This window comes from Anser brachyrhynchus (assembly GCF_964034855.1).
Source record: "Anser brachyrhynchus genome assembly, chromosome: Z".
Classification (NCBI taxonomy): domain Eukaryota; kingdom Metazoa; phylum Chordata; class Aves; order Anseriformes; family Anatidae; genus Anser; species Anser brachyrhynchus.
This window is the reverse complement of record NC_137697.1, coordinates 49,752,387-49,896,565: the sequence shown is the minus strand read 5'-3', so window position 1 is coordinate 49,896,565 and position 144,179 is coordinate 49,752,387. Positions and strand designations below refer to the sequence as shown.

Below are 144,179 nucleotides of genomic sequence, written 5' to 3'. Positions count from 1 at the left end.
TTCCTTCATATTACCAGCTGAAAAGAAACCACAGTGTCCAGGAGCCCCACCCTCTGTTGGATGTCCTGAATCCACCTGTACTCTACTTTCCAGAGAAACCAGATGGCCATGATCTCCCACCCTATACTCCTACACTCTTGTCTGCACGCTGAGTTTGTTATATTCCCACTACTGCAAAGAACCCGGATGTTTCAGATCACCCATTCCATGGCGACATCTCCGCACCTGGCCCATGACTCCTCTTAAACTGTCTGTAAAGGAGAGTGCAAAGCCCTTCTTGAAAAGGCCCTGACGGTGTGTGCAAGAAGAAAGTTTTTGTAGCACAGGACAACTGTTCTGAACCCGTGTATTGGGGTTAGGTGGCAAAGTTTTGGTGTCAGGGGGCTGAAGGGGTGGCCTCTATTAGAAGAGTCTAGAAGCTGCCCCATGTGAGATCCCCGTTCCCCTCAACTGCTTGGGGGGAGGAGGTAGAGCAGGATGGATGGGGGGAAGGTGTTTTTAGTGTGATTTGAGTTTCTCAGTGTTCTATTCTGCTAGTGATAGATAATAAATGACATTAATCTCTCTATGCTGAGTCTGTTTTTCCTGTGATGATAATTATTGAGTGATCTCCCTGTCCTTATCTCAACCTTTGAGCAACTTCCATTGCATTTTCTTCCCCTTTCCCTTTGAGGAGTGGGAGTGAGAGAGCAGTTGTGGTGGAGGTCATCTACCCAGCATGGTAAAACCACCACAACTCACTACTCCAGTCTCCTGTCCTGAATCACAATTGTTCCATAGTACTGCCAGTTGTAAAGAGTGGCAGCCTGACTGTAATGGATTAAACACAGGAGTACAACACAGAGTTACGTCTATAATTTAGGATCTCTAGAAAGTACATATTTGAATGCAAATAACCCTAACATTGCTTAGTTATCTTGCAAGTGTTTCTCAGTGCATTTCGAAATACCAGCTGTAAGGTTCTGTTAAATACGCCTGAGACTTCTTCCCACCTTCAAGATCAAATGTAGCTTAGATCTTACAGACACAAAAATATACAGGTGTTAAAGAACCTGTAAAATAGGCTGAGCACATGCAGAGTGTTTTTTTTCTTGACAGAGTTTCTTGGTTTCCAGCAAGTAGAGATTATGGGTTTCTTTGGGGTACCGAGAGATAATTCTGTCATTTTCAGCTCGGTAGCCTGGAAAATTGATTGCAAGTACATATTGAATTATAATCCATTTCCTCTTTCCGTAAACATTTTTTCCTTTTTCTAGGGTTTTGTTGTCTGTAATAGGCATTAGTGTATACTCCTGGAGGTCAAAAAAATATAAAATTAAAAAAAAAAAGAGAAGCTGTCTAATAAAACTTGGGGAAGAGATGGAGATAATAAGGACATGAATAATATCATTTTCTTTGGTCAGTATAAGAAAATGTTTGCCTTATACTGAAGTAGTCGTAGTAGAAATCCATCAATTTAATCACCCTTAAAATTTACCTGTGTTAGCTCTGAAGACAGTGAGGTCTTAGGTGGATTTAGTTTGTGTTGGATTTATCCAAAGTTTTTTTGCAATTTTGAAAGTTTTCCCAAAATTTTCCTCTGCCTTTGATCCAGAACCAAAGGAGAACAGGCTCCTGCATTCCTCTTCCTTCTTCTCACTGACTACACTGGAGATTTTTTTCTTGACACTACAGACAGTTCCAAGAAACACCAAGGCTGTAGCAGCAGACAACTTTTATGTAAGCTCAAAAGACCACATAAAGTAGTGCTTTTGTAGTACTACCAGAGATAGGAAATTATTGCATGCTCAACCAGCAGGTGGAAGCAAGCAATGGCATGTACTGTGTCTCTTTTGTTTAACTGCAGCATTAGTGAAATATAATTATTCAGGTCTGTAATCAAGAGAGGAAATGCTCATGACACTCCTGTGTAGGGCTTTTTGTTCCTTAGTTGGCTCTTGCTGCCTATTTTCATTATGTAGTTTCTGTGTGAGACTATTCGTTGCTCTCTGTATGGTCTGCTCTGCTTTCATCTTTTCTTTCCAAGCCCCCAGCTCCAAACAGCAACAAGGCTGAGCATATATTCCCAGTACAGCATTCCCATACTACACATACATACAAGGCTGGCCACACAGGACACCACAAAGCACAGAATGCCACAAAACACAGAACACACACAAACAGCATCAACACACATGCACACTCAGGAGCACACACAAAGCTCACCAGGACTCCCATGGTCCTTCCAGAAAAGTAAAAGCATGGAATTACTGCATGGACTGGTTCTCTGGTACTCTGGTTTCTCTTCAGATCGTATAAATCTTTCGCCTTTTACTAAAGATTTCCGTGGAGAGGAACAAGCACGAGTGTCGTGGAATTTTTTGAGGCTCTGCTTCGGCAGATAATTAAATTTTTTTTGAGAGCCACTTTCCGAGGCGACCGGCTCCGGGGCAGACGCGAGCTGCAGCGGAGCGCGGGATCGGGACAGGCAGGGCTATTTTTCAGGCATCGAGCCTACGTGAGGGAGCCGCCAGGCACCGGCAGCCCTCGTGAGGGAGGCTGACGAGGCGTAGGCGGAGCCAGCAGCGTCAGCGACAGCTCCTCCCTCCGGCCGTTCAAAGGCAGCCCTTAGGGAGCGCGGCGAACAGGGCCGGCAAACAGGGAGTGACACGGGGGGAGTGACGCGGCAGTTAACAGGGACGGCAAACAGGGAGTGACACGGGGGGAGTGACGCGGCAGTTAGCGCGGCAGTTAGCGCGGGCAGGAAGGGCGGAGCGCTCACACCCGCCCATAGGGACAACTCCTCCAACGGCACTCTCCCGTCAGCTGGGCTGCGATGGTCTCCACCAGGCACGGTGCTTTCTCTATGAAGTCAGTACACACCCAGACCGACTGCCCGCCCAAACACGCGGCAGTTCAGGTCTCCGGATGCGGGGAGTGTCTGAGCCTCTTGCTGCCATCGGCGGGAGGCAGAGAGACTGCTTGCGTGAGGTGCGAGCAGGTGGACGACCTGGTCCGCATGGTGGCGGAACTCAAGGAGGAGGTGCAGAGGTTGAGGGATATCAGGGAGTGCGAGCGGGAGATAGACTGGTGGAGTGACTCCCTGCAGGACCGGAGGGAGGGGGACCAGGGTGAGACGCTCCAAAGGGGGGTGGACCCCCTGCCCTGTCGCCATCGGGCAGAGGGAGGGGACCTGCGAGTTGAGGAGGAATGGAGACAGGTCCCTGCTTGACCTCGCAGGAGATGCCCTCCCCTTCCGGTGCCGCCTTCCCAGGTGCCCTTGAACAATAGGTTTGAGGCCCTGGAGCTGGAGAGACCGGTGGGTGAGGATGAGGTAGGAAGCCTACCCAGGAGGATGCCTGAGGTGAGGAAGTTGACTCCACGGCTCAGGACTGCCTCCACCAAGAAAGAAAGAAGGGTGATTGTTGTGGGCGACTCCCTCCTCAGGGGAACGGAGGGCCCTATTTGTCGGCCTGACCCCACACATAGGGAAGTCTGCTGCCTCCCTGGGGCCAGGGTCAGAGACGTTACCAGGAAGCTTCCAAACCTGGTTCGCCCCTCTGACTATTACCCGCTTTTGATAGTCCAGGCTGGCAGTGACGATGTTGAAAAGAGAAGCCTCAAGGCTATCAAACAGGACTATAGGGGGCTGGGACGATTGGTGGAGGGAGCGGGAGTGCAGGTGGTGTTTTCGTCCATCCCTACGGGGGAAGGGAGAGGCACGGAGAGGACATGGAAAGCTCGCGTGGTTAATAGGTGGCTCAGAGGCTGGTGCCAGCACAGAAATTTTGGGTTTTTTCACCACGGGGAGCTTTACTTGGCACCCGGCCTGATGGCCCCAGACGGGTCCCTATCTCCAAGGGGAAAACGGATCCTAGGCCAGGAGCTGGCGGGACTCATAGAGAGCGCTTTAAACTAGGTAAGAAGGGGGACGGGGCTCAAACAAGGCTTGTTGGAGCTGTGCCGGGGGAAACAATGGCTAGGCCGGGGAAGAAGGCGATGGCCCAGCTGAAGTGCATCTACACTAATGCACGCAGCATGGGTAACAAACAGGAGGAGCTGGAAGCCATCGTGCAGCAGGCAGGCTACGACTTGGTTGCCATCACGGAGACGTGGTGGGACCGCTCCCACGACTGGAGTGCTGCAATGCCTGGCTGTCGGCTCTTCAGGAGGGACAGGCAGCACAGAGGGGGTGGTGGCGTGGCTCTCTACATTAGAGAATCTTTTGATGTTGATGTTGTGGAACTCCAGGCTGGGAATGATAAGGTTGAATCCCTGTGGGTTAGGATCCGCGGGAAGGCCGGCAAGGCTAGCTTCCTGGTCGGGGTCTGTTATAGACCGCCAAACCAGGATGAGGAGACGGATGAGGAGTTTTATAGGCAACTGACAGAAGTTGCAAAATCGTCGGCGCTTGTCCTTGTGGGGGACTTCAACTTCCCGGACATATCCTGGAAACACAACACGGCACAGAGAAAGCAGTCTAGGAGGTTTCTGGAGAGCGTGGGAGATAGCTTCCTGATACAGCTGGTCAGCGAACCTACCAGGGGTGGTGCCCCGCTAGACCTTCTCTTCACAAACAGAGAAGGACTGGTGGGAGATGTGGTGGTCGGAAACTGTCTTGGGCAGAGTGACCACGAAATGGTAGAGTTCTCTATTCTTGGCGAGGCCAGGAAGGGGACCAGTAAAACTGCTGTATTGGACTTCCGGAGGGCTGACTTTGAGCTGCTCAGGACGCTGGTTGGCCGAGTCCCTTGGGAGGCGGTTCTGAAGGGCAGAGGAGTCCAGGAAGGCTGGGCGCTCCTCAAGAAGGAAATCGTGATGGCACAGGAGCGGTCCGTCCCCATGTGTCCAAAGATGAGCCGGCGTGGAAGAAGACCGGCCTGGCTCAACAGAGAGTTGCGGCTTGTGCTTAGCAGAAAAAAGAGGGTTTATAATCTTTGGAAAAAAGGGCGGGCCACTGAGGAGGACTACAAGGATGTAGCGAGGCTGTGCAGGGAGAAAATTAGAAAGGCCAAAGCTCATCTGGAGCTCAACCTGGATACTGCCGTTAAAGACAACAAAAAATCCTTTTACAAATATATCAACGCGAAACGGAGGACTAAGGAGAATCTCCATCCTTTACTGGATGCGAGGGGAAACCTAGTTACTAAGGATGAGGAAAAGGCTGAGGTGCTTAATGCCGCCTTTGCCTCAGTCTTTAGCGGCAATACCGGTTGTTCTCTGGATACCCAGTGCCTTGAGCTGGTGGAAGGGGATGGGGAGCAGGATGTGGCCTTCGCTATCCATGAGGAAATGGTTGGCGACCTGCTACGGAGCTTGGATGTGCGCAAGTCGATGGGGACGGATGGGATGCACCCGAGGGTACTGAAAGAACTGGCGGAGGAGCTGGCCGAGCCGCTTTCCATCATTTATCGGCAGTCCTGGCTATCGGGGGAGGTCCCAGTTGACTGGCGGCTAGCCAATGTGATGCCCATCTATAAGAAGGGCCGCAGGGCAGACCCGGGGAACTATAGGCCTGTCAGTTTGACCTCAGTGCCAGGAAAGCTCATGGAGCAGATTATCTTGAGTGTCATCACGCGGCACTTGCAGGGCAAGCAGGCGATCAGGCCCAGTCAGCAGGGGTTTATGAAAGGCAGGTCCTGCTTGACGAACCTGATCTCCTTCTATGACAAAGTGACGCGCTTGGTGGATGAGGGAAAGGCTGTGGATGTGGTTTACCTTGACCTCAGTAAGGCTTTTGACACAGTTCCCCACAACATTCTCCTCAAGAAACTGGCTGCTCGTGGCTTGGACTGGCGTACGCTTCGCTGGGTTAGAAACTGGCTGGATAGCCGGGCCCAGAGAGTTGTGGTGAATGGAGTCAAATCTGGTTGGAGGCCGGTCACTAGTGGTGTCCCCCAGGGCTCGGTACTGGGGCCGGCCCTCTTTAATATCTTTATCGATGATCTGGATGAGGGCGTCCAGTGCACCCTCAGTAAGTTTGCAGATGACACCAAGCTAAGTGCGTGTGTCGATCTGCTCGAGGGCAGGAAGGCTCTGCAGGAGGATCTGCATAGGCTGGACCGATGGGCTGAGGTCAACTGCATGAAGTTCAACAAGGCCAAGTGCCGGGTCCTGCACCTGGGGCGCAACAACCCCAAGCAGCGCTACAGGCTGGGAGATGAGTGGCTGGAAAGCTGCCTGGCCGAGAGGGACCTGGGAGTATTGGTTGATAGTTGGCTGAATATGAGCCAGCAGTGTGCCCAGGTGGCCAAGAAGGCCAACAGCATCCTGGCCTGCATAAGAAGCAGTGTGGCCAGCAGGTCTAGGGAAGTGATTGTCCCCCTGTACTCGGCTCTGGTGAGGCCGCACCTCGAGTACTGTGTTCAGTTTTGGGCCCCTCGCTACAGGAAGGACATGGACGTGCTCGAGCGAGTCCAGAGAAGGGCGACCAAGCTGGTGAGGGGTCTGGAGAACAAGTCTTACGAGGAGCGGCTGAGGGAGCTGGGCTTGTTCAGCCTGGAGAAGAGGAGGCTCAGGGTCGACCTTATCGCTCTCTACAGTTACCTTAAAGGAGGCTGTAAAGAGGTGGGGGTTGGTCTGTTCTCCTATGTGCCTGGTGACAGGACGAGGGGGAATGGGCGAAAGTTGCGACAGGGGAGTTTTAGTTTGGATGTTAGGAAGTACTTCTTTACCGAAAGGGTTATTAAGCATTGGAATGGGCTGCCCAGGGAGGTGGTGGAGTCACCATCCCTGGAGGTCTTTAAAAGACGTTTAGATGTAGAGCTTAGCGATATGGTTTAGTGGAGTACTTAGTGTTAGGTCGGAGGTTGGACTCGATGATCTTGAGGTCTCTTCCAACCTAGAAATCTGTGATACTGTGATACTGTGACTCATGGACCTCTGTAAATTAAAAGATTATAGCAAAAGGAAAAGAAGTTTTTAGAATGGGCAACAGACATGATTTTTTTTTTAAAATAATAATAATAATGAATAATTAAAAGGAGAATTTGCCCATAGAATTAGAGTATTTGCACTGGTATTCAGTCAAGCTTATTTCCTTCTTAGTTACTTGTATTTATATATATACATGCTTACAATCATATATTTTATATTAGTGAGGATATCTTGATTTCTTTAATAACAATAGAGAAAAATGCACATCGATGGTCGGACTTGATGATCTTGAGAGAGTTGGACTTGATCTTGAAGGTCTTTTCTAACCTAAATGATTCCATGCTTCTATGATTTTATGGCATTCATGACAGCATTTTTCATTCAAAATCTACAACTTACTTTTTACTTGCCTTCTAGTTTATGAGTTTAGGTGAGTCATAAACATCATCCAGAAAAAAGGCAAGACTATGTTAAAAACATGACTTTCAAAATACCCAATTTAAAAATCTTGCTAAACTTAGTCTTGACAGTATTTTATATAATTTATACCGTTGGAACTGTGAAATATTGTAATGTTGCTATAATAACCAACAAGATTATGGAACTATTCTAATATATGCTTGAATTTAGACTGTGTTGATTTAAATGTTTCCATTTTATGTAAATAAAATGTAGGCAGTTATGAAAATTTATGCATGTAATTTGAACCTGAAAATATCTTAAAGTGTATTTTTGATATTGTTTCTCCATCCTGATCCACAGATCCTCATGTTCCTTGGTCTCTTCATATTGAATTTTTTTTTTTCTGAACTGAACTAGAAGAACTTTAGGTGTGGTAGAATGACCCTAGCTAGAAACCAAGTGCTTCCCTAGTCATTCACACAATCTTTTCCCCCGCAATGCATTGGGAGAGAGAGTCAGAAGGGCAAAAGCAAGGAAAAAAACCCCGTGGTTCAAGATAAGGACAGTGTAAGGGTGGGGGGGGGAGCGAGGGAGGGTTGGAGGGAAGAAGGAAAAATGAATCAAGCAAATGAAACAAAAGCAATCATTCATCACCACCCACCAGTACACTGATGCCTAGCCATGGTGTGGTGGGTTGACCTTTGCCGGTCACCAAGTGCCCAGCAATCCATTCTCTTACTCCCCCTCCTCAGCAGGAGAGAGGGAGAAAATGGGCTGGGATGGTAGACTAGAGGTCTCAGTTGCTGGCAACTGGAGAGCCCACAGTGAGAGAAAAGAAATGCAAACCACTGGAGTAGGACTAGGGGCCAGAGGACTCATGTCCATTTTGTCAATGACTGGAGGGAGTGAGGATGTGTGATGGTGTGACTGTTAGTGGATGTCAGGTCAGTCAATCTGTTACTGGATGAAGTGGCCTTGGAGCCAGGTGTGTGTGGTTTTTTTTTCAGTTTTTGGCCCCTCACTACAAGAAGGACATAGATTGCTCAAGAGTGTGCAGAGAACAGCAATGAAGTTGGTGATGTGACTAGAAAACAAGACATACGAGGAGCAAATGAGGGAATTGGGGTTGTTTAGTCTGGAGAACTGGAGGCTGGGGGGAGACCTCATTGCTCTCTACAACTACCTGAAAGGAGGTTGCAGAGAGGAGGGCATTAGTCTCTTTTCTCAGGCATTTTGGAAGCAACAGGAAATGACTAGTTAAAGTTTTATCAGACAATAAAGGGCAAACCAGACCTCAAAGCCTAGCATTTACAGCACTTAAACATAGTTTCCAATAGGATTTCAAATGTCAGGGCATGCAATCGGCAACAGTGAAGGGTGAAATTCATAACCTAGGGAGGAAAAGAACAAGGTAGCCAGTACTTCTGTTTATCAAAGAAATACTCAGGAAAACATTGCACAGTGGATAAGCATACAAAAGACCTCATCATAAGTGCATTAATGTTGATAAAACAGTGTTTACAGTAGCATAAAAATAGCAGCAAAGACCACCCTGAGTTTGGCAGTACTTCCTTTCAATATGTTCATCAATATTCTCATTTAGAAAAAGCTGGGAACTGCCAAACTTCATTCATCTTGAATCTCTTTCAAGATATTCAGGAACAAAAAGTGATCTCAAAGAAAAACTCAAATTTCAAAATGCAGATAAAAAACAAACAACAACAACAACAACAAAACACCTCTTAATCCTCATTTACAAGGTCTTCCATGAGACATCAGGCTTCAATATAGATGATAGCTTCAGTGAAACACACTGGAGCCTAACAAGTATAGCAATACAAGAAAGAGTCATGACAAGTTTAATCTAAACTGCCACACTCATCTATAGATAGTTCAATGGCAGGGCTTAAGTATGGTTTGAGTCATAACTCAAGCTATTTCCTAACTTGTAGAAAGTGTGATGAAGTTTTGTCCACTCATGGCCCAAGGTAATCATGCAGACTTAGCAACAGGCAATTTGTCAGATCACTAAAACACTTCTGAAAAAGCCTCCACAGTTCCCATGAGGTATTTCCAAGATCACACATACACACACATACACACACACACAAAAAAAAAAAAGAGGAGTTTGGATGTGGCATAGTGAAGTAGTGATTTTCCATGTTATAAGACTTTCTAAAGTAGCTTGGAAGTAATTGATATCATGGATTAGTGTCTTCAGATAATATTTTAATATTATGAGATTTTGTGTTAACCACATCTATCAATTTCAACTAGGTGATGACAAGCTGAAGGCTATGCTATTTCCTAGTTGTTAATTAACTGAACCTTTCTCTACCTTTTTTTCTCCTGAAAAGACTAGTAACAACAGCAAAGAAGTACTTTTTCCTCTTTGTGTTGCTCTGACTCTTGGATTACTCTTCAGGAGGAGCAGCCTGAAATTAACACAACATTTTCGAAGTCTGTTGTAGCCCATGTAATTTTCAATGGTAGGGAAATGAAATATAGTGTTAGTATATGGTATTCCTCAGTAAACCCAGAAATGGGTGTGTGATATTTTTAGAGATATGTGTGAAAGAGTATAGATTCATATGCATACATACACATAAATGCAGAAAGAGAGAGAAAAGAAATGGAGAAATCATTGTTTTTAATAAAAATACAGCAACGCTGTTGTTAATACCAAGCTGCAGGTAATCAATAGATTGGAAAAATATTATCTAATTAATTTTACTAAGAGAACCATACATCAGTATTTTATTCGTGTGTGTGTGTGTGTTTGTTTGTTTGTTTGTTTGTTCTTTTAAGTAATTTACCTTGACATAGTTACCCATTGTTTCCTCTGATGGAATTTTTCTTAATAAATTAGAGAAAATGAGTGCTATATATATTTTTGGATCTTTAATATAAAGCAAGTACTTTGTGTGTCATTGTATGCTGGCTTGTCCCATGGCCAAAATCACCTGCTCATCCTCACTGCCTCCATTCTGGTTTTGCAACTCTCTTCTAAGACAGGAAGGTTTGAGTCTGTTGAACAAGGCAAACATAATTCATAAAACATAATAAAAGGAGACAGATACGTGTCCTTTCACTGCAAGAGTCTTGCAGTACCGTCCATAGCATTTGAAATAAAGCCTCTTTGTTTTTCTTGCTCTCCACTTCTTGCCTGAAAAGATAATTGCAGGTTGTTAAATAATATTGCCTAGCTCTTGAGTAGTTACAAAGGGACAGATTTGGGACAACAACTTAGTGTCACAAATTGCACCATTAACAGATTATTACAAATTGTGGTCAGCCTGCTCCAGACAAATTCTCAGAGGAATGAGTAGCACATACAGGCCTCCTAGAAAACACAGCAGTGACAGGCATAACTCCTTGACCACAGTTATGTGACAACTTCACCTTGCAGAGTCCACTGCCCCACTGAAATTGCTGTAAAGCAATTTTCTGTTGAAAAAGAAAATGTCATCTGAACCAAGGTGGTGGATTGACCCATAGACATGCAGTGACTGTTCCAGGCATGCTGTAGGTGTAGGTTCCTTGGGTGTGGAACCTACAAAGTCCCCAAAGTCCTTTCCTGGCACTGAAGAGTGGGTCTTCTGGGAAAACCAAACCAAACCAAACCAAACCCTGTTAACTTTAACCTCCAAATACAGAAAAATTTCATATTGATACTGTTTGTCCCAAGTCAGTAGATAGAATAAACTTTTAGATGCTCCACTTCAAACCATACCCAAATTCTAGATGATATAAATATAAAACAAATCGCTTCGTTTTACCTTTAGAAAAAAATAGAATTCGAGTCAAAGAGGTCTCTGATTCACATTTGCAGGGGAAAAGAGGTAGTTAGTACACGCAGTTTGACTCTTTTAATTCCAGATGGTGAAAAAAGTCTGGATAGTTGAACATAGTAGAAGTGTAGGATAAAGGGTTATGATTGTGGTAAGTTTCTCTTGCACAAGTGACACCATATTTGTAGTTAAAAAGTGCCACACTTCCCTTACATTTACTACAGAAATAGAGGTGGTAAAAATATCAGAGATAATACTGATTGCATTTTATATGCATTTATACATACATATATATGCATATGGATGTACCTGCATACATAAATATGAGAAGTTTTACACTGAAGGTTTATTGTGACTATGGCAAAATTTTCTTTGCCTTAGGTGACAGTGACACTTTTAGAGCTTTCTGGCCTCTCCCCCCTGCAATTGCTTTTCATGACACCACCCCCATCCCAGCATCAGTGCTTCAGGACCAGTGTAAATATGTGTCCATGTGCATATTTATACACATATCTACGTGCACACAGAGATATATATATAGTGAGAGGCATATACCTAGCTGAATATATATAACTGGAGGAGAATTTTAAGTATCCTGCAAAAACAAATCTCTTTTTATTTTTCTCTAGGAACTGTTACAGTCAACTTCAACTAGTTGATGTGATGGTAGATTCTTTTTTCACATAATAGTTTCGGTAAATGACAAAAGTTAATTGTATGAAAAGCTTGCACACTTTTTCTTTGTTCTTTTAAGTTATTGCCTGTTGTCTGACTTGAAGTGCATGAAAGCTCAGACTTCACATACCACACAAAAAAGGAAAGGAAGAGGGGAAAATCTCTCCTCAGTTATATTGCTCTTCAGCCAATTTTTGACATTTCACTCAAAGAAATGATTGTTCTTGCCTACAGCTTGCTCTGTCAAGTATCATCCAGGAGCACAGCAGCGGGTGGTAGAAATGGAGGTGTTTATAATGAACTTTTTTCATCCTTCATATGCATTAACAATCATGCTTCCCAGATTCATCCTGGGACTCAGAAATGTTATTTCTTACCTCAAAATGCCACCCAGTCTTGTGGTTTTCTATTGGGACTATCAATCTTCACAACCACACTTATTTTTTATACTGTGTGTGTAAGCGATTAGTCAACAAGTTTGAGTTATTTCTTATGTGCAGAGTTATGATAGGTGATGGAACTAAAAGAAGTCATGCTGTATGTTATAATGACAAAAGTAACAGCAGTTGCATGCATGCAGTGAAGACATGTTGGAACGTTCCTTCTCCCCAGCAAGTTAAGCAGATAATCTGTTAAAGAGGAATTTCCTAAGTAAATGTGTACATGCATATAATCAGCCTATCTCTCCTAGTCCTCTCAAATGTGTGGCACAATCGAAAAGCAGACTTTATTCTGAAGTTAATGTACACCTAATGCAGCATACAAGACCTATCTATTATTTGCCCTCATCCTCCCTTTGTCCCTGCTCAGGCACTCCTTGCTCCTGCCCACCTTGGGGCAGCCCATTAGGCTCCAGCCCTGCACAGAGTGGCTGAACTGGGTGATGGGTTTTACCTCAGCGTTTCTCCTGTTATACTGTCTCTCCTGTCCTGGCATCCTTCTGGTTCCTCTCCTGCCCCTCCTCAGAGCACAAATGTTGAATGCCAGAGACTGAATCTGAAAAGGAGTAGTTGTTTAATGGCATAGGTGCTACTCACAGACCTTCTGGGTAGTCCAAGTATTTGTGAGCTTAGGAAACTTATCTGGAGTGAGAACTGACATCTTCTGTGATGCTCAGGACAGAGATAGGCTTCCAGGCTCTGTGCTGAGCCTCTTGGCCACACAATCAGCACCCAGACCAACACGGTAGGTTCCCATGTCTAGCAGTAAGACCTGCAGGCTGCCACAACCACTCACAGGTCTTCCCCAGTCACAGCAGCGAGAGGCACAGGTGGTGAATGAGGTTGCAGCAGAGCTCCTTAACGCTTTGCTTCTGGCACAGTACAGCACACTATGCCTCATTCTGTCCTGAAGGACCCACACGACAGGACGTCTTCCTCCTGACCAGTCTTTTTGTTCTGAAATATGGTGAAGTGCTGCAACCCAAGTAAGTTCTACAAAGCACTTACTCACTGCTAGTACTGTGGAACAGTAAGAATTTTAGCACACCTAAACTAATCCAGTGGCCATTAGCAAAACGTAGGTTACAAGATTAAAAGGTGGGTAGGTTCCAAATTGCGAGCAGCTAGTCTGAGAAGCCCCGTATAACACACAGAGCTTCTCCCTGAACTCATTCCCATTTGAAACAATTTGTGAAAACACAGCAAACAAAAACCAACCAAAAAACTGTCACGGTGAGCTTTCAAATAGGAACATGTTAACAGTGTCATAGCAAGGTGCTGCTAATGGGTTATGTGCTCCTACAGTTAAAATGGCTTGCCCTCAACTCCACTCAGATTTCTTCTGCTTCAACTTCCACGTGCATATCTCCTTCAGGTTTAGTCTTTAGGATAACAACAGAGCCCAGCTGTCTTTGTGGTAGGGAAAATGATTTTTGGCTCTCCAGTACATGCCCATTTTTCACATTAATAAAAATGAATAAGAATAAATTGAGTGTTGCTCTGTCTCATATCTATTTCCAAGTTCTGCTCAGGTCATGCTAAGAGAAAGAAAGACAAGCTCGGTCCTATAGCTGAGATTAAGTTCTCTGGACATATTAAATACTGATTTCTTTTGCTTGTATTTGACAGATTTTCATGTGTTAAGATACAAAAAAGTAAAAAATAAAAAAACTCCAAGACAGGTTCATTTAGAAAAAAATAAAAATAAAAAATCCATCTATTGTTGAAATTATAATCACAGTGTAGCAGAGCCTAGAATAAGTATTGCCTTACTTATTATGTAATACTATTTTAATCAAGATGGCCTCAGTCATTAAGAAAGTACTACGTATTTTACTGGAATGCAATTACTATTGCTGCTGCTGTCTTTGATTTGCCTTAATTTTTATATGTAATTAAGATTCTCAAGTATCAAGATGAGATATTTTCTGTTAGTATTCTTTCTATCTCAGTGGTTTTCCCTTTTAGTAGAAAGATTATTGACATTCTGGAACAGCAAATCTACCACTTCTAAAATAAATAAACTGAAAGTATTCATCGGAGATGCATGGCAAAATTTTAGTAGCAGGGGGCTGCAGGGGTGGCCTCTGTGAGCAGAGCCCAGCAGCTGCCCCATGTCAGAGCAGAGCCAGTTCCAGACGGCTCCAAAGGGACCTGCTGCTGGCCAGAGCTGAGCCAGGGAGCGATGCTGGGTGGGCCTCTGGGAGAACAGGTTGATGGAAGAGGGGGTAGGGTGGGTGGGGGGTAAATCTGCTGTGCAACGGCAGCTGGGAGAGAGGGGTGAGAACCAGCCCTGCAGCCCCCATTTCCCGTTCCCCTGCACCACTCGGGGGGAGGAGGGTAGGGTAGTGTGGATGGGTAGGAAAGTGTTTTCAGTTTGCTTTGAGTTTCTCAGCGCTCTAGTCTGCTTGTAATAGACAATAAATTGTATTAATCTCTTTCTTCTGAGTCTGTTTTTCCTGTGATGATAATTGTTGAGTGATCTCCCTGCCCTTATCTCACCCCCTGAGCTCTTTCCATTGGATTTTCTCCCCGTTTTCGTTTGAGTAGGGGGAGTGAAAGAGCAGTTTTGGTGGAGCTCAGCTGCAGCAGAGTAAAACCACTACAAAGTAAAATCAAAATTTTCCTGCTCTAAATCATTCTCTTCCCTGGCAAAACTGATAGGAAAGTAGCAGCTAAGACATATTTTCTGGTAGTTCTTTATCTAGTATAATGATTGTTTTCTTGCTGCTTTTTACCAACCCAAGATTAGTGAAAAACCCTCACAATTTTGTTGGGCCACTTTTTGTCAGTCATGTATCCTGTGCTGCTCATTGTCTGGATGAGATCAGCTGCCAAACCGTCAGTACTGAAATTTTCCATGGAGACCTTTGTAACTGAGGTAAGGGGAATGTAAATTTTGGACTTTAACTTTTGGTTGTGCCTACAAAAACAGGCTTTATGAAGTACATTTATGTCCTTGAATACTGTTATCCTTTGGGGACAGGTCATCTGGACCACTGATAGGAATCAATATGCAAGAAACATTAATGTGAATGTGAAAAATAAAAATCACTGCGAATAAATCAATGTGTGTCTCTTTGCAGCAGAGGAAAACACATTTCAAGGACACTTTAAAAACATTAGTTTATTCCTAACAATAGCTATTCAGGTTCTTTTATAATTTTGCTCTTAAACTCATTCACTCTACAAGCTTTGCTGTGCTAGAGGTATAGGAGAACAACAACATTATGTATTACTTTCTTCTGGTGCAATGTTTTGATTGCAATATAGCAAGTATTGAAGTCTTTCATATTCCTCCTTTACCACAAAAGCAGAAAGGAAGTGCCAGAACAAACACAAACTTTCTTATAACATGATGCATAGAAACAGTTGCAGTGACATTTGTTAATTCTGTCTTGCCAGTAATCATAATTACTTCCCACAAATAGTACTGTGCACTCTTTAAACATTACCGGTACACATTTTGTAATGTATTTATTTTCACTGATCTAATAAAGTAAATAAATGAGGTTCCTGAACAGTCTCTGAAACATTTATGCCAGCAGCACATCTTCCTCCTAAGCATGCGCAGTTCAGGCCATTGCAGCAAGCATTTATCTTCCAGACATTATCAAATGTGTCTCTGCATCATTCTAGGAAATGTAGACTAATAATCCTATTTTACAGAGTAGAAACGGGAAAAGAGGAGCAAAGTGCTCTGAGATGGACAGGGAGCTTTTAGGCAGAGGTGGGAACAGATGGCATATATTCCACAGGCATTGAATCCCCCCATATTGTAATAGCTCAGGTTCCTACTCATACTTGAGACATACAGTCCTTTCCACTATCACCAGGATGGTTTCTGCTCTGCCTGGGACCCGGAGAATAATAAACCAACTTTTAGGAGAGGAACTGGGCTTAGACCAGAACCTGATTTGACTTTCCACCCTCTCTAGGCACTGTAGCTAAGTTGAGCTACAGCAAAACTACTTTCCAGGGAAGGTGCTGAACCTTCCCCAGAAATCTTACAAACAGACTGTAAAATGGAGCTCATGTGACTAACCTCATGGTTCCACTGTGCTTAGGACACTCTGTATTGCTCTGAAATTAGCTGTGACTAGATCCTAGATTGCATTTACTCACAGCTCTGGTACCAATATTTTGCTTGGATTTTGTAACAATTAAAGTGATAACAGAAGTGATTTTCATTTTTGGAAGCTATGTTGAAGTATCTTTGCCAAAACAAATGTAAATCCATCTACTTTCCTCCAGTCATTAGTACCTGGGAGTGAGGCTTTGGGTCTTTTTTTGTGCTTTGAAAGAGTAAACACTTCTCTGTATGTGAGACAACATTTGCCTCGGTACAGCAGAAGTAAGGCCACATTTCCACCCTAAAATAGCACTAGAATTTTATTTATTTATGTTTATCATTGTGAAGGCTTTAAATTCCTCAGCAAAAGTAGTTTTTCCACCAGCAGACCTTGTTTTGACTCTTTCTGAACCCAGATAATTGGCTTATGTGGGCTTTTTCTGGTGATTCCAAGTTGACCTAATCAATCAGATCGTCTCTAATAAATAAGGTTGAGTCCAGTCCCATTCAAATTTAAAACGTGCTTTTGCTGTACATTCAGGGACCCTCTGCCTATGTATTTAACATATGAGGCACTGGACCTTGACACATGTATTTTGGCAAGAGAGTGTAGCACATCTCTGAGTTGCATTCCCTGAGGAAGACACTTGAGAGGTTTGTCAGGCATGTTATTTATTCTCTGATAACTGGCAGGGAAAAGATGCCTTACTTCTTCATTGCTTCCTGTCAAGTACAGTGCTGAAGAAGTCTGAAGGAGCTGTGCAGGTCTCAGACTAAGTTTTCAGTAGAGTTGTCATTTTTAAACATGATAATGAAAATGCTTGAGAAAAAAAGTGGCCAATCCAGAACACACTTGAGAGAAACCCAACAACAAACTGTTGTGAATTACAAGACGGTTCTCTCGCATTGTGCATCTCATGCACAGTTAAAACCATTTCACATCCTGAGCAGCCACTTGGCTCTGTGTTGAGTGTCTTATGCCAGGACAAGCACTGTCTTCTCCCTCTCAACCTCCTACTCTGCTCAGGCAGAGTGGGAAAGTTTCAGCACTCAAAAAAAAGGACCTTGCTAATTCAGCAGTGGCTCGGTTTCTGAACTCCAGAGACTCCTGCTTCAATCCAGCAGTAATCTTCTCACTGGCTTATGTATTTAGTAAAACTGGAACACAACATAGCTCTTTGTCATGACTAAGTTAAAAGCAAAAATTCCTATTCCCATTGCACTGTATAGCAGAATCCTGTTGGAGAAGGTGTCTTGGTTCCAGTTAGGACAGAGTTAATTTTTCCTCATAGTAGCTGGTAGGGTGCTATGTTTTGGATTAGGATGAGAAGAGCGCTGATAACATGCTGATGTTTTAATTGTTGCAGAGCAGTGTTTACACCAGGCCAAGGACTTTTCGGCTTCTTGCTCTGTCCTGCCAGCGAGCAGGCTGGGGGTGCAGCAGGAGCTGGGAGGGGACAGACCCAGGACAGCTGACCCAAACTGGCCAAAGGGGTATTCCATACCATCTGACGTCATGCTAAACAATATATAGGGGTGGCTGGCCGGGGTGGGGGGGGCCGGCTGCTCGGGGATAGGCTGGGCATCGGTCAGCGGGTGGTGAGCAATTGCATTGTGCATCACTTGTTTTCTTACACATTATTATTATTAATACTATTATCATTATCACTATTACTATTATTATTGTTATTATTATATTCCTGTCTTAATAAACTGTCTTTATCTCAACTCACTGGCTTCACTTTCCTGTTTCTCTCCCCCATCCCAGAGAGGGAGGGGGGAGGGTGAGCAAACGGCTGTGTGGTGTTTAGCTGCCAGCCGGGTTAAACCACAACAGAAGGGAAGAAGTACTTTTCACCAATGATAGCCTTTGCTGGAAAATGTTAATCTGAGGGCAGAAGGAAGTGTGGGAGAAAGGAAAGAAATTCTACTAGCTGAGGTCATCAGACAATATACTCATGAAATTCCTGATTAATTTCCAGTCCTGTACAGAGACATTGGCAATAGCAGAATATTTGCTTTCTCTATCTACCTGGATCTAGTTTCATTTACTAACATGTTTAGTACTACATGACTCACAGGACGAACAAAGATTGAGGAATGAGAACATCCAAACCTGGCAGCTCCGCTCACCCATCCCCATGCAATCAAAAAATGCTATTGCTTAATCTATGTAAAGAGATTTCCTGTGGGGGAGGAACTGTCTGCTCTTTCCCATGCTTCCAGCCTTGGCATGCAGAAGAATGATTTCAGAATTCCTACAATCCCCAGTGAGGGTGGCAGATGGACTTCCTCCAGGGTAGTAATTTCCTACTCCACATTGATGGTACGAGTCCTTGGTGGAGCTGTTGCTAAATGACGCTCCAGGTGCAGACCAGAGCAATCTGTGATAATGACAGTGAAAGCTAATGATTAGCTCTGATGGGACAGGGAAAAAAATACGTTCTTAATAATGAATACTGCAGTGTGCACCCAAGTTAAATGAAGGCACAAGTGCAGAGAATTGATCCACAGTCCATTTGGCTGGAGTAGCCTAGATTTTTCTGATTAGCACCTGTCATCAAAGATAAACCTCAAAGAGGGGACTCAGTATGTCTAAAATGTCTGGGGAATTTCATTCCATGTTCTTTTTCATTGATTTACATTTTTTCTAGAAAGGTTTGTGTGAACGAGAGAATGGCCAGGACCATACTTGTGGAGCAGATAAACAGCTGGGGGCATCTGGACCCCCTGTCCGAAGAGTTATCCCTGATTAATGAAAGACAAGGCAATTTTCTTTCTTAGGGGGAATGAATGTCTTGGATACATGTCTGTAGATTTCTGTCAATTCTCATGAAGAGGAACAACATTATCACCACAGTTCAAAATAATAAGCACCATGATCACTTGAAGGAACCTGGTCATTCAGTTAGGTTCTCACACATTCAACTTAGGGTAATTCATTAAGATTTAAATAAATATTTTCAATTCCCATGTAATATTTGGGATGAGATCTGAAAGACAACATGAATTCTGCTGTTTCAGCTGGGATTGTGACTTTGGTCCATGTAGAATTTATTCCTCGGAGACAGCCAAAAGGGGCAATTTCATGCCAGGAAAGCTCTTCCTAAGGGCCTGAAACTGATCCAAAAATATTCTGCAGCTACTGCATGAGCAAATACATTTTAGTTTGTACTCTGTAGGATGGTTTCCTGGTTCCAGTATCAGAATAAATAGATATATATATAAATAAATAAATAAATGCCGTGATTAAACAGAGTAGCTAAAAGCTAATTTCAAAACAGGGAGACGTGGGAGGGACCAGCAATCAAGTGAGGAAGTGGTGAACCAGATAGCCAAGCAAAGTGTGTGGAGCAATGTGAGCAGCTAGGCCCTTATAATCAATAAAACAAGGTTTGAGGGGACCCACTCCAAGTATATGTGCATAAATAAGGAAGTGGCTATAAAGCAGTATTTTGGGAAAAACTCTCATATCTTTTGTGAGAAATCAGCATCAGTGTGTGCCTCTCTGAAGTTTCTGTATGAAGTTTCTTTCATCCATGCAGTATGAGAAATAAGTATTAGGAAGAGTTAGAAGAAATAAACAGAGGAATGAGAAGTTTATGTGCAGTTGAAGGATTATAATGTCATTGAACTCAAAGATTCACATGGGTATCTCATGTTAATTGGAGTGGTGCGGTGAGTGGATATAGGATCTTTATATCCCTTTCTTTCTGACTATGTCATTTCTCATTTACAGAGATTACACAGTTGCTTGGGTTTGGGATTGCTCATAAAATAGAAATCAGGGTCATGATTGCAGCTAGAGCAACAAATTGGAAGGTGATCAACATGGAATAGTTATCTGCTGCCTGTGCAGTTCTGAACAAAAGTAATTGGTGTAGCTCTAATGAAGGTGAGACGTGAAAGAGGGAAGCCACCAGCTGAGACACTAACGTCACTAGCCACAGGAAATACCTGCTCAAGAATGAATCAATGCTTCAATCAAAAAAAACTTCGGTTTGCCATGCAGAAACTTCCCTGGATTAAGGAAAAGGAGATTCAAAAGGGCTCTGCCAGATTCTTCTGAATCCTGGGACACTCCCAAACTTTTCTGCCCAAATTACCACGGTGGATATCAAGGAAAAGAACAAAGACCAATAAAAAATAATTGGTTGACTCCCAAATGTGTAACAAGGTGACTCATGACAACAGAGATATCCAGGCACAGACAGTGGGAATTCACTGTTCTACCAAGCAGCCATTGGACCCAAACGACCTCCAAACAGAAAGCAAAAAAGAACGTCTGTTCTGCCTTAGTGGTACTTGGATTTTGATAATTTATCTGCTAAACTTGGACCCTGAGATATTTGTAATAATAAAACAACTTAATGATTTAAAGAGAAGGACAAATCTTGCTCACAGAATCCCTTTCCTGTGTATAGAACAAAAAGCATAATTCATATCAAACGTTGCTATGAAACTTCTGCAAGATCCATAATGTCTGTTTTCTTCATTGTTTGTAGCCAAATAGAACAGTACAATCATAAAATGGTTTGGGTTGGAAGTTACCTTTTAAGATCAACCAATCCAACCCTCCTGCCTATAGGCAGTGACATCTTTCACTCAATTAAGTTGCTCAAAGTCCCATCCAAACTGAGGCTTGAACACTTCTAGAAAAGGGCATCCACAGCTTCTCTGTGCAACCTGTTCCAGTGTCTCACTATCATCAGTGTAAAAAATTTATTCCTTATCTCCAATGTAAACCTACCCTCTTCCAGTTTAAAGCCATCACCCATTGTTCTGTCACTACAGGCCCTAGTAAAAATTGTCTCACTATCTTTCTTATAAGATTTCTTTAAAATGTTGGGAGGCCACGATAAGGTCTCCCCAGAGCCTTCTCTTCTTCAGGCTGAACATCTCCAACTCTCAGCATGTCTTCATAGGAGAAGTGCTCCAGACATCTAATCATTTGAGTGGCCCTCCTCTGGACCCACTCCAACAGGTCCATGTCTCTCTTGTACTAGGGACCTAGAACTGGACACAGTTCTCCAGGTGGGGTCTGATGAGAGCAGAATAAAGGGAGTGAGCAGTGTGCTGGCCATGCTTCTTTTGATGCAGGCCATAATACGCTTGACTTTCTAGGCTGCAAGTGCATATTGCCAGCTCATATCTAATTTTTCATTCACCACTATTCCTAAGTCCTTCTCTGCAGAGTTGTTCTCAATAAATTCATCACACAGTCTGTACTGATAGTGGGGACTGCCTCTACCCAGGTGCAAATGCCCACTGTGTTGCAATGCTAAGAACCCTCAGGGACCCAAAATTGCAAGAAACCAAGCCATCTACCCAACAGCCTCTAACTCAATAATGGTACCTAGTGCTGAAGTACAATGCTGTCCTCCAGCAGAGGCACATTTCTGTAGCAAGTATGATCCCAGAGTTGTAGAAGTCCATGTAAGAAGTAACATAAGCCCATGTAAGGAGTAACAAGTAAGATACCACCAGTCCCTGCTTGGCTTCTCTTCTTGGTGCTGCGGTGAGTCAATTCACCTGCACGGACAAACCTGTTGGCCTCAGGACATTCAGTGAGCACAATCTTTCATCAGGGATAATAAAGCACATTCAACATTGGTCAAGATATTTAATTTTATTGTTGTTATTATTAATAACTTTGAAACTTCTTGATTTCTAACAGCAAAGAGGATAGAAAACAAACCTACCTACATGTCATGTATCGTTTGCCTACAAGATTATTAAAATACTTTTTGAAAACCAAATTCAGGAAAGCCTTAGATAGGTGTACCTCCGCTTTCTGAGTCTCTTTCACACGCCCATCTGTGTACCAAAGAGAATCTACCCCTGCGGTACCTAAGTCCACATATATGCAGTCAGCTTGCAGTTGCGTATACTTGAACATCAGCTTTGCTGACTGACAAATCAAAAGATTAAGAATAAGTAAAAAAGATTGAATTTTGGATTAGAGAGGGGGAAAATCAAGCGTGGTATTGCTCCAATACAAATAATCAAACAGATAAGGAGAAAAGGGCTGAGAAGTGCAGAGACTTTCATTTGACGCAGTTTGCCTCTTTTAGTCTGAAAATGAAATTTCCCCGTTCATGAATAACAGTGTGCCAGGGAAAATCTCAACAGATGTGAGTCATATTCATTGCTTTCTCTGACCTTTCAATACTATACAGAATGTTAAAGTGCTCTATTTGAACAGTATTAACTATTTTTACAGATGCCGAAGTCAGATGATTATGGCTTTTTATCCTCACTACTGTATTTTGTTCCTCTTACTCTGGTGTTTCCAGCACACACAACCCCTCCAGAACTTCGTTCTTTAGCAGCTTTATAAATTTCTAGCTAGTATAACTAAAATAAATAAATAAACAACTAAAATTAAGAAATAGATAAAAAACACCAAGCAAATATATGCTACACTCAGATACTAGTTTAGATGCATAGGATAACCAAGATCCTGGACCACAGGGATCAGTTGTGACAGCCCCTGAGGGAAGGTAAAAGTCATAGCAGTGCATGTAAAAGGGTTCACACAGTGAGCTCTGGACCATAGGGAGATTAAGGTGTGGCATTTGGCTTTGATGTCTACCAAACAATAAGTGACAAAACAATCTTCAGACACATCTCAGAGAGATGGAGTAAATCGCAAACCTACATAACCTCTGCCCTCTGTGTAGATACCTTCCAGCTAGCAAGTTCTCTGCCTATTGCTTTGACATCCGAGCTCCTGCTAAGGCTTCCCTCCCATGCAGAAATTACAATGAAAATACTGGGTGTTAAGGCAACTTCACATGTGCCAGAACACAGAACACAGAACACATTCAGCTTCCTTTGAGGAAAATGATTCATCCCTACTTTACGCATAATGACAATTATCTATAGTCAGCCTGGATATTATGACAGCTCTTACTTAAGGAAGTATGTTTTTTTCTTGATCCATCATAGCATTACCTGTATTAATCACGTATCTGGGAACTCTCCACTGAGCCTACTGTGATTACAGACCAGAAGGGACAGCTGTGGAAAAAGAAGGCTGAAAAGTCTCTACAGTCAAGCTGGAGATCCAGGGAAGGGAACCATGGTCCTTTTCCCACATTGTTGTGGCCAGGAAGGCCGACAGTATCCTGGGCTACATTTGGAACAGTGTTGCCAGCAGGTCTAGGGAGGTGATTCTCCCCCTCTGCTAAGCTCTGGTGAGGCCACACCTGGAGTACTGTGTCCAGTTCTGGGCTCCGCAGTACAAGAGAGACATGGAGCTAACGAAGCAAGACCAGAGGGTGTTATATCTGAAAGGAGGGTGCTGAGAGGATGGAGCTGGTCTCTTTTCAGTTGTGGCCAGTGACAGGGCAAGAGGAAAATGCACAAACGGAAGTACAGGAGGTTCCATCTGAATATGAGGGGGCAGTTCTTTACTGTGAGGGTGACAGAGCACTGGAGCAGGTTGCCCAGAGAGGTTGTAGAGTCTCCTTCTCTGGAGATATTCAAAAATCCACCTGGATGCCATCCTGCACAATGTGCTCTAGGTGATCCTGCTTGGCAGGGACTTGGACTGGATGGTCTTCAGAGGTCCCTTCCGACCTCGGCCATTCTGTGATTCAGTGCTTCTGTGATCCTTACAGTTGCTTCAGGACTGTGTTTGGGTGGCTGTGTGACCCATGCCGTAACCCAGTACAGCAGCTCACCATCACGAAAGCTTTTCTAGAGAAGGGGCAGAGACTCCATTTCCAAAATCCAGTAATCTTCAGTTCTGTGGGTATGCCTGTGAGAGATGGGAATGCAACCTGCAAGACCCTGTCTCCAGTCAGAAATCTTGTGTTCTGCCTACTACAGATGACTTGACTTTTTCCTGCACAGCCAAATCAAGTTCTTGTCACTAAGTGTTCAGTAATTCCTGCACACTGGTGGTATCAGCTAGTCTGCAACTGGAGGGAAGGCCCAATATGACACCACCACACAGAGGTGAGAAATTCTCATTTCAAATTCTTGTTTGCATGTAGTTTTATCCCCTACCATGTCTCCCAGCTGGGCATCACATCAGCAGTAAGCAAATTCCTTGTTATTTTAGGTTGTTTTTATGATATAAAGAGGAGGGAGAAATTAAGGGGAAACTGAATTATAAGTCTTTTGTTTAACTGAATGACAGCAGGCTAAGTTTGAGACTTCTGAAAGCTCAAATCAAGCTCCAGAGACATTTTCAAGAGTGACAATGAGCTGTCTCATTTATGAGCCCAGGTTTTGAGGTGATAAAGTCAAAGCTCTGTCTTCTCAGAGACATCCAAACCTCTCCTATACTTCTTACAAGTACAAGCCTCAGCTTTGTGTTTCTTCAGCTTTGCAAGGGCCCAGAAGCCCAAGGTAACAGGTTTTGAGAGCTTTTGACTTCAAGGGGATAAAGTTAAATCTCCATCTTCCTGAGGATGCTCAAACTTCTCTTTCTATCTTTTTGCTGTGAACTCAGAACTTTTTGCTCAGTACTCCCTCACTGAGAAATGGTACTCCCTTGCCTTACCTTTGTACTCCCTCACTGAGAAAAATCAGAGACAAATTAGGAAAACAAACAAAAGTTCCTCTTGTCTGGATCCTAAAAGTCATTACATTCCATGTGCCATGATTATGGCACATGACTGGGAAAAAATGGGATCAAGTGATAAGTTCAATTTGCCCAGCAGTGTAATTGTTATACTTATTCTAAAGAACTGTAATTTCCAGACATAGGAACCTTTGACATGGATAAATAAACTTAGCTTCACCATTATTTCAAAGAAAATAAATAGAGACAAAGGGATTCTTAGTTTTTGTGGTACGAAGAAGCAAAAAAAGTCACCAGCAGAAACCTATCACAGCTAGCTTTCAGGACAAAATGCACAAAATGAAAGAACCAGTTAAAAAGGTGAAAATAAGTTAAAAAGGAAAATAAAGATCACTTTAAAACTTCAGCTGTGGCACTTACATCTGCATACCAAAGCTTAGTACTTCATGTCCTTCTCATCTTAGACATATTCTCAGGATGGGTAGATGTTTTTTCCTCTAAACATGCAGACGTAAAAACTGTTGGGAAAAAAAAAAATATGGGAGAACATATTCCTGGATGTGGTATTCCACTTACACCAGATATCATTCCCTTGGCACGTTTTACCTAATGCAGAAAATTCACACAGCCCTTCAAATAGACCCAAAGTGTCGTTGTGCCTATCACCGCCAATCCACTGGGGTTGTAGAGTGGAAAAAATTTGGTTTGAAAACTAAATTGTCAAGGATTTTTGGAGACACACCTGAAATGTCCAGATATGTTATCTCTCCCATTAATTAAATATATAAGAAGCAACGTGAATAGAAATTATGGGTTGTCACCTCAACGACATTTTAATGGGCAGACCCGTGTGACTGTCTCAAACAGCACCCTTAACTCCTATACAGTCAAACCTAAAACTAACAGAAAACAGACTTCTATTGTAACAGACTTCTATTCTGATATTGTTGGGTGTTACTGAAATGTGTTAAGACTCTCCACAGACCTGAAAGAACCTTTTCCAGAACCCGTCACTGAAGTGTCACTCCTCGAAAACAGGAGACTGGATCTACATAAAGATGTGCCAGTGAAAACACACACTTCATCAGTGCCGAAATGGACCTTATCAAGTACTTGCAATTGCTAACACTGTGTTAAAGTGCAGGGGCCTGTTCAGCTGGATCTGCACTTCCCAGTGTAAAGGGATCACGCCACCTTCAGACACAACGCGGGGTGTATCACCTGTCACAGCAGAGCTGAGTGATCTGTAGGAACTTCTTTTGATCAAACCGTGACAACAGTATAATTTACAACTCTGAAAACAGACTTTGATGACCCTATTGATATCAAAAACCTCTTGATTGTTTTTAGAAATTGTAGCTTCGTTTGCTCTGGGATTTTGCATTGTGTTTTTATTATTACTGGTCATGCACCAACTTGTCAGAATTGTTATATGAACAGACCTCAGGGAATGAAGAATTATGAGGGTATATGGCTCAAAGGCCATAACATACAGCCTGTTAATTTGACTGGCACTTCATACATTAGGATGTTTTTTTTCCTGGCATCTCAGCACATTCAGACCTCTTCTGGAATGACAGGCAAAACTTACCCAATTCAGTAAAAGAAGTACAAAATGCTCTGTGCAAAATCTACTTGTTATTTGATGAACAGGCTTCCACCAGATTTCTCAAGCATTCATCTCCTGACTAGTAGCATCAGAATTAAAAGAGATGGGTAATGTTATGCTTAACACAATTTCAGCCTTGAATTAGTAGTAAAACAAGCATCTCAAGAAACCCTGCAAAAGAGAATGACATTAGATTATGTGTTTTTCACTCAAGGAGGTATCTGTGTATTAGTTAACACCATTTGCTGTATATATGCAGACCAAGATCAGAGAATTGAAATGGACGTATATAATATTCAAGGTGAACTTCAGACAGTGTATGAAATAACTGGGAAAAAACTATTTGGCTGTTGGGGAAGGCTCCCAGACATAGAAAGATGGTTAGGACAAACTATGTAAGACAGAATTAAAGTATATTTTGTTATTAACTTTGGTGTTCATATATATATTGGTTCAGTTGATCTTACGTTGCAGCAAACTGGTATGGAAGATTATTGAATGAGACATGGTGCAAGCAGAGACCAGAACAACGATACTGAATATATTAAAGGATAAGGAAGAAGAAAAGGAAGAAGTGCTTGGACTCATGACTATAAATGATTATAAATCTAGAGTCAAGAACAGGGGGTGGGACAGCACAGCCCATGTGGTGATTGATCCTGGATTCCCAGGAGTAATGAGCAGGATGTCTATAGTCTTTCTGCCATACTCTAGATCTTTTGCAGAAAGGTGGTTTGAAACTCTACATCTTAAAAATCTCATAGGCCTATGCAGGCTTCAACTGTTAAGAAACATTTGTAACTTGTGGTCTTGTCAATCAGCACAGTTTACTTAAAGGAGTGGCTTATTTGCAAATTTTCAACAGGGAAGTATGGATTAAGACTGGTCTTTTTATCTCTGTTTTTCTTGCAGTGATTATTATCACTTTTTTTTTTTTTAACTCATTTTTATAACATCAGGAGATGGAATTTATTTACTTACTTCATTTACTATTTATTTACTTACATGTACTGCACTGTATGTGTATTGTACTGCACATGTATTTACATATACTCAATGATCCTTATGGGTCCCTTCCAACTCAGACTATTCTATGATTCTATTGCAAAATAAATGATTTACTCTTTACCTCCGGTATTTCGGGTATGCTTTGACTTTTCACTATGATTCATGCCACAATGCAACGGGGAAATTGCACGGTTTCCTTTGAAAGGAAAATGCATTTTTTTTCCCCACCGGCTCTTCTATTGCTAGAAAAACATCAATTATTGTATTCTGATTACAGGAACGGTTATGCTATTGTCATTTTGTAACTATGTAAGAATCATTCCTCTCTTCTTGACATCATAGGACAATTTGGAAAAGTAGCAGATGAATACACAAGATTACAATGAGACAGAAATTTCTTGCATTCAATGAAAACATAAAGAGGTGGGCTACATTATCATTAGCAGAAAATTAATGGCAATTAAGGACCATAATGGCTATTCCATGCTTTGTCTTAAGGAGGTTCATGGAACACAGATCCCTGTACCTCTTACATAATAACCATCTGGACTAACAATCAGGAGTTCAAAGAATATTAAGCTCTGGCACTCCCACTAATGATCCTTTATCGAGTTAGTGTGAAAGACCAAGTGGCATTTCATAAGGAAAGGAGTTTTAAAGGGTGATAAACAAACTGGTTACCATGTTAAAGGTTCTCCCAAGTTACTATCCTGAAAGATAAACATACTTGTATTTTTTCCTGTTCATTTTGGTGGCAAGACTTGTCCTTCATAGCAGGATTCAGTCACTGGAGACTCGCACATATTTCTGTGTGTCATTGTAAAAAGGTCTGTGCCAGGAAGATCTGGGGTGGACCAGAATCCAGCCCCACTTTATAATCTTCTCAAAATCTCCTCTGTTACTGACAGCAAGCAAAGTCACAAGCCCAGCCACTACTGCTGTGCTGTTAAAACTTTTGAGCATGTAGTCAGTCAGCTTTTTGGTGGTCTGTGAGAAGAAGCCTTTAGCTGGGAAGAAAAGAGGTGCAGTGTGTTTGCAGACCATGCCAAGCTTCAGCTAAGCTTTTCCATCCTGGTGCTAGAGTGCAGTGGTTCTGCCTCCCTGCCCCTGGTTCCTGTTTTCCCCCACCTGCTACAACATGGCCTACCACAGCTACTCTGATCCACGTTCAGCTCTGGTTTGAGTGAGTGAATGGAAAGCAACCAGGATGCCCTCTTTGGTTAGGGGGAAAAGAGGAAGCTGAGAGGAAATTTGTTGTTGGATAGGCATAGTGCTTTAAGGATATACTGCAGTTGTATTGTATTTAAAAAAAAAAATAATAATAACTTTGGATGGCAAACCTGGATTAAGCACTTAATTGTCTGCCACTAAGAAATCTTCTGGTCAAGTATGCTGGGTTATTGAGGTTTAATGTTAAGGCATATATAAGGTAAATGACCTGCCTGCAAGTTGACTGAATTCAAAACTCCCCAGGTAGCCAAAGCATAAGTTAGAGTGCTGTGAGACAGATCATCAGCTAATGTAAATTACCATGGTCCATTCATGTTACCTCCTTAACTGCTTCACTAGAAATAAGCCTGAGTCCTAGCTCACAGTCTTTTCTCAGGAACTGTCTGTATCACTGATATAAAAGGAAAAGGCTTTGCTTATGTTATAACACAAATGCAAATTCTGCCAATCAGCAATGAAGAATGACTGACAACACAATTTGTTTTCTGGGATTTGTGTGGCATTTGACTCCTGGAAGAGATCAGAATGGATGAGAAAGAAGCATTCCCCTTTCCCACTGTCTCAGACTGAGTCTTTCTCATTGCGTCTAAGAAATCTTTAACTTCCTTCACGAACAAGAACAGGCCTTTTTTTGGACTTATTACTGATGTATGTATGTATGTGATATTAATGCCAAGTGGATAGGTCTCCAAGCTGTTACTGATCCAAAATTGTCTCCTTTCTTCATTTTTTTAAGCTTCTGCTGTCTTCTTTGCAGTGGTGGATAATTGCCACACACACAGAAAACTAATGCCTCAATAACTGAAAACATTCTTGTCCCCAGTCAGAGCACTATATCAATCAGAATCATGTCAGGAGAGGTCAAAGTATAAAGAGAGGAGAAGAGAAGAAGAATAGGCATATGCATGTGGGAGCACTTTCACTGTGGGAGTTCCTGGGTCTTGAGCAATCTATTTTTGGAGTTCTTAAATGCACAACCTTTTTCACAGCATCAGCCTTGGCTCTGAACATGTTACTTTCTGTCTTTCCCCCTCTCCCTGGGAAACTATGAATCTTTGAATGTCTTTGGCAACATGGTGACAAAAAAAAGGTTGAGGCTGCATGTACTCAGATTTCAGAAGTGCAGAATGGCATTACTATCCAGCAAAGAGTGTCAGCTGATAAAATCTATTAGCTATACCAGTTTTGATGGGAAATGCATATACAGCTTTTCCTGCATTAAAAATAAAAGGTCAGACAGCAGGGAGTTCAGAAGTCACGAAGCATCTATATACTGAACATCCACTTTTTCAGGCTCTTATATTATGCCTAGAGTTGTCACATTTTCTCCTTTGGGGAACAAATGGCACATTTTTTGTACTTGTTCATGTGGGGAATAGCAGCAAAATATATTTTCCTTTATTGCTGCTTGCCATTCTTACAGCTAACATTTAGCAATGTGAGAATAAATGTGTCAAGTAGTGTGGAGCACAGATTATCCTCCCTGAGACTCACAGCCTGCAGAGAATGTTTCTCCTCCAGTTGACTTTGGGAATTTCTGTTCCACACTGCTCCCCGCTCTGAGAATACAAATGGTTGATCATTGGAGAAAGCAAATGTAGGCAAATTATTTCCTGCTTAGAATCTACTGTGTGCATGTAGGCTCATCTCCTGCTCGTTTCTCTCCATATAACCTTAAGTCTCATGAGTAATGACAGGTAGGAATAACTCTGCTTCTGGTAGGTCTGTGCCTTAAAAGCAAATGGCTGTTAATACTGACAGCTGGAGTTTTGCCAACATTGTGACATAATAACCAGCATAATACCGACTGTCTATTGTTTCATTACATAATCCTTTCTAAGTGATTAGGCTATTTAATGAGGCATGATCCTCAGGAAATCTTTTGCAATCACTAGTTCTCTTGCTTCAGTTAATTTCAGAAGCTGTCCTTTCTGTTGAGTTGTTGAACAAGAAAGTCTGATCTGAATTCCTGCAGAGTATTATTTGCCCTTGTTAAAGGAAAAAGTACACAACTTCCTTAAATGTCTTTTTTTTTTTTTTAATTATTTTTACACAGCCACTGTTTTTCACTGATCCCTGTTAAAAGAGACCACAGACACCAGCTGACATGCCTAGACATCTTCCGTTTGAACTTGTATCGAGTATTTTAAAGAGAGATACTGAGAGTCATCAACACTTTTTCTCCAAATAACTCTTTTCCAAAGATGGATGCACATGCACTGAATGCTGCAGACTGTTATGAGGTCTTCAGTAGACAGTCAGTAGCCACTGTTCTCTCCAAGGACAGGCCATAAATTTTCTTAAAACCCTGGTGAACTTTGAAGGCTTCAAGGATCTCTGCTAAGCCTGCAATAAGAGTGTGCAGAAGGATAACCTAAATTCAGTGAGTTACAGTTTTTGGGTGAGAAACATTGTTTTAACTGAGAGCCATTTAACTGAATTTGAACAATTTGATTGTGTTAAAGCTCTTTTTATGGTTTCCAAGCATGAAAAATGCAAATCTGTGTCTGGATTAATAGTCAGGCCATTGCAAAGTCTCACATCAGGTAACATGGCCAGGATTGGGCATCCATAAACCATCAGACACTAGATAAAAGTAAGCAATTAGCCTTGTACAGAGTCCGAAGGAATAAAACCTCTGATAGGTGGACATTGATTCAAGGCATAGGAGTCATATTAAAGGCATATTAAAGGACGAGAAGGCATATTAAAGGCATATTAGGAGGCATATTAAAGGAAGAGAACTGCTTTAGTTGTTCTGCAGCATATGCCTATGTACAAGTCACCAAACCATTTTCTGCTTTTCTGGAATCAGAATTTCAGGCCTCTGCAGTTGCTGTGTACATGTTTTCCTGGTAGGAGCTTGATTATTGCAAAGCACCTTGGTGCTGTTTGGTTACGGATTACTCTCCTCTCATGTACAAGCTAAAGCAGAAAGGTCCTCTGCTAAATATAACTGTAGGAAAATGTTGGTATTGAGAAGCAACACCAACGTGGTGCAAACAGGAGCCACAGAGATGTTTTCTGTTCCTGCTGGGTTTGGGGACATGACTGAAAAGCTGTGAATCAGTGAACACACTAACTGGAGAAGGGTTTGTATGGACTTTGACATCAGTGTATCTTTCTATATGTGGCTAAAACCACAGGGCAATATGCTGTCATATGTCATGCCACTGCCAGCCAGAACTTGCTCAATCCATTGAAGTCCACCAGGCCAGACAGATTAATGGTAAATGGCTTCTGCTGCCTCTTGTAGCAGCACCTGATCAGGATTGGCAGGAGAAGTATTCTTCTTTCTTAGATCCACAATGAGCAGGAAATGAACAGCAAAATCTGCAGGCCCATCTCCCAACAGAGGTATAAAGGCAGATGTGTAGCCAATCTAAATAATCAAGCTGGAGAAACTGTAGTTCCTCTTTCCATGGTAACTGAAAATAAGGTGGCACAAGACCTCAAGAATCATTAATCCACTCTTCTACTTGAAGGAATTCAATGTTAAAATGGGAGCAATAACAGAATATGCCACTTGTATTGTAGGATTGGGTAGTGGTAGAATTAAAGTTGCATGCAGAAACTTAATTTAACAACTTACTTGAAGGTGTTATAATCCAGCCTTTAGTTACAGAACCATGCTCTGTGTTTTCATAGAACTCAGACTTTGCAATGCCTGCTAAGTGTGTTTTCTGCTACTAATTCTCATCATTCCTGAGGTACTGAGCAGTGTATCTGACCAACACTTTCTCTAGTCTTGGTAAGGATTTTCCTGATGCTGTTAACTATAGAATGCCTGGGCCATTGTATCTTTCCCTATGCTTTATTAAGAATTTCCCTATCTATTGGAAGAAATCTTCAATTTCTTCCACGATGACAGCACTTGCAAGTTTACAAAATTAGATTAACTCTTATGTAAGTCTGTCAAGAACACCAAAGAAACTTGGGCTGTTAAATCAGTGAGCGTTAAATCTACAGTCTGCTGAAGAGATGCACAGTGAAGGAGAGAAGGGGAGGGTAGAATTTCATGTCCAGTGTTTTGAAATGCTCAGTAATATCAGTCAAAAGCAGTGTGTACCTTCAAGCAAGATAATGTTAGCAATCTTGGCTGAACAGGCCTTTTTAGGATGGACTCAACAGATCTATAGTCTGTAACTCTTATATCATACCTGACAAATGAATGTGAAGAGAAATAGAGGCAACAGCTCTTCTCCTGTGCATTATGGTGCAGTTAAAAAAAAGATCTGAAATTACTCTCCAGCTACTTGTAAGTGGTGACGCACTGTTACCACCTGATCCTTCTGTAAGCCTAAGTTCCACATTTCAACAGCAAAGATCCTCCAGTGAAACTGCCTCAAGCCTGGCTGGAAGCAAACGGACTTTCACTTTTTGTAACCATTCATTAGCAAAACTTGCACACCAGTGATTTGGGACAGCTAGTCTGTCTCCCTCCAAAGATAGGTGACACATTGCTCTGTTACCGAGGGAGTAGTCGCATCCATGCACTTCTGCTTTCTCTGGTTGTTTCATATCCCTCCCTTGCCATCTGACTAGAGTAGGTATTGCTAAGCATAGACAAAAGACTCCAGGCTTTACTCAAGGCTCTTCCTGAAGAACCAGAACTTCCTGGGAATGAATGCCAGAGTCCCATTTCTTCTTGCATTCCGCAACTGGTCTTTTAAGGTAAATGTTGTGGTTAATAACTGGTTGGTGCTGTTTCAGACCACAAGAAAACCCTGCTGAGTTGATTGCATCCCAAATTTGTGTTCATTAACATTGTTTTTTTCTATAAGTTGAATGGCCTGACGCTGGTTTACTACTCTCTTTCCAAAAGCATGGCTACCTTTTACATGCCAATATCATGTGAATGATGTTCCTTGCATGCAAGATACTGGACTTTCTCCCCCTTCACAAATCCTCCTCCAGCTTAATTCAGTATGGGCTGCACATGAGCGAGCTTCTGATCTGCATGGTCAGGCCCTGCTTCTGAATGCGGTCATTGGAAGGCCTCTGCTCTATCAGCTGGCCTGTCTGGCCTTGTACAGTGGACTTTTGTTAAAAGAACAACATTGAAGAACCTGGCGAACACACTGCTGCAACATATTTTGTCCTACTTACTCAGGTTTCATGTCATGCTTTCCCTCCTCCTATGGAGCTATTGCAGTGTGTTGACCACTTAATAATCTAAAATTCTATCCTCTCCTTTAATCTTAAGAGCACATTTTGATTTTTGAATTCCATCTCTCAGCCTTTCTTTCTCCCCATGGCTACTCATTTGTGTCGTTGCACTAGAATAACGTGGCTCCACTGCTCCTTTTGAATGGTGAGGGAATAGTTCCTATCCTCTATATTCACCTTCACCAACACTAGAGGCTAATGTCTACAACGCATTCACTAAACCATGCATATGGCCAAGAAAATTAAACAATTTCATAGTATTGCATACATTTTCTGATGAAATGGAGATTTAGCTAGAATAATAATGAACACAAAATGCAGAGAAACAGGATAATCTATTTTTACCAATAACATATTTCAGTGCAAACAATTCCTATACTACTACAATGACAAATTGTATTATGGTGTTACTGCTTACTCTGCATAATCTCCCTGCCTGAGCAATAGTGCACTACATGAGGTATTGTTGTCAGAATTTCATGTCCAACACATCTCTAGTGCTTTAGGGATGCAGCTGATGTCAGCTAGTCATTTCTAGTGTTCGATCTTTGCAGCAGCCACATAGATATGGATATAAAGGGGGGAGATGCCAACAAATCTGGCTTCCTTTGCCTCCTTTTTTTTTTTTTTGTCTTTCCCCTCCCCCCGGCAGTTGTAAGTGGGTGGGCGAAGCTTAGGGAAGAACAGTGAGGAAGAATGGAGACAATGCTTTTCTTGCCTTAGGCTAGACCAATATATGTTACAAATGGTGTGTAGTCATAGCTGTGGTAACTGTGTTATCCTAGAACTAAAACCAGGATGAAAAAGGTAGCTGACTATTTTGAGATACTGTTACCTAGTTCTTGTTTCTCTGTCTGTCATTGAGAAGGCACACTCTCAGATATAGCAAAGGGTGGCCCTCACTGTCACCCCCAGTGTGGTGTAAGCAGTAGATTTTTTTTACATGGACTGAATACTGCACAGAAAACCCAGTACTCTGCTAGGCAATACATGGTCTCATTTGCATTGTAACCACAAAGGTGCTCCAGTAGAGGTGACGTGTTTTTTGGCTTTTGTAACTCACCAGACTGCAAAGAACTCTGGTCAGTTCCTTTGAAACAGTATGGTCAGGAACAGCTAAGTATCTTCAAACCCTGAAGTGCATCACTTAATAGGAACATGCGCAGAGCCCCTGGATCAGTGTAAAAATAAGGTTTGGGAGGTGAAGTCATGCCTCACTACTGTTAGAATTCAATGAAAATGTTGGAGTAACTGATAAAGCACAACCTGAGGATAGGGTTTAGTTAGACTTTTGAAAGGCTTCTGATGCTGTTTCTCACAGGAGCGTATCAAGGAAAAGAAATAACAAAATAATAGTAGTTAAAGTTCTGTGAGGGATTAACCACTGGTTAAGAGGCTGGAAATGAAGAGAAGAAATAAATGGCCAATTCTCACCTCTGAAGGAGGTTAATAACAGCATGCCTGTGGAGTCTATGTTAGGGCTGCTGATGCTCATTAATAGTTACCTGGAAAAGAGTCTGAATACTGAGCTGACAAAATACATTGATGACTTAAATTTATGTAAGATACTCACAGCTAGTGGCTAATTTGAAGGCCTCTCAAAAGGATGCAAGAAGACTAGGTAAGTGAGAAGCATGGAGAAAAAACCTACAGTCATCTGTAAGGCACAAATAATGGGAAGACTCAAAGTAGCACAACAGCTTTGAGTTCAGTAAGAATAATGACAACTCAGCAGGGCAGCCATCAGGTATATCCACCTGGAAAATCCTCCTGTTGTGCCAACAGATTTTCCAGGTCAGAACACGTCCTGTCTTATGCAGCAAAGCAGCACAGGAGCTGGGGAGTACATGGAAAGGAGAGCAGCTTCACGGGAGCACAGAATAATTTAGGTCACGTGGAACCTTTTGGCCCCTCTGGTCCACCCTCCTGCTCAAAGCTGGGCCAGTGTAAATCTGCATGTTTAGGGCCTTCTCCAGCTGAGGTCTGAATTTTTGACAATGAAGATCATCATGCCTCTTTGGGCCCCTGTAGCAGTGCCCAACTTTTCTTCACTGGGCAGTGGTCCCATAACTTCCATGAAGTTGTGTGCGGCACTGGAGTTCAGAGCAGAAGCCAGAAATTTTGAGATCATTGCACATTACAACATAAAGCAGGGAAACATCCTTGCACCATAGTGACAGAGCTCCTGTTTATCCAGCTGAGTAGAGTTCGCACTTGAGCCATTTAACACTCAGCCTCACAGGCTGAACCAAGGTCCCAGCCAAATTTTACAACCTATAAAGAATCCTCTGCTGCTGCAGTTACATCTCTGTTAGACCTGATCATTTTCTGAAGGGTTGCTGAGACTGGAAAGCTCAGTTCCTATGATTCCAGAGTGCCCATGCCCAAAGTACTTCTATGATGCAGCCCATATTGGTCACCTGGGCCAGAGATTTTCAGAACGCTTGCAAACACACTGTCATCTATAGATGACAAAAAAAAAAAAAAAGAGACTTCAAGATCCGACCTTGCCCATAAGATACAAGAAAAATAAAGATAATTGCATACGAACCACACTGGCTCTTGGAGGGAAGAGATCATCATCAAAAAAAAAGAAAAATACAAAAGGAATAACAACTGCCTTTCTTCTCCTGAAGCATGACAATGTGGGAAGAATTGGTTGGACTTAAATAACTAAAACATGATCACAGCATGAGCACTCCCACCTACTCAGGAGTAAATCAGTTTTCACAGGAGGTCTTTCTGAAAGGCAGAAATATCAGATCTTCCAAGTAATTCCACATTTAGCCGTACACATACACAAAAAGGGAAATGTTCAGAATTTTGATAGGCCATGGGTCCAAACTGATCTGGAATCATTACCTGAATGTGGTGCAGTATGCACAACTAGGAGAAATCCAAGTGCATTATGGATGCTACACACCCTTTCTGAAATAGCCAACATTAGTCACCAAGAAAGAAGCATATCAAGAATGAGAACATTTCTGTGTTTTGTGATGGCAGTTCTTAACATGTTGAATGCTTGTAACTCTTTGCCTAGCCCAAAGCCACAAAAGCCAGAATCATTCCTACTTTCCAACCCTCTTGTGGGTATTCCAGTGTGAAGACCTGATCAACATAGAAAGATAATGGACTTGCTTTCTTGTATAAAAACAGAGGAATTATATATAGCAACACTGCTTGTATGTTTATTAATCCAGAAAGTTACTTGCTCCGCATGTCCCTTGCTCCTTTTTCCTCTTTATGTTAATTTGAAATGCAATTAAAATGTACAGCATATTTATTACACATGGAAACCAGAAGCATGTGAGGAAACAAATGTCTTGTAAATTCCCAAGAACTTGCTCCTTAACTTCATTATTTAACTAAATTAATATAATTAGCAGTGTGCACACTTAGCACAAATGTAAAATAATATACGCTAGCATGTAATAATATATGTGTATCAAATGCCAGCTCTTCTCTTGGTCTCAGTGGCAGTAAGAATCTCACTATTACTCATTCTCAAAGTTGGAACAAACTGCAAACCCTCTCCTAGTGTTTCTGCTTCAAGAGACGAAGAGCCAAGCAGAAGCAGAAAGTTGTCTTTTTCACTACTCACTTTCCATTCTCATAGATGTAAAAATAAGTAATAAATAAATAAATAAATAAATACAGAAGCTAACTAACCAGAACTCATAACCCCATTCAAAGAGCTCTGAAAAGATGAAGCCTGATTCCTCTGAAGAACCATGAGACACAAAGCTGAGACCAGGAGTGCTGCAGGTGCACATGTACATCCTGCATAAGCAGACTGGTGCTGGAAAGCACCCAGGGGGGCTGTGGTCCTTGCCAGCTCAGCTTGGTGCAATTTCTGAGATTGGTGTGCTCGGCAGGCAACAGAAATATTAATCTCATTTTTCTGCTATGCTGTCTGGCAGATTCTTCTGTTTTCATTCACGCAAATTGTCATCCAGGTTTGGCTTTTCCTGAGGTTGTCCAGCCTCCCTATCTTTCCTATTCTCACACACTGATGAGATCTGATGGTAGATAGATTAAAAGAACCTCTGGAGTATTAGATAAACTGCCTGGCATTAGCAGCATTTGTCTCAATTCACTCCAAGCTGCCTGTAAAGGCAGCGTAGAAAATGTAATTCCTCATTTAGCCATAAGGGACAGCTATGGGACTGAGTTCAGGGTACTCCTGGGGCCTTCATGTCTTCCCCATGCCTCCACTCTGGAGCCAAATTCTTGGTGGAAAGACTGGCAGAACAGGAATTAGGGAGTATTTAGAGAGCTAGGCTTCTGAGTAATGAGGTCCTCGGCGTTTTAAATAAATTGAAACCCATCTTGCTTCAGGACAGAAACTCACACTTGCATAAGGTCCATTCCTAGAAACAGCAACTGCTGGGAGTCTTTCAACCCTCAGAAAGACCCTGCTATTAGCCAGGTGAGAAACTGGACACTTCTCGGGGTGGATCTCAGGCTGAAAGGCTGCTCTGAGAAAAACAACAGTCAGACAAGGTGCATATGCTGACAGCGCAGAGATGGGCAAACAGCAGTAGGAATGTTAAAAGGGAAATGTTTCCAGTTGCCCAGACTAGTAAGGGAGCATGCTACGCAACTTTCCACACAAGCTGCAGGAAGTCCTGCCAGGAAGAAGTTATATTTGAGCCCTGTGTTCATAATGGGGGAGCTCTGTTTGCAGGAGGACACTATAACCCACAGGCAGGCTTATCTTGAGCAAGCTGCTCAATGTGATGACCAAAAGCAAGAAATTTCTTTGCATTCAAAAGAGAATGAGGCTTTCTGTAGTGTGTGAATGTTCCAAGAGCAGGGCTAAAATGGCCCACAAGACCAGGGAAAAACTTAATGGGAAAATCCAATCCGTCTTTAATTAACTCGTGAAGACAACAGACTTTGTTCTGCCTTCAGAAACCATGACTGGAGGTGGGCGTGTCAGGTGTATTACAGGCATGGCTCTGATGTTGGACTTTAACAATGCAAAAATGCAAGCAGGGCACTGCACAGTCAACTTGTAATGACGTGTTGATAAGGGCTTCCTCTCCTCTCCCTCATTCGGAATATAAAATACAAGATAAGAAGAGGGCCCAAATGATTACAAGCAATAGTGCAAAACATGACTTGCTCCTTACATCTTTGCTGCAGTCTCTGAACGCTGTATAACATTGCCTTTCCCATCTGTAAAAGAGGCATACGTTTCAACTCCAGTTTCAGGCCACCCTTCTGTGCAGAAAGCAAGTTAGGACCGCTACCTGAGGTAAGCACTTGTCCATGGCTCCTAATCAGGCTGGATGTTTTTTTGCAGAGTTTCGTCCTGTATCAAAAGAACAGAGATCCTGAGCTGCAGATCCCCAGCTTGTTCATCTCTCTGCATTCATGGACTCGAGAAAGCAACAGGGAGATGGTCTTTTATGTGAGAGTATGGGTCTGAAAAACCCTGTCATAGTTTTGAATGGTTTGAACCGAAGGGATGAAAAGGGTGATCCTAAAGGGAGGAAAAGATTAACCAGCTTCTTAGTGCTTGTGTCAATGGGTCTCAATTCTGGCTGACGGAAGCCTCCCAAACATGCAACTGGTGAGGACTTGACTATTTTTGAAGCTGAATCCCACCCGTGCAGTGTACACAGAATAGAAGAACAACGAGACCCTCCTGTCCCAGATTAGTACCCACAACTGAAGAACCACCAGCAAAGTTCTCACCTCGGTAGTTCTTTGGTCTGATTAATTTCTTTCTTGTTGCAGAGGCCACAGATGGGCCTAGTGAGATCAGCCTAAGGAAGAGTCCTATCCCCATTTACATATCCATTCAGTGCCTTCAGCTTTTGCCAAGGCCAGACCAAACCATTACAGAGATGGGTACTAAAGATGCAGGTGAGAGTAACACAGCTAGGCAGAAAAAATCTTGGGAGAAGCTGCTACAGTTTGGGCAAATGGAGCAAGTTAAAAACAGCAATATTAACTGGTCACAACCATGGTGGACCAGAAGATGACAAGCCCTCCTGGCAATAAACCTGCTCAGCAGGGTGATTCACACAGGTATCATCTCCGACTTACTGTAGCCCTTTTCTATGAACACACTTGGGAAAGGCATCTACTGACAAGACTACATCCTGTTTGCTTAGCAGCACCAGCCCTAGCCACCAGCAGGGCTTGGTGCCCTTTGCTGGGGGCGCGGCCCGAGACCCCATCCCGCTGAAGGGAAGGAGCACACCCGGGCAGTGGGACTGGAGAGGCCAGAGATGGTGAAGAGAGGATGGGAGTGCATGACCCTGCCTGCAGCCCTCCTGGCTCAGAGCAGCTGGGAGAAGAAGGGGGCTCATGCCTGCTGCCTCCTTGTGGCACCTGGGGCAAAGACGCCCAGGGAGACACAGCTGGTGGTGGTGATGGCCACCAGGGCCCAGCGTAACCTGCGGCACATTAAGCATGATGTGGCTGGCTGGCTGGTTGAGGGAAGGGATTTTCCTGCTCTGCCCTGTGCTGGTGTGGCCTCACTGCAAATACTGTGTGTGGTTTTGGGTGCCACAGTATTAGAAGGGCACAAAGCCATTAGAGAGTGTCCAAAGGAGGGCTGCAAAGATGGTGAAGGGTTTACAGGGCAAGATGTGAGGAGTGGCTGAGGTGACTGGGTTTGTTCAGCCCAGAGCAGAGCAGGCTGAGGGGAGGCCTCATGGCGGCCTGCAGCCCCCTCACAAGGGGAGCGGAGGGGCAGGCGCTGAGCTCTGCTCTCTGGGGACAGCGACAGGACCTGAGGCACGGCATGGAGCTGGGACAGGGGAGGGTCAGGCTGGGGGTTAGGGAAAGGTTCTGCACCCAGAGGGTGGTCGGGCACTGGGACAGGCTGCCCAGGGCAGTGGTCACGGCAGTGAACTTGGGGAAGCTCAAGCAGCGTTTGTACACCGCTCTCAGACACGTGGGCTGATTTTGGGGTGGTTCTGTGCGGAACCAGGAGCTGCACTCCACGGCGTACTCCATGCGCTCCCCCCAGCCACTGTGCACCTCCCTACGGACTCCCCCCCCGTCCCCGCCCCCAGTTGCCAGCGGTCCCGCGCCCCGCCCCGCCCGTCCCCGCCCCTCCCGTCCCGTCCCGTCCCGGTGGGCGGCCCCGCGCAGCCGCGTCCCCGCCCGGCGGCGCGCTGAGGTCAGCCCGGGCCGCGGTGCAGGCGCAGCGGCGGCGGCGCTCGCGACAGCCGGGCTGCGGCCGGGGGAAAGCCGGGGGCCCGCAGCCCGCCGGGGGGGGACCCGTGTGCGCGGAGTGGAGCGGGGCGGGGCGGGGCGGGGCGGCCGGTTCCGTGCCGCCCCGCCACCCGGCTCCTCCATGCGGGCGGCGAGCGGAGCTGTCGCGCAGGGCGGCGGGGGCAGCGGCCGCCGCTGAGGGCCCTCGCCCGGAGGAGACGATGGCCAAATGGCTGAACAAGTACTTCAGCCTGGGCAACAACAAGACCAAGAGCCCCCCGCAGCCCCCGCGGCCCGACTACCGGGAGAAGCGCAACGGTGCGGGCGGCGCGCCCCGCCCCGACGGGCCGCCGCACCTCCACCACCACCGCCAGCACCACCACCAGCACCACCACCACCAGCAGCACCCGCAGCAGCACCCGCACGCCTCGCCCGGCTTCCCGCACCGCCACCTGCGCGACGACACCAGCGACCTGCTCCGCGCCTACCGCGCGCAGAAGGAGCGCGACTTCGAGGACCCGTACAGCGGGCCCGGCTCGTCCCTGCGCAAGCTGCGCGCCCTTTGCCGGCCCGAGGAGCCCGGCGAGCCGGCCCCGCGCCTGTTCTCCTCCTCGTCCTGCGGCGCCGCCAGCCCCGCCGCGCCCGGCTCCCCGCACCTCTTCCGCAGCCAGAGCGAGCGGCGACCCGGCACGCCGCCCGACGTCAGGTACATCTCCCCCCGGCACCGCCTCATCAGGGTGGACATCGGCGAGGTAAAGAAGACGGGCCCCGAGCCGCCCGCGGCCGCTGCGGGGAAGGAGAAGGTGGGTGCCGCGCTCCGCAGGGCTCCGCGCCCCTCTCCCTCTCAGGAGGGTGTTCTTGACGTGGTAACATCCCTCTGCAGGGCTCGGTGCTTTGGTTCTGACAGGCTTTGGGTATAACCCCTAGAGTAGGCTTGCTCTGGGCACTCACCAACCGCACTTCTCCTGTCCGGGGCTAGCCATGAGCTTACAGCAACAATTCACGTTGAGATATTACCGATTTGCTTCTCCTGGAGGTGGCTGTTTCTCACACGTTGGCTTCGTTACCTCCCGGTTCAGAGCTGAAGGTGAGGCAGCGCCAATTCCCGTGTCACAGGAGCCTAATGCCTGCCTCGCGCTGCGTGTTCGCAGCTGGCAGGCACCCGCAGCAAGCTGCCCAGCCGCTGGCTCCTGTAGCCAGATGTTCCCCTATCTTCTAGTGGTGGTTCGCCACAAATACCGTAGGAACGGCACTTTCAAGTGCTGGGATCTTGAACTCTGGTTACCGGGGAGAAACTTTGCAGAGGGAAGTTGCATTAATTATTTTGTAAACACAGCACACGTTCCGTTCCCCCACCTCTGCTCCTCCTGTAAGCACAGTTTAATTTTATATATATATGTATAGGAAATTAAATTTTATCCCTGTTGTAAACTAGCTTGTGAAACTTTAGAGTAATAACCGTGTCACAGGAATTCTAAGTATGTGCTGAATGTTATCAATTCAGATGATCTGCGTGTACATGTTTGAGTTTGTAAGGTGACTGGATTGAGTGGTAGCACATCTCCATGACAACCCGATAAATTATATCTTGTCCAGGTGGAATTCCAAATAAATCAGCTTGTCATGGTGATGATACAAGATTAAAACTCCTATTACCTAGTCTGTCTTTTTACACCTAGCTCCTGACTGGAAGCGACTTGTTTCGCGGAAGTGAATCATCATTAAGGTTACGGTTTCAGTATATTCAGTCTTCTGTCAGTCACCTGTGCTGAGGGTTATGTATCCACTCTTAGGCAAATACTTTCAACAACTTCGTACTTTAGGGAAAATAACTGCTTGGGGCAAAACACTTCCAAGTGCAGCTGCTGTTCTTTTTATATAAAAAAGGGCAGTTATTTTTTTATTTTTTTATTTTTAATCTTTCTGTTTTAGAACCTAGTGAAGCAATTTTCAAAACAGAAGTGACATCTTTACCCAACCTGCTACCTTGTGTGGTTATAAGTGTGTGCTGCTCCACGCCTTTCTGTGTGTTCTAAAACTGGTTTTGAGTGAGCAGCCTGCACCTTTGCAAGATAGGATGATTCCCCAAAAGGTACAGAATGCTCATGCCATAGCCTCATGCTTCCTGGCTTTGAGAGAGATGAGCAGGAAATCTTTACTGGTCTGAAAAGGCAGGTGTGCCTGTCCCTGCCCTCCCCCCTCAGAGGCTGGTTATGAGGAGCTACGCACCTTGCCTTCTGTACTGTTTGTTTCCTCCCAGCAATGGAAATGAGATCGCTATCATTTCGCAGCCCTGATATGCAAGGACTGACAAGTGAACCTGGAAAGCAGTGCCCTAACGGGCAGGCAGACAAATGCTTTTGTTTCGGCAAAGTGAACCCTGACAGAACAACTCTGTCACTTGCTGAGAGAAGAAAAAATGAGGAATTCAGTGAAGAGTGTGGCGCGTTCAGTGGCAAATAAAGCAGGTGGAAATAACCTTCCTACAGAAGGGGGACGGTAAAGAAGGTGACAAATGGGGGGAAAAAAAGACAAAAAACATCTAGAGGTCAGACATTCAGAAAAGTTGATAGAAATGTTGAAAACATTGAGAGGGGAAAAAAGTCCATGACTAGCATAGCTTAAACTGGAAAGTATATTACAAATGAAAGAAAATATAATTGCAGAATAGGTCCATCATCTCAGAAAGGTGTTAATGTTTAACAATCCAGGAGTGTTTGGTAAAGTCTTGTGGTCTGTTCTAACTTCTCTGGTCTCTTTTTCTTTTTTGAACATGCAAGGATAAAGTGCTGTTTTCCTTTACAGAGAAGTATGTTTTTCAACAAATTCAGTGAGAATTTTTTGAAGCTTTGTGCCTGGTCATTATGTGTTAAACTTGCAAGAGGTACTGGAATGGATAGGAGACTTTTTAAGGTGCTTGTTTGGTGTGGTTACATATAAAGGACAAATGGCACAGTATAAAAAACTGCAGACTGGTTAGTCTAAATTCCCAGGGAAAAAAATGATAGACCAACTGATTCAGGTAGTAGAGGAGATACAAATTAAATTAATGGCACATGACTGTATTTTGCAAGATTCTGTGCAGAGGCTGTGAAAGTAACTGCAGAGATGCAATGCATCTGGAGTTCAGGAGGCTTGATGGTAGAGGTGAGAATACTGACTGACCAAGGCTGAAGCAGAGAAACCCAAATTGGTAGGAGGCCATGCACCTGTCATGGTGAAGTGAATGGCCTTCAAAGGAGGTGCCCAAGGGTGTCACCACTGCAAGGTGTATTTGAATTCAACTTGGTTAGTGGATTTTTATTTTTATTTTTTTATTTAGGTAGTATTATCAGGCAGGTTTGGGGTCTTTAGCAGTGGTGCTTATCTGAAAGCAAGGGAGATCAGGCTAGGTAACAACTTGTGGCTGAAGGAGTTCAGTTCCCCTAGTATGGATGATAAATAAATTAGTGGCTTCCACCGTTAATGCTAACCTGGAAGAAATTAACTGCCCACCTCTCCTGCAGCAGGCAAATGAGTGTTGGTGAGCCAGAATGACATGTGGCCGTATGTGTAAACTCGGCGGCTGCTCTCTTTGTGTAAGAACAAATGCAGGATGCGGCTTACTATCAACTCAGTGGACAAACCTCTTGGTGAACCGGGATCCTCCTGAGTGACTCTTCATTTTCCTTTTTTTTTTTTTGGTGTTGTGTGTAAATCTGTGAAGGTAGTAATACTTGAGGAGAAAGTGTCTGTGTAAAAGTGTACTTTGTGTAATTTCTCACTCGAATGCTTCTCCACTTGGCTTTGGAGCTGAAGAACCTCAGAAGTTCATGGTACTGAGATCTGGATGCTAGCTAAGTGTGAGGGCTAAGGCCATGTGCCTTGGAAACTGTCCCTCTATTATGCATGAAACAACTACCTTTGTTGTGTTGCACTTGGCTATGAACATGCAGTTTGAGCTTTTCAGCTCTAGGATAAAAGTGCTTATGCTCCATAGAACAATCTTAATATCTGTATATTATCAAAATTTTTAGTAAACATTGAGAAGATGTTTATCTTATTTTCTTATCTGGAAGGTCTGCATTTGATCTTGCAGGTGGGAGCAAGTCACACGTATTTAGCAGAATCTTGTAGCTGGTATTTTGAGATGCACTGAGAAACACAAGATACCTTAGCACTGTTAGAATTATCTATACCCAAGTATATATTTTCTAGAGATCCTAAATTACAGATGGAAGTCTGTGTCATATTCCCATGTATAATCCGTTGCAGCAGGGTGTCAGGCTGCTGCTCTTTACAACAGGCTGTACTCTGAAACAATCTTGCTTTCTGCATGTGGTTCCTATTGACATATGGTTCTGTCTTTGAGCCAGAGGTCTGGAAAATAATACTGGTGGCCCCTGGTCTTGTGATCCTGCGTGAAAGGTATGGATATGACCATGAATAAAGGCAGCAAGCTGTATTTTTTTTCCATGCATCTCGGACAGATAGAAATGTATTCTACATACATCAGTCTGATGATCAAGGGACTATCCATCTTAGGAAAGGTAAGGTACTCAGTTGTTACCCAAACCTGTGGAGTCCTTGTGACTTCAGGGCTCTTCCAAGTGATGTGGTGGGTTGTTTGGTTACAAGCATGCCTGGCTTCTGCAGCGTACTGCAACAGCTGCAAACCATCTCAGCCCTGGAAACCATCCAGACTTTCAGACTTTTGGACAAAGAAAACTGGAGCAGAAAAAGGCTACCAGAAGGGATTTTGAAGCAGTTGGACACGTGCAGATGGAAGGAGTGAGTGGTTGTCTTCTGAGAGAGTGTGTTGTGTATACCTTTGCAGTAAATGGATCCAGAGCACTGACAGTGCCTCAGTTACTGGCTTCAAGTAAAAGACTGACTTGCCCCTTCTGAACGCAGATGTAGGTATTGAATCATTTACTGGGAGACTGCAGCTGAACACGTTCCGCATGGCCTCGCTCTGAAAAAGGCTGTTACTGCGGTACGAATGCCTGTAAGGGAGCTGGGCAGGATAGTGGACCTTTGTTCAGTTTCCATCCCCTTCTCTGCAACCTCTGTGTAATGTGTACAAACCATGGCCCCTCCTGACCCCCAGCAAGCAGGAATACGTGCCTGCAGCAATCTTTTATGTGTGCCCTGTTTTCCTTCACAGGAGAGCATGCAAGACTGGTATCTGTCTGTGCTGGGATGTCATCCCCCATCCAACACATCGGCACTGCTGCTAGTGACAGAGACTCTGAGCTGTTTTGTGCTCAGTTTCTGTGCTCATGGTGTGGTACAAAATTCTCATTCACTTTGGACTGAGTGGGATACAGAATATTAAATGTGAGGTTGGCAGTTCTAGGCAAAAGCTGAGAATAGACACAGTTGTTTTCTAATAATGCTTGTGTTTGTCTTTCCTTGCATTGTCCAGCTGTGAGCTCTTTAATTACATCTCTTGTCATTGACACTTTAATCTTGATGTTGTGTCCCTGTCCTACTCTTGGACATCAGGAATTAGCATGTGTGATCTTCTCTATCTTAGGCCTGTATTCTGAGTAGTTTATGGCCTGAGAGGTAGTTACTGCAGAACTAGTCTGTGCATTAATTTTTCTCTCTCCATCTATGTTCAAAGTCACATTTTGAAACAGATACCAAAAGACGTGAAGTTCGAACCAGGGAGCTTAGCCTTTGACACAGGAGACAGGATCACAGGATGGATTAGTTTGGAAGGGACCTCTGGAGTATACCTGGTCCAGCAACACTGCCTCTGCCCCTGCCCTGGGCTCTGTCCTCTTCGCACCCTCCCTTCAGGTATTTATATATACACTGATGAGAAACTACCTGATCCTTCTCTTCTCCGGGCTGAACAGTCCCAGCTCTCTCAGCCTTTCCGCATTGGAGAGGTGCTCCTGTCCCTTCATCTTGGTGGCCCTTCACTGCACTCTCTCCAGTGTACCCTTGTCCCTCTTGTACTGGGGTGCCCAGAACTGGACACAGAGCTCCAGGTGCAGCCTCACCAGTGCTGAGTGGAGGGCAAGGATCACGTCCCTCGACCTGCTGGCAACACTTTACCTCCTGCATCCCAGGATACTGATAGCATTCTTTGTGGCAAGGGCACCTTGCTGGTTGGTGTTCAGGCAGGCGTTCCTCCCAGTTTTGTTTCCTCTGCAAACTTGCTGAGGGTACTCTGCCCCATCATCCACATCATTAATGAAGACATTAAACAGGACTGGACCCAGTATTGACTCGTCAGGTACTTTGCTAGTGAGTGAACTCCAACCAGCCTTTGTGCTACTGATCACTATCCTCTGGGCCTGACATTTATCCAGTTTTCAATCCACCTCACTGCCCATCAAGTCCATACTTCATCAGCTTCTTCTTGAGAATCTTATGGGAGACAGTGTCAAAGGCCTTACTGAAGTCCAGGCAGGCAACATCCACTGTTCTTCCCTTGTCTACCAGGCCAGTCATTTTGACTTCTTCACCACAGTTTTCAGTTCTAGCTGGAGAGAGGAAAAAAAAAAAAAAAAAAGAAAAACAAAACCACAAAAACTAGACAAACAAAAAACCTCCACTACTCATAGCTGCTGTGGCCTGCAAGTACTTGGGATGTTTTCCACTGGAGGGATTACCAGTGACTGCAATGCCCAAAGTGTTAAAGTATTTCATAGGCTTCATATGTGGGAGTGGTAGTGACCACTGATGGACTTCAGCCACCTACAGCAGTTATTTAGGACTGCAGACTAAAGGCTGCTGAGGAACTGCAGGAGGAGCATGTGTGAAAGATTACCACCCTCCTGGAATTCAGATCCCTGCTCTTCTGAAATGTTTCAAGATCTATTTTAATTTTGCGTGGTTTAAAAAACAGTGTAGTCTAATCTTCAGAGAAGAGTCACAGCAGTGTGCCAAATGTAGTTTTAAAGATCGGCATGTGCTGAGTGAGATAGGAACGGCCCGGAGCTGTGCTACATACGCAGTGGGTAGTTCCCTATCTGAACCTTGCAGAGATAGTGAGATTGTAGCTCAGTAACTGGGACTTGGAGGAAGTTTGTCAGGGAGGTGTTGCATTGCAATGGATTCTCTTCAGGTGGTCTGAGAGTGGTGTCTCTCTTTTTTCTTTTTGAGTGGTCTCTGTCTTTAAAGAAAGTTTTACCCTCTCAGATACCTTTCTTTTTTAGTTTCAACCAGTATTGTTCCAGCAAACAGATTTTTGTCCCGTCTTCTGTGTAACTCTGCCTGTGGTGTGTATATGTTGTGGTTGAGCCTGGCCAGCAGCTCAGTACCATGCAGCTGTTCTCTCACCCTCCCCTCCACAACGGGACAAGGGAGAGAATTGGGGAGGAAAAAGGCGAAAGATTGTGGGTTGAGATAAAGACAGTTTAATAGGACAGAGAAGAAATAAAAATAGTAATAATGGTAATTGTAATAATAATAATGTATACAAAGCAAGTGATGCACAATGCAATTGCTCACCACCTGCTGATTGATGCCCAGCTCATCCCTGAGCAGGGACCCCCCTGCCCCAGCCAACCACCCCGTATTAATTGTTCGGCATGACACCACGTGGCATGGGACATCCCTCTGGCCAGCCTGGGCCAGCTGTCCTGGGTCTGTCCCCTTCCAGCTCCTGGTGCACCCCCAGCCTCATCACTGGCAGGACAGCAACAGGAGCTGAAAAGTCCTGGGCTCTGTGCGAGCACTGCTCTGCAACAACTGAAACATCAGCGTGTTATCAGTGTTATTCTCATCCAAAATGTTGCACCACAGCAGCTACCAGGAAGAAATTTAACTCTGTCCTAGCCAAAACCAGGACAGTGTAGAAAGGAGTAAATGCTTGGTTAGCGTTAAACTGACTGGGATGATGTGTCCCGCAATTCAAGGAGCAAGCATTGGTCCAACTTGCTGTGGCCACTGTGATCTGTGACTAACTTATCACTATTTCAGATTAGAGAGATGTTCCTTTGCCTCAGTCTCCAGTGTTCCTCTCTCATCTCCCATCCCCTGACATGTCTGCATTAAAGAAATAAGCTGGTCAGCCACAGTGCTTGGCATGATTGCCCAGCCATTGATCTGTAGTAGATACTGGAGAATGAAGACCCTCTGCAGTCGATATAAACCTTGAAATTCATTTGAGAAGCTCTGATGTGGCTGACAGACATGCATCTCTGGCAAAAGCAACGCATGGTTACTGAGACTGCAGCAGCAGTGAAGAAGGTGAGCTGAGTGATTCACTAAATCCTGGAATAAATTTTCCTAATGGGAGGAAGAGATAAATGACTTCAAGATGGTTGAGAGTCAGAAGCTACAACATGAGAGAAACTGTGAGCTGCCAAACGCTCCTAGGTCGTGGTAGAAAGGTGGAAAGTGACCAAGGCGCTCATTGTGTTCAGTGCGGGGAAAAACAAGTTGTCCCCGAGAAATTAGACAAATGCTTTTTGTTTTTCCCTCCCACACTCTTGTCATGAAGCTCAGACAGGGGAAGCTGGGGGGGCTCGGAGAGGTCTCTGGCTGTGCGCTGCAGCTCCCGAGTGCTGTGTGTAACACCATGCTCTGCAGACCCATGGGTGACTGAACTGGCCTGTTTGTCACCGTGGTATATTGAAAGGTGAATGGATGAGTCTTAAAGTTTGGACTCACTGAAGTGCATGGGTGTTGCTAAAAGGGCTTTTTAGGGTGACAGAAAATATTGGAGTGGACGTGGGTGCTGTTGAGTTGGATTTGCTGTCACCATGCTGCTATATAACAAGGGTTTTGTGGATACCAAACAAAGAAATATGTGGGGCAACACCAGCTTTGCAACAACTTATTGTAGAAATAAAAGATTAGTTTTGCCAGCAATAAGGAAAGAGCGCGATCAGATAACAAATATGAAAAACGTGAATTGCTAAATTGCTAAATTGTAAATTGCTAAATCTCAGGTTGGTTAGATCTCTTACCCCAGAGAGACTAGTAGCCAAAGCCACACTGCACACTGGTCTCACATGTCGTGACACAGAAATCAGGACATCTCCTGCGCTGGGCAGCCCCTCTGGTCCAGCTCTCAAAGAGCTACAGTTAGTGGTTTCTCAAACCAAATGTTTATCACGTATTGAGGTTGTGAGACCTCTTTGCTCATGAGTAAATTCTGCCACCTAATTATTCTGACCCAGAGAACTAGCCATGTTGCCTTTTGGAGCATGTCCTGTTTCAGGTTGATGCACCCCATTTGAATGGAACAGGGTGATCCCATTCCATAAAGAGGATCTGGACGGCACATGTTACGCTGTGAGCGGGCACAGCTGGAAACTTGTACTTACTGCTTTTGTCTGGAGTTGGGTAAGTCACTTACCCTTACCAGTTTAGGTCAGCAGAGGGTCTCACCACGTGTACCTTTGAGCGCTCTTGGGGGTATACACACCTGCTAAATGCTGAAGTCATTCTAACCGCTGCTAAGGCGTGGGGAACAAGACCGTGATCTACAGTGTAGAGGAGGGAGACGTCAAATCTGGGTGGAATTTGAGTTTGAGTCCTGAGCTGTGATGTAGGGACCCTGGCTCATCAGTCTGTGAGGTTCATCTTAAGATTGCTTTTCCTTGGTTTTCTGTGGACTGAGTTCTGAGCTCTGAGGTATGTCTGCTCCATGAAACACGCTTGAGTAAAGCCAACCAGACTGGAGAGTGATTTTCCACCCAGTGTAATGCAACTCATTGAGCCCTGAGCTGTGAGGGAGCAAGCTAATTATACAGAGTTTGCCACCATCATTGCGATATTGGGAAAGTTGCGGAAGGAATGATTGTTCGCTCTTTGGCACAAAGTATGGAGAAGCTTTGTGGTGAAAGGCAGCTGCTGCTGGCTTGATGTACTCAGGTTGTGCTGATCATCTAGATGTAGTATAGCACTGCAGGGTGGCTCTTTTGCGGCTGGAAAGCCTGTTCAGGGTCTCCTGCCACTCTGAAGCTAGAGCATCTAGTGTGTTGGAGGAGTCCACATGCTCCTGATGCTGAAGGGAGGGAAGAAAGGGACAAGAGCTGTTTGTGATGGCAGCTGGAGGCGAGACTGGAACAGCCTGTGTTCAGAAGGGGCTAGCTGTGCGCAGAACAGCGGGCAGAACAGCGCAGCAGGATGCTGGCTGTGATTCTCTTGGCAAGGTGATACCCTGGAGCTACACACCTGGGCTTCTGTGAGCAAGCAGGAGGGCACACCTCTTCCTCCCTGGTGCAGACAGAGGAGCTGCATCGTGCTGCTGTGACTCAGCGGGTCGGAGCCCTGTCCCTGGGAGGTGAGGTGGGCTGCAAGGGTGTCCCTGGAAGGGCATTACCGTGTGCAGCAGCCTTCCAGGTCCTAGCACAGGCCTGCCCTTTACCAGCTTGCAGTATGTGTTTCACAGTTGGTTTTCTTCGTACTGGTTCTGCATAAATTCACCTCTTAATTTTCCTATCTGGGGATTGCTGTGAGGATGTACGCTGAAAAGCCAGCTGGGGGAAAGAGGGAAGAAATTCATTGCTTTTATATGCCTCTGCTGGTGTGATGACTTTGACCTGGTTCCAGCAGCTGACAGTGCATGGGGACAGAAGAAAAAAGCTGCGTGCTGCAGATGCAGTTTGTGTTCTCCCGGTCTCTGTATGTTTTTGTGTCAGACAGGGGAGGCCCTGAAGCATTCCCTGTAAAAGTTCAACTTGCCTCTGTGACCAAGCATTAGCTTACCACGCGTATCAGAGGAATGGATAATATTAACAGTAGTTTTGAGACCTGTCCCTATGGTTACACTTTTGTCATTGCATTTTCATGTTGAGCCAGCAATTCTAATTAGTCTTCAGACTGATAAAGCTAATAAATGTAGGAGACAAAGAAGAGGTATGCAGTTTAACCTCAAACGGTAGTAACAATCTGCATAAGGCTAAACGTAGCTATCAGATGGTGAAGGAAAAAAAATCTGCTTAAAAATAATGCAGTATTGGAGTTTGCATGGAGAACAAAAGGAGGCAGTGAAAACAGCATGCCAAAAGCGAAATTTGTTGCTTTACAAGTTCCAGCTTCAAATAGAACTGAAAAATACGTGGTGGATACTATGTATTGCTTAGTGAGGCTTTCTTCTAAATTGAATGAGTGCAGAGCAGGGATCAGGGCAAACGTCCAGAGCAGTCCATCAATATAGCACTTTCATGTCTTCCGTCTTAATGGGGACTGTAATAACTGAACGGAATCCAAATGCATGCTTAGTAACATCCTCCGGTGTACACAGCTCCTGTCTGATCTCAAACTGCTGCTGGAGTCTACCAATTACACTCATCTTCTTCGTTTGTTTTGCCTCAAATGTAGGCTTTCCTGTTACATATATTGAATGTAATGTTATGATATTTGCATAATATGTATGTACATAGGTATACATAAATAAATAGTGTATGTATTATATAGCTATAATTATTACTTATTTTATATGCATACATATTGCTTAGAAGGAGGCTGCAGAACTTCCAGCTATGGAGCACTTCAGAACCTGTGTGGGCAAGACCGTGAACAACATGGTCTAGCTTTCACATGACCCCTGCTTTGAGCAAAGCAGGACAGTGAGCTTTGACTCTGATTTTAATTGTCTTCAGAGATCTCACAGAACCTAAGCCTTTATTTTTGTTTTAAGTCTGATGTTCAAAAACTGCCCTGGAGCCTGAGTGCTGCCAACAGACTTTTGTAATGTTAATATAGTGCATTCCTGTAAGGACAGCAGTGCGGGATCTAAGGTACAGCTCTGTCAAGCTGGAGTGTCTTTCCCATTCTGCAGCTGAACCTTTGCAGTCGGTGAATGTGGAGTTAGTCTGACGTGGTCTCTGAAGTGTACAAGCATACCTTCTTCTGCAAAAGCATAAAGGAGTGAATAGGGCTTTGTTCAGATCAAGTGCATGTGTATACAGTTGGGCACGGCTGGGTGAGTCAGTGGGAGAGAATGATGTTGTGAGGACACTAAAGCAGGGTTGAACACTCTTGCTGATCAGCAAGAAGGAAAGAATTGTGCTTTCTTCTGTAGGTTGTCCCCTGAGTTTTCACGTGGGTGTGTGCAGGAGCTGAGCTAGTTAAGTCTGCCTGTTAACACTGAAGTACTGAGACAGCATCATTGCACAACTCTGTTTCTACATTTGGGCCACCATAAATGCAGCTTCCTTACTGTTGTGTGACAGGACAGATATTATCTGCGTTCTTCCCTTAAACTGCTCAGATAAGGAAAGAGGTCTGCATTACGGTTATTTACACATCCAGCTTAAGGCACACTTGCAAGCGGTGTTAGCATTGGGACTGTTCTAATGTAATGCATATGTGGAAGGGGAAACCTATAGGCAAAATAAGGTTAGGCAATTTTGTGTGATTTAAGGGACCTTTAAATGAGAAGGCAGACACAAGAACGTGCGGGAACTTAGGTAAATGTCTTTTAGCCTGATTAATGAGTAGGAAGGTCTAGAAAGAAGAAAAGTGAATCTGTTTCTTTTTAACTGTCAAGTTGTCTAGTAAACTTCTGGTTTACGATCTGATCTGCTTGTGGTGGCGAGCTTGCCGTTGTATTTACTTGTACCACTGAAGAAATGCCTATTCTACGTCTTTACAAGCTCCTTTGCTCCCCATGTTCCCTGACACTGATCGGTACTGGGAGGAGAGACTTTGTGTCTAAACATCTTTGTATGTGCCCTTGCCTAGCAAGGTCTTGGTGTCTGGTTCCCAGACATTCATGGAGAGCTGTGGTCAGCACTACCCCCTGACAAGGGATATGGTTTCTTTTCTTCCCTTTGCTGCCCTGTGTCAGTGTGACTGTATCCCATCACTGAGCATATGCCAGTCATTGCTGTCCAAGTAGCGTAAGTAATATGAAACCTGGCAACTGAAACAGTGTATGATGGGTTTTGGTGATAGATAGCAAAGGGACTGCCATCCAGGCCTTCCTGGCTGTCTCACTGTTTCCTTAAGTGTTACAGTAAAGCAGTCCATTAACATGGAAACAGATATAAGATGTGATTTTTGGAGCAGTTGTGCATCATGCTTGAAGTGTAGAAAACTTTTGTACAAAGCTTTCTGCTAACAGCAGTGCATGAGGTAAATCCTACGTTTATTTACTTTTTTAACCTGGTATTCCAGAAGGAACAATGCCTATTAACTGCTGTGTCTGTCCATCCTTCTGTAACTTGGATCTGTTGGCAGGTGCTGGAAGGTGTATTTTCAAATTTAAAGTAGCTGAGTGGATGGCTCAAGGAAGGACTCTTTCCCTACTGAAGGGAAAGCAGGTATAACTCTTTTTTAACCTTTCAGCAGCAGCAGCTTTTGGGTCTGTGTTGCCCTATATGAAGGAGGGACACACATGAGCTAGACACATGTGGGATATGGGCAGACTGATCCAGCGGGTGGCATCTCTGCCCATGGCAGAGGGGTTGGAACAAGGCGATCTTTAAGGTCGCTTCCAACCCAAGTCATTCCTTGATTCTGTGTCAGGGAACTGCAGTCACTGCCTGGGCAGCCAAGGGCATACAGGGAGGGAGATGGGGAGGCAAGAAGATGAGAATTGTTTGTCTCAGGCTGTCAGCAGTTGGGTTCTGTCAGTGTGAGGTGTAGGTTAATGCATTTGCCTGAGCTTTGTAAACTGCAAACAGCAGTCTTTTGTGAGAACAAAGCCTTACGCATGAGTGAGTAGCCCTTGAAATGTTATTAAATCCTTTTTTTTTGTATTTTTTTTTCTGCCTCACCACCAGTCCACCCTCTCTCAGAAAATTTGGAGCTACTTTTCCAGATTTGAGCTTCAGTTACATTTTAGAGAAGAATACATTCTCCTCTGGAAATCAAAGCTATGAATGACACCTGGGACATCCTTCCAACACGCAAGTTTAGGAGTAGAAGGAAAGGCTCCGTACACAGTACGATCTGTGGAGTAGTCCGCTAGTATCATGACCTAAATTTCCAATTCCTTAGTGAGATATGCAAAATCCTGCTTTTACTATTCTTGATCTAATGCCACCAGGATGGTGGAGATCCCTCTGCTGGCTCTTGTGGGAATTCAGCCATGTAAAGTTCACAAACCTGGGAAACATGCACATGCATTGAACTTTATTTTGAAAGAAGGCACTACTGAAACTACAGGGAGAATTACCTGAACATGTTCTGGAATTTGGGGCTTCATGGAAGAAGGCAGGAGTGCAAGTTTTCGTTGGTTTGGAAAACAAATCTGGATGAAACTTGGCAGTTCTTCTGTATGCAGGCTGAACTTCATCTAGGTTTCGTCATCAGAGACCTTTCTGATGTGTAGCGCCTAAGCATTACATGAAAGTACTGTGTTTACAGAAATATCTGCCTCGGGCGTGTTTGTGATGTGAGAGACCTGGAGATCCCTTGGGGACAGGGAGAGAAATTTGGCTTTGTCAAAAATTTCTCAGGGTTGTAAGAAGAAACAAACAAAAACCAAAACGGCATGTAATACAAAGTGACTGGTCTTTTGTGACTAGATTTTCAGAGAGGATGAAGAATTTTCATTACGTTGTGTTAAGCATAGTAACTGTGGTGTTGTCTGACACAACTTCAGAGTGCTCATCTTTAAGTGAGAGCTCCTGCCCTATCTTTGCTGACAGCTGCATGTTCTTGTCTGTGATATTGGTGGATTTAATTGCCAGTCACAAAAGCTGGGAAAGGAAGGCTACGCAACCTGTCATTTTTCTGGGGGGAGATTTAATTACAAAATAATAATGAATCTCTACCCAAAAGGGTCTTTCATAATAATTCTCCCAAAGATTCAGCTAGCAGAAGAGGTCTTTTGTTTTCTGATTATTGCTATTTGTCATAGTTCCTTTTGGATTTTTCCAGAATAATGTGTGCTTAACTGGGATAGCCAATATTAGTGGCAAGTCAATTAACAGACAGTTCTGTGCTGAAGTTGCTGTTTCCAGGATAGTTTTTTTGTATCTTCTTTCAGTTCAAAGAAGGGTTGTGCTTCAGTATGGCAAGTTCTCATTTTTGTTGTCGTTTCTGGTGTTTTTTCTTGTTCCTTTTAGAAATGTGATTTTAGTGAGATAGATACCTGCAAAATTATGCATTTGTGCTTGTTCTTTGTTTTCTTCCTGTGGCTTTATATGCAGTTCATGTTTTTGCATATGCAAAAACTCCTTTTGTGTGTAGCATAACAACATATGTAGGTCTTACATGGTGTTTTTAAGACTCTAGAGGAACAAAGATAGCAATGCTTGCATCTTAGTTAATACATACTAGAGGGGTAAAACTGAATTTCATCTTATACTTAACTTTGAGTTTTTCTTCTTAAAACAATTTTGTATTTGCTAATTGGCATCTTAGCTGGTGCTATTGTTACAAATTTGTCAACTTACCCGGTAACTGAGCCATGCTCATTTTCTTTTGCCTTTGAGTTTTACCGGAGTGCCTGTGTGGGAGAACTCCTGAGAGTGTTCCCTGTTGTTGTCTCTGATCTAGGAAGGCCAAATACAAGTTTCATTTAATTTTATATCAGTGCACTTCTATTTATGTTTCAGAGTTTCTTTTGCTTGAAGGTACTCATACATTAGGTATTCCTAGATCTACATGATAGAAAACAATATTGCGTGTTTATGTTTTTTCATCTCTTTCTGTTAGGGACCTCTTAAATGGCTCTGGAAGGTGATTCATATGACTGACATTTGCCTATTCTAATTTATAATTTCTTTCTAAGATGTTACTGGCTATGTTTCTGCATTTTGACTTTAAATTTTCTGTGGTTTTCTTTCCCTATATGCCATTCTTCCAAAGGCAAGACTGATTCATTTTCCTTGGAAAGAAAGCTGAATGACATCAGATTAACTGCATGTAGATGGATTACTATGCAAGAGCATTTATTGGAATAGTGGAAAAGTAGTTTACTCCATTTGAATGATTGAAAGCAGAACTTTTTTTTGTGTGTGTGTATGGTGGTGTTGTTTGCGTCTGTTTGGAAAAAACCTGTAGGAGAGTGAAGTATGTGAGTGTCAGTTATACACCTCACAGTCTGTCCACCATTCAGTAATTGAGAGGGTTATGCCAAGCCAAATCCTGGTACGGTTTCTGAAACAGCAGGCCAGGTGGCTTCAATGTTGAAGCCTGTCTTCTGCTTGGTATCTGGAACACAGGCTTCACAGACCCTGTAATGACAGGGTTCATGTGTTCATGTGACTCAGCCCAATTTTACTCTATTGTGCTCGCACTGTTAAGATACATGGTCTTTCTTTTCAGTGACAGAGGGGCCAGTCCCTAGTGTCTCTGAGTCCAAGCTGTTGTACTCCAAACAGTATTTCCATTTTAAAAGCAAAGATGGCTTTGCTAGATTAAATCTGAATTTCAGCAGAGAATGTGTGGTAGTAAAGTGTGCCTCCTGATACAAGGAGCTGCCTCTGTCTCCAGAAAGATGGGGACATACAATTGCTCAGAGCAAGTGCAGCTTCTTTGCACCAGAAAAACTCAGACTTCCCAGCCACTGAGATAGTAACTGTTCTGCTCAAATTGATGCTTTTTGAAAACAAGCATCTGTTGAAATAGAGGAATACCTGCAAAATGAATCACATGTTTCAGTATCGGTTGCTGTGAGCTGTGCGCAGAAATGCTTCTACCTGTTTTGCAGGGTGGAAGGGGGGCTGTTTTTATTGAGGGTTTTAGGTTTATAAATTTTTTTTTCAGTGTGCATTGGTTTAAAGGTGGAACAGAAAGTTCTTGCTCTAACTCTAGCAACCCTGGCACAGGCCAGGCGGTAGCCTCGCATGTAGGGCCAGGCTGGTGACAGTAACAGATTCCACTGTCTGCTGACCAGCAGACTCAGGGAAGTGTTGTATCAGGTCCTGGGTATGTCCAGGATGTCCAGCTGGGAAGAGCTGGAGGTGGCAGGACCTACAACACCACTCAGGATGAGAACAAGGCCTCAGCCTGAGCTGAAATGGAGCTGTGAGCACAGTGTATGGATGGAGGACCCAGGTGAGGCTGGTCAGGTATGAAGGGTATGGGTATGAAGGCTGGCCACCCAAACTGGTGGGCTCAAAGTCCCAACACTTAGTGATTTTGCTCACCTCTCCAGTAGCACTTCATAACCCCTCTGTTTGGTCATCCCATGTCTTGTTTCCACAGGTAAAACCCTTGGGAGAAGTGGTGCCCTTCCCTCCACTGAAGTAGGGTCAGTGTGAGCATGTTGCAGGGCAGAATGTGGTGGAGCAGCAAAACAGACGTGTACTGGGTCTGGCTGGAATTGAGTTAACTTTCCCTGCAGCAGCCCATACAGTGCTTTGCTCTGCACCTGTAGCTAGAACAGCACGGGTATCACACCAGTGTGCTGTCTATCACTGAGCAGTGCTGGCACAGCACCAAGACTCCCTCCAACCCCCCAGAGCCAGCAGGCTGGGGGTGGGCAAGAGTTGGGGAGGGGATGTCACCAGGGCAGCTGACCTAAACCGACCAAAGGGATATTCCATACAGTGTGGTGTCACACTCAGCAATAAGAGGTGGGGAAGGGGAAGGAGAGGTGGGGCTCTCATTGTGAAACATGTCTGTCCCCCTGAACAACCACTGTGTGTATTGAGGCCCTGCTTCCCGGGACGTGGCCGAACATCACTTGCTGATGGGGAATAGAGAATAATTGTTCTTTCTCACGTTGCTTCCTCACGGCCTTGCTTGTCTTTTTTTCTTTTCCTTTAATTAAATTATCCTTATCTCAACCCATAAGCCTTTTTTTTTCCCCCAGCATGTTTTCTCCGCTCTCCCTCCCACCTTACTTTCAGGAGGCGGGGGTGAGAGAGCAGTGTGGTGGTTTATTTGGCCATCAGTGTGAAACCATGACCACCAGACGTTGTTCAGAAGAGTCTCATCATGTTCATGACCCAAACCAAGTTCTTATAACTCTGGCTTAAAGTGTCTTATCTTTATTGGTGGGAAGTAGTGACTAATGACAGAATAGCTTGGGCACTTGAGGTGAAGTGTAACGGATGTTAGCAGCAGCGTTGTGTGGCACAGTGTAACAGGTGTGCTTTGATCTCCACAATAGATCTTATTGTGTTAGGAAACAAACTCTGAAGAGAAGTTAGAATAACCTGAATCGCAGCTCTGAGCTAGGCCCTGTCCTGGACTGTAGGTGGTTCTTGTACTTGCAGATCTCTCAGGTGAAGTCTGGAAAGCTTACTTGTATATGTTTCTGTGATGGCCTGATATGAATGTATGGTAGGAATGGTAATGCTACTGAATCCTCTAAAGCTATTTAAAAAAAAAAAAAGCTATTTGTAAATTTGGGTAACTATTTGCACTATATTTGCTGTATCAAAATTATTTGTAATAAAATTGTTTGACATTAAGCAGCACAGTACCACTTTTGAAAACAATTTAAACCTATGCTTAAAGTGTCCTTTTGGTTTGATGGGATGTTTTTTTGTTTGGTTGTGGTGGTTGTTTTTTTTTTTAGTTGCTTGGAAATTTTATCCCACATGTCAGAAGCTACACAGGATCGAAGACTTGCTGTGTTTGAGGAAAGCTGGAAATTTGACAGTTACATGGCCAGATATATACTGACAATAGGGTGACTCACTTTAAGCTTATATCACCTGTTTTTCAGACAAAGAGAGGTAGATAACACAAACAACAGGAGCTGCAGCTTGGCATATTTTTTTTTGTTGACTGCCATTGCATGTTTGCTTTCAGGAGGTGGAATGTCCATCTTCTGTTGCATGGTGGTAGACTAAGCTGTAATGGTGAGACTGAAATGCACTAGATTTCTAGTCAAAATAAGGGGAGCTTTTCACTTCCCAATCTTTTTCTGCTTGTTAATTGTGTATCTAGAGCAGAACCATCAAAACTTTTTTGTAGTTCATAGTTCTGCCACTGAACAACATGCAATTTAGGTACTGGCAAATGAAGCAAATTGAGACATTTGTAATCCGAATGGCTGCCTGAAGCCATCTGGAGGTTTCCTAATAGCTGTGATTCGTTTTGACAGCTGGGACCCATGTGAAATGTGTCTGGATTTAGCAAAGGGGAGAGGCAAATTAGCTATGTCCCAGTCAGGTCAGACCCTGTGTGTGAATGCCCTGTCTAGCCTGCTGCTTTCAGAACCTCAGTGTGTTTCCATTTTGCTGCGTCTAGGTACAGTATTAGCTCCTGAGTGTCCTGGCTAGTTGAGACTTCTGAGAGAGATGTTATTGGTAGATGATGGATGTCTTCCATTCTCTTCTCTCTCCTGTCCTCCATTTGTCAGTCGCTAACATGAAGGACCATTCTAGAAGCTAGTCAGACAAGTTAATCCATTTGTCTTGGAAGCGCACTTAGCTCAAGATGTGGATGTGTGCATGCAGGCCACAGGCCAGGGTCTCCTGTGCTGGCCTTGGCCTCTGAATTACAGAAAACAAATGGCTGACTAGTTTGCTGGGCAGTGGGTGATAGTTTTGTATTGAGCTTAAGCGTTCTGGTGTCAGGGAGCTGCAGGGGTGGCCTCTGTGAGCAGAGCCCAGCAGCTGCCCCATGTCAGAGCAGAGCCAGCTCCAGACGGCTCCAAAAGGGATCTGCTGCTGGCCTGAGCTGAGCCAGGGAGTGATGTTGGGTGGGCCTCTGGGAGAGCAGATTGAAGGAAGGGGAAAAAAAAACTGCTGTGCAACAGCAGCTGGGAGAGGATTGCAAAAGTGTGAGAGAAGCAGCCCTGCAGCCCCCCAGGTGAGTGCAGCAGGAGGGCAGGAGGTGCTCCAGGCAGGCAGCAGCAGTTCCCCTGCGGCCTGTGCAGGGAGAGGCCCCTGGTGGAGCAGGCTGTCCCCCTGCAGCCCATGGGTCCCACACGGAGCAGATCTCCATGCTGCAGCCCCCCCGTGGAGGAGCCCCCGGTGGAGCAGGTGGCTGTGGCCTGGAGGAGGCGCCTGTGGCCCATGGAGAGCCCCCGCAGGAGCAGGCCCCGGGCCGGAGCTGCAGCCCGTGGACAGGAGCCCACGCAGGAGCAGGGGGTCTGGGGGGAGCTGCCGCCCACCCGTGGGGGACCCGTGCTGGAGCAATACAGGGGAAGGTGGGTTTAGTTTGCTTTTAGTTTCTCACTTGTCTAATCTAATTTATTGCTTATTACTAATAGAATAATCTACCTATGCTGAGTCTGTTTTACCTGTGATGGTAATTGGTGACTGATCTCCCCGTCCTAATCTCAACCCTCAAGCACTTTCCATCATGTATTCTCACCTTCTTCCATTGACGAAGGGGAGTAAGAGAGCAACGTGGTTGAGTTCAGCTGCCCAGCAGGTTGAAGCTCCTATAAGGTTGTTGGTAGAAAAACTCATGACACAATTATCCTCATCTGAAATGCTAATGAACACTGGTGAACATGGAGGCACTTTGTTTACCATATGGAAAGGCCTACTCCTACACGTGTATGGTGGGAGAGGTGACGGACAGCATGGTGCTCCCAGGTTGGATCTTCTCATGGCATGGAGGTGATTCAGATCACGGTCTGCAGATCCCCACTGAACAGCAAGGCGTATACTTGCTGAATATCAGCTAGTGAACAGAACTTGCTTGTAAAACTGGTAAGCCTGTGCTTGGTAAGATTGGCAGAAATGGTCGTGAGGACAGAGTATTTATATATATTCACTGGTATGAAGCAATGTCTGGTTTGCTCTGTGTATCATAGAAAACTCTTGTAGTCAGAACCTTGCCTTTCATCAAAAGACATTGTTCATTGCATTGATAAGGATCACGCTGGTTACCTGACCTCTGCTTGGACAGCTGATCTATGTGTCTCGTAGTGAAGAGAAGACTGCTGGAAGCTTGCCTGAATGTGTACTGTGTCAGTGGTCTGTGTGCCGCGTAGAGGAAGGTTGCATGGAGATGCTTTTTCACATGGGTAGTGAGCTAGCAGCGTGGATTGTCTCTCTGAAGCTGCCTTTGGTAGAGCATGATCTAGTAGTTAAGTGCCAACTGGTCAAGTGGCAGTAGGTCTGGAGAGATGTTTTCTGGCAAGTCTGTCTCAAGAGTCAGATGGTTAGTCAACCTGATAAGCTTCTACTATGAAATGACAAACCTGATGGATGAGGGAAGAACAGTGGGTGTTGCCTGCCTGGACTTCAGTAAGGCCTTTGACACTGTCTCCTATAAGATTCTTAAGAAGTTGATGAATTATGGACTAGATGTTCTAGTTCTCTACTTGGAGAACTTAAATGCCATCCGGATATGGTGCTGAACAACCTGCTCTAGGTGTCCCTGCTAGAGCAGGGGTTGGAACAGGTGACCTCCAGAAGTCCCTTCAAACCTCAGCCATTGAGATTCACAGTTGGTGAGTTTCACAGAGTGGAAGTTCTCTCTGCTGGGGCTTGTTGTCAGCCTAGCACACCAGGCTGCTGCTTAACTATGGGCTTGCACAGGCATAATGCATAGAGGCTTGGAATATGCACTTAGTAAGGTAAAAGTCATTTCTGTAGAGATAGTACAAAGACTTGCATAGTAGAGGTGATCTTCCATAATGGGATTGTGGAAAGGAGTTTAGAAATTTACATGGGGTGTGTCATAATAGAACTGACAAGCATATTAATTTGAGGTTTTCATGGCATTTTGAATGAAGGCTTCTTTTGGAAAGAAGTGGAGAATTGGTAGCTGTCAACGAGTATAGAAGAAATCAAATGTTTGTATTAGCCGACTGCTATACGTAGGTAGAGAATTTGTAAATTTTAGTATAAAAGGAAACTGTAACAGTCACCTGAGAAGTTTTCTTACAGCTGATAGCTGTAGAGCTACTCCTACTAAGGACATGCAGATACACAACTCGAGGAGAGAGAAGCAGACTGCTATTTCTGCCTGCCTGACTTCTGAAAAGTGGGTTGGAGATATGTTCGTGGGTTTTGAGGGGAGTTTTTTGGGGCCATTTTGGGAGCAGGTTTTCTCAATCTGACAAAGCTGATCGGTGACCAAATTGAAAACATAATTATGGTGACCTGTACACAGTTCCTTAGTGCTTCTGATGCTCTTATTCCTCAGAATGAGAGGAGCTTGCGCTCCCTGTCCAAACTAGGGAGGTTTTCACACCAGAGGATATGGTAGCAGGGTTTATTTCCAGCTGCAGTCAGATCTGGTACAAATCCATGGATAATTTAATAATAATATATATAATAATGAATTAATGTGGATATATGAACCTTCTTACAAATTTTTGAAGTGTTAGCGGGTTTTGTTTTGTTAAACCTCTTCTGAATACCAGGTTAGTTTCTGTAGTCTTTGTGTTCACGTTAGATATTCTGAGCTCTTGACTACATTGCCATTATGCTTAAAGCAAATCAGTCTTGATTTTTATCTTGTTTGACAGCATTTTGTCTGTGTAATTTTCCTCCCATTAGATTTTTGGCAAACGGGGAAGAAGAAATATCAAATAGTTGTCTATGTAAGACTGTTCTGTGTTTCGTGTTTTAGTGTAGTTATACTAAGGACCGTCAAGAATTACATGTTGACATTTGTAATAGGAGAGCAACAGGGAGCCCGTGCTACCATCCGTCAGCTTTTGACAGGGTTGCATCAGAAGCCTAAATGGATGGGCATTTCAGCTGCAGGGCTTTTAGAGATAAACCTCTCCTTTTGACGAGGAGAAATTAGTGCTGCGTGATGCACATTGTTGTCTTTGTCTTAAGTGTGTGCAGCCGCTGACATGTCTCTGACATTGCAGTTGATTTGCTGCTTGGGCATATGTCGCCGGAGCTGGGGGAGGGGGCTTCTCTCTTTTGGGCTAGCTGTTTTTCACAACAATGAGACAAGCATTTTGGTCCCTATGAGAGAGAAAGAACTATTCTTTCCTCCCTCTGTTATCCTTGTCAGTCTGGTGGTTTCGTCAAATGAAATTTCCAAGCACTTTCAACTTTGAGTGGAGGAAAACACCCTTGATTTTTAATTAAAATATCGATCCAAGACAGTTTGGTATCCCAGCTGTTAACCTGTAACTGTAGGATAGCTAAGCCTTGCTTTGACATTCATGCCTTTGTGGTCAGTGATAATGAATGCATCTAAAATGTCCCTTTGGGATGTGCTTGCGAGTGGTGTTTTTTGTCTCTGTCTGGTGGGGCTATTCTGGCAGGGAGAGACAGAGCAGATGCAGCTTCAGTCTTACAGCGGCAATGTGCTCCTACTTCTTTGTTAACAAAATTGGAGCTGTTGAAATAGCAGTCTGTTGTCAGTCCCACTGGTGCTGGTCTTAAAGGCGTAAAGTGAATGATGGGACAGAAAGAGACATGATTTAAAAATCCCTCAGAAGCAGAGTTGACATTCAGGGCAGGATCCTTCAGGCTTTCCCTGTGTTGAGTGAAGGACCAGATAGGGTCCATCCCACCAGAATTGTTTTATGGTTCTGCGGTGGTTCTGATACTGAGGGACAGAAGCCTGTCTCTGCTTTCTCTGTTTCAGACTCCTTCGCCTGTCCTGTATCACATCTCTATGCTCTCCAGTAACTCTCACATGAGGATTCTTTTCTTTGCCCTGGCCCCCTTCTTAGCTTTTAGAAACCAAGATTATCTCCTACCCATCAGTAGTAGGAAGGGTTGATTCCTATCAGCAGATAAAATTGTTAGCAGTACTTCGGGTTGAGTCTCATAAAGCTAAAAACAGGGGATGGGGTTTGTGCAAGTGGAAGTGTGCTTTTTTTGCCAAGTATTAACAAATTTCTTTGGTAAGAGTTGCACTGGATCGAATGTGCTAAGTGATTAGACCTTTCTAATTTGTCCTTACCCATTATTCCATGTCTTCAGCAAATGGTAAAACTTCTGACATAGCGCCTGCCCTTGTGAGATCCTTGAGATGAGGAGGGACAAGCACGTTTCTATTTCAGCACCATATAGTCAATGAAGTTCAGCAATTTTATACTCTGAACTCAGGTTGTACTTCAAAGATGGCATAGGGTGTAGCTATGTGAAATGTTTTTTATCTGCTAGGGTGTTACTGTCTTCTGGTTTAGATGTCTGACTTGAGATTCTAGTAACAGTTACTTTCCTGTCTTTCAGGTCTTGATAGCAGACGACTATTCAGATCCGTTTGATGCCAAAAGCGAGTTGAACAAAATGGTAAAAGGGGAGAACACTGGCTATATGGAACCGTATGAAGCCCAGAGAATAATGACAGGTAAGAAAATAAAATTGCACATCATATTTAATTGCATTGCGGTTCACGTGGATATTAACTGCTATGAAACAGAAATAGTACATATGTTTGTGCAGATCTGTTTTGCATTTCTCAGATTTCTTCAGCAGTTCCTTTTATCCTCATCATGAGGTAAAAATCACTCTAGTGCCTTGTTGATTGTGTGCTTTCCTTTTCAATTGGCAGCTCTGGCTTTGGGCCTTTATGAAAGATTAATCAGAAGGGAGAGATGAGGCTGTTGGATGCAAAGATCCTTTTTCCAGGAGAGAATAGTTAATATGTGGAGGAACAATCTGTGAATACTATTAAAATCTTGTTTGCTTACCAGCATTGGTGTTTTCATCTTTTTTTTTGAATTGTTTGGCTCTGAGCAATTAATTCTCAACTGATTGTAATTTTTAAAAAATGAAAAAGCCTGGAAGTGAACGATTTTAATAAATGGTCCATCTGATTCTGTGCACTCCATGGTAGAATTTGGTTTAATCAAGCTTGAAGTGTCTTTTGTGTAGTGCCACCTAAAATACTGCCTTCCCAGATTTGCAGTTATATTGATTGGAAGAAAGCAATCTTTATGTAAAGGTGAGGAAAGGCTTGACTTGAGGCGAAGGCAGAAGCATGCTGAGAACGAATGCATGTTTATAACAAGTTGTTATCTCCTGGCAGCCGTCCACATCTGCTGGCCTGGGCTGATACTTTTAAGCCTCTGCCCTGTCTATGCCAGAGGTTCAGAGAAAATCCTTCTGAATCCAGTTTCTGGTGTGCAGTGTGGTTGCATATTTGCCATGTCCCTGTTCTGTTTGGGGATTGGATGTCCCAGTATAAAAACAATGTATGAAGGAGGTCCTGTGATCTGTCCGACATGCTGTATCCTGGATGGAGTGAGATCCTGGCCTGGCTGCTATCATGCGTGTCTGAAAACAAGTACAGATAGCTGAGAAGATGCTGATTTCTAAGGATACTGAAAAGAAGATGGAGTAGAGAGAAAGAAGTTACCTGTTAAGAAGATACTGGCATTGCTAATAATACCTGTATACCACATCCTAGCAAGAAATAGGCGAAGAAAGATTGGAGTCAAAGAGGTGAAGGAAGAAGCAACCCCATCACTGTGACTGGGATTCCTTATAAAGCTGCTGCCCCAGGTTCTGACTTGCATCCGGGCTAACAGCTGAAAAGACTCAGTTCTCTCTGGAACAGCAGTATAAAACCTTTTTTTTCCCCTTGCAATGACTGGGCTGTCTGTCCAAGCGTGTTGTATGATGTTTCCATTGCTTTCTTATGCATGCTTTCAATTCTTATTTTTCCCTTAGTGTCAGTCTAGAGCCTTCTTTTGCTGTGATTATGAGACACATCACAAGAACAGGCGAAGCTAACTGCGTTGACATGTCAAGTGTCTTTGCCTGGATCAGGCCTGGGAGATGCTTCGTGCTTAAGAGAGTTCCCCAGAGGAACAACGGTTTGCTCTGCTACATTCCAGCAGTGGAAGGTTGAGACCCTGCCAGGCCAGAGTGGTGGTGCCTGTGACATCCAGGCTGCTCTGGATGTTATCCATTGTTCCCAGGCAGTGCTAGTGGAGGTAAAAAAATAGGCCTCTTCTGAATGTGTACTCCCATCAGCCTGCACTGGGTGTCAAATGATGCAGAAGGCTCTGCTTATTTTCTGTGGTAATCCTGTACCTGAGAGGAGGAAATGTTCCCCAAATTCATGGGTATGGGTATACCGGGGAAAATCTGGGTGATTTTCTTCCCCCCATTAAAGTCCTTTAAGACTGTTATCACAGCCGTGTGAGCTGGAAGGGATGGTGCCTTTCCACTGTCTCCCAACAACTGCATGTGTCAAGTCAGCTCTTCGAAGTATCTCTGCTTCTCAGAAGGAGTTAATCAGTTCTTCAGACCACATGCAACATTTGCAGTCAAATGCCAAATCAAGGCAACACACAGCTATGTGTTGGACCACAGACCTCATAAAGCTTACCTTTGAAGGAGGATCCAATTTTAGATCATCACTCAGATGGAGATGTCAGCCTTTCAAGGTCTGATAAGGAATGATAGCTACAGGGATGAGATAAGACTGCATCTGTTGCCCTTTTTAATTTGTCATTTGGCTTTAAAGGCAGCCTCTTACCTTCAACTCGTGATTTTTGAGTACCAGGTGCCTGACATGGCACATGCCTTCATATAAAAATCAGCTTATTTAAATTGTAAGGTCGGTTCAAGTCTCAAACTAATTTGGAGCCACCTTACCCAAAGCATGTGTACTTTTTATTTATTTCTTTTTCCAAGAGAAGAAGCATCCTCACTGAGGAGAAGGCTGTGTAAAAGTACACCTTAAAGAGGGTGTTGGCAGGAAAAAAAACACTGCTGTTTTTTGCAGATTAGAAGCTGTGTTTTCTGTGTGTCAGAATGGGGAGTGAAGGAGGATTGAGGCAAGCAAGGCCCTTGAGCTTGGATATTGGTTTGGAAGCTGACATAAGCAGACAGTACATCAGTGCTTTGATTTCTTAGAGGCCTAGAAATACCTCAGCTCTGTGTCCTGCCAGAAATTTGAAGGTACACATTGTTTTTCTTTTGCTTTCTCAGGCATCACTTAGTGCTGGGCCAGGAGCCTCAGCCCCTGCTTAGGGCTCTGGTCCCCATTTCATGCATGTGCTTCAGGTAGGAAGAGAGAAATCCATCCTCTTATTTCAGACTGCTACAGATTTTGGTGGGTGGCATTTCTGAAAATAGTCACCTTCCCTGAGAAGTAACATGTCGTTTGGTATCCCTTACGTAGCAAGCACTGTGCTGGGAGCAGACTTCAGAAGACAGTCATAACACAATTGATAAAGTGCATGCTGTGCCTCTCTTCTCTTTGGGATAACTTCAGAAGCTACTTAAGGCTCTTTCAGGACAATCAAAGGCAGATGTTTGAGTCTGTGGAGGCAGGAGTGCCATTCTGTTCTTGATGCATTTCTTACATGAAGTTATTTGCATGGTTGTCCTGGAACAGGTTGCGTTAGATCTTGTAGGCAGGATATATCAACCTTCGAGACTAGTGAAGGTATCAATGTGTGTTCCTTCGAGTCAGTCCTGAATCAGCACAGCAGCATGCTGCCAGTACCCCTTGAAGACCAGAAGATTTAAGTACGTCCCACAAGGGCTTCTAGATGTAAATGAAAAGCTGAAGTCTCCGGGATGTTGTCAAATCTGAAAGGAACGTGTCCTTCCCCATGCAAGCCTGGTCTGTGTAAAACAAATTGATCAGACCAGCTTGTGTACATGCTCCAGGAGTGGGTGACTGCAACAGGAGAAAGGTGTGTCCATGATTTGAAGAGCTGAAAGAGATTTCCAGAGATGCTTTAGAGCATTTGGTTCACAGCACAGATGGCTGTTGTCTTATGGTCTTTCCTGTGTTGTTCAACATGTTCACCAGCCTGGCTGTTGATACGTCTTCACCATCAGCAAAATTGTGCAGGTGAACATAAACTAAGCAAGTGCCTCCATCCAGAGGGACCTTAATAAATATGAGGATTGCACCAACAGGAGCTTTTTTGAGGTTAAACAAGAACAAAGGATATTGGAGAGGATTCCAAACGAAAATTTGTTGCCTCTTCTTTCTTTTTTTTTTTTCTGTGTATTTATTATCCTGTCTCTATACATATCATCCTGGCTATGCAGTAGAAGAGCAGTGAGCAATTTTAACTGGCTGACACCTAGGGATTTTGTGCTTTGGATGCAGAAAGGGTGCAGCCAGTGCTAGAAGCGCAAATGCTTTTGTGCATATCACTGCTTTTTTTTTTTTTTTCCCCCCTAGGTACTGCAGTAAGTCTGTGCCTGAATTGTGGTGGAATTGCAAGTGCATGACAGGCAGCCTAGCTAGAGCAAGTGCATCTGTCTTAACTGGGAGCTCCCCATGGGCATGCTGGGAGCAGTAGGTCTGTCTTGCTGCAGGCTATCGCAGAAATGCTGGGAGTGTGAGGAAAACAGTATTCCCATGAACCTGCACCTACTTTAGAAGACCTTGGGTGTCAGTTTCCCTTGTAACTGGAGAGGCTGTTTTTTTGTACAGACATGTAACTTCATCTGAATAGTCACTACAGCACATTGGTGGTGAGTCAGTTCTTGTAAAATCATTCTTCCTTTACCAGGTTGCCTCTGGCATGTTGTTTGCTGGCGCCAAGTATACAGTTGCAAATAATGCAAAAAGAGCAATGATAATTATGCTGATAAATATTAGGCCAGGTATATTAGCATGTACAGCAAGAGATGTTCATAATAAAAATTTCTGGCCTATTGAAGGTCACTGAGCCTAGCAAACCAGCGCGTGGTCTCTAGGCACCGTAGTGGCTCAGCAGTTTAAGATTTGCTATCTGCTTGTATTGGAATACAAGGAACAGCTGTAGCCATCACCTAAGAGTCATTGTGTTTGGCCACCAAGCTTGACAGTTGTGGCATAGTTTTGAAAAGACTTTAAGCTTGTTCTCTTGTGCTTAAATTTTTGTGTGCTCCATTTATAGATTCTGTTTGAAGATCTAACATTTGGCTAGTCATGGCTAGAAGTTGGCCCGAAATGAGAACTTATCCATCATCAACCCATTTCATATGATATTTTTGATTCCTCACTAAAACTCATAAATTTATTGTCTGTTGGCAAATGGGTGTGACCACGTTGGTCATTCTAGCACAGCAAGATTTTTCTTCACATGTGAGGTGGGAAGAAGTGTAAGGTAACTTCATTCTTGAAATTTGATGTGTCTCTTCTCTCAGCCAGTAGTTTGCAGTCTCACCATGTAAGCTTTGAAGAAGTTCAACAGCACATCGAGGTGAGCTTGTGGCTAGTAACAAGATAGCTTTATTTACTTGTCAGTTCTGTAAAAGACTGCACTGGAAATCTTGGAGAGGTCCTCGCCGAGCTGACAAAGAAGTGGATATCTGACGTGTCTTGAGCATACCAAGGGTTTGGAGCATGATGCTAGTGTTACCATGTGTGTTTATAGAGCTTGGCCCTCATGTACTGCTGGCTTGGAGGTGGTGCAGAACTCCCTACAGCCCAGCAGCAGAAATCAGGCCGTATATTCTCAACAGCTCTGCTCCTTCTTTAAAACATACTAGAGCTAGTTATTTAGAAACCTCCTGGGCTTCAGAATCTATTTGAAGTTGTTTCTTGCTTTATTGGAAATTTGGACAGAGATTTCATTCAGCAGTTACTTAAAGGAAAGCAGATGACAGGGGGGAGGCATGTTCTAGGTATCCCACATCTATTGTGTAATGGGAAGCAATACAGAAGAGGACTTCTTCCTTTCCGCTAGTTCTGATGTGCATAAATTGAGGTATGACTGAAAGAACGCTGAAGCTGCTTCAACACTAGTCCTCACCTTCTCTCAGAGCAAAGTGACAGATCTGGCATATGCTGTGAAACTTCATCACTTCAGATTCATTTCCAGTGGCCACCAGGGATACTTCGTACCCTGTCGGTGACTGTGAGGAGATAAGGCCAGAATGTGTGGGGTCTAATTTCTTGTGCTGGGAGGGACTGTGATGTGTTGTGGTTGCTAAAACTAGATGCATAACTGGGGGTGGAAACCAGCTGTACATAAAATGAATAGCATTTCTCTATATTTAACTCTGTCTCCTCCCCTGAAATAATTTAAAGCATTCTCCCTAATGTTTAAAATTATAGTGGTGCTTGCTGCTTTGGTTAGTGCATACAAGCTTACAAATGTATGGAGGGAAAAAAACAACAACAACCTTCTCTACTCTGTGCAGCTGAGTAAATGTAAATATGAGGCCTGGCCTTATCCTAAAAGAGCATCCTCTTGCCTCCCCATCCTTCCCCTCCAGTCTTGGTCTGGAACTGGAATTAGGAAGAGATCGTGTGTTTTGCTATTCCATGCAGCAGATATATGGGCCAGAAATCAACACTGGAGTCAGAATTGCAAAGGTACCAAGCCTGTGGTAATTGGTTGCTCCTAATATAGAGTAGAGAATGAATATTAAGCTGATACACAGGATTTTGTTGCCTTAGTTTCAGTTCAAAAATATACTGCCCAAAATAGGTTTAAACCAAGATTGAATTAACTTTTTTTCTTCTGTTTCAACGCTTTAATCGTCCCCTTATGACTAGATGCAGTCTGGAAATGGACTAAAAGTAAGACTTGAATCACAGGCCTTACTTCAGAAATGTAAATTGACTTCTTTGGGGTTTCTGTCACTTCCCATTAATACACAACCATTTGCACAAAGTAAGGGGAACAAAGTGTCAAGAACTTTGGAAAGGTATGTCAGCATCATAACAGATTGAGAGTACATGTGGAAGAAACTTAATTCTTGAAACTTACTTGCTTAGTCTGTGATGAATCTTCTTTTTGCAGAAGAACACAAGCCAAAGTGAGGGAATGAGTGCTTGGGTGGTTGGGAAAGACAAGCCATCGAGCTCAAAATGCTGTTAAACCCATGCCCACGGTTTGAAAGACTCCCTACAACATGTTGTGTTTATACGAAACACTAGTTTTAAGCCACTTCGATCAAAAGGGCTACTTAGACACAACCTATTTGCTTTCCTAATGTGAGCAATATCTGTAACATAGGATGGTGCTTATTGCTTGGTGCCTGTGTGACTTGAACATGGGTCTCCCCACTCCATCTTCCCCTTCCACCTCGCCCTCTGACAAGTTGCAAGTTTTCAATCAGCTTTACTTCAGGACAGTGGTTCTTTTACATTAGATGTGAGCAGCAGGGATGCTCCTGGCAGCAGTGTGAGAAGCACTGAGATTCCACACAGTCCAAGAGGACTGGTCATTTTACAACTCTAGTAGCTGGTATTTGAGAAGTACACAAGAGAGCTGTGACCCTACAGTGAGAAGAATTCATGAGGCCTGAATTTACTGGAAATCTTGGAAATCTTTTGTCTACAAAGGTGAGAGAGCTTTCATGACTGGATGGCAGGAACAGAGCCTGTGTAACCTCTCCTGGCCACATCGCTGACCCTGCTTTGAGTAGCAGACTAAAGAAGGTGACTTCTTGAGGTTTCTTGAGGTTCTAACTTGTCCCACACCCTGCGACTGGTCTGTCAGCTATTCTGTGAAACTGAGAAACAGTTTTGGGAACCAGGATATTCCAGCTTATGGGATATACATCTTTGCTTGGATTCAGTACGTTTTCAGATTTGCCACTGCACTGGTGTGCTCCTAGTACTGATCTTTTTGAACTTAATCACTGGAAAGACAAGACTGGTGTTCGCAAGGCGTAAAGAAGCAACCTGCTGAAATACAGCTTGAGGAGAGGCTGGACCGGGCCAGCACATGCATGCCTGGACAATACTGGTGGGAACTCTGGCAGCTCTCCAGCTGGAAGTGTGATGGAAATGTAGTTGACTGGTACCGTTCTGGTCGGCAGAGAAAAGAAGTGAGCTTTTTAAGCATTCCCTGTTGGCCCTGGCTGGGAAGAATGTTACTCTGTACTGGGTGGAGGACATCAGTGGTATATCTTGCTGACTTCTAAGGTCAGCCCATGATCTTCCTAGCGAGATCCTATTGTTCTTCTGGAACAGTTCTCAAGAGAAAAACAGAGGACTTGTTACGTGAAGAGTCAGCAGCTTGAGAGAGGAGCGAGCTGTTGTGGTTGAGCATTACAAGGATTTGATAACTGGAGCTGGAACAGTGATGCTCAAGCAAAATACAAGACTGGCAGCACTTTTAAAACTTCTTCCAACAGTCCCTTGACTCACTGAAATGATCCTTCAATTCTTCATCGTTAAGTTTAGTTTTACTATTATCTTTCTACTTGTTCTTTTGAGAAGTGGCTTTTAGCAAAAGGAAGTGTGGTTACTAGACTCCAGAGCCCATGTGAAAATGTTTGAGAGCAGCATTTTCATTAGTACATTAGTACTAGGATTACAACCCTGGAAACGAATATCTCTTCTCTAACTTTGACTTTCTTTAAAAACAAACAAAAAAGTGGTGGATGTTACCTGTGCTATGAAGTGAAAAGGAATTTTTACCTCTATCTCAGCTCGCTGTGCTGAAGACAAAGGTCCTTCTTGGGAGTACCTTTTTCTTTTTATTTTCTTTTGAATTGTTGAACTTTTTCTTTCTCAGAAGTATTCTCTAACATCCCTTCATATTATATTCTCTATTACTCCAGTAACTATATTTTTTCACTATATTTTACAGAAATGTAAAGCCAGCTTAGAGTAAAACAAGTTGGTATGCTATGTACTAGTTAAGCATGTGGTAAAGACGACAATACTTCTTGGAAGGAGGTGATGTCCCTTCAAACTGTAATATTTTGTCATTTATGTGCTTAGCTTACCGGTAAATGGATAGATTTTTTTTCTGCCTGCTGGCTTTTCATCCAAACTCTGAAATTCTGTAGTGGCAAAACAAGAATGGCATATTTAGGTAAATGGAGTCTGTGTTCTGACATCAGCTGTTAACTTGATAGCAGCCGTTTCTCCTGCATCTCTTCTGGTTTTGCGACCCAAACCGAAGGAGATTTTCTTATCCTTAAAAGTAAACGAGGGTTGAAGACTCAGACGGTTCTGTCTGCTTGCAACAGAGGCTGAACATCTTGCTGTATCTGTGTACCAGCTTTTTAATATGGCTTCACAGCAGTGTCATAAAATGGGCTTATAACTTCAGCAGGAACTGTTCAGAAACCCAGCCTTCGTGCTCTGTGCGTTTTATGTGGGCTTGCGACACAACATACAGCTTCTTACCCTGTCTGGTTTCTGTCTACGAAGAGTTCACAGAATCACAGTTCTGCTTGAAAGGGCTCTTTTGGAGGAGCCAAAGTACCAATGCAGACTCAGCTGTTCACTGACACTGCGGTTGCTAAAATGATTAGAGACTATTCTTTGCAGGAGCAGCCTGTCCTTTCTAGCTGGGGGCAGACAAGCCTCTTATGTTTTTGGTCTGTGCTGATATCCTGGTATGTGCACTTGTTTCTGTCATCCCTTCCAAACAAAGCTTTAGTAACTGGCGGTGTGTTGTGTTACTATGACTGGATTTCTTGAGCGGTATCAACGTGTGTGAAAAGAAGATGGAGGTGCTCAAGCTTGGTGTGAACTTGCTCTTGGTTCTGCCTTGCTCAGTGTCACCTGTTGGTGGCATGGAGTGGAAGAGTTTGCATACAACTTGGCATTATGAAGCAGGATGTAGGTATGCAAAACTGATGCCATTATAGGTCAGACTAGCAATTAAGAACAAACGAGGCAAACTGTGGGGAAATAAGTCTTGCCTCGAGAAAATCAGGACTTGTTTTGAATTCTGCATTCATTGTCGGGGCGGGGGGCGAGGAGTGAAGGTCTGTCAAACTGTTGCATTTGTCTGGAATGGACTGTAAAGCAGTAAAATAGGATGACAGACCTGAGCCTTCATGAGCTTTTCCTAGGTGCTGGAGCAGTTGTTAAGGTCATAATGCAGCCCCAGGTAAGCAAGAAGGTGTTTGTTCTGCTGCATCTGTTGAAGTAAAAAGAAGATGGAGAGAAGGGACAAAATGTCTTTCAGATCTACCATTGCTTTTGTGTGTCCTGAATAGGACTTACTGCCCTCTGTGCACCTTTCCTTAGGCTGTGAGATGCACCATCACTGAGAAGAATTGGCATCATAGTGAAATAAAGAGATCAACATACAGCTTCTCCTAATGTCTCTGTTAAGGGGGATCTTTTTGTGTCTGTCTTTAAAAACAGAGCAAAACACCCAGCAATCAACACAGCTCCTACAGTTGTCTCTTTGGATGAGGTTTTGTGCTTTAAGAATGTTTCCATGCAGTCTTGTTACTGGTTTAGAAGCATATATTGGAAAATAAGTGTAACTGGAAAAATTATCAGAAAGTGTTGACTCAGTTATATGCAGCAAGATCATGACTGGAATGAATTTCTATAACATGGCACTTTCTGACCCGACCTCAGTGGAAAATCCCAGATATTACTCTTCATGATTTGTGATGCTTCTGTTACAGAGAGGGAAGAAGAGAGCTGATTAATGGTGTTTGCATGACTGCGGTTTGGTTTTCCTAAAAGTGGTCTGTTCTTAATGATGCTCTGCTGAATGCTAGTCAGATTTATTTGCTGTTGTTAGATATCTGTGCAAGCACAAATGCTGTTGAATGATGATGTGATAGACTGTATGCTTTATAGCATTTTGTCAATAGCTGCATGCATTCAAACACCACTTCAGGTTCTGTATTGTTGTATGAATGTATTGTGCCAAGGGGGAAAAAAAAAAAAAACTACAGTATTGAAATACTAACAGATTTCTTTGTGACTGGTCTTTCAACTAAAAATCGGTATCTAATGAGGGGTTGTCTGAGCAGTGTGACAACTACAGGTAAGTCTGCAAACAAGTGCGAGGTATTGAGTATGAGCAGTTGGACAGCGCAGTATCGAGCACTTGATGCTTGGAAGTGCTGTGGACCAGTTTCTCTTTCCGTCCATCGCTTGCTAGGCTGATTCAATGGGTGGAGGAATCACCTGCCAAGGGGGTGAGTTGAAACATATTCTCAGTAGTTTCAGTGTTCATATCCCTGTTGCTTTTTCAGTGCTAGCAAGTTAGCTGTCTTCTACTTCATGCAAGGCCTTGGATTATGAGAAACAGAAATCCGTGACGGGTTGTGGTGACACCAGAGAAGTGTTCTTGGTCAGCTCACGAGGAGGTAGAATTCTAAGTCAAACTATTTTTGTCTTTAGAGCTGAACAGCAAATCTAGCCCCTTCTTCATTGGGTACATTAATGACTCCTGCTGTATGCTTGTGCGGGTCTGTGCTGGACATGGAGCTCACTGAATCTCCCATTCTAACATTTGTAGTTACATTTGGAGCCTTTTACTTTCAGCAAGATTCATTACAAGTCCTCAGGTACTGATCAGAGCTCCTGGACGGTGCCAATAGCTCAATTTGGGTGACAGGACAGACAGGCTGCGACTAGAACAGTATTCTCCTTGGGAAAGCAAGCCAAAGTGGGCAAAACTGTAAATGATGTCTGTAGCTGATCACTATTTTTTTTTTTTTGTTTTGTTTTCAAAACTGCACTTAATCACTGTGGCTGTTCTTGCAGCGAATAGGGAAAAACAGGCTGTTTGGTATGCAGATGCTGTGTGGCTTTTAAGTCCTGCCAAAGGAGGAAACGTATGACTAAGTACTGATAGTGCCTGCTCTTGCTGGAATCCTGGTCAGAGGGAAAGATCTCTAGCATTAGGTATCACTTCCAAAGCTTTGGCTTCTCTTTGTTTTCAGGGTGTTTTTATGAAAAATGACTAACAAGGAGAAAATAAATTTAAATGGAAGTTAGTCATCAGGGGAGCTTCAGGCTATGTGTTTGAGCTCGCATTTCTGGTTTTTGTTTTTTGTTTTTTGTTTTTAAATCACAGTTGACACAATCATGCACAGGCTAGATGTTTCATTTGAAACAATGTGCAATACACATTTCTGTGAATCTGACCATGTAGCCTGTATGTCCTTGGAAGAAATCTTCTCCAGGAGTTTTTCAGCAGCAGCCTTTCTTTCAGTGTTGCACTCTGTATGGAGAATGCTGTCAGGTGGCTAAAATCAGATGAGAGCACATCTCATCTGGCTGAGAACACACCTTGTCTGGCTTTTGTTAAATCTGAATGGCGGCTGTTCTGGCTACATGAATATACTGCCTCGGTCTGCCATGTATTTTTTTTTCCTGTGAGCAGCGTCGTCCCCACTCTATCTCTGGCCAATTAGGCCTGCAGGGAGGTCTGCATCCACTTTGCACTTTTCCCCGGGTAAGGCCAAGTTTGAAATTACTTACATCTGCACAAAAGGATTCTTCTTAAACATTCTAGTATAGGGAACAGATTATGTATTTTGTCTAGATTTAGAAAAAAAATATTTTAAAAATATTTTTTAAAATTAAAAAATAAAAAATTTAAAAAACTAACTCACTTTTGCTCATATGTGGATATCCCTTGCAATATCTCCTTGAATGTAGATACATATTTATACTCACTAAAAAGCTTATTGCTCAGTGCTTGTCTTGTTCCATGCTTTTGAGTAAGCTATTTGCCTGTCAAAGTCTGCTTATTGATGAGATTCAAGAAAATATCTTTCTTGTGTGAAAGCATTGAACTGCAGTTACATTATGAATGGGTTCTCCTTCCACTCCGCACACCTCTCAAGGTGATTCCTGTCAAGGGATAAGGCGGTGTGTCTGAAGAGAGCTGGCAAGGGGTTTGTGAGCACTGGCAGCAGCCATGAGTTGCAAGGCTGATCAAACTGCAGGAAACAGCAGTCATGTTTGCTGCACTGTTCTCTGTCCTGACACTGGAGAGTGTTAACCTGTTTAAAATTGCCACCGCATTGGAATTAAAATGTCCTTCAATGAGAATTGATTCTGGTTGTGCTAACCTTAGAGCATTTGGGGGGGGACGACACTCTGGTTTGTTTCATGGGTCAGTGAGAACCATGGTGCTAATAGGTGTACATGGAAGTACCAGTGCTGTGCTCTGCTCGCATGCTCTGTGCCCAAGAGGGCTTCCACCCCGAATAAAGAAAGCATCCTTTCTCCTTTTTTAGGTCTTTCTGAGAAATGTGTAATGAGTAGCTGGCTAAGCAGCAGCAAAGCACCTCTGAAATATGCAGTCTGCAGAAATTCTGAATTTTAAGATGTCTGTTATAATTTTTAATCACGGCTCATTTAACAGACAATGGGATGTTTGGGGGTGGGGGTAGACTTTGTAGAATAAACTTCTGCCTTCAGGGAACTGATGAAATTTAATTTTTAATTTCATTGCATCTGCCATAAAAGAATTATGTTTCCAAGGGCAGTTTTCATGTGCTTTGGTAACGATACTGCTGTTCTTCCAGTCCACCAGGATTTAGTCTTTCTTCCTATGTGTCTTGTTTTAAATCAGTGTCCCTCCACTCCCCCAGACATCCCCCAAAGAAAAACATGTACCTCCTGTCTTCTTTGGCAGAGTGTTTGCTTGTTTTATTTCAGAACACAGTATCTGCAAAATATATGAATGCTTTTTGTTGCTGGTTTATTGATACTTGGGACTTCTCCCCTCTTGCCCTTGCTATGACCCGCATAATACTTTGTCAGGGCTGTTGTGGTGTAAAGGAGCTCCACGTGCCTTTTCCTGGGGGAATGAGTCACACCTGGAGTCCAGGAGGATTCCTGTCATGGTGTAAGCTGTTCCAGTCATTGCTTTTCACATCGAGGGGTTATGCCAAGCTTTCAAACCAAGGCAGGAGAGCAAACATCTCTTGTTCATCCCTGGCTCACTTCTGAGTGGTTTGGCTTCTGTTTAGAAGGAAAACTGAGGGAAGATCTTTCCCTATCTAGCCTTTCCTGCAGAGTAAACTGGAATTGTGAGCACTGGGAGGCAGTTGCTTCAGTCTCAAAGCAAAAAAGACCTCACTGTTATTGGGGTGGTGTTGGTGCTCTCTGCTGCCCAGCATCTGGAGACATCCAGCTGGACCTGGGCGTAGAGCAGAAAGCAGCTTGAGTTCTGGTGGTCTGAGGTGAAATTTGAGCAGAGGTGAAACTCAGCTTCTGTTTTGAATAGACGTTGCACTAACATGATGAGAACTCTGCAGCATGAGTTCTGAAGTGTTTCCAGATGATCTTACTGAGATAGGCATGAAAAGAAATGTTTACGGTGAGGCTTGGGAAAAGCAAGCAGTTGGCTGGCCTGTTTATGGAGAGGGAAAGGAAATAGATTCAGTGGGAGTAAATGTTCTGTCAAGGTGATCTTTGCATTAGCATCTGTCTTACGCCTCCGGCAAGTTATTGGCTGGTGCGTGGTGTGGTGCAAACAGCTCTCTGACCTTCGGAGGGGTTACTCACCATTGCAAGCTGCAAGAGCAGTGTGTGCAGAGAGCAGAGGTTTAAAACAATTCAACAAAGCCTGTTCCCTGGTGAAGAACAATACATGACAACGTATTGTCCACAAGTAGGCTTTGTTCCTGAGTTATGTTCTCAGGTACTTTTTTTTATGAATTGTGGTGCTCTTCTAGTTATCCCAGGGTTGTTGATAGAAACCAGAGTGCTACAGCAAGCCCTCCAAACGCCTTGCAGGCTGCCTTCTGGAGCTTTTGAGTATGAAATCTTCAAATCCACGTTTTGAAAGTCATGCTCTGACTATCCTAGATGAATACGGGTTAGTCTGTTCCCTGGCTGCTGAAATGCTCTCACTATTTAGGTTATTGTGTTTGTACATCAGGAGACTGAGATGCAAACAGTGGACCGAAGCAAAGGATTGTTGGTTGCTTGCCTCTAATTAAATATTCAGACCTTTCCACTGATAATTTAGTTTTTCTGTGTGCCTTGAAAACTTGATGCCACGAAGATCTGTAATTTCCAGAAATAATTTCTTGAGTGCTAAGATCTTTGTAGCTGGAGTTATCCAGTAGGTTTGAGTGGTACAAATGTATTAATAGCACAATGGTATTCCTTCCAGGCTGGTTTTAGTTTGTTGTGCCAGTTTGCATTCTTGATGTGTGTAAGCAGAAAGCTACATCCATGTAACTAAGACTGATGCTGTTCAAATGCTGACTTTTGGGAAGAGGGGTGTGACCATCTGAAAGAGACCCACAGTCTGAGTCCAGAGGTTGGAGGACAGAAAATCTTACTTTTGTGTTCTGTAAACAGCTGTTCTATACAGTCCTCCTCCAGCACAGTGTTTAAATGTTTGTGTGTATTGAAAGAATGAACAGTCTGTTTAATTCAGATGGCTGTGTATCTGATCAAAGTCAAGTGCATGCATAAAGGACCGAAAAATCATTGTATTTTCACTCAGCCAACAGCTATTGATTGGGATATGGAGCATTGCAAAGTATTTTGTCTCATGCTCTAGGAAAGAGAACGAAGCTCTATCCACCAGTATGAGCTTAAATTCTGCATTGATCTCTACTTTTGAGTGGATGTGGGTATAACTACAAGTGCTGTGCAGGGTCCCAGCAACAGCATTCTGTCATTTGTCCTGCTCCTAGTCTTGTCAAGGAGAAAGTTTGTTCACAGCCCTTGCACTTTGCTTAAAAAGTTTCAGTGCTAGCTTTTCAGAAGCTGGCATTGCATGATTGCAATGCCATTTCCAGCATGTTACATTCATAGTCAGATCTGGCTCACTAGAATAAGACTTTGTTGGTAGAGAAAACAGCTGCAGATCTGTTAGGACAGTCTAATTACGCTATAAGTCTCTCAGTGGGGCATGAAGGAATTACTGTTTGCTATCAGAGTGTTAAGGAAGCTCGTATGCCTTATGTTATCACAGATGCTGTGAAATCCTTGTGTGTAAAATGTTGAAAGCTTTTCCTGTAGAAGAGTAGGGTTGAAAAAATCAGAGGATTCATTTGATTTGCTGCTTTCTCTCTTGCAGGCTAGAACCAGGGTTAGTCAACATGAGGACTTTATCTGAAGCCCAGAATTCTGGTTGCCAGTGCCACTTCTGTCCTCGTAATATGGCTCTAAAGGGCTGCAGGGGAGTTACCACATCTGCCTGAACAGGAGTCTCCCTTTTGGCATATTGAATGTAGGCAGGCAAGATGTGTTTCTGCCGTGATGTAGGAACTGCCTTCACTTACAAACCTGCCCAACAGAGCCTTTAGCTCACTGCCTCTCACCAGCCAAGGAAACAACAACTTTCTCACAAGTGCTCAACTTCAGGGAACCTTTTTCTTACACAGCTGTTGCAGGGGGACTCCTGCGTTCTGTTTTTATAATATTTCAGCCAAGGAAATGTTGCAAAATGGGTGTGAAATGATGTATCAGATTAGGCTGAGTTTACTACTGCATGGTGAATGGGTATACTTGATCTGGGAAAGCACTGTTGTCAGAACTTCCGTGGGCGCTTTTTTTCAGGAGTACAACAAAATTGTTTGACCTCTTGTTACTGGATGCTTTAGTTTGAAATGAAGGAAATAGCCAGTGGCTTCTGTACACTGTAGGAGAATCTGGTAGGTTTTGTTTTGTTGCATCCCCTTGGAAGCCTTGGAAGGAGACCTTTGCTCACCTACTAGATTCTGTAAGCAAGTAATACCATCTTCAGAATTTCATTTTCTTGTCTGCATAGCTGTTTTCTTGATGACATATCCCCCAATTCTCTCCAAGCTCACCTCAGGAATACAGTGCCCCAGTGAGTAATGCTGTTGGGTTATTTAAGACTTAAAAAGTTTACAGCTGGAAAGATTGCCGTGAGGTTATCTGCGTGTCAAGTGGTGCTCAAGGTCTGTTCTGTATGTTCACTTTTGTCAGAATTGCTCACCATCTGGGAAGAAGAATGTGAAGTTCAGTCTTGTATCACAGGAACTTGTCCTCCAGATATCTCAATTTCTGGACCTTGCTGATCAGGTTCTCTGTTTTATAAAGGTGTCCAGGCTCCTGGGGCCTGATTCTGTTACAGCTGCTAATTTAAGAGAATAAGAATTACTTGTGTCTTCTAGCCTGCTAGCAAAATTAGCTCTTTCAAAATTTCAGTTGCTTCTTTTTCTACTAGCTAATTAACTAATGAGCATAATTCTACAAAAATGCACTTTTCTATATTAGCAGTAAGAGGATAAAAGGATAAAATTAATATACCAGAATTTCAAAGTACAAAAATGTGAACTGAGAACAGTTATGTATAACATGTATATAGCTAAGAACATATATATAACTGAGAACTGTTATATATAACGGATACAAGTCTTCTGCACTGTATTCTTAATGTATTTTTCGTTGCCGTTGCTGCTTTCACAGTGAAAAATACGCTTGACCTTTCAAGTAGCCAAAGTCAGACTTCAAATAAAGTACAATTAATACAGTTTTGGACTCCCTGGTCAGTCCAGTGACTGTTTTAGTACTCATAGCTGTCATTGTTAGAGATTACATGGAAACCTCATTCTTAAATATTCAAGTCTGCACTGAGCTGTCAGTGTCTAATATTGCTTGTGGTACAGTATCAACTTTGCTGCCTGCTATTGAAAGCAGCTGTTTTTTATTTAACTTCAGTAAAATTACTTTTTTCCACGAATATGCTTCCAATGTATTACATAAAAGACGGACTCGCAAGCAAATTTACAGGAAGCTGTAAAAAGACAATGTATGTCAGCATGTGTATCTGTGTATGTGTGTGTATATGTATATGTATATTCTCCCTCTTCCACTTCTTTGATTTCCTGAAGTTATGGCCTTTTCTAGAGAAAATTTTCTTCGTTACGATCAAATATTTGACATTTTTTAATTGTAGTCCCTGACCACAAGTCACGAAATAGTAGCTTACAACCTTCTATTAAGGCGTCATCTTTTCTGTGCAGACTGATGCTCTAGTTCTGTGGGTAAAAGAAAAATGTTGAGCATAGGCTCCTGTATTAAAATAATCTTACACAGCAGAAGCCAGTGGATAAACTGTGTTTAGCACTCTAAAATCAATATAAAATCTCTGATTTGGTGGAATCATGCCTTTGTTCCTCAGTAGCATGCTCTTCCTGGTATAGCACTGGCTGGCTTCACAGTACAGAAAGAGAGACAGACGCACGCCACGTTTGTGGCTTAGAAGCAATGCAGTGCTTATGTCCAGGAGATTTCAAGAGAGTATCAGCAGTGTGTTCTTTTTAATACGAAAGTTTTTCTTAGTGCAGCATTATGTCCTTGAGCAAAATTATCTTAGAAAGGTAGTTGACACAAGGACTGTTTTACTTCTGGCAGGTCAAAAGCACAATTCTTTTCAAATAACTTACCCTTTTAGGTACTTATTCCCAAGTTTTCTTTGTATTTGAAGGTGGTGATGTGGTTATCGTTTGTGACCAGGAATCATTCTGACCTGCCTTCCTGCATTTAGATCATTGGCTTTAGTGTAGGTTTCGTCAGATTTACTTGTAATGCATTAAACTTAATATATTTTTTTTCCAGGCAACAAGGCCATTGTCTTCTTGTAGATCTTTCACTGTACTTTTGAAATAGTTCAGAACAATTACTCTGATAAACTGTTCTTGCTGATAAATGAATTGGTGAATGACCTTTTGATATACTGATGGGGAGAACTGTTCTAAATCTTTGCATCATTTGTAGGTGTTTTGTTGTGTGCTTGTTTGTTGCCGTTTTTTTTTGCTCAGGTTCTTTTTTTCTGTTCAAGCAGAGTCAGCTAGAACAGGCTGCCTGTGACTATGTCTAGTTAGGTGTCTAATATCACCATTAATGGAAACTCCACAGCCTCTCTAGGCCACCTGTTTCAGTGTTTGACTGCTGTCAGAGTTAAAAAAAAAAAAAAAAAAAAAGTTGCATTCATATGAAATTTCATGTATTTTTATTTCTGCCTGCTGCCTCTTGTCCTGTCACTGAGCATTACCAAGAAGAGTTCGGCTCCATCTTCACTCTCAAACAACAGGTATTCGTATACATTGATAAGATCCCTTCTATGCTTCCTCTTCTCCAGGCTGAACAGTCCCAACTCTCTTAGCCTTTTCTCTTTGGAGAGGTGCTCCAGGCCCTTCATTGTCTTTGTGGCCTCACGCTGGACCCTCTGCAGTTTGTCTGTGTCTCTCGTTCACTGGGGAGCCCAGAACTGGACACAGTTCTCCAAGTGTGGCCTCACCAGTGCTGAGTAGAGAGGAATAATCACCTCCTTCAACCTACTGGCAACACTTTGCCTAATGCAACCGAGGATATAGCTTATCCTCATCTACCAAGCTACTCATCTTATTGTCGAAGTCTTTCAGGTGGGTTAAGCAGTCTCCCTTTTGTAAGTCTTGCTGGTTATGCCCAGTCACCTTCTTATCTTTCATGCATCCGGAAGTGGTTTCCAGAACGAGTCACTCTTATCATCTTTCCTGGAATTGAGGTAAGATTGACGGGCTTGTTGGTCCCAAGGTCTTTCTTCTTGCCCTTCTTGAAGATAGGTGTGATCATTGGTCTTTCTTTCAGTCTTCAGGAACCTCTCAAGATTACCACAGTTTCTCAACAGGCAAAAACGACTGGCTTCACAATGACATCAGCCAGCTCTATAAACTCTTGTGGGTGCATCACATCAGTTCCATGGATTTATGTATGTCCAGTTCCTTTAAATCTTCCCTTGGGCCCCCATTCTGATCCTCTTCCACCAAGGCTAAGTCTCCCTTGGTCCAGCCTTTCCCTGTGTTCTCAGGGGTCTGGGGTTCCTGGAGCTGATCCAATTAGTAAAGACTGAGGTGAAGAAGCCATTGAGTCTCTCTGCTATTTCTTTATCTTGTGTCACCAGGGCAGGGACCCTGACACATTTAGCTATGGGCCCATATTATTCCTAGCCTTCCCTTTGCCGCTGATGTACTTTCTTCTTGACCTCACCAGGCAGGAAAGCCAAAGGTCTCTTTGAATCCAGCCTTTGTTCTTGTGCAATCAGGTGCTGTCTCTGTATTCATCCTGGGTCACCCGACCCTGCTTCCACCTCTTGTATGCTTCACAAGTGTCTTGACTTGCTCATGTAAAACTCTCGATAATGGTTTAGCATAATGACACGCCTGAAGACTTCTAAGAGTTTTTTCATAGACAAAATGGGAATAAACTGGCATGTTGGAGGGAATTAAATTCATCGCTGAAGCTTAACAACCTTCTTGTATGTTGTTTCTACACAGGGTTTACGTGTAACAGCTCACAGAATCCCAAGGCCTTCTGGCCAAGGAGAGGGCCTTCTGGAGGTCGTCAGCCATGCCCCCAGACATAGATGGAGTGACCATAACTTTATCTAGACAAGGCTCTGTAAAATCCAGGGAATAGAGAAACCAGAATGGCAATGCACTGTTCCTTTCTGTTAAGCTTCAACATGCTTACTTTTTGACAAAGTCTGTGTTAATTTAAACGTGTTCCTTAATACAATGTGAGATAAGGTCCGTTCAGCGCTGCTTCCATTTAGTGCTCTTACTGTAGTCCCAGCTCATTTTCAGCTGGTGTTCTGCATTCTCTAGAGGTAACTACAGATAACTTTTTATGTAAACTTTAATATAATTACACTCTGAAGTACGTTTTTGTTGGTATTTGAGTTACGTTTCTGAATGATCTGCTGTGGAAGACTTAACTGCATACACAAATTTCAGTGTTCTTGGGGATTTTTGCACAGTTGACTGTAAGCGTGCTTTACAAAGGCTGATAATTATTGTGTGTTTCCTGTAATCTGGCTCTTTGCAGACCAGGGTGTATTGATGGAGGCATGAGACTGTCTGTGCTCTGGTTGTTAGCTAGAGCAAACTTTTGCTTGCAGACAGGTAAGCAAATGCAGAATTTAGAAGTCTTGTAGCAGCTTGCCATCTGTGCAATTATGCAGAAATTAAGTAGTGCACGGAACTTGAATGCTCTAAAATTATTAACTGTGATGATAAGGCATATTTAGTAGTGACACTGATGCAATTTTCCTTCTTGATAACAGAGTTTCAGAAGCAGGAAGGCACGAAGTCCCATCAGAAAAACATGCAGCTATATGACACACCCTATGAACCAGAAGGCAGTGGTGTGGAATCTGATTCTGAAAGTGTGGTGAGTCAACGTTTACGAGAAAGCAAATTGCCACAGGATGATGACAGGCCTGCAGATGAGTATGATCAGCCATGGGAGTGGAATAAAGTCACCATCCCAGCTCTGGCAGGTAGGAATCCTAGATTCTGACCAGAAAATTCTCTCTTTCACAGCATATATGCCTGCCTTTAGGAGAAGTCAAATGTTTCTGCTCTTTTGAAGGGTGAGGGGTGGGGAGAATGGGGGCTGGGGAGAAATCTGTCAAAAACGTTTGTGGGTAGTCTCAAGTCCTTACCTGCTGCAGAAATGTGGAACATTGCACTTACTGATTTGCTGCTTCAGGTGAGCTGTTGTCAACCATCTCAGCACTTGGTTCATGTTAGTAAACCCCTTAATCTCACCCCTATTTCAGTGAGTGTGATGCAGATAGTGTTTATTGTTGAGTGGATGTATGATGAGAGTGATGCTTTGCAAAGTCCTTAACTTATGGGCCACTTCTTAAAAGGGCAGGACATAAAGTAGCTGTGTCATGTGCGTGCGGTAACATGCTTTTCCTTGGCGATGTTTCTTGGTGCTTGTCACTTGTCATTTTCATTCCAATCGTGAGCATTCCCATGGATGTGTAGAACTTGTTTTCAGATTAATTCTTTTGAATGGCTGAGTTTCTCCCACATAAGAACTTGTCAGTCAGGGAGACCTCACACAAAACTACTTGCTCTCTCTGCAAATATCTGTGCTTGGTGTTGGTTATTTTCTTCTTCTTAGTCCCTGATGCTGCTTCGCAGAAATGGCTAGGGGGCTTCATTCACTGATGATGTGATTCTAGAGGCCAAGCGCTTTTTTTATTGCTAGAGCCTCAGTGTTCACAGCAAAGCCTGGCCAAGTCATGGTTTGACCATGTTCCAGGAAGCTCCTATGGGATGCTAGTCATACATGCTTTATGATTTCCCCCTCAATTACATGTTCTTTTTAAAAGCTGTCTAGGAACAGGGTTGTTCACCTTTTTTTTTTAGGGGTCAGCTTGGCTTCCCAAGAAGGCTTGGGAGGAAGAGCTATATGTGGTGAGAACTGTGGGTGTGAGAAAAGACGAGAGATGTGGCTCTGGAACCATGGAAGAATACTGAGAGCAATGTTTAGGAGTAGTCAGTGTGAATTTACCATGGGTAAATCCTGCTTGACAAGCCTGATTGATTTCTGTATTGAAACTAGTTGATCCCTTCATGGAAGGAGAGCAATAGGTGTCATCTGCATTGAGTTCAGCCTTCAACATGTTGTGCTATGGCATCCTTGTTTTGTGGTTTGAAATGCTGTGGCTTAGATGGGTGGACTACTAGATGAGAGGAAAAAATGCCGGGATCATTGAACTCAATGGGTAGTGTTTGGTGATTCACACTCTTCCTGGAATCAGTTTACAGGTGTGATTCCACATGGGACCAGTTCTGGAACCCTTCCTATTCAACATCTTTATCAGTATAATCTGGAGGAGGAGAGGGAATGCACGTCATCAGGTTTGGAACGATGCCAAATGGAGGGGTGAAGAGCTGCCGTGCAGAGCGTATGGGACAGGCTGGAGAAAAGGGCTGGCAACAAGCTTGTGAAACCCATCCAGGACAGATTCAAAGATCTGCACGTGGAGCAGACTAACTCCTTGTGATGATATAGACCAAGGCTGCCAGGTTACAGCTTCACTGGAAAGGGCCTAGGAGTCCCGAGGGAAAGTGGAGTAAACATGGCTGGCAGTGCTCCCTGGTAGTGATGAAGGACAGCAGCATCCTGGCCTTTGTAAACAGGAGTATAGCCAGTAGGTCAAGCAAAGTTTCCCTTTACTTGACATTTTTTGGACAAAACGTGGGATGTTGTGCCCAGTGTTGTGTCCAGCATTCTGATGTCAGAAGGATGCTGATAAATGTTGATTTCAGCAGACAGACACCGAAATGACAGGAAACTGCAGCACGTGCGGAGATGCTGACAGAACTGCCTGAGCTTGCTTAGTCTGCAGAAGAGAAAGCTTTGGAGGGATCTAATAGCAGCTTTTCAGTGTCTCTGAGGAGATCTTCAAGAAGATAGAGCTAGGCTTTTCACAGATGAGCAGGTGTGTGATTGGAAGATGAGAGACAACAGGCATAAGTTGTATCAGGCCAGGTTCTGATGTGATACAGGGAAGTTTTTTTTCCCCTCTGTGAAGACAGCCAAGGGATATTTTGCAGTCTTCAGCTTTTATATATTTTCATCCTGAGAAAAGGAATGAGTGGATAGATCTCTGAACAATCTTATCTAATCATGTAGCAGACCCTGCCTTGACAAGGTTGGACTAGACACCTCCCAGGATCCCTTTCTACTTGAATTACACTATGATTTGGCAGTTCTGTGTGCCGTGATATGGCCACACTGCAAAATTAGGAGTGCATTCTCTCAACAGTTCTGCAGGGACACTGTTTTGTAAACAGTCTGTTGTGACACTGCCCTTCTTGGGTGTTCCTGGCCTGATCACCTAATAGGTAGGTGGAGGTGGGTGACACAAATGTGTTTCTCTTGTAGCACAGTGTAGCACAGCAGTGTGGATCTGTCGTAAGAGTGATTTCTACCCCTCAGCTTCATTTGTTCATTTGTCTTTGTGTTGCAATTGATTTTACGTTTGCTTCCAACCTAAGCTGATGTCTGTAGCATCCATCCTGAGAATGTGGCTGGGAGCAAGAGACCTGGATGAGCCTGAAGCAGCTGCCTTAAAAAAGAAACCTTGTGCTCAACATCCCCTTTCTTCTTTTTGGGCTCCTATGGAAGAGAAAAAGAGACTAGAGAAATTCGATTTCTACTTTCTAGCAGCATGGTTTGCTTTGGCATATTAGATGTTAATAATCTTCGTAGGATTCCAGACTCAGTCAATTGCCATTAAGTATATGCTAATGGTTCTTTGGAGCCTGGATCTAAGCCACCATCCAGTTCTGTTGCATGCTGTGCAGGTATAATGTCTCTCCCTAAAGAGCATGAACTCCAGCACAAAAGCCTAACCTGTTTATGTGGCTTCCAGTAGGATATACAGCTCTGCTGCTGAACCCTGCCACGTTGGAAGCAGGCTTCAGTTCGGGCTTGCCTGAGCTGACTCATCCCCTTTGCTGAGCCAGTTAAAATGCTTGCAAGAATTGTGCTGGGAGACTGTCTGGCTGGGAGATCTTGGCCACGGCTTGGGATACCTACTGTGTGTCAAGATAGGCTAGTCAATTTGGCCATACTCATAGGAGGCACGTATCACTAAATTTCCAGTGCCACTAAGGTGTTTTTGCAGACGCTGAAAGTCAGCCTGTCACATATGTTTAAAACCTTCTGCTTTGGATTTAGGCTCTGGGACTCCTTTTCTGGTCCAGGTACCACTGTCCCAGCTCAGATGAGTCTTTTTGTGCGTCCCTGTGATGGCAGTAGTGTTGTCTGTGCCTGGAGCAAATGTGCAACCTCTGTCTCCCAACTGATGAGCCTCACTACACTGCAGCGTGGTCCCTAGTAAGCCTGTTAGAGGTAGGGTGTCTGCTGCCTGGAAGGATCCACAAGCTGCCCACAGTAGGGGCTGCACAGTGCCATCCGCAGTGAATTTGCAGTACGTCTTCAGCTGCTCTGCATTGTTTTCCAGTGAATTTCTCTGTTCTCCATTCCAGAGGGTTTCTGGCCCTCTGCCATCTGCTGCCATGTTTGCACCTTGCCTCTCTTTATTATTTTTGCATGTGGTATCATTTTTATTTGCTTTTCCTTTCTTTTCTCCCACCAATCTGCATCTATGCCTAGTCTCTCTCATTCGTCCTTTTCCTATCTAACACCTGGTCCCATCATGTTACCTTCTTACGTCTCCTTGGGAATTCTCAACTCCTACCTTCAGACACCAGCTCCCTATCACCCTTTCCTAGTACCTGAGTGTGCATTTCTGTCCACAAGGAAGGAAAATGCTGTGCTTCATTTTTTTATCCCCATCCTTCTTAGCACACTGGGCTAGTGCTGTGGGGATGCCTGTAGTGACTACAGATTGCTGTTGAAGAGCTCCTACAAGGAAGCAATACAGTTAATCCTGGCTGGCTGCATTACCTGAGAGTCCTCCAGATATTTTTCTCCATTCTCTCCAGTGTTTGGCTGGATGCATGGTCTGCCATTCCTGCATGTGTTCTTGGACAATTTTGGAAGAGAGCTATTTTTGAGCAAAGAATATTTTATTTGAAGACAAGCGTAAATAAAGCCCTTGGACTGCATAAAATATTGGGAAGGAACACATGCTTGAATATGTGACCCTGAAATCTTTAAAGGTGGAATTCTTTAGGGCTATTCATTTCTCTGCAGTTTCTTTCTGTGTTGTAGCCTAGCATAGTTTTTGCCTTGTGAGCTGAGTTTCTCTTTATGTACTAGTTTTGATAATATTCCAAAGGCTAAGAATAATATCAGAGTTGCTGTGAGCTTCCCGCACAAGGATGGTAACTGTGTGCTACCCAGAGGACATTTTTCTTTCAAAGTATGCAAAATACCTAAAACAGAAACTTCATTGTTTAGCAATACTGAGATACAAGCTAAATATTTACAGTACAACTCTGTGGAACCAGGGCACATCTGTCTGCGGTGAGATCATACTTTACAGATTTCTCAATTAGTAGTAATACAGCAGCCACAGAGGTGAGGTTACTGGCTTCAAAAGTTATTGTCCCAAGAGTTATGTGTGTGCATATGGAAATCTCAGACCTTGCTCTTCATGCATTGTGCATATCAAATGGAAAGGCTGAGTTTAAATTAAATCCAGAGAATAAATGTATTGGTTTCTACGGCATTCCTTTTTGTGCACTACTTGGCATTTGTGAAGTCTTTGAGTGCTCTAATCATCTTCGTGCCCAACTTTTTGATCTTTAGTGGGTAAATGCTGAAATAGTCTTGAGTGTTGATTAAAAAAAAATAAAAAATCTTAGCTTTGTCAATTTTTCTTCATCAGGTAGTCTTTAATTAGTATGTATTTGAGTGTAGATTAACGCGACACCATCTACCCAATATTAGATTTTATGATTGGCCTGTGTGTAAATATTCTTCTAAGGCATTACGTAGTTAACTTTTATGAAAGCACATATTGCTTTACAAAATTAACAGACTAAAAGGAAATTTAATTAAAAAGTATTATGATATGACTGAATTCCTTATGGGCTCACATCAGCATGCAAAGTTCTGTTTTACAGTGCTAAGAGAGTAAACATATTTTTAGATGAATTAGATTTCTGTGATGGGGTGTGTCATTCATTACAACTTAGCATGTCTTAGGTACCTGGTTATTTGCTACAAAGCAATGCATCAGGACTGGCTGCAAGCATAGATTCAAGCTGCTGTCTAACCGGTTCTCTCCTATACTTTAACTGCTTGGAATTATAAATATTTAAAATAAGGGAAGAAGAGATTCAACTCCTAAGTTTGAAACAATGACATGTTTGCAGTGGAGAAGTACTGACCCTCTGCTGAGATATTCGAAGTGCTTTTCTGACTTTCATGTGTACTGTGGTTCTGTAATGTAGCTAGTTAAGCTGTGTGGGTTTTGCTGGCTTCTTGAGTGAGGTGGATTTCTCTGAAGATCACAACGTTGTCTAAGTGGTATTAGAAATTAAAGGTTCACAACTGAAGCCACTTCCTGCTGAAACTTTCCTATTTTGAGAGGTTCATCCACAGGGAACAATATGCATTTGTGATGTGAAGTGCAGACACAATGAGCTTTATGCAGCAAACATTTTTGATTTGTTAGGTGATAGGCTTAGGAAACAAGCCAAAATGGCAAGAAACACTAGAATTACCATGGAGTCAACTACTCATGCAAGTCTTTTAAGGAAAACTTTTGTACCTCTGCCATGGTTTCATGATTTATTGGTGAAGTATGGATAGGAGCTGTCTGTCTCCAGCCTGGAGTCCGAGATGTGCCAGACCAAAAGGGTGCACAAACTGTGAAGTCTGCTCAGTCTGAGGGAGAGCATGTGTTTGCTGTAGCTCCCAAGCACTGTCTGGGTCTGGTGTCATGCTGATGCTTGCGGAGCAGGCTATGTAGAGCCCTCCTCGGGGACTTCAGCTGTTAATTGCAGTGCTGAAAGATGGGTCTCTTTGTATTGGAGTGCAGCATCTTGACTGTCTGAAGTTCGAGTTGTTTCACAGACAGGTTTGGCTTTGTTTCATTGGAGGCTGTACAGAGAAGAAAGCAGGAAGGAAATAATGGCTGAAGCAGAAATGCATTTTTGAAGGTTTTTACGAGATGTGGGCAGGTCTTGTTAGACCTCCTGCTGAGCTGGGCAAACCAGTTTGCCCAGAGGAGTTGAGTTTGGCAAAATAACAGGAACAAGGTAACTTTCTGGTACATAAGTCTGTCTGGAAAAGGAGATAGCAAAACCAGAGTCCATTTGGGAACTTCAAGCTGACCCTGGCTCCTGCTTGGGGTGTGAGAGAGAGCAGGCATTTCCTGGTGGGCATAGCAAACCTTTGGGTAAAGGAAATGCATGTGAAATCTGTACAACCAATCTCAGTTATCACTTAAGAATATCAGTGCGCCTCTAGTACGAAGAAGGCCATCTGGTAGTAGCTTTCACCACTCAGTGTTGATCACAGAGCCCTTGATGAAGGATCTTCAAGTTACTTGGGCACCTATGCTGCGTGCAACTGCTGATGCACAGAAGGATGGTGCCCAGGACGCTAGGGGATTAGAAGCAGGGTTGTTCTGACATACCACCCCAGTGGGGTAAGCCACCAGCTACAGGGCAGGAGAGGAGAATGAGGAAGAGTCAGGGATGCAGTCGGTTCCAAAACAGTAACAGCCGCATAAACAGAAATACCATGGCAATAAGAAACTTTCCACTCTCAACTGCATGGAGTTGAACTTCTGAACCTTCACAGTATGTACTGCATCTTTGGTCAAGAGTGGATTTATAGTACCCTAAAAATCCATCCTGATAACAGCATCACGTGGGTCAGTGCCTGACTAGATAGCATACTTGCCAGTTTTGTCTGCCTGGATATCCCTTTTAGGCTGCTTCTTCCTGCCAATTTAGTTCACAAAAAAAGAAATAGGGCAGGAGCCAAGAGACATGTCTCAGCTTTTCAGACAAACAAAACATTCAAAAGCATTTGAAATTTAACTTTGTGCTATTTTTGTAGAACAGATCCTATTTCCAACCATCACCATGTCATAAAGATATCACTGTTTACTGTAAGAACTGAGTTTCATATTTGTTTTGTGAAATGATTTTTTTGGTGTCTGAAAGATGTTGCTCAGTCAGTAGCAGACAACATTAAGTTCACCAGTATTCAGAGTTCCCAAATTATAGTATCCAGGTGTTTTTCTTACAGTTGAAACCACTATGCTGTTTGTAACTTGCAAGTACACACATGCAATGTTTCTCCTTGTTATGCTAATCAACCTCATTACTGGATAATGAAAGCTCAGTATGAATTTGCATTTTAAAATGTAACCATACTTCTGCCATATATACTTCAGAATATGATTTAATACATTTGCCCAATTTTGGTAATAATTGGTGCCTGCCTACTTTGTCTCTAAGAAGAGGAGCAATTTGGAGGTGTTCTAAGTCATGAGGAAAGCATGTAAAAATAGCCAAAACAAAGTGCTCTAGAATATTTTCCTTGTCCAACACATCTCTATTTTGTATGCATAATCTTTTTGAAGATTACAGCTCCTTCCTGTTGTAAAGTTGCTTTAAAGCAGTAAGTATTACCAGTCACATGCCTAACTGGCTGTGTTGTTACAAGTCGAGGTTTGAATGCAAGTGATCTACAACAAGCTTTAGTAGGGATTCCCTGTAACTGTTTTTGCAACATTTTCTGTAATGCTGCTGTTGAAATCCACACAGAAGCTGACTGCTTTGTGTGCACTGTGATATTTGCTTCCTGAGCTTCCTGATACAGTGAGGTTTGTTCAGCCTGTTCCCCACTAGATGACCTTAGAAACAATAATCCATCCACAGCTGGGAGTGTTTGTTACTTCGTGATGAAGAAGCAAACCCCAGAGGGCAGTGAGAGTGTATGGAAGATGGTGTGGATAGCTCCTTTCACTGCTTCTGTCAGAATTCAATTCTTTAATTCTTTGAAGTTATAGATATGTAGAGTCTGTAAGTGTGGTTTTTATAGGAATGAGGATGCAGACCTCGTTAGTATGTGCTTTGCTAAATAAGCCATATTGCTTTCCTTGGCATCACGGAGTTTGTGAGAGAAACTTAAAAAGTGTGCTTTTCCCTTTTCATCACTTTGTACTCTAGCCTTTCAAGACAAAAGCCTTGTGGTTGCATTATATAAGTAGAAACATTTTTAATTGATCACTGTTTGCCAGCATTTCTGATGTGGGTACGAGGGTGTTACCTGTCTGGAAGTGCACTGAGATTGCTGTTCAGATGATCCATCTAAGCTGAGGCAAGCTGGGTTTGCAATGTTCTCACTTGCTTGTTGGCTTAATTGTAGAAGGTGACTGAAAGCCTGTGTAGTGGGTTTATGTGGCAAGGTTTTGGTTGCGGCGGGCTGCAGGGGTGGCTTCTGTGAGCAGAGCCCAGCAGCTGCCCCATGTCAGAGCACAACCAGCTCCAGAAAGCTCCAAAAGGGACCTGCTGCTGGGCAGAGCTGAGCCAGGGGGTGATGCTGGGTGGGCCTTTGGGAGAGCAGATTGAGGGAAGGGGAAAAAAAACTTCTGTGCAACAGCAGCTGGGAGAGGATTGCAAAAGTGTGAGAGAAGCAGCCCTGCAGCCCCCCAGGCGAGTGCAGCAGGAGGGCAGGAGGTGCTCCAGGCAGGCAGCAGCAGTTCCCCTGCGGCCTGTGCAGGGAGAGGCCCCTGGTGGAGCAGGCTGTCCCCCTGCAGCCCATGGGTCCCACACGGAGCAGATCTCCACGCTGCAGCCCCCCCGTGGAGGAGCCCCCGGTGGAGCAGGTGGATGTGGCCTGGAGGAGGCGCCTGCGGCCCATGGAGAGCCCCCGCAGGAGCAGGCCCCGGGCCGGAGCTGCAGCCCGTGGACAGGAGCCCACGCAGGAGCAGGGGGTCTGGGGGGAGCTGCCGCCCACCCGTGGGGGACCCGTGCTGGAGCAGTTTGCTCCTGGGGGATGGATGGATCCCGTGGTACGGAGCCGTGTGGGAGCAGTTCTTGAAGAGCTGCTGCCTGCGGGCAGCCCCCGCAGGCTCAGTTCGGGAAGGACGGCATCCCGTGGGAGGGACCCCACGGGGAGCAGGGGCAGAGAGGGACCGTGAGGGAGCAGCGGAGACGAAGTGACTGACCACAGCCACCATTCTCAGCTCCCCTGCACTGCTTGGAGGGAGGAGGCGGAAGAGGATGGATGGAATGTGGAGAAGGTGTTTTTAGTTTCTTTCCTTTGTTTCTCACTTCTCTAGCTTGCTAGTAAAAGGAAATAAATTTTACTAATTTCACTACTCTGACTCTGTTTTGCCTATCACAATAATTCTTGGGTGATTTCCCAGTCCTTATCTCAACCCTTGAGCCCTTTGTATTGTATTTTCTCCCCCTTTTTCTTTGAGGTGGGGGAATGAAAGAGCAGTTTTGGTGGAGCTCAGCTGCCCACCTGACTAAAACCACTGCAGCCTGTCTTCATTACTGCAAGGGGTAGTTCAACAGCATCATCTCTTCGGGAAGAAAACACCAATTGTTAATATAAGCATGGGTTATTTTAACGGGATTAAGAAGGGTATGGATTTTGTCGATGGAAAGGCAAGAGTTTTAGGGCTGTATTTCGCATAGTTAGAAACGCTTTAGATGATACATATAACTTGGTAGGTAAACCACTGTATCTGAATGTTGGTGGATGCATGTTTATTCTCACTGGGAAGTACGAAGCTTCTCTAAATGCTACAGCTGTGTTGGTCCTTATTAACCTTGCCTAGAGAGGTAATTATTGTGTATCTTGCAGCCCAATTTAACGGAAGTGAGAAACGACAAGCATCTCCTCCTCCCTCAAATGACCAGCGCAGGCAGTTAAGAGCACCTCGAAGAGGCTTTAAACCCATCAAACATGGCAGCCCAGAATTTTGTGGGATCCTGGGAGAGAGAATAGATCCAACTGTTCCTCTGGAAAAGCAGATGTAAGTAAGCACAGCAATTGCTTTCTAGCTCTTTGCCTCTCCGCTTACAGGAACAGCAGATGTCCTAGATCCTGCTGTCCAGCTCCCTTTCCTCTACATCCCCTGCATTAGTGCACACAGAAAACTATCGTTGTTAATTCTGCAAACTGTAAATAACTTTTTTGGGGGACAATATAAAATTAAATAGGAACCTCTCACCTCAGGAACAGTGAATTTTGTCTGCTAAATCACATGCCCCTTATAACCATGTTGATTACCTTGCGTTAGAGAAAGGAGGTATGTATCACATAATCCAAAATGTCCTTTAAAGCAGCATGAATTCTGTATCTTTGTGGCTGCATGCAATGTTTCTAGTATCTCAGACATGCCTTGTATTTGGCTGTAATACTGCTCTAGTGAGAGCCTGATGAGACCAGTTACAAAACTTTACAAAAAGAGTGTTATTTCTATTTTGTGTTGTCAAAGCTGAGGATGGTATTTAGAATCAGCTTTGTCAGCTCCATACTCAAGTTCTGGAGAAATTCTATGGAGTGAATATCTGTTATCCACAAGGGTGGCTTCCGTCCTACCTCCTTTTTACCCTTCTCTGAGCCATTTGGACAGACTGGCTTGTGTGGTGGAGTGACCCACTGTCCTGTATCATACTGGATGTGCAGCCTCAGAAAAGGGGCCAAAACCAAAGAAAAATCTTTGCATGGAACAATTTACACAGGGTACATTGATATTTGTGAGCACTGAGTCGTCCAACAGATTCACACAGTGAAGTCAGGGACTTGTGTCTTTAATCCTCAAGACAGTCCCACTTCAGACACTGTCATTCTAAGTTAGATGCAGAATTTATATTCAAAGGAGAGGGAGGACGTACTTTAACATGGGTGTGAGGGTGTTCTCTGTCAGAATACTTCATCTCTGAATGGTACAGGTTTTGGTAAGATTAGTGCTGAATCCTTTTGCACTTCAAATTCTTGGTAGGAGAGAATCCCCTCTATCAGTTGAGTCTGAGAGAAGGTGTTTCCTGAAGTTCTTTTTCCTTTGATGTACTATTTTTACATGCAGTATTTGGAACCTTAAGCTTGAAAAAGAGATTATCGTCTTCCACGTGGTATCATACTACACCTCAGCCTTTGAGGCACCTGCTCATTGACAGAGGGTAGACTTATGTGCAATACAGGAAATAGTGACCACTATTGTGAAATCACTTGCTGATACTACAGATAAATAACTAAAGGCTATACATTTGACTGTCAAATTTGTCCCTCAGACTTGAATAGTTCCAGCCTACCATAACCCCCCAAAATACATTTAAGCCACTGTGGAAAGATGAGCATCTGTTATTTAACATTTGACTCGAATGGATTGTTGTGTAGATCTCTATTATAGTGTAACTGCAATTTAGAAATGGAGACTGCAAAGTTGGTTTTGTTTCCTTTAATTATTCAAGTGTTAGTCACAATATTATTTTTAATTCTTCATTTTGTAGGATCAAAACTGAAATGAATGTCCAGTTAACAGTAACTGATCAGAAAATTAATGAGTGGATTTATTGTACCTTTGATTATTCGTAATCATTCAAAATGCTTAATTTTTAAATAGTGTGAGATTTCTTCATGGCACCATACTATCTTTTCTGTATAAGAATGGAATCTCTTTTTTTTTTGTAGAGAGGATCTACATGAAAAGTAGCATGCAAATTAACAGGTGAATTTCTAATATGTAGGTTAGGAAGCTTCCCAAACAGGCAGAAATTCCAATGTGTAATATATCAAATTACTTCTAGTTGCTTGTGATTAAGGAGTCCGTAACCATAAACTGAGTAACTCATGGACACAAGGGAATTGAATGATTTTGTTCTGCTTCCTCCACGTAGCAGTGAAAAAAAAGGAAAGTGTGCTCTGCCATTTTGTATGTTCTACTGAAAGTGAATCCCTCCCTGCTTTGTATACAAGGTCTGGTGACTTCCTGTTTTGCTCTGACCAATTCAGAAATGGAGTAGTGTTGTGCATCCTGTGGGCCGTAATAACTGATCACACCTACTGCATAACTGATGCAGCTGTCCTGTTTGCAGTGGAGCTGTGACCCCACAGCATCTGAAATCTGATTATAGGCAAAGCAAGAGACGTCAGGAAGAGCATCTGTAAACCACAGTCAGGATGCTTTCAATTAGTCTTGAAAAGTGTGATTGCGTTTCAGTTTTGCTTCTAGGTTTGTATTGTGTGCCTGTGCTTTCTGGGATATCTTAGAAGATATGCTTGTCGTCAGGCTCTCATGTCCCGTGCTTTTGCATTGGTGTGTTCTACAAGTTGTTATTTCACAGTTCTGCGATCACATAATTCACATTTGAATCTTTGAACTTTCTGTACAAATACCTATATGTTGACATTTAAAAAATAGACACACCCAGGGCAAACAGCCCCAGTACAGCTGAAACTGCAAATTAGCCAGGAACTTTAAACTGATTATAGCACTATGCTTATCTCAGTTAGCTGGAACAGGAGCAAGCTGAATGTCCCATTTACATGAGCATATGATTCACAAGCAATTACACTTCTCAATACTGCTGTTTACTCTCAGCTGTAGCCAGAACAGCTTCCAGGCATTGTTTCTGAATCAGATGTTCTCCCATCAGTTGTCTTCATACTTTGCTGTTTTTCTTCTGACTGTTTTGAAAGCTGGCTTTGTTTCCTGGAACCAACTCTGCATTCTTTTTCCATGAACCTCTCTGCCAACCGGGGATCACCAGGCCCAAAGAATGCACAAAGTACTTCCCTCTGAATATCATTTATCTCCCTGATTTGGGCTAGGTCATATTTTGTTTTGGTTTTACTTGGCCATTTAAGAAGAAATGATTTATAAACAATAGGAATAGTTTTTAGGCTCTTTCAAATACATTTTTTGATTGACTCTTAGTATTCATATTCTTCACATTCAGAAGACGGCCTAGTCTCTAACCTAGTCTTTAAATTGCTTGTTGAGAAATACTCTTCAGCAGTAACTGATGAGGTACAGAGGGAATGCTGCCTGAAAACATCTACATCTGTGTTGGTGTTACTTGTAATGTGATGGAGCTGTCAGGGTCTCCCTTTTTCAAGTCTGTCTTGAATATATAATAGTAAAACCCTCCTTGTAGCTTTCTCTAATGCAGACTTCAGTTGTAGCCAGGCACAGGATGATTTTTTCTTCTGAACACCAACTTTCATTTTGCCCATTTGACAGTGGAGCTGACATTAGGTCAAGATAGTCAAAAGCATGACTTCTGTCAAAAGAACCTCTCTGTTTATTCACTTTCCTTTTAATTGAACATCTCTCTTAAAGTAAATTAAGCAGATAAATGAATTTAGAACAAATGGAAGGAAACTGTTTTGCACACGGCGAGTCCATTCCTGGTAATGACAGGCAGAGAACATTTCTGGTGCATGCATTATCCTGCTTAGGCGGTGTCATATCATGCTTCAAAGTGTGTTTTCCAGTTGCAGGAAGGGGGAGATCTCCTTCAGAGACGTGACTGACCCTGTGCAGGGCCAGGCATGTTACATGGCAGGGGGCAGGGTCAAGCATTTTGAATGCCAATACAAAAAAGCAGGTACTGAGGAGTTTATTTGCACTGGTCAGTTTAGTAGAGGACACATCTCTCCTCTCCCCATTCCCCTTCTTCCCTGCATACAAGACTACACCTACTACGCAGATTCTCCAGGGATTTACTAAAAGCACTCAAAGTTGTCATAACCAAGTTTAGAACAAGTCTTTGTTAATCTTCATGTTGATTAAACAGACACCCTTATCAATTTCCTCCTTTCTCAATGTTTTTTTTAAGTGATCTTTTTCACTGTAAACTGTTTGTATTCTTCTGCTATGGTTTTGTTTGCTTTTTTGTGTGTTTTTTATTCTTTTCTATATAAATTGAAATACTGGTATATTGAAGGGCTGAAATCAAGTAAATGTGTGTATTGTGAATCTCCTGCTTGCAAGATAAAGGTTATAACTTGCTGCTCTGGGTGCAAATTTCTTACAAAAGTATGTACGCCAGTTCTGTCACATGCTGTCCTAATCTGATTTTTTTCTTTCAGCTGAGAGGCCAAGTGATAATGTTAACCTCAGATAAGGCAAACAACATGCTTTTTATCTAATGTATTAGATCTTAAAGATATCCATGTGGTATTAACCATTATTCATACCTTAAAAACAAAGTAGTGAAAGCAGTATGAGTTAGAAAATGTGTATTAATCTCTGTTTTTTCCTAGATGGTATCATGGAGCAATCAGTAGGACAGATGCAGAACACCTGTTACGTCTATGTAAAGAGTGTAGCTACCTTGTACGAAACAGTCAAACAAGCAAGCATGACTATTCTCTTTCACTGAAGTAAGTACTTGCCAGTATACATAGTATATGTAATTTATAAGCTATAATTTCTTCGGTGCAAAAAAGGAAAATTATTCATTCTGTTGATACGCTAATTCAGCTCAGAAGGGCACCCAGAAGGTTTGAGACTGTCAGCCTGCATGATGTACAGTGACAATCACTGAATTAGGACCTTATAATTTGGGTATGTTAAGGGATTTTTAGTATTCCTGTGGTGTCCATTTAACTAAATAAACTTGATTTTTTTTTCCTGGGTCTGATTTGAAATGCTCTGCTGCTTCTGCTTCAGGCTGAATAAGCAACTGCATTGTTTGGGGATTTTATTCCTTTTATAAAAGAGGCTTCACATACGGAAGGAAGACTTTGTGTAGTAGAGCTGGATAGTATTGATACAATTCTTGAAAGTAAAAAGCCTAGGATCAAGGTTGGAAGATCTGCAGAACTGGGAAATGCTCATTGTTCCGGACTCAGTGCTGTTATTTGCCTCACGTACCTTGGCTGATAAGAATATATTACAGATACTTGCTTCAATGTATGCTCATCTGCATTTCCAGCAGAGAAAGTTCTCAGGCTCCCAGGTTTTCAATGCAGGAGAACAAGAATGCCCTTCACCATCATATTGGCTGTACAAGGGCAAAGAGAACTGTTCCCTTGCTTTCCTTCTTCCAAGATAGGGTCTGATGTGCAACCTATCTTCCAAGTAGGAAAGAAACAGACCTAGCCTTTTTTACCACCACTGCTCCTGACAGTTTGGCTTTTAACCAGTCTCTTCACAGAGCTGTTCTGGAAGCACGTTTTACTGCTTGGATAATGGTAATGCTTGATGGTAATGCTTTCAGAGACAGTGCTAACCTATGTATGTTCTCAGGTTCATTGGAACTACGGGGCCGTGTCTGTTCTACCCTGTTTTATGCAGATGATCTAAACAGTAGATTTCAGATTGGTTTTATATCCCCATTTTGGGCTTAGTAGAAGTGCATCTGTTAACCTAGTTTTAAGATTCTGTTCAGATATTTTGTAGGATTTCTTAAAATCTTGGTTCCTTTTTTATTGTTGTTGTGGTCTCTCTGCACTAAAGAGTCCTGCCTTGAACTGTAACACACCTGCTTTAGAAATGTGGTTCAGCTGCAGTTGACCCCTTTGTCATTTGATCTGTGTGTTCTCTGATGTAATATTTCTCTAGTTACTTGCAAGCATTGGAGGCTTGATGGCACATTCTTCAGATATATGTAGGCTTAAATTTTCCTCTTCGTATTCTGAAAGTCTTGAAATACGGCTTTTGTTCTTGAAGCATGCCATACTATATCACTTAATTCTTGCGTTAGTATGGTGACTCTTGTTATGTAACCAGTGCACAGCTTTAAGAGAAAAAGATGACAGTAAATTCTTGTGGATCTCCTACAATTCTTAATTATCTTTTCTTTGCCTCACCTTTCTCTTTATTTTCTTTGTTTTGCAAGTTTAGACATCTGGATGCTGGCCCTTCATGTCCCTGTAGTGTGTTATATTTCAAGATTTTCTAAACCAGATTTCCTGATGGCACTTATCTTAAATCTCCCCATAACAAGACAATAAATAATAATTTAATAATTAAATAAGACCGCTAAATGACTGAACTCCAATCTGCATTTTCTGGAATGTAAGAAAAGTGTTTTTGGTACTCTTCAGCTCTCCTTCCATAAATTTGTCAAAACTAGTGCTGCCCCTGGCCTCTTCATGCTGTCTGTTAACTGTGTATCAGCTCCCTGTGATGTTGATCATTTTTCAGTGGCTCCTCCAGAACCTGCAAAATCCTCTTAAGCCCATGGTACTGCACTTAGAGTTCATGTCTTGTTCATTAGCCATTTTTCCTTTTTTTTTAAGGAGCTCTTTTGATATCCTGCAAATGCAACCAATGTCTTCTCTCAAAGTATCTAGTTAAATAAAAAATAACATAATTTAACCATATATGTCAGTTACCATGAAAACTTGCTTACTCTGCTAGCAACCTGCTTAAGTTTTACTTGCCATCTTGCTGACCATTACCATCTGTAGACCACTCACAAAGTTCATGTTCAATGTTCCCTGACACCTGATTTCTTCTCATTGCCATAAGGTTCTCTTCCCTTTCTTCCCCCATTCAGGACACTAAATGTATAATTAATTGTTCTTTTTGCATCCTCTCTCAAGGAAGATGATTATAAAAAAGTAAGGCTTTGGAGAGTTTTGGTGATGGAAGAATTCTTGTTCATTAAGCTCAAAAAGCTGAGTTATTAGACAGTTCTCAGGTTTCACTCACAATCCTTGTGAGGAAGTGTTTCAGTCTGGTTTATCACTACTTTTAGCTGTAGGAAACTCGCCCTTCAAAGTGCCAAGCACATGCTGCTATTTGGGGTTATGATTCTTTTACCCAGAGGCAACTGATCAGTCTGTGATGAGGTTATTTTGCACCCCTGTATCCATAACTTGAGGTCAGACAAATCTCTTCATTTCATTGCCATGTGATCTTACATCCTTATTAGCATTTGTCTTGCAGGACCTCTTAATTCCTTCATCCTTTGTTGAGATTTGAAATGCAACATATGTACTCATTTCTATAATATTCAGTTTTCACCTATTTCCAGTGAACTTCCTCTGAATTTGGCACTAGCTTTGTTTCCTTTTTCATATTTGTTGTTCTCCCTGTTGTGAGGTTTAATTTCAAACTCATTTTGCATACTGGTGGTGTTTTTGTTTGTTTGCTGTATATTTCCCTACCAATCCCATCTCTGGGCATTACTGCAAATATGTATTTTTCTTGATATGGCTCCAAGTGGTGTAGAGTTCATGAGCATGAATTGAAGTGACTGTCATGTATTGCTGACGTGCATTGTGTCACATTGCGTGTCTAGTTTAAGCAGTCGTAAGTCTTCTATGTGACGATGAGAGATTTCAAGCCCGTGTGTCCTTTTCACAGTTTTGTTGACTTAAGTGAATGGACTAAGAAGTATATCAGTGGGGCTGACGGTCTTCAGATGGCTTTGTGTTTGTCCCAGTGCCCCATCTTTTGGTCAGATTTGAGACGATCTGTTTCACCTCCCATTTTCACCAGAACAAATGTATAGCTCGTAAAGTGCTCAATACAAGGTGTTCATGGGGTAATTGGCAGAATTAACCACAGATGCAATGTTAATCAGCTATCCCTTCCTCAAACTATACTGAGGAAATGTATAACCTTGTTTATGCTGCCACAAGTATAATTACTTCTGTTTGCAGAAAAGAGCCCCTGGAACATTCAAGTGCAACCTTAAGTTAATGGCAAGCAGCTAATTTCCATCATCACCAATAGAATATGAGACTGGATCTCACATCACAAAAAATAAAAATGAAATAAAAATGAAGGGGCTTCAGGCATTGTGTTGCTGGTGTGAGCATGGATGAGGTTGTGTGTGGATGCTTTATAGCAGTGTCCTCAGTAAAGCCAAGACTTTGTAATAATGTGCTCGTCTATCTACTGCTATGCAGAACATGATTTGTGTTGCTGTACCAATCCAGCGCCCCTCTTACTGCATGGGGCTGCATCAGGACTTGCAAAAGAGCATGGTAAAAACAGGCTTTGCTCACCTTTTCTTTGGCAGGCAGGCTTGGGGGTGCTTGAGGTCTTCTGCAGGTGTAAGAGACTTGTAAATACAGAGGCTTTTGGATGTTGCTGAATGTGCACAGTGAAATGAAGTTCAGAACAATTTCAACATTAAAATTCTGTTTTATTTTATGGGTATGTTTATGATGAAATGATAAGTCCTGACTGCACTGCATCTGGTAGCACACTATAAAGATACATGATAGTTATCAGGTAAACATGTTAATAAAGCAGTAGCACAAAATTAATTGTCACCAGGCATATGTAATTTTTTTCTTGTTATCAACTTGCAACCTTGTCATTTGTTACATTTGCCTATAATAATTTTGTTAGGATATGGTTCTTGAAACATAGCTCTGGAGTTGGTGAATGCTACAAGTGGAAAAAATGAGCAGTTCTCTGTAAATAATTCATGAGCATCCATGTTGTTTGGATTCTGCTTGTGCTTAAGCTTGACCTACATACTTGCTCCAGGTCCTGCTCTGGTATGGTCTGTGCAATGTCCCTGTTTAGCATACAGTATAAGGCCACTTTTTCCACGGAATGGCCTCCCAGGAAGCAGTCTGTGATGCTACTGTTAGAGCACAGGCCTATGCTAATGTGAGACTACTGGCTTTGAAGGTGACTGCAGTTGTTAACTATTTCTTGCCACGATTTCAGTAAAGTCATTGTCATGTAAATTGAAAACGATTATAGGAGGCTGTGTTGGGATATAGACAGCGGCCTCGAGACCTACAGTTTTGTGATTCTGTTCATAGTCATCATGTCCCATGGGAGTAGCTGCCAGGTATTTGATGTCTGTTTCTCAAAGGCTTTTGGATCAGAAGTCTACTAGCCCTGTATCCCCAAAACTGTGCCAGTGCTTCTGGTACAGTTACAGTAACTTCTGTCTGGTTTCTTTTTTTTCTTTCCATGTAAGCTGCTTGCTGGATAATGTGTTACTCTCCACACCTTGCTATTTATTCTCTCTACCTGTGAGAGCATTTTCTTTACTTTGAAAATAAAGGGGTGTCCTGACTGCCAGCCCCATGGTGGTATGTTTTGCAGGAAAGGCTGGGGCCTTTATTGCTGACTGTAGCGTAGATGGCATTTTCCCTGACATGTGAAGAAAGGAAGTTCCTTTTACTTGCAATATGTTATTACCTGCACCAGAATTTACTTGAAAGCGTTACTGGAGACACGTCTCTTCAGAAATGCTGTATAAGACTTTGGGAATAATACTCCATAAAGTTTGACTACAGCTTGATCTGTATTTTTTTGTTTCAATATTACCTTGCTCCTGTGAGGGAGAGGGAACGAAATGCAATTTACATTTACATTTGCCCAGCCAATGCTGTTATGTAGTAGAACCATGTTCAGCTAGAACAAATAGAAAATAAGAGAATAATCTGGCGGGTTAATAAATAAATGAAAAATTTCTAATTTGTAGGGTGTTGACATGGTTGCAGTGAAGCAGCACATTAATTTGTCAGTAAAGTCTCCTTTTCACATATACATCAGTGCCAAAATAGGACACTGCATTAAAGCTATGAACAGAGTGAGGGCTCAGTATTTTGTTGCTATTGTCAGCTAAACACATCGCTAATAATTCAAATGTACATTGGTTGAAGCTGCGGCTGTCCAACTGGCACCAAGTACCAAAGTAATACATTTTAGAAAACAGGTATTGTCTTCCCCTTTTAAAAACATCTATGACCTTTCTTTCATAAGAGGATTTCTGTTGTCAATAAGAAGCTGCAGCCACAGTATTGTCACAAGAGGACAGTGAGGCTGGCATGGAGCATCAGTATCTTTTTCAGGCCAGCAGGTAAGGAAGAATAGCATCTATTTTATACTTGAGTTGTATCTAAGTTGTGAGTAGCTTCATGGATGACTCTTGCAACATCTACATTTATCCGTGAGTCTCTTAAAGAATGCCTGCAGGCAGGAAAATGGATAGCAGTTGACAAAACTGCTGATTTTATGTGGTGAGAAAGAATTCTTTTTTTTTTTTTTCCACTTAGTTGCATGCAGCTAAATTACAGGTCTGGGTGAAGATATAATCTTGAGTGACAAAAAACTGTGCTTAGTAGGGCAGGCTATCACTAGGCCTACAGGGTAGGGGACCCAAGAACTTATTTCCATCCATGTGTTCGTGCTTTATCCTATTATCTAAGTCCTTATATTTTATATGATTCAGACTCCTTGAGCTTGCACCTCAGAGGGGCTGGTTCTGGACTCACTCATCTCCAGTGGTGCCTGCCTTTTTCCCCCAAAAAGAGAACTGTTCCCATCTTATAAACAGAAGACAACCAGTTACCTGATAGACTACAGTCGGTAACTCCAGGAGTGTCTATGTTGTCTGTCCTGGACCAAGATTGAATCCTCTGGGGCTTGGCTAGGTCTCCAGGACTGTAAAACCATGCTAGAAAAGCAAACAAGGGAACAAAGGAAGTGTAACAAAGAAAGACTCATAAAATTATGGACAACTGTCTGATGTATGGGAGAGAAGGGAGTACTACCCCACAGCTGGGCACAGACCCAAGTAAAACCTGTTGGTGTGTAGTAATTGGTCTCCTGCCAAAATGAAGGGGTTTGTGTTGCAACAGGAGAACTAGGATACATACTAGATTTGCATCTCAGAGTCCAGCTTGATTGGGTATTTTCTCTGGGGATGCTAGGGCTGCCTCTGGGTACCGCCTTAGGCCTGTATCCTCAATTCAGATGTATTGAAATGGAAGTTCAGGCAGCAGAGACCTAAAGAAATGGATATGCTGTGACTGGTGTGACTGTACTTGGAATATGGGGAAGCAGTGCTGAAGTTGAAGGCCGTGGAGGTGGGCCCTCCAGTCTTGCTCTGTCAATGCATTGGAGTAGATTTGTAAAATGTAATTATTAAATTTGTTCTTTGTCATCTAATTAAGTGTGATACATCTTGCTCTTACTTTCTATAATTCTTTCCTCAAATTTATTATACTTAATGTTCTGAAGTGCACCTGGCTGTCTGTAGTCGGTGTCCTCCCAATACGCTGAGCATCCTGGCTGTGGTTCTTTACGCTTGCTAACATGGGTTTAGCTGGTACAAGTATGGCAGGCCTGAGAAGCTTCTATGTTGCTTTTGCTCCTTTTTTTTTCCTTCCCTGTGGAATATAAGCTTTTCACAGCAATTTGTGAGCGGGGGATACAATAATCCCTCTGGTGGGACAAATCTAGTGACTGTGAGTTCCCTTTATTTTTTTTGTTGTTGTTGTGGGGGGTGGGGGTTGTTCTTCTTTCACACCCTTTTCCTGGTGTGCCTGTAACCGATAAAGCACACAGTTTCTATTCCTCAGACCATTAACCATCCTAACAGGTAGGCAGGCACATCAGGAGAGCTCCAGAAGCCCCAGTATTGGACAGGTATGTTATTTGAGCAGGAGGATGAGGGCACAGAGGTGATGATCTCTCCGGGATCAAGCAGTAGATCAGCAACAGAAGCAGAAGCAACATGATGTTTTATGGACCATCCACGATCTATTGCAGTATGAAGGGGTAGTCAGTCTCCAGCTGGCTCTTACAGCAAATGGTAAGTTGACATACCTCTCAGCTTGTGATAGGGAGAGCTGAGAGGCAGGCAGAATGTCTGTTGACCCACGGGAGTGACTCCATGAAATAAACTAGTACACATTTTTGAGGGACAGATAACATCTATAGGGAAAATACTGGGGAAAATTTGAATTTATATAAACCCACATAGATACATATGAGTAAACTCACCGTAGGTCCATGTTTTGTGCAAAGCACTTAATATTCAAATTTCAACTCCTGGCAAATTCTCTACTCTGTTTACAGCAAGCTCTTCCATGAATGTAGCTGACTTGTAAGAGTATATCTATATGGTGGTTGACTGGAAGAAGACAGTGAATTCCAGTGTTAAGTTTGTGGAACTGTACTACTAGTGCTCTTGCTGCAAAATGTGTTGTTTTTTTTTTTTAAAAAAAAGTGTTGGCATATTCTGGGACAAATAATAAAATGGACCTCTTTGTGTAACAATGCATAAATCAATCACACTAGAGAATAGAAAGATGAAGATTTAATTTAGTTTAAAAAAAAAGAAGTCACCCCATGGAAAAAGATTCTCAAGGATTTACTAAACTGCTAGCTACGAATGGGTAGAATTGGAGAACTGAAACTGACCTTTGTAAACTGCACTTCCAAACCTATTGGTACAGGAGCCAAAGGCACTTCTGTTTCAATATCCAGGAGCACTACTTTTTCCATTCTGGTTCATTAAAGCAAGGGTTCCAATATCAGATTGGGTTGATGCTGAAATACAGTGAGTTACTTCTGTCTTTTGTGGTTGCATTGTTTGATTGATGACCCTGTGTTTTCCTTATTGTTTAGGCAAAAATGGTTCTACTTAGTCATAAAAATAGGGAAATACTTAATCAGGTCAGTGGGATGTGGAGTTGCTTTGTGGGATGAGGTAAGCTCTAGTAACCGTGTAGGTCTATATCTTTCAGATCATTCTGGGGCAGAAGATGCAGCATCTATCCCCATTTAGCTGTTGAACACATTCCCTAGGCATTCATATTCACTATTGTATTTTAGGTGTGTTTGTGCCCCTCAGCGACCTTCACCAGCATCTATGTGTGAGTCAGCATTTTTTTCAGTTCAGCGTTGCACATTTCTGATATGGAGGAAAAGGAAGAAAAAAACACTAATTTTTGTATTTAGATTGTGGCAGTGATGTAGAGTCTATTGTGTAGTGTCATGTTGCAAGTTTTGAAACAGAGGCAGCTCTGCTCTGTTTTTTTTATGGTTTTCTTCTCTCTGGCAAAAACAGAAAAATAGGTTTTCCAAAATACAGCAATGTCTGGCAATGGAAATCTATACAAATATTACCTATATCTGAAAAGTTAGAAGGTGGTAGCACTTGCTCAATTTCGTTTAATGTAACCAAATACTACACTTCTGTCTTTGAATACCATCTTCTCCAGCATTAGGAAAGCTTTGTGTTCTGTGGTCTTTGGAGAGGGCCATACACACAAATAGCGTGTTCCTTCAGGGTAGTAGGTGTTTGGCCCACTGATACTCTCCTGCTCTTTCTGTAAACCTGTTTTTAATTACATAAGTCTAGGTAAAAAACTTGAGACCCCTACTCATGGTGGCAGTGTCATTGTTGCCATTGAAATGCCCTGTTGCAAGCTCCTTAATATTAGGTCTATTTTTTTTACTAGTATGTAGGGTGGTGGAAGAGGTGGAGGTAGATATATGGAGGCAAGAGGAGAGCCATCTTACAAGTATTTCAGGAGTTCAGGCACGACTCGTGGAGGTACATCACGAACTGCAGCACTAGAACATCTCCGTTTGTAAGCTGTGTTATGTTTCAGTCTTGCTCGATGAAATTCAGCCACCTGCTGGGCTCTAACGGCTAAAGCAGAGGCAGTAGGTCAAAAAAGTGACTCCTTGGTGTACAGACCACCAGCGAGGCTGTATCTGGACACCGCAGCTGGTGTAAGGACCCCCCATAAAAGAGAGAAGTCAACACGGGGGCAAGTCCAGAGGCAGGGCCACGAGCACAGGGTGTAAGGGGACAGCCGAGGCCACCGAGCCTGTTCAGTCTGGAGAGGGGAAGGCGAGGTGAAGGGTGGCGTGGCAGGCTGCCTAAAGAGGAAAGTTACAGAAAAGGTGGATGTTTCTCTAACATCTAACAGTAATCGTCCTTTAATGATGTCATAGTATTAAAAAAAAAAAGATTTTGCTGGCATTTTGGCAGTATTCTGCCTTGTAATGGAAAGGTTACAAACTCGATACTCAGTTGTGTTGCCTGACAGGGATAAAAGTTGACTGCTTTCTCTAAAAATGTAAGGGGCAAGAGCCTGTAAGGGTTCGTTTGGCTAGAGCTCATTTAGACTGCATGAAAACAGCTGGCGGATTTAGATGGCTGATTTCTCTCCAAATACCAGTAAGTGTGTTGGAAAAGGAAATCCAGTGATTTGACAGTGAATGAAGTATGCCTGCTTGATGGGTGGTAATGGCTCCTTTTCTCTGGAATGAATGGTGGGTAATTTCAGAATTATTAGTACTGCTGAATGTTTATTTACTATAATAAAAGTCTCCAGCCTGGGGTCCTGAAGAGTAATACCATATGTTTTTGATCCTCCTGAAATCTGCTCCAATATTTAAATTCATCTCAAAACCCTGAATGCAATTGCCTCTAGCCCTGTTTATTTGCTGGTTTTGAGGCTGTTCTGGCCACAGGGAATATGTGGTATTCAACCCTTTACAAAGTTTTATCAGAAACTCAAGAGGCTCTGCCACTGTTCAAGTGGTTGGCTTATGACAATTTTATAAGGTTCCCAGTGCTGTTGTTTAACTGTTTCAGTAAGGATCTGGTTTTGCCAAGGCCCTTTGCAATGATGTATACCATGCCTGCTCTTCATTTCCTGACTTACTTTTCAGTTTGGGGAAATGTAGCTACTTTTAAATTTTAGTTTATTTCTCAAGGCAGCTAAATGGGAAAACTGTGAGTATAAGCAAGAATGGTTGTTGCTTTCTGCTTTGTCAGATAATTTCTGCATGGTCATTACCAGTGGAGGGAGAACAGAGCTGACTTCAGAGACTTTTGTTTCATCTGTGGAGGATGGTGTGTATTGAAACACTGCTCCTGGGTGTTTATAAATAGGTGTGTGGTTTTCCCTAAATGGCAGAGGGAGTACAATAAAAGCCGTTGTCACTTATGAAATTTCAGGATTGATCTGTAGAAGAGATCCTGTTTTCCAAAACTGAGAACTCTGGACAGGTAATAGTTTTCAGATCAGTGCCACGCTTTGTACCTTTTACCTAATTTAGAACACATAAAATGTTATTAGAACTGTTGTGACATAAATAAAATCCTAGTTCCCTTCTGTCAATATAATTTAAAAGAGTTAAGGGAATTTTTCGTAACTCTCTAAATAAGAAATTTAATAACAGTATTTTAATATTTATTTCTAGACTGCTGTCAGTGTAAACAAATGATAGGGAGCAGGCTGTTTGCAGGCAAGAATTCTGCCACTTCTACAGAAGTCACAGAGTCATAGAATAATTTGTGTTGGAAAAGACGTCAAAGATCATCTAGTCCAACCTTTAACCTAGCACTGCCTAGCACTGCTACTAGACAGTAACAGTGGTTCTCAGATGCAGAATGACAGTGTCATGTGTTCTGTGCTTGAAAAAGTAGAAATGAGCCAGAAAAAAATATACCCAGGTAAGCCTCTTGGTTGTCTCCAGTAAAGAATTATTTTTTTTGAAGTGATCACTCATGTAGAGGAAAAAAAAATGCAGGTTTTTGTGTCTTGGAAATTTTAATTTTTTTCTTTGTTGCTGTAGGTTTCTGTGAAACATTGGTTTTGTTCAAAGCAACAACGTACAATATAAAATAAAATTTTGAAGTGGAAAACTATTTCAGAATGGAAAAACAAAACAACACATTTCCAGCACTGCTACAGTGCTTTTTCTGATGTTATTGGAATGTTGTTGCTTTATTTCTTGCCCAGCTGACTTTTCATTAAAATGGATGCCTTGGTGCAGAAAATCTGTTTTGACAAAACAGCACTTTCACCAGCAAAACCAACGTTAGGAAGGCTTGGCCAGTTTTCCTGATTGTGAGCATGAATAATGTTTCATAGCTATTAACATTTTCTTGAAAAAAATACTAGGTTTAGTATCCAATTAATATTTCTTGAATGCTCTTTTAACACAATTCAGGCATAAGATCAAACAAAGCACAGTCTGATGAGCTGTCTGCACAATCTCTGTTCCCATCCTCACTGGGTTTTGAAAACTGAAGGAAAACGTGTGGGAAAGCTCTAATTCAAAGTCGCTTGGTTTTATGGTTGTGTTACAAAACATTTTAAACAAGGTGTGACTATTAGTCATATATCAAGTATTGTGTCTGTATAAACACCTGTCCTTGAGACTTCCAAAGCAGTTTGGTGCAGGGATCAGTATTTAGGAGTTTTCCTGTTCTACATTTGAAACTCATGGGAATGGTTGAAATAGAAAGGAGTGAATGTGGTCTGTAGTGTTGCTGTCATGTCAGTGTCGCTGTTTTGTCAGCCTCAGTTGAACAAAAGTTTGGACAGAGCCATTACAACATTTGAGAAATGCTAGCACCATTTGTAAATCCCAGTGTAACAATGTGTTAAATGAGTTAAACAAGTAAGGTTCCAGTGAATTTTGTTGCTGAAGTCTTGCGTGAGATCTATTTAAGATACTGGCTTTCATGAACGTGAATTTGGGATTGTCATTTAGGTTCTGCTCATTGTGTGGCAGGCCTGGCAGGCTCTAATAGTTATTGCTTTTGAAAAAATTGAGAAATCCAGATTCCAAAACCAGAGTGATTTACTATCAGGGACATATTTTGCTTGTACATGTAAGATTTAAGTGGATTCAAACAACACTTAAAAAACTAAGCAGAAACTGATTTACAGCCAGTTAAATCATGGGTCTTTTTCCTCATCTCTGCCTTAAATTTCACTTATCTCTCTGCTTACTAAGTTCAGGGCTTGAATTGAAAGGGTTTGGAGAAGATGGAGGAATTTGACTTTCAGGTTTCTTTCTGAGCAGTGTTCCTATAATCTTCATCACTGCACTAGCAGAAGTAGTGTGGTAAAACAAGTGTAGGCACATTCTGCCCGTGCCAGTTACTAGGCACTGATTTTCTTTGAGCCAAGGCATACCAGAAGAGGTGGCTCTGGAAGGGAGACTTCAGGAACAACTGGAGAAGGATGGGATGTACAGCACAGCAGGATCCTGACTGGAGATGTGAACAGCTTCAAATCCTTTACACTTGGAAGTGCTTAACTGGAGGGCATAGTTTCAAGGTGCTAAGCTGGCTTTAGAATAGAATAGCTCAGTTGGAAAGGACCTACAAATAGCGAGTCCAACTGCCTGACCACCTCCTGCCAACTTAATCTGTTCTTCATTCTAGAAGATGAGAAGTAGCTTGTTTTATATTTCTAGCTGCAACTAGTGATGGCTCCATTGGCTTACTTGGAATAAGGAAAGCAGGTAACAGATTCACAGTGTAACTTTTGGAAACTTAAAAAAAAAAGTCGGGAAGGGAGGGAGGAAAACATTTGAAAACATAAGCTCCAGTTCCTTAATGATCTTTGCTTTCACCCACCAGTAAGCCTGGAACAATGCTCAGTTTGAAGAGTTCTGGACATCCAGGAAAGTAGTTGGGACAGAAACTAAAACTCAGCCCATCATTGACAATATGTGGATGAATGTTGGCTGCAAACACTAGCAGTCAGCAAAATCAGTCCATTGTCTGAATCCCGTCAGTCCTTTTTCTTTGTGAACATGCATGTGTGACATTGCAAAGCTTTGAAGTCAATTTCAAATAGCTGCTGATTGCCACCTCTACTCCTCCTCGGCATCCATAAAGAGAAACTCAGAAATCCACTTCTGAGGATTCTGACTGGGTTTTGCTTTGTAAAAAACCCTTCGGACTGGGTCTTACGTAGTGAAAAATATCCTGCTCTTTTAGGAGGAGAACCCAAAACCATATAAATACAAAGGCAGAAACAGACTGGGATGTGGGTCTTTTTGTACAATTATTTCACAAGAAACCACAATAAAATCTACCGGTATTTCAAACCACCTGCAAAACACTACCAAGGGGAAGAGCTGCAAAAGGAAAATCCGGTTTCTGACCTGTTCTAACTCAAAAAGCTGAAGAAGGAGCATATGTGCTGGTGGGGGGAAGACACAAAGGAGGCGGGACATGAGATAGCATGCAGGTGGGGAATATCAGCTTTTCAACAATGAAAACGTTAGGCTAGCTGGCCATCTATTTCCTACCCATTTTCCAACATACTGCCTTGAAAAGAAAACTAGTGCTTGATGGAGGGATGTCAGAGATCTAACAAATAATTAGAGAAGATAGCTAAAAATGAAGATAAGTGAAGGTCAATGAATGAAAGTAACCTACAGTTTTTCATCTTCATGTGACCAGTTGAAAGATGAATCATTTGGGAAGTTCCACAAAGATCCTTGTTAGCAGTTAATTTTAACAGAGGAGCTTTGGGCAAATAAAATCCCCTGGTGCGTTAGTCTCATGGAATTCAGTTTTTAGTGGCTAAATGAGCTGAATGTCAGAGAGGGATGTGGAGATAAAGTGGTGATATAAATGATGATTCAGTGATGGCAAGAAAAGGTCCTTTGGTCATCAGCTTAATCCTCTTGCCCCACGAGTCAGTTTGCTTCACTATTGATTTTAACAATTGCAAGTCTGCCTCTCAAAGTCTGTAATACAGGCTGCTTGAAAAGGATGGATGTGGGGTGAGATACCCACGAGATGGTATAGAAATCTCGGAAATTAGGGATGGGGCTTTTGGTCCTGTAAATACAAATTGCATGTGGATTACGTTAAGAGGTCTACTGTTTATGTAAGAAGAGAGTGGCCCCTCTACCTCCAGTCATATCAGTTTTGTATGCAAGGGTTTTTAAGTCATTCTACCATGAAAGGAATTGATTTAGTGTAAGTGTTGCTTGTATTCTTCATGAAAAATTCATTGAGCAATTACCAGGAAAAGTAAGAGGTACATATTAGCTGCAGGCGATAGGCACCAGCAGCTGCAGAATTACATAATGTATTATTAAATATCTTGCTTTTTAGGAGTGGATTGGTTTTGTTACTAAGGTCAATTTCATTAGCACTATTTCATAGCCCTTTTGATCAAAAATTGCTTTTTGTTGTGATAAAGAGTGATATCCAGCAGTGGTGTGTGTTGCATTATGTTTCCTTTTCAAGATCATATACGTTAATGAGATGCATTACCTGCTGGGGAGTTCTCTGTGATTGCAGTTCGCTCCTCAAACATGTTTTACTAAAGGAAGAAAAACGGGCAAGAAGGTTCTTGTTTTGATAAGAAACGGCACTAGTCAAGCTGCCTTGTGCAGCGTCGGTGTGAACCATAAACAGTGCTTTGGTGGAATAATATAATCACAGAACTATTAGTTCTTAACATATTTCAGCTGCTTTGCAGTGAAGGGGAAAACCAGCAGCACAAACATTCCCTTGTTTGTAAGCAAATAGTCGGAGGCTCTAACCACTGAACCAGAACGCTGCCCTAAAAGGATTAAAGCAGTAAAGAGATACTTAGCCCAAGAGAAATGGCTCTCAGCTGGCCAGGGCTTTAGTTTGATGATGGAGATGATGTCCGCTGTGTTTGTCTGGCAAGACCAAAGGAAGAAGAAGAAAAAAAATCCAACCCCTTTATTATTCTAAAACACAAGCCTATCAGAAGATACTGTCTTCCCTGCTTCCCGGAGTCAGTACTGTTCTTCTGCCCAGGACAGGATAGTTTGTTTCCGGGTATTTTTGTCAGACTAGGGTGGACCTGAACACAGGGCAACAGCGTGTCTACAGCCTCGGCCTCATTAACTGCAAAATTTTTCTACATACAGTTGCAAGGTGATGTCATCCCTGCTTGGCAAAGATCAAGTATTAAAAGTAGGAGGTGAGCAACTTGCGTACAGTCTGCATCTTGTAGTATCTGCCATCACCCTGGTTTGACATCTCACCACCTTTGAACCTCTCAGATGTCAAAATTTTCACCCTTTCCAGTCTCTCCCTTAAGTGTTTTGTGCCTTGCTTGAAACAGGGAGATTTTATTGTGCTTTCTTATGAAATAATTGCCCAAAGCACATTTTCAGTTTCAAGAAAATTTTAGTTTGAAGTCGTGAAGTTTCAGAGGTTACTTTTGATTCTTTCGTCTTTTCACTTTAATATTCAATATTTATAAATGTTTCAAATAAAAATTGTTGTTGAACTAGAAGCTCTGCTTAGTGATTTCTGGAAATATAAAAATGGTAAAGATTAACCATAGACTTCTAGAGGACTCTAGAAGGAAGTGGACAGCTGGAGGCGTGTAATCGTACCCCCTAATCCTAGCAGGACTTGCCCTTCAGGTTGCTGAGTGTTTTCTACAGGCAAAGTTAGAAAACCTGTGAGGATGGAAACCTGAACTTTCTGAGCCTGGCCCCAGGGCTGCGCCACTGTCATGGAGAAGACTTTCCTTACACCCAGAGGGAACTCTGTGTGCTGCAGCTTGTGCTTGTGACTCACTGTGTGACTCTGAGAAATATCCACCTTTTCTGTAATTTCTGTAACTTTCCTCTTTAGGCGGCCTGCCACCCTCTACCTCGCCTTCCCCTCTCCAGCCTGAACAGGCTCAGTGGCCTCAGCTGACCCCTTACACCCCATGCTCCCACCCGCAGGCTCTTCTGGTGGCCCTGCCTCGGGACTTGCTCCTGTGTTGACTTCCCTCTTTTATGGGTTGGCCCTTACACCAGTTGCAGTGTCCAGATACAGCCTCGCTGGTGCTCTGTACCCCAGGGAGTCACTTTCCTCCACCAGGTGGCTGCACTTTTACCGTGCAGCCCAGGTTGCAGTGGGCTGTCTTGGCTCCAGAGGCAGACTGCTGGTGCATGTTCTGTGTCTTGTCCACCGTGACATGGTTCCTCTTCTGGCATGTTGTGCCCTAGCCTGCGCTGCAGCCTGGGTTTATTGTGTCCAAAGGCAGAAACTTTTTATGTGTCTTGGTTGAAGTCCATGAGGCTTCTTTCCATAACTACTAGGTCATGTTTTTTTTTCACTCACTTTCATGAACAACATGGGAAATGGGCAAAATAGAGTGCTCCAGGCACTGTGTTCGGGACTAACCAGTGCCGAAATACACAATAAGCAGGTGTCCTGAAGAGGAGTTTATTTCATTAAGTGACTCTGTACAGGTGACAGGTGCCCCAACATCTCCTATATTTCCTCTCAGTTGTGTTTTTAGCAAAAGTAGCCTGAGATAGTCTCTCTCTTAGAGATCTTAGAAGACTCCTGATAGACCTGTCCAGTGCATCACAGAACCTGAAGCTTCTTCTTTCCTTTTGGTAACGAAGCGGAAATTCAGACTGTAACCACTTGGCAGTGGTAACTTGTGACCAAGAGAGGCTCTGGCACAGAGAGCAAGAAGGGCTGGCTGCAGGATGGGCTAAGCCGAGGGGAAACAGGAACACCAGGGACAGAGCGGCTCCGTGTAGGGAGTTCAGTTCCCCTTGCTGATGAGATAAGACACGCTGCAGTTTTCTCCTGTAGCGATCGTGTGGTGCAGGCGCTGGAGGAGACCTGTGGGGAGCGGAGGTGGTGCTGGGGGACAAACCCAGCACCAGGCAAGGTATCCTGTGCCAACGCTCACGGTTGATGCTGGGGCAAGTGTATATAGGGAACTGGCTCATGACACATCTTTGCAGACTCCTTGTAGAGCTGCTTATGGTAGCAGGACTTTGTCCAATGTGTTGTTCATTAAATTTTCTTTTTATATTTAAGCATGAACGTGTTTAATTTGCCGTAAGGGATATATTAAATATTTCTCAGTGAAGCCACATACTGACTTGTGCTTGCAAAAGGGCTGCAGGTCAGCAGCCTTTGCTCAGCACAGTGCAGGTGAAATTCTTCATGCCATTAGTCTTGGGAGAGGGCTGCTCTGAGGATATTTCCCCAGTTGGCAGCAGTAGGTCCGTCTGCACATGGCCATGTTCTGGCCAGTTGCTGCCAGGGTGGGATGAGTGTGCTCTGTCCAGAGGTCGCCCCAGGACAAGGCAGGCCTGGCCTCATCTGCATGAGGCTCACGTCCTGCACGTGCCTCTGTGAAGAAGCCTCAGGCTTCTGATATGCCAAAACTAATGACACCTTTTGGTCCAGAACTGATGTCAGGTTGTTAGGAAAATCAAATGCTCACAGCAAAACTGAGGGGTAACAGGATAACAGGCTGTCCTCTGGCATGCCTCCGGGCCAGTTCCAGGGTAAGACAGCATTGTACTCAAGTCCAGAGAGAGAAGGTGGTGAAAACAAAGTACTGGATTAGGTTGCCTTAGTGTTGGACTGTCCTTGGGGGTTTGCAGGTAACAGTCACTGTCTTTTGGAGTAGTCTTGGCCTGTCACCTGGAAACTATTTTGTTCTCCTGCATCCCCCTATGTCATGAATGAGCTCGTTGTGGTGCTGCCTTACTCCCCATACGCAATCATGAACTAACGCTTTGCTTTTCTTGCAGGAGCAGTCAAGGTTTTATGCATATGAAACTGACGAAAACCAAAGAAAAATACATCCTGGGTCAGAACAGCCCTCCCTTCGACAGCGTTCCTGAGGTCATCCATTACTACACCACAAAAAAGCTGCCTATCAAGGGAGCAGAACACTTGTCACTGCTCTACCCAGTGGCTGTGCGGACCCTATAATATCCTAGTCTCACCCCTTCCTGTGGATGGGAGGTGAGAGGTAAGCTGGGTTGCACTAAATCCATAGGCAGAATTCAGTGCTTGAGTCTTTGATGGAGAATGGCTGCCTTTAGATTCGGGCATGTGGGCTATCTACAGAATTGTGTATGGGACTGTGTGTATGGTAATCTTATGCTGCAGCATGCCCTTAGAACTATGCTTCTGTGTAAGAGAAAGAAATTTTACTTTGGTGCAAAGGGAACAGATAGCCTTCCCAGAGCTTCTCTGTGAATGAAAATACTTCCCAACAGAAAGTTCTTACTCATTGTTTTAAACTGAATCAACAAGTTCTTCTCAGCTGTAAAGCACCAGCAACGTTTGTTCTCTTGCCACCCTGAGAAACTTCTCCATGTGAAAGAGTAACCTGCCCTTGAGGGGACACTAGGGTCTTCTTGGTGGACTTGAGAAGGAGCTTAGCAGGCAAGTCCTTGCAGCTCTGTGTGGTCGCTCAGCTTGGTGGGGTTTGTTTTTTAATGCCCAGAGTTTATGCCAACCCCAAAGTTTCATGGGGTAGTCAAATACAGAAATCCTATTAGGCACAAAATCTTAACAGTTTTTTGACAGCAAGTCATGATCAATTATTTATGAATAGGGAATATAATTAAAAAGTAGTTTATTATATATTTTTATCCATTTTTGGTACAACAATAAATCTATAAGGGTTACTGTCTTCATTTGCAAGTTTCATTCATAGATGCAGGTGGCTAATTCTGTTTGGGGAAGTTGCACCCTGGTGTTTTGAGTAGTTGAGAATGAGTCATTTTAATATGTGGGTTAGTATTTATGCATGAGGGTGGTCAAAGGCTTTTATAAGGCTTTTGTAGGCAAAATCTTCACTTGCTTATTTCATCTGGAGCAAACAGTTGTCACACTGAGGTAGCAGACTTACAAGTGTGTGTTATACTGCCCTTCCACAAGCTGGCCTGTACAGCTGTGCAAATGAGAACGGTGTTCAGCAGAGCAGAAATTTGGTTTTCTAGTGTACAAGACGTTCTTAAAACGCGGTCCCTTGACACACACTTTCTGGCCAGTGTTCATTTTCCCCATAGGCAGAACCCCCCTGCTGTATTTTATTCACTGCCAGCAAGAAGCGCTGCAGAAGCTGCTCTCTACCTCAGTCCTGCCAACTCAGTGCCCATCCACTTGAGAGATATTTGGTACATGCTCTGTGTGCTCGTTGAATGCGATAAGTGAAAAACTATAATTGTGCAAAAATTGGAACTGGGGATTCAATAGCCTGCTAGTCCTCACTTTTGTGCCATCTCCCACCTATATCTAGAGTGTTGTGCATTAACCTATCAGCTGTTATAGTAGCAAACTGGTTTCATGCAGTTTAGGTATTCTACAGACTGCAAAAGGACTGTGAAATTGTGTGTTATTTAATTCAGCTTTCTTTCCTACTCTTTTCTTTTATGTATGCATAGAAGTGCAAATCTGAAAAATGTAATGGAGTAATCACTTACTGCCTGTAAAAGTAGTGCTTCACTGTATTGTCTAATCTGATAAGAACCTGAAGGATGTCACATATAATGTCATCAGTGGTGAATGTTCTGCTGCCTGTCTTTTAAGCCTGCCTTGTTCTGTTTATGGCATCCAACACAGTTTGAACAGGAGCGGATCACACATGCATGAGGAGCCCAGTGTCACTCTGTGCCACAATGGTAGTGGGTCTTGCTGTCCCTATCTCACCCATAATTTAAAGGCAGAGGTTCTTACTGTGTTTTTTTGAGAGAAGGGTGGTACAATGAAGTTTACAAAGAGACAACATTCCTCTCCAAGTGAAACCAAACATCCCCTTTTTTTATGTACTCACCTACATGCACTTTGTGTTTCCCTCATGTCTTCACAGGACTCTCATTCTCCTATTAACATCACCCAATTGGCAAGAGCATGCAGGCACTTTAAAGTTCATGTGTCAGAGTAGGAGTTCATGAAGGTGGCAGGGCTTACGCATGTTAGGAATCAGATTGTATCTGCTGCAGTCTGTTTCTTCACCTGTGTGGCTCTGGCAACACCCTCATGCCTCCTGGGACAGAAGGGTATCATTTTGCCTTTTTCCCATGTTGAAGTGCGTTTTTGAGAATCTGCCATCGTTGCTGTTCTACAGACTGGGCTTCTGTAGTGGAGAAGTAGGCACCTGCTCTCCCTAACAGCAATTAGCAGCAGAAACCAAAATCATTTTAAACCAAGACCTTGCCCGGCTTCCTGAAGCACGCTTTCTTTAGTTCGTGGAGAGGACTGTTGTACTGAATCTTTCTTGACACAGGCTGATCAAAAGTCAGTTGAAGCCAGCAGTGCCACTTTATTGCCGTCTGCAGGTTTGGGGTTGGGATCCCATACCTGACACAAATCAGGTCAATATGCATCATACAAATATGTATACAGTTTATTACAGTTTCAAGGATCAGACCATGATTCAGCAAATGGAAATCATCTCAGAAAATGTTGGTTGTCTGTGGGTAGGTTTTTTAATTATTTTTTAAAAAACTTTTAGAAAGAAAGTATTCAGTAATTGCAGAATAAATAAAACCAGGATTTTGTTTGCACTGTAATGTTGTCTTTGTTTATTTAAGTGATTGTATGATATTTTTCCAGTGAAGGAATATTCTTCCTAGACTTTTTAATGTACATTGAAAATGCGGTGTGTTGCAGTGTGTAGTATTGCATATAGGTGAAAGATCTCGTAGTGATCATGCCTATATAGCACATTAAAAAATTATTTAAAAAAAAACATGAACATCTCCCTTTTCTTCCTCTAATTATCAATGTGTTCTCAGATTGTTTTGAACAGGGAACAGTGGAAGTGGCTTTTCAGAACAACTTTTGTTTGTGTATTAACTATGTAGTGCAAGTAGTTATTAGGCTATAGCCTGTTTTGGAGTCTGGAAAATCAGATGGCTCAGTTCTGCCCTGAGTAATTCTCTGGATAATGTGCAGCTCTGCAAAGGCTGTGCGAAAGCAGCACAGGTGCATGTATGAATGACATCGCTGTCCTATTGCTCGAGATGCTCAAGGATTACAGTTATTGCTGTTTACAGCATAACACTGCTGAATTACCTTCTGCAAATTTTAAAAGAGATGCTAATTAGGCTTCTATTTTGGTGAGTATATTCAGCATGGTAAAAGGCTGTTATAGCCTGTTAAAAAGCTGTTATAGTATATAACTGCTATAAAGCTGTTATAGTAGGCATGATTACACGTCACAGCTCCTTTCATAATTGGAAAAATCCTTAAGGTTTGTAGAGGTTCTGTACTTGCTAATAGCTTATCATCTGACTGTGAAGTCTGTGGAGACAGGATGCACAGCGAGGGGCAGGGCTGTCTTAAATCCAGAAGTGCAAAACACACGCTTGTAGCTTCTCAGAGAACTTGGCCTGAGTCTGTGCTCTAAGAAAAAACGGTTTTGGAATGACACATTTATGTACTGTTTCTCCTATCCCTGTGAGGCTCAGGGTTTGCCCGTTCTCTTGCTCTCATGGCTCAGGCTGTCCGCACAAACACTGTATGGTCATACTGGTAGTGGCTGCAAATGCCATCTTTCATCCAAGCTTGGATTCCATATTCACCCCTCTGCAATGCTAAGCTATGCTCTGGGGTAATCAATTGGTCCTCAGTAGCTGGGGAGGCAGGGGACAGTCTGCCCTTCTCCTCCCCTGCTGCTGCTGGTAATTCATGCTGTCCTTGGGTTGTACCTGGCACGGTGCTGGAGCAGAACAAGCAACAGGCAACAATACAACAGCAACTAAAAACATCCAACACACAGCTGCACTGACTCCTGGAAAGGGGCTATTTCATGACTGTGAAACGAAACAGAAATGAAACAGACCTTTCTGCACTCCTGGTCTGAGTAAGGAAGGAAGGGAGCAAACCGTAGAGAGTCTCCTGGTTTTTGTACAGTCTTTCCCTTTTAATCATCTGAACTGATCACACATAAAACACTGCAAATTGCTTCTTTTTTATTTCTTCTAGCTGGAGTCCCTTGTAAGAAGGGAATGAGAAAGGAAGGAAATTGCAGCAGCTGAACAAAGCTGGGTGTCTGAAATGAAGCAAGTAGGAATCCTGCTGAAAAAGATGCTGGCAGGTTGCGTGAAACAGCCATGTAAAATCCCATTTTCTGCAGCATGTTATTGCTGGTCTTAGGCATTGAGTTAGCTCTGAGAACCACGCACCCACAATTCAAAGTTGCTGTAATGATCTCTCAGTGCTCTGGACCTCGTGGTCAGTTCAGTGAGAGCATCAATCCAAGCATTGCCTGGGCTTTGTCACGTGTCTTTCAGAGTCCCTGGGTTTCACTTATTGATGCTGTTGGTTCCAGGATACAAACACGGCAGCTTAACTGAAGCTTTGCAGAGCTCAATTTTCTTTCTAAGCTTAATATAGAGGTTAGTATTACTGGAGGGATACAGGTAACAGTTAAGCGCTGATACCTGCAGTAGTAGTACTGGAAAATCAAAACGTTGCATCGGTGCCGTACTGTCAGAGCCTTCCTCAGCCCAGAGCAGTTCACAGTGCCTACCCATTATGTGAAACTGATGTGACGTTTTTGTCAGTGACTTCTATTTCAGGCAGCTCTCCAAATACAAAACACTCCTACAGCATAGCCTTACAACGCTATTAAGCCTCAGAAAAATCTCAGGGCTCTGACTGCTATCCACACCACTGAGAGAAGCAAATTTAGAGGATTGATATCAGCACCTTCCCTCTCATTGGTCAAGCAGTTTTGCCACCAGAAAGACACTGTTAACCTGCCAGCTAAAGGTCAAAATGCACAAGGCCTGTAGATCAGGAGTTTATTCAAGAACATCCAATGATTATCTTAGATCTCAGACATGACTATCCTAGTCTCTCAGGCATCCTGGACTGCCTCCTTCTGCCAGTCCACTTGTTGGAAAGGACTGTAGCTGTTGATAAACTGGAGGGAAACCCATAGGGAGCTTGATGGGCATGAGGAATGGGCCAGCGTGAACCTCCTGGAGTTCAACAAACGCAGTCCCAAACCAGGATGCACTGACCTCTTGCAAGAGGATAGACTGGAGGGTGACCTGTGGGAGAAGAGTGAAAAAGGAGCTAAACAGAAGTCAGCAGTCTGCCTTTGCAGACGTGAAGGCATACTGCAGTCAGTACTGTGCAGTGGAAGCACAGCCATCAGGTGGAAGGAAGTGATGATTCCCTCTTCAGAGCCCTGGTGAGGCTGCATCTGGATACTCTCCTGTTTGTGTGCTCCCAGCTGCAAGGAGAGATCTCAACAAACTCAAGCAAGTTCAGAGCAGGACCACAGGGAGAATCTGGGGTTTGGAGCAAATGATATGTGAGGACAGGTTGAGGGAACCAGGCCTGTTCAGCTGGAACGAGAGAAGGTGGGAGGGTTCAAGGGCCTGGGTACCTGGCCTACGTGGAGAGGAACATTGCTGCTACTTCTTATCTGGTGCTTTGCATCACTCAGGCTACTGATGGGTTGAGCTCTCCCTCCTGCACAGCTGTCTAGCTTCCCAGTGGGAACTCTGGAAGGTATCATTGTGGCTCGCTGACGGTGTTCCTAGGTGCTGCAAGCTCAGCGTGGAGGAGTGGGTGGTAGGGATTTTACTGAAGTGGCACACTGTATTTTTATGTGACTCTTAGTTGGTGGCCAGTGCTGAGTAGGTATGTATAGAACCATTGAAAAAAAACAAGGATGGGAATGTTGAGTTAAACACATCTTGGCCACCAGGGTATGGCAACAAATAGTCTACCAAATCCAGCAAAGGTATGTATTCATACATTATGTGAGTGCATGCATCCCAAACAACCGAGCCACAGAAGAACACCAAAACACTAAAGCCAACCAAAGTACTAACTGGGGCATTGCAACCCTGGTTGCAACTATGAACCTGTACTGGCAACGCAAAGGAGAATTATCAGTGGTCCAACAGGCCCATGAGATGGCCAGCCATAAAGGCCAAGATGGTAGTCATTGTTGGGCCAGAGAAAGAGGGGTGGATCTTCCACTATCCAAGTCATTCAGGGCTTTGAACTACATGTTGTAGTAAAGGAAATGTGACAGAGGAATTTTCCTATTGCCAGTGCTTAAAAGAATGTGTGGAGATCTGGTGCAGCTTTTTGGCAAGTTAACTGCATTGATCCACTCCCCAAGCCTGCCTCCAAGAAACAGTGGTACTAACCATGGCAGAAATACTGACTGAATGGTTGCAAACTCACTCAGTTGCTCAAGCCATGGGGATGACCACCATGAAAGGGCTGGAACATCCTGATGATTGCATGGAATGAATCTGTATGAAGAGTTGCAGGATTGTGTAGAGAATAAAAGATAGAGTCTGTGGGAGGTGGCATGGGTTGGGCCTGGCTGAAATTTAGCTACAAAGGCACGGAGAAGAAAAAGGGAGTAATTTAAGAGTAAACAACATTTGAATGCTATGAAAGATGGAAATGTATCATGGGGAAAGTGTGGAGGACCTTTAAAAAAGGTGTATTGTGAGTGCCAATGAGGTGGGAGCCAAGTGTTAGATGCTGATTGAATCTGGATACACCAAACTGGAACCAGGCCCTCTCTACGCAATCTATAACTGCTATTGTCCAGTGTCACTCAAGAGACCTGGAAGAGACTTCCAACAGAGAGCCCAGAGAGAGAGGATTTGGGGAGATACTAGAGCAACCTGAGGAGACTCCAGAGAGACCCAAAAAGACCTCAAGAAAAACCCTGGAGACAAAATGGGGAGATCACAGGAATGCCTACAGAGAAACAAAGGCGACCTCACATAGGGGAGCTACGGTCAGAGTACACACAGCATGGCTGGTACTGCTTTGCTGACACTCCTGACTTCTCTCCCGTGTGGTTTCCCACACAGGGAAAGAAAGCTATCTCAGGAACTACTGCAGTGAACAACCCAACTTCTCTCCTGAATTACACAGACTTCCCTGCAGAACAGAGGAGTCATGTTAATCATCATTAACATCAAACATATCCATGACAGGAGGGTTTGGTGTCTGACTCCATTTAGTCTCCGCACTGTCAGTTTGGTCTTAAACTGCAAAAACTGGCCTTGAGTCCTTTGTTCCCTATTAATTAATTGCTATTGTGGTTAAATAATTCCAAATACAAATATAAGTGGTATAATTTTAATAAATCATTGTAATTGATAACCATATCAGTATAATAAGGACAATTCTGAATAGTGACTTCAAATGTCCAGGATGGACTCAGTTGAAGCCCTGGAAGGAGCTATCTATTCTGCTGCCTCCATCTGTTCAATCCATATATCATCAGCTCTGTGAGATTAAAATCCATTTAAACAACATCTTTGAATTTTCATTCATATCCTTCTTTCAGCACAAGAGAAGTCAGCTTTCCTCTGGCGTGCTGTTCACATAAACTCGTGGCTTCGAGACTGGTGTGACCGGCAGAACTTTGGGTTCTTTGATCACGGGAAGGTCTATGCTACACAGGGCCTGATGGCACCTGATGGGATGTGCCTCTCTCGGAGAGGGGTAAGGATCTTTGGTCAGGAGTTGGCAGGGCTGATAGACAGGGCTTTAAACTAGAGTCGAAGGGGGAAGGGGCTAAAACCAGGCACGCCGGTGAAGACCTAAGGGAAGGTACGCTAGAATCAGAGGGGCTGTGTGCCAGTGAGGTCCTTCGGGCAGATCCACAAGGTGCTGAGTGTAAGGAGACGCACCTGAAGTGCTTCTACACAAACGCACGCAGTATGAGGAATAAAATGGATGAGCTAGAAGTCCTGGCCCAGTCCTGCAACTACGATATCATCGGCATAAGCGAAACCTGGTGGGATGAGTCCTGTGACTGGGGTGTTGCGATAGATGGTTACAGGCTCTTCAGGAGGGACAGGCAGGGTAGGCGAGGTGGTGGGGTGGCGATGTATGTGAAGCAGGGGCTGGACTGTGTGGAACTTCAGGTCGGCGATGGCAAAGTTGAGAGCCTCTGGGTAAGGATCAAGGGACAAACGAATAAAGGGGATGTCGTTGTGGGAGTCTATTACAGACCGCCTGGCCAGGACGATAGCACCAATAAATTATTCTTTACAGAACTAAGAGAGGCCTCGAGATTAACTCCCCTTGTCCTTATGGGGGACTTCAACTTGCCAGACGTTAACTGGGAGTGCCACACGGCTGACACGAGCAAGTCCAGGAGGTTCATGAAGCACCTAGATGATAACTTCTTGGTGCAGGTGCTAACGGAGCCAACTAGGAAAGGTGCCCTCCTAGACCTGTTGCTAGAAAACAGAGAGGGTCTGGTGGGAGATGTGGTGATTGGTGGCCGCCTTGGTCAAAGCGACCATGAAGTGGTTGAGTTCAAAATTTACGGTGACAGAAGGAAAAGTGCCACCAAAACCTCATCCCTAGATATGGGGAAAGCGGACTTCAGGCTGCTCAGGGAACTAGTCAGCAAAGTCCCCTGGGAAACTGCTCTTGAAGGCCTCGATGTCCACCAGTGCTGGTCATTCTTTAAGCGATGCCTCCTAGAAGCACAAGATCAGGCAATTCCTACATATCGCAAGTCAGGCAGGCAGGGCAGGAGGCCAGCGTGGCTGACCAGGAACATTCTAATGGAGATTAGGCGGAAACAGAGAGTGTTTCGCTACTGGAAGGAGGGCCAGGTGTCATGGAAAGAATACAGGGATGCTGTTCGTGTTGTAGGGAGAAAATTCGTGTGGCCAAAGCACACCTAGAGTTGAAGCTGGCTGTGTCTGTGAGAGAAAATAAAAAGGGCTTTTTCAGATATGTGAATGGAAAAAGGAGAACTAAAGAATACATAGGGCCGCTCCTTGATAGGGAAGGTCTCCTCACAGACAATGACATAGGCAAAGCAGAGATGCTTAACGCCTTCTTTGCCTCTGTCTTCAATGCCGATGATGGGCTTTGGGACCCAGGGTGCCCTGAGCTGGAGGACCGAGACGGTGGGGATGACAAACTCCCAACCGACCCTGAACGTGTGCGGGATTTGCTACTCCACCTGGATCCCTACAAGTCCATGGGTCCGGATGGGATTCATCCCCGGGTGCTGAAAGAGCTGGCGGACGTCATCACGGAACCTCTCTCAATTATTTTTCAACGATCCTGGGAATTTGGAGAGGCCCCGGTAGACTGGAAGCTGGCAAATGTTGTGCCGATTTACAAGAAGGGTCAGAAAGAAGACCATAGCAATTACAGGCCTGTCAGTCTCACGTCAGTGCCTGGTAAAATCATGGAGAAGATGGTTCTCGAACTTATTGAGGCGCACCTGGGGGACAAAGCAGTCATTGGTCCCAGCCAGCATGGGTTTGTGAAGGGTAGGTCCTGCCTAACTAACCTGATTTCCTTTTATGATAAGATCACCCGTATGATGGACCAAGGGAAACCAGCTGATGTGATTTTTTTTGGACTTCAGCAAGGCTTTTGACATGGTTTCCCATAGGATCCTACTGGACAAAATGTCCACCATACAGCTAAATAAAAACATCATATGATGGGTGAGCAATTGGCTAACGGGCAGGGCCCAAAGGGTTATGGTAAATGGGGCTGCGTCAGGCTGGCGGGCGGTCACCAGTGGGGTCCCTCAAGGCTCCATTTTAGGGCCGGTACTTTTCAATATTTTTATAAACGATCTGGATGTAGGAATAGAAGGTATTTTGAGCAAGTTTGCTGATGACACCAAACTTGGAGGAGTTGTGGACTCGAATGAGGGTGGAAAGGCCTTGCAGAGGGATCTGGATAGGTTGGAGAGCTGGGCGATCACCAACCGCATGAAGTTCAATAAGAGCAAGTGCCAGGTCCTGCACCTGGGACGGGGAAACCCTGGCTGCACGTACAGACTGGGCGATGAGACGCTGGAGAGCAGCCTAGAAGAGAGGGATCTGGGGGTCGTGGTAGACAGCAAGTTGAATATGAGCCAGCAGTGTGCCCTGGCGGCCAGGAGGGCCAACCGTGTCCTGGGGTGCATCAAGCACGGCATCGCTAGTAGGTCAAGGGAGGTGATTGTCCCGCTCTACTCTGTGCTGGTGCGGCCTCACCTCGAGTACTGTGTGCAGTTCTGGGCACCACAGTATAAAAAGGACATGAAACTGTTGGAGAGTGTACAGAGGAGGGCTACGAAGATGGTGAAAGGCCTGGAGGGGAAGACATACGAGGAACGGCTGAGGTCACTGGGCCTGTTCAGCCTGGAGAAGAGGAGGCTGAGGGGAGACCTCATCACAGTCTACAACTTCCTCGTAAGGGGGTGTCGAGAGGCAGGAGACCTTTTCTCCATTAACACCAGTGACAGGACCCGCGGGAACGGGGTTAAGCTGAGGCAGGGGAAATTTAGGCTTGACATCAGGAGGGGGTTCTTCACAGAGAGGGTGGTTGCACACTGGAACAGGCTCCCCAGGGAAGTGGTCACTGCACTGAGCCTGTCTGAATTTAAGAAGAGATTGGACTGTGCACTTAGTCACATGGTCTGAACTTTTGGGTAGACCTGTGCGGTGTCAAGAGTTGGACTTGATGATCCTTAAGGGTCCCTTCCAACTCAGGATATTCTATGATTCTATGATTCTATAATGGCCTGTAAGCTTTTACCATCTGCCTGTTACGTCCACACATAGGGAATATTCTTGTTCTCCTGCCATTAAGGCCATTTTTCACCCTTCTAAACCAACAGCTTGGGCAGACCCTTTTCTTACTTCATGTTCCTGGGGCAGTCATCATGCAACTGCCTGAATACTTCTGGGTTCAGGCCACTGTGCAGAGGCTGAGTTGCAGAATTTGACTTGCCTGCAAGAGAACCTGGAGGAAAGCCCAGGGTTAGCTCTTCCCCAGATAGGAGCTGTTGTGATGAAAGCTAGAAGCACCTTCTCTTCAAAACTGCTTTTAAGCTGCTGGTTCCACCTGTGCCACATCACAGCTGTGTAGCATTTACGTTAATGGCTAGTCTTGCACCTCCTTGATTCTGATCCTGACCCACTGCCTTGGCTCCCTGGCTTAACCTCAGGCCTGCCATGTCCCCATGGACCTGCTGTTTTAGCAGTGGACTGAGACAGACCCTGCTTGCTGGCTCAACATCCTTGCTCCTTGCAGCATGTCTTGCTGTCACTCTCAGCTCCCAGCTCACTTTTTCTTACTGCCTTCCCTTGCTGCTCCCTGACACCTGGCTTAGCTATTTGTGTGGCCAGGTCAAGGATTTCACTGAAAAGTCACCCAGAAACCGCTCCCATACACAAACACACCGAATTCCTCAGTAATCTCCATATAGCTGGGATACCAGAAACCTCAGCACCAACAGAATGAAACAGCTTACAAATTCCCCATAACATGGAGTTCAGAGCCAGCCACCTCCAGCAAACAAATATCCTGAGGGGTGAGAGCACTTTCCTTCCCACTCACCCATTCAGGAAAGCTGTCACCCACTCCAGCAATGCCATGGAATGTGCTGGGGAAGGTATGGGATCTAAGAGACCCTTTACTTTTGCAAGCACCATCAAGACAGAGGAACTTCCCAGGCATCTCTTGCTTCTCTTTCTTTTCTGGTAAACTAGATCTCTGTCCCATAACTCAGCAAACAGACTACAGCATGACTGTGGGGATGCAGGCAGCACTGATGTGAGGATGTTCCTAGAGGGAGAGGCAGTCCTAGTAGGCAGAATACACACTCTCACATGTGAGCTTTCCTCAGTAAATGACACCAGAGCTCTACTCCTGCCCTTCCTGGCTAGGCAGCAACACCACGAAGCTTCAGCAGTTCTTCTCTCACCTCCTGCAGACAGCAGCAGGCCTAAGAGGAATTTGGCTATCATCTGTCACCAAGGACAATGCTGCAGAAACCAATCGCTGGTCACACTTCCCTTCAGGCCCCAAGAAGTTAAACTGTCTGCTCAAATGCGTAGGCATAGTTTCCTTCACTCCTAAGTAGCCCTGTGAATCAAGGCAGCAGAGTTTGCCTAAGCTACATAGGCTACCTCTCTGGCTTGCATGCAGACTTCTCTGGCTGTCCAGAATACTCTCAGGGACAACACTACAGAGCTTTGCAACACAGCCAGCTCTGCAGGCAGAGAGGGGAGGCCAGAAGCCTGGCTTTGCCCTGCATTCCCTCACAAACCTCCTTTCCCTCCTGGTACTCAGTTACTTGCCATTAAACTTTTCGATAGGCTGGTTGGACAACCCGGGCTCTTCACAGTTACACAGCTCCAGGACTTGTACGGCAGACCCCACAGGATTTTATGCAGACCTTTCCATTTGCACCTCGCTGTGCTAGGGCCAGGCTTCCCCCCACACATGGTCATCAGTTCTAACAAACTTCTCCTGAGATCCAGGGCCTGGGACTCCAGCCAGCCCTGTTGCCCTCCCAAAAAACAGCCTTGCCCTGCCACAGGAAGCCATTCTCGTGCCCTGGGAGAGGACAACAGAGCTGCTTTTTACTAGACACTGCTGCTCACCGCTGCTCCGGTGTCTTCTGTACTTCACATAAAGGGTGGCCCTAAGCATGCTTATCACTCTGGGCACAGTGACCTCTTCATGGCTGCATTGTAAAGTATGTTTCTGGCGCGCTCCAGTGTGCTTGACACCATGTCTTTGGCACCCAAAAAAAGAGAAAAAAAAAATCACCTGAGGAGAGAGGGAAGAAGAAAAGGACTATTGGCTACCCCAGGCAGGAGCGAGGGTTCAGGAGCAAGAGCTGGCCCCATCTCAGCGGCGCCTGTCTTGACACCTGCCATGTCACGGAGTAATTGGCAAAGTTACCTCTGCCCTGGGCCCTGCTGGAAGGAGTGGCATGCCCACGGTCGGGCAGGATCTCTTCCTGCTTCTTCAACAGAAGCAGGGCAAAGTCCACTTTGCCCTGCTGCTGGCAGCTACTTGCATTAAGGAGTGGATCTGGTGCTGAGGCAGTCTGTGCCTGAGCTTGGCTGCTTCCTGGGGAAGAGCTGCACAGCTGAAAAGCACCTGCCGAAAGCCCCTACTCTCCTGGGGTGGGGTGACAGTGTCACAGGTAAGAAAGAACATGTAAGAAGCACTGGCTTTGAGTATTCTTCATCTCACGTCGCAGGCAGAGGCTGTAGCTTTACCCCAGCAGGGCATATGCTTGGGATCATTCTTATAAGGCTGTTGGGCTTCCTTTGTACTCCTGGGCCTTCTGTGCTAGCAATAACTTGATTTCCATTTATTACCTAGTGTTGTTTAACCCGGCAGGCAGCTAAGCACCACACAGCCATTCACTTGCTCCCCACCCTGACCTGGGATGGGGAGAGCACTGAAAAAAGGTAAAAGTGCAAGAATTCACAGGATGAGATAGGGGTAGCTTACTAATAAATAAATGAAAAATAAAAATTTTTAAAGTGATGCACCATGCAATTGCTCACCACCAGCTGACCAATACCCATCCAGTCTCCAAGGAACAGCAGCCCGCCAGCCAACTCCCCCCAGCTGTTTTGTTGAGCATGACACCACATGGCATGGGACATCCCTCTGGCCAGCCTGGCCAATTGTCCTGGTTCTGTCCCCTCCCAGCTCCTGGTGCACCTCCAGCCTCCCTCCTCGCTGGCAGGGCAGCACCAGGAGCTGAAAAATCCTGGGCTCTGTGCAGGCACTGCTCTGCAACAACTGAAACACCGGTGTGTTATCAGCATTGTTCTCATCCTGAATCCAAACCGCAGCACCATGTCAGCTACTATGAAGAAAATCAACACTATCCCAACCAAAACCAGGACACATGGCCACTCTTTCTGCCACCCACGTGGGAAGAGAGTGAGCTGGAATAGTTTCTCCAGTAACATCATTGAAGGAAAAGCTGTGCAGAGCTGAGCTGTGGGACAAAGTATCCTTGAGCTTGCAGCCAAGCACACCCCTTTCTGGAAGCAGAAATTGTGCCATGGCTCTGGAACAACCTTCCAGGCCAAATTCACCTTTCTACATCAGGCTGAACAAACCCATTTTGTCTCAATCTGCCCTTGAACATCCAGTGCTCCAGGACTCTGCTACCCCTCTCGGCCTCCACTGGACTTACTCTGCAAATGGTCATGCCTTTCTTGTGGTAAGGAGCCAATAACCCAAAAACAATGTTCACATATACTGTAACAATGGCCAAACACAGACGGTGAATCACTTAATTCTGGAAATTTATTCTGGAATTAATCTGCTGGCTACAGTCATGCCAAGAGAGATCAACTAGGGCATGGTTGGCCTTCACTGATGCCAAGGGTTCATTTCTGACATGTACAATTGGTTGTCCACCAGGACTCACAGGTCCTTTTCTGCAAAGCTACTTTCTCTTCATTCAGTGCCATTCCTGTACCAGTGCATGGCCTCAGTCCCTTGCATGTGCATGACTTCACAACTGCCTTTGTCAAATTTCAAATGGTTCATGCTTGGCCCATTCCTCCAGCCTGTCTGGGTTCTGCTTGAATAGCAGCCCTGCCTCCCACTTTTACTGCTCCTTAAAATTGTATTTATTTTTTTTTCAGTGAAATGTATGCAAAGGCAACGTGTCCTATCATCCGTGTAGTTACTACAGACACTAAATTGTGCTGGACTAAATACTAATCCCTGAGGGCTTGGTCTATTCCTCATGACACATGCCCAGCTACCAGTTGGACTTTGTACCACAGATTTTTTTGCACCCAGTGGTCCAGCTAGTTTTCCATCCACCTTACAGCTAACTTGTCAATTCCTACATCACCAATTAGGATAGAAGGGAGACAATGCCAAAGGCCTTGCTAAAGTGTACAATGACCATTCATTTCTCTCCTCCTGCCCAGTGAGCCTGAACCATCTCTTCATAGAGTGACTTCCAAGGAAGATTTCCCCTATAACTTTCCGGATGACTGAGGTGAAACTAACTGGCCTGTTGTTCCCTGACCAGACTCCATGCTTTCTTGAAGGTGAGTGTGAGCTTACCTTTTTCAAGTTCCTGCAACCCTTGATATAGCTGGGTAAGTCAAGGTGAAGAAATAGTCCGTGAAATTCTATGACAGGTTAAAAGTTTAGCTATCTTGATGCATATGTCTATGAAATGCTGAAGAACAGTGTGCTAAAGGTATTCTGGAAGCTCAAACAACAGCTCTGTGACTATAAATATTCCTTCTGTAATTTCAACAAAGACAAATTTTAATATTTAAGAGAGGAAGTATTAAGCATAGATCCAAACTTTTCATGCTGTAAATTATTATACTCCTATGAAAGTCATTTTACAGTGGCTAAAGACTGGACTCTATCCGTCTCTTCGGTGGTAGCTAAGATTTCATTGTCTTCTTCTTTAGTTAAACCTAGCATCCAAAGAAAATGCAGTTAGCATTTTTTCCTTCCTCAGGTGTTCAGGTGCGTATCTGCTATAGACATTCTGCCATGATTCAATCGCATCCCCAAGAATCCTGTTGCCAAAAGGGCCATTCTGCTACTGTAGCTTTTAATGCAGGAGGTTAGTCACTAATCAGACCCAGAGCTGGTGTGACCCTGTGCTCCCTCTTATCCCATTTGCCTGAGCTAACCATGCCTGGACAGGGCACTTGTCTGGTCAGGGAGTGAGCTGCTTCAGGAAAGCAACTCAACCAAAAAGCTAATCACTGCTTTGCTGGTGAGCTTTCAGGGAGGGCAATCATCCCAACTGTTTCCCCTGACACCAGGAGCAGAGTCAGAACAAGGGAGGGGTGTGAACATGTGAAGAGGGAAGGCAGGAACGGGCCTTAGCACCTAAAACTTTGAGCAGAGTCAGATGTGGAGCCTTTCTGGGGGAAATGCAAGAAACATCAAAGTATGGGAGAAACTCTTCCCCTGCCTGTTCAATGTGGCATGAAACAAATGTCAAACTATGTATTAGCAATATCTTTATTTTCACTGAAGAGGCTGCTTCTTGGTAGTAGACAGCCTAAATTTGGTGAAGGTAACATGGATTAGGTAGCACTTCTCCAGGTCTGCTGCAGTGAATGTGCTCCTCTGTGTAGAAAGGGGATATTCAGGCAGTCCTATTATTGCCATTTACCTTGATCCCTCTAATTATTATTATTTTTTTCTGCCAGAAGTTCTTCTTTTTCCCATTTTTTTATGGTTTCAGCCCACTCTCAGTCACAGAATTTATTGTTCTGTAACTGTAATTCTAGAGATGGATCCAGTGCAACATCACCAACTCGGAGGCTGACTGACTCACTGACTTCTCATTTACAGGACTGTAAATCAGACCCGAATAAAGCCACTTGTAGAGCTGCTTTTCCTGGATATACGATTACATTTTAGTAAAGAATAATACACTTATTGAAATAGCCCTTTAACATGGAACTGAAAGTAGAAGTGTCCTTCCAACTTGTCCTTGTTCTTCCCTCCTGTTTGCTTGATAAAGCATTATAAAAATTACTGTAATTTTTCTGGTGTACTGATGGCACCAGAAACAATGTTCTTGTGTGTTCTCAGTTTGTCTAGAACAATTCTAGCAATCTGTTATCTTTTACGTGTTAGACTATTTTTCGTACTTCCCTGACTTGGAGGAGGTAGGAAACTGAGCAGGGACAAGTTCTGCTAGAGAGTGACTATATGCAGCGCCATGTTTCCTATTATAATAATTCCTGAGTTTATTTTTATGGGATTGAGACAGTAAAATTGCAATAATGAAAGTTTTTTGTTTTTTTATTTGTTCTAGAAAGAACTTCCCTGTCCAATCATTACAATGGCTAACTATATTTTGTTTACGTTCAGAGCTTATCTGTACATGGAGATTGTTTTGGGTCAAGTTCCACAAGCCAAAGAAACCATCCAGTACATGAGAGGATCAACCCAGGACTGTTGACCTTGAAATGAACTTTGGCTTGTTTTGTGTCAGTTGAGTCTCTCTCTAGTTGTACTTGTTCTTCTTCATTTCACTGTGTTAGCTACAATTTCTCCTGTTTCAACTCTGTGCAAATGAGAGTGCAAACACACCTTTGGTTATTTTGAAAAGTGCCAGACTGAATTGTAATTATACAAATTGGTCAACTTTTTGTTTGTTTGTTTGTTTTACTTGTTTCTTCTGTATTTGTTTTTGTTTGTTTGTTGTTTCCAGACCTAAGTTGCACTGAACGTGTTGTCAGAGAGCTGAAACACACAGGAACAACAAGCACAGCATCAATCACCTTCTCAGCCACAGTACAGAGCCCTTCCACACCATCAGTTGTGCTGCGAATCGATTCATGGCATTCCTGGACACAGCTCTTGTCACCTACATTTCCTCAAGATTCTGCAAAGCCCAAACCCTTTCCTGAAAATGCACTTTGTGACATTGTTCTGGGCTCACAGAAGCTGCAGAGCTGCTGTGTGGAGCTGCTGTCTGCTGCCGTGTGAGTCCTTCCTGCACACAGTTTGCATTCTTCAATTTACAGCTATGCAGCCACCCAGCGGCTGGTGCATGTGCAAACCGAAGCTTTGCTGCTTTTAGAGAAACAACACAGTAACCAAGCCGAGAGGAGTTATAGCAGGGACAACTGGGATTTATTATTATTATTTTATTTAAGCTTAATGTTAACAATATTTATCATATTCCAGTTTGTCTTCATGCTGAGTTTTCTCATTACTGAATTCTAGCATTTTGGTTATTTCAGCGACAGCAACAAAGAAAACAGAAACCATGTTTAGCCTGCTTATGGTCATTCCAGTTTTTGTCATTTGTTTCTTGGCTGCATTTCTCCTTTCCTTCCTTTATATTAATTTCACATTCCTCCTCCTTTTGCCAGTTACTGGAAAAGCTCAAATATAAATAACAAATTGTTTAGTTTCTGCTTTGAAAAATGAAACAAACATACAAGTTTTGATGGGAGAATGAGAACGTTGGGTTTTAGGTTATTTCATCTTCTCCAGGTCATCCTGGTATGGTCTCGCCCAGCCCACCTGGTCTTGGTGGGGTGAGCTTGACCATGCAGCCCTCTGAATAAGGTCCCTCCCAGCTCTGTGGAAGTTTTGGTTCAGGCTGCATGCTCTGCCTAGAAATGCTGATGCTTTCTAAGCTGGGACAAGCCAGGGCACTGGGCTGCAGGAGAAGGGGCTGGAGAGAATCCGGTCTTTGCCATCCTGGTGAGGACTGGATTCTCCCAGCTTGGCCCATAGTAGACCCGTTCCTGGGTCAGGGTGTGAAGAAACTGCTGCAGGCATGGAGCCCCTGCCCGGGCAGTCTGTCCCCAGTGTCTCCCCTGTCCCGTAACCCCAGTATCATGTCCTTCTGTTCTCTGCCCCTAAGTGTCCCTGAGGCACAACTGGGAGCTATGGGGAGATGACGGCCCGGGGCAGGGTGTGCAGGACAGAAGGGAGATTCCCCCAGCCCCACTCTGGCCAGTGTCCCCAGCAAGTGCAGGCTGCCCATGATGTAGGAGGTGAGGGAAGCACCAAACACAGAGTGACCCCAGATGTTCTCTGTATGGCATCAGCAGCCCATGTGGTGCAGCCCCATTGCCTCTGCATGCCTTTCTGCACGGCTCATGTCCCTGGGTGTGCCTTTTCCACACAGCCTATCTCTGTCAGTGTGCCCTTGTGGATGGCACAGCTGCCTCGGTGTGCCTTTCTCACAGCCCTGCTGCCTCGACGTGACTTTCTGCACAGCCAGAGTGCCTCAGCATGCCTTTGAACTGCCCTTGTGCCCAGGACTGAAAGGTACTTGCAGGCCCCCAGGCCAAACAGAAGGCACTCATAGGCCCCGGGTTGAACAGAAAGGAATTCAGACAATCCTGGTTGAAACGAAATGACTCCTGGAAGCCTCTGGCTTGTATAAAATAGCAACTGGTGCCCCTGCTGCACACAGATGGGCACTCAGAGGACCCTGTGATGCATGGAAAGGCACTTGGAGGCCCCTGGGCCACGGAGAAGGGCCTTCGGAGGACCCTGGGTCAAACCATCAATGGGCAACACAGAGAGGCACTTGCAGGGCCCTAATGCTTGCACAAAGGCATTCAAAGGTGCCTATGCCACATGGATGAAGGTAAAATGAGGCCACTGGGTCAAAGAGAAAAGCAGTCAGAGGTTCCTGGCCTATACAGAAAGGCACTTAGAGTACCCCAAGTCTAACAGAAAAGAATAGAAGCCCCTGGGCAACACAGAAATACTCTTGGAGTTACCTGCATTGAACAGAAAAGAGCCTGAAGGCACCCGTGGTCAAATAGTGGAGGCAAGTAGATGCCCTACCACCTTAGGAACCTGGAGGCACCTGAGCCACACAGAAGAGTTTTCCAAGGACTACAAGGTGCACAGAAAGGCACTTGAAATGCCTGGGGATGTGTAGAAAGGTGCTGAAAGAAATACACATTGGTTAGAGAAGCATTTTGAAGCCCTTGTGACACAATGAAAAAAGTAAGCAACAAACTATTTTTAAGGCCTCTGGATTGAACAGAAAAGTTCTTGAAGAATTGGAAGATGAGTAGGATGTGTAGAGACACTACTGTGTTATTCGCAGAGAAGTGAAGGCTAGTAGAGTGGATTATCAGTTTTATATAGTTTATCTGTAAGCAGTCTAGCTAAGGAAAAATAAAGCTCTTAAGATGCGATACAAAATACCAGTAGCTGTTCTATATGTCTTCTCCCAACGACAAGATCTTCATCTGCTGCTCGTTTTCACTGTCATGTCAGGTAAATTATATCTCAGTTTTAATGATTTCCACTCATATGCAGAAATCTATACCTTAACTGAAATGGTACTTGAATAAGCAAGCCTGGTGTGAGGCTGAGGAGTAGCTTGAGAGCTATTGATGCTTGGGCTTTTAATGCTCTCCAGATATTCACAACAGCTTGGATGGCAAGTCACACTGTTCATTTTTCATGGTGTCACTCAGGTGCTGGTGTGGACACTCTGAATCACTTGTAGGGAACAACCTGAGCATGCTGTCTCTGGGCATCACAACAGAGGGAGCTCACCAAAGGGCAAATGTGAGGTGCTCATTTTATCCATAAATTGTTGGAGAGTAGTGAGATAAAAAGCTCTGCTGAAAACACAGAAGTATTCGGTACAGTCACAGCTAAAGCTAGCCATTGAAAGGATTTCACAGTGATGAAGGGCCAGCAGAAAACAGCAGATGAAAGTCAATGGCAGAAAATGTAAAATAAATGCATTAATGGGAAGGCCACGTACTTAATATCATGTGCAATTCTGATTACTCATTCTCGAACATTCTCAAAAAAGTTATAATGCAGACATAAGAGGTACAAACGAGGATGATATGGGTTATCAAAGGTATTTAATAGATTTTCTACAGCTGGAAAGCACTCAAGCTAGTCAACTGCACCATGAAAAGCAAACATAGAATCACAGGATGGTTTGGGTTGGAAGGGACCTTAAAGATCATCTAATTCCAACCCTCCTTAATATTTTTAATCCTTATGCCATTCCAGGGGCTCTTTAGCAACCTTATTTAATCTATGTAGAAGCAAAATTTTACATTTAAAATTGAACACTGATTAAGGCCCATACTGAATTCATGCCCTTGTTTTGTCTAAGCCCTGTTTATCTGTGCTTGTATTTACAGGTACATTTGATAGTTACTGCAGAGCATGTCTGAAGAAGGACCCTTACCACAGCTATCTGTCATTCTCAGACTGTTAGGGCCTTTACTATGTTATCTGTGTTCTGTATTTCTGCCTGTTATAAGGAGAGAAAATAAAAGCTAATGCTCACAAATGCTAAAGTCTCTGTATTGCTCTACTGAATCTTGTTCAGGTTATTTGATGAAAGATCTCATCTAAAATTCAACCAAAACAGAGGTGAGTAGACTAATAGGGCAGGATAGAACACTTTAGGCTACTTGATGTTGAACTTTTTTCTCAGTATGACAAAGTAAAAATATTAATTGTCATAGGAATTGTCTAAACTTTAAATTTCCACAAGTTTTAATATTCAGGCATAATTCATCAATTCAGAGTTCTACATTCTTTTACTTAGCTCTTCAGTCTGCAGTGAAGAGATTATAAACTTTCCCCTTCTATAATGGTTTGGTCATTTGTGAGGTTTCAGACACTGCTCTTCCCTTTTAGTTCAAGTAATGAAAGCACTTGCTTCTAAAAGCAAAACCTGAGGCTCAACCCTTAGGCTTAAACCTTCTTTTCACTTACTTGATATTTTTTGCCCTTGCGGGCCTAGTGTTAAATTTATAATTGTATTTACTTAACAGCTTCTGGTGGAATGTTATCTAATGTACATATATAAATGGTATAGCAATCTCACATACACAAAATACATTTTTTTATCTTTCCAGCAGGAGAAGTCTTAAAGGTTGCATATTCAGTCTTAATGTTCTTCCCTCCCATATAGACATATCTAATAATTTCACATGACTGGAAAAATCAGCTTTTTATTCAGAGAGGATATCAAGTTCTTCCAGTAACCTCCAAGTTTTTGTTTTTGTTGTTGTTGTTTTTAAAGTTTTGAGGAAAAAAATCTTTTTTTTTTTTTTGTCATTTTATTGAGAATTCTAAGATTATAATTGTCATATGAAATAGTTGGGAAAAAAGGACTTTTGTTTTTAAAATCTCAGATATCCACTGAAAATATCTTTATAAGTAAAGTTTTCATGTAGCACTGAAGATCATGTACATCTATTGTTTGCAGTTATCATTTAAAGAATATCACAGTATTACAATTTTCTCTTTTTAATAAAATAAACTTTTATGCTTCTCCTGTTTCTTGAACCTGATCATCCAACTTTCCATTTGTTTGAATTTCTATTTAAAATTGTAAAAATGTAGATGGCCAAAGCTGGATGCAGTACTAAATCTACCAGCGCCTGTATAATGACTTTACTAATTCCTCAACACTGATGGAATTACCCTACCCAAGGGATTCTAGTATCACTGTTTCATTCACAGTTTCTTTCTACTGGCAGTGGGTATCATGAGTAATAATAACAAATAATTCAACCAAGCAGCTTCCACCTGGGAACAAAAATATGGGGTAGCTATACACTTTATGATCTGAAATTTTCTTTCTCACCAGGTGAGTTCTGAAAGCTATTCAGTATAATCCGTAAAATATTATATCCCTTCTCCTAAGTGAAGATGTTCTCTATCTTGGTGTCTTTAGCAAAGATGATGAGAACGCATATATTTTGTGCTGTGCTGTGGTCAGTAAAGGAAGTCTTGGAAAAAGATATCCCCAAACATAAAATGTGAAGAATTGCAGTGGTAATCTCCAGTTTAACTAACAATTTATTGTGTATTCTATCACTTTTTTTTTTTTTTCTGTATTCCAGGGAAGAGCTTTCATATTTCTTCTGTTTAGAAAATCAGTTATCAAAGAAAGATTTTTTTTTTTTAGATCAGTATGATTTGCTGATACACCTTTTCGTTATTTATTACATTTTGTATTCTACATTTTTTGTTATTTTTTATTTTGGAGAAATACTTAAGTTCTGTGACAGCCTAGCCAGAAAAAGGTTCTCTTTAGGGGCTCCTTTGAACTGCAGAGGTGATTTTTGAGATGCATCCTCTCTATGCTTTACTTTCCCCATTACTTATCTAAGGACCATCAGCTAGCAATGGGAAATGCTTTCGTTTTCTGCAGAGAATGTAAACTTTCTTTGCTGCCAAATTAGACTTTATTCAATCAAAAATTGACAAAATTGCCATTGTGGGTTTTTTTTTGGTGTTTTGTTTTGTTTTGTTTTTTTCTATGAATTTAGGTTATTTTTATATAAGTACGCTTTCCACCAAAAATTAAAATAAAATAAAATAAAAGTCAAGAGCTTAAAAAAAATAATCTTTTTCTGGCACAGTTTCAAACATTCTGAAGAATGATCACATACATATATTTAAGAGTTTCTTGCATTGGGCCTGATTTGTAGTTTATGCCCCAAGGTGAACCCAGGTTTTGGTTTGAAAGCAACCTGTAATTCAGTAGGAAAAAAAATCTGATTAAGAACAGCTGGACAAGATCTTCCCTCCACTCTGACAGTCTAAAAAGATTGCTTCCAAAATACACTTCCCAGGAATTCTCTGGATTCACTTCTACTTCCAGCTTATCTTTGGTAGCAGCAAGTTTGATATGCGTTTCTGCACTATGACCACAGTGTAAGGATGATGACTTTTTCAGTTGAGTCATTGTGACTAGTGCCCCCTGCTCCTGACCCCTGGTAATATGGTTAACATAATCAACGCCATTTGGAAAGAAAGTGGCCATGATCTGTAAGCGAGCTGGTCACGTATCAACCCCTTTCTCCCTGCCAGCACTGTGAGGTCCCGGGCTTTGGGCCAAGCCATCCGGGGTGCAGTGACCCCCTCAGGGCACAGGGAAGCATGACAGCACAGGGAGCACTGCCTGTGCAGCTGCAGGTCCCAGGTGGGACTTGGACTGCTGCTGGGTGGCAAAACCCGTGATCCTGCGCTGGCCAGGGATGTCTCCACCATCACTGGCTTCCTCCAAGGGCTGAGTGAGTGACTTGTGTACTTTTAGGTAAATTCTGAATCTGGATTATGATTATTATGTTGAAGGCCAAGTAGATTTGACCTGATCTGCAGAGGGCACAGGTGATTAGAACAAACACTGAAGTAACGATAAGCTACACTGATTCTAAAACCCTGTGCTTCATTAATTACAAAAATCTGTGAAATAATAAATCTTTAATTATAGCTGCAACTTCTTAATGTCCTCATTTTGCACAGGATCCCTAAAGAACTTTTCTGTCCACGTAGCGCTGGGTGACAGTCATGAGACAAAGAGGGTTTGAGAATCAAAAGAGTATCCCACAAAAGACAAGAAAATATTATCTAATGAATAGCATGTGTAGAGGTTGGATCATAATGCCCCGCACACAATTTTTTCTCTGTTTGTGTAAAGTCTGTGTTAATCTAGTTATTTCCTACAGGATCTGGATGCTTTTTATCTCTTCCACTCATGAAGCTGTGAGCGCAGAGCATCAATGATCAAGATGTGAAATGAGGACCAGAGGGTCTCCATCCCCATTTCATCATTCTCCTGTTCCCCCTGATTTTATAAAGTAGAAGGGTTCTTTCAGGTGGAGGTAGGTGGAAAGTTATTCTTTTGCTATAATATGGCATTAAAAGGTCAAGCAGGTTTTTTATTTTTATTTTTTTTTCTCATGTCTTCTTGCTTCTGCAGACTATGGGATTAGAAAGAAAGTCAATTGACTGGTTCAGATTTGACATTGATATAGCGGAAATGTATTCCACAGCTTTTTGTTCTAGACACTGGCTAGTGGAGACAATACAAGCCCTGGCATTAAGATGGATGGGTTACAAATACCAAGAAAATCTAGACTTGAGACATGGAATGGCACCTCTGAAAACCGCCAAACAGTTTGACAAAAATAACAAGCAGAGCAGGATATTTTACACATCCAAAAAAGATTCCCATGTTACAAGAAGGAATGAAAAACCAACAAGAGATGCAGCAGCTCACCACCTGGCAATAACATCTTCACCAATACAAAAAGTAATGTAGTATTAGGAATGGTATCACAGAATCACAGAATCATCTAGGTTAGAAGAGACCTCCAAGATCATCTAGTCCAACCTCTGACCTAACACTAACAAGCCCTCCACTAAACCATATCACTAAGCTCTACATCTAAACATCTTTTGAATATCTCCAGGGATGGTGACTCAAACACCTCCCTGGGCAGCCCATTCCAATGCCTAACAACCCTTTCGGTAAAGAAGTTCTTCCTAATATCCAACCTAAACCTCCCTGGCACAACTTTAGCCCATTCCCCCTCGTCCTGTCACCAGGCACGTGGGAGAATAGACCAACCCCCACCTCGCTACAGCCTCCTTTAAGGTACCTATAGAGAGCGATAAGGTCGCCTCCAAGCCTCCTCTTCTCCAGGCTGAACAATCCCAGCTCCCTCAGCTGCTCCTCATAAGACTTGTTCTCCAGACCCCTCACCACCTTCGTTGCCCTTCTCTGGACTCTCTCGAGCACCTCCATGTCCTTCCTGTAGCGAGGGGCCCAAAGCTGAACACAGTACTCGAGGTGCGGCCTCACCAGAGCCGAGTACAGGGGGACAATCACTTCCCTAGACCTGCTGGCCACACTGCTTCTTATGCAAGCCAGGATGCTGTTGGCCTTCTTGGCCACCTGAGCACACTGCTGGCTCATATTCAGCTGCCTATCAACCAGTACTCCCAGGTCCTTCTCTGCCAGGCAGCTTTCTAACCACTCATCTCCCAGCCTGTAGCACTGCATGGGGTTGTTACGCTCCAGATGCAGGACCCGGCACTTGGCCTTGTTGAACTTCACACAGTTGATCTCAGCCCATTGGTCCAGCCTATCCAGATCCTCCTGCAGAGCCTTCCTACCCTCAAGCAGATCGACACATGCACCTAACTTGGTGTCGTCTGCAAACTTACTGAGGATGCACTCAACCCCCTCATCCAGATCATCGGTAAAGATATTACAGAGAACTGGCCCTAGTACTGAACCCTGGGGGACTCCACTAGTGACCGGCCTCGAACTGGATTTAACTCCATTCACCACGACTCTTTGGGCCCGGCTACCCAGCCAGTTTCTAACCCAAAGAAGCGTACGCCAGTCCAAGCCATGAGCAGCCAGATTCTCGAGCAAAATGCTGTTGGAATTGGTGTCAAAAGCCTTACTGAAGTCAAGGTAGACCACATCCACAGCCTTTCCCTCATCCACTAAGCGTGTCACTTTGTCATAGAAGGAGATCAGGTTCGTCAAGCAGGACAGGACTTGCCTTTCATAAACCCATGCTGACTGGGCCTGATCGCCTGGTTACCCTGCAAGTGCTGTGTGATGACACTCAAGATAATCTGCTCCATGAGCTTCCCTGGCACTGAAGTCAAACTAACAAGCCTATAGTTTCCCGGGTCTACCTTCCGGCCCCTCTTGTAGATGGGCATCACGTTTGCTAGCCGCCAGTCGACTGGAACCTCCCCCGATAGCCAGGACTGCTGATAAATGATGGAAAGTGGCTTGGCCAGTTCTTCTGCCAGTTCTCTCAGCACCCTCGTCTGGATCCCATCCGGCCCCATCGACTTGCATACATCTAAGTGCTGTAGCAGGTCAGCAGCCATTTCCTCATGGATTGTGAGGGCCACATCCTGCTCCCCATCCCCTTCCACCAGCTCAGGATACTGGATATCCAGAGAAAAACTGGTCTTGCCACTCAGGACTGAGGCAAAGAAAGCACTAAGCACCTCAGCCTTTTCCTCACCTCTCGTCACTAAGTTTCCCCTCCCCTCCCCATCCAGTAAAGGATGAGAGATTCTCTTTAGTCCCCCTTTTCGTGTTTATGCATTTATAAAAACATTTTCTGTTATCTTTAACCGCAGTTGCCAGATTGAACTCCAGATGAGCTTTGGCCTTTCTAATTTTGTCCCTGCACAGCCTTATAACATCCTTCTAGTCCACCTGAGTGGCCCGCCCCCTTTTCCAAAGGTCATAAACTCTCTTTTTATTCCTAAGCTCTAGCCACAACTCTGTTCAGCCAGGCTGGTCTTCTTCCATGCCGGCTCGTCTTTGGGCACGTGAGGACAGACCACTCCTGAGCCATTAAGATTTCCTTCTTGAGGAGTGCCCA

At 43.5% G+C, this 144,179-nt stretch overlaps 2 protein-coding genes across 3 annotated transcripts; both read left to right on the top strand.

Moving 5' to 3' along the window:
* The first annotated feature begins 40,909 nt into the window (after positions 1 to 40,909).
* SHB (SH2 domain containing adaptor protein B) lies at positions 40,910 to 120,460 on the top strand. Its single transcript, XM_080574865.1, is given in 8 exon segments — positions 40,910 to 41,277; positions 41,280 to 41,416; positions 41,418 to 41,766; positions 64,882 to 64,999; positions 85,332 to 85,547; positions 95,324 to 95,495; positions 99,734 to 99,853; positions 117,507 to 120,460. Coding segments are annotated over 8 exon segments (1,389 nt in total). The 5' UTR covers positions 40,910 to 41,184; the 3' UTR covers positions 117,691 to 120,460.
* Positions 120,461 to 132,443: 11,983 nt separating this feature from the next.
* On the top strand, positions 132,444 to 141,555 carry LOC308186034 (uncharacterized protein). 2 transcript variants are annotated; one of them, XM_080574875.1, is made up of 3 exons: positions 132,444 to 132,566; positions 134,714 to 134,987; positions 141,483 to 141,555. In XM_080574875.1, the coding sequence occupies exons 1-3, from the start codon at positions 132,506 to 132,508 to the stop codon at positions 141,538 to 141,540; spliced, it is 393 nt and encodes a 130-aa protein (XP_080431001.1). In that variant the 5' UTR covers positions 132,444 to 132,505; the 3' UTR covers positions 141,541 to 141,555. The 2 variants fall into 2 exon arrangements, with proteins under 2 accessions (XP_080431001.1, XP_080431002.1); XM_080574876.1 differs by lacking the exon at positions 141,483 to 141,555 and adding an exon at positions 138,153 to 141,463.
* Positions 141,556 to 144,179: the final 2,624 nt, after the last annotated feature.

Coding starts and splice junctions, on each gene's coding strand:
- LOC308186034 (XM_080574875.1), top strand. CDS start 132,506: ATGACTGAGGTGAAACTAACTGGCCTGTTGTTCCCTGACCAGACTCCA. Junction 132,567..134,713: donor GACTCCATGCTTTCTTGAAG/GTGAGTGTGAGC, acceptor TGTTGTTTCCAG/ACCTAAGTTGCACTGAACGT. Junction 134,988..141,482: donor GAGCTGCTGTCTGCTGCCGT/GTGAGTCCTTCC, acceptor TATTTCCTACAG/GATCTGGATGCTTTTTATCT.